The 120,361-nt window shown below is 42.2% G+C and overlaps 1 protein-coding gene across 1 annotated transcript; it reads right to left on the bottom strand.

Moving 5' to 3' along the window:
- Window positions 1-6,590: 6,590 nt before the first annotated feature.
- LOC139284097 (transmembrane protein 132C) lies at window positions 6,591-102,346 on the bottom strand. Its single transcript, XM_070904261.1, is given in 9 exon segments — window positions 6,591-7,760; window positions 9,667-9,858; window positions 12,394-12,667; window positions 17,302-17,510; window positions 23,268-23,411; window positions 38,055-38,241; window positions 59,903-60,049; window positions 94,408-95,296; window positions 102,301-102,346. Coding segments are annotated over 9 exon segments (3,258 nt in total).
- Between the last annotated feature and the right edge of the window lie 18,015 nt (window positions 102,347-120,361).

The raw sequence follows: 120,361 nt of genomic DNA, 5'->3' as shown, positions 1-120,361 counted from the left end.
GGGTGATTTTACTTTGTGTGTACTTGGTTGGAGAAATGGATGTTCCTTATTTTGTTGCATATTTTATGTATACTTGCTTTGTCATCTCAGTACTCCATTATGTTTATTTTGGAATTATATTCTGTTTTCATAATGCTTCAGAACTGGAATATTGTTTTATGGTTATATTTGTGGCCATTAAAGTTCAATTAAATTGAGCATAGTGTTGTCATTTTCAGACAGTCCAAATAAGGCACAACTTGCGAAGCTACTTCAGACGCAACACATCACCTTACCCGCTGCTGGTTAACACTGTGGTTGTAGAAAGCTTTTTATTATTTATTATTATATTTATTATTTCTTCTTGCACGCCAGCACTGCTTTGTTACAGTTTGTGAAGTCAGAAGTTATAAATATAAATGAAAAATGAGTAGCCTACTTTTATTCTAAATGCATGTACCCATAAGTTCACTCCTGTGTGAACAAATATTTTAAGCATAAGACAACATTAATAACTTGTTCCAGTCCTGTGTTTTAAATTCAGGCAGAGGGGTGACCCTGCTGTTACCATGTGAATCACGGATTGTGCCTTTAAGGCCCACCAGGATGCTTTCATGATTAGGGTTATGGTTTGTTGGTCCTAAGGGAAACTCAAAGTAGAGTGCTTAAATTATTTATATTACAAAAAAAACACACCCGGTGGCAGACTGTTTGTTAAAAAGGTTGCAAACAGAGGTGTAAAGCCTCATTTTGCATTCCCAATGGGGAAGGCAGCATATTTCTTCTTAGTTTCATCAGACACAGATTGAAATCAACACGTCATCACAGATCATTTTTTAACGTTAAGCCCTCCCAGCCACGAGGCTCAGAGAGGGCCATTTCCTGTTTAATTTGGTCAGAGAGCCCACATAGCCGTGACTGAGCAGACAGCTTGATGTTTGAAACCAACACAATGCCTCCAGGTCATAGTTGTAGTGTGGCGGCTTGTTTCTTATGTTGAGAGGAATTTCTGACACATCGAAGTGGTTATGGAGGCAGAATTGCAAGGCAATACATGGAGATATATAGTTTTGGTACTGGCCTCCCAATATTTCAAGTTAATTTATTGGCCAGGATTTAAGCAAACAACAGTGCCCTTGGAGAGAGCCCCTCCTGCATCCATTCATATCTGCTACTGTTCTATGAGCCAAGGTAATGCAGTGCCTCTGAAGTTTATAGAGTGCTCAATTTTATAGACAAAAATAAACAAAATAGTGACATGGATTAGGGTTAGGTATGGCAATGTCCGTCTAACCCAGTCTGAAATCTCTCAACTACAGGATGGATTGCCATGAAATTTTGGACAGACATTCATGGTCCCCAGAGGATAAATCCTGATGACTTTGGAGATCCCCTGACGTTCCACTAGTGCCTCCATGAGGTCGACAGTCGTGTTTTGAGTGACATGTCTCAACAACTATTGAATGGATTACCACGAAGTTTTGTACACATATTCATGTCTCCCTCAGGATGAATGGTAATAATGTTGGTGATCCCTTAACTTTGAATCTAGCAGCATCATCAGGTCAAAATTTCCACTGGTGCAATACTTCATGTCGAAATATCTGCAAAACAAATGACATCCCCATCAGCTGCAGCTGTACTGTAGTTCGTGTTTTGTGCCAATAAGCAAATGTTAGCATGCTAACATGCTAAACTAAGGTGGAAAGTAAGACATTATACCTGCTTAGCATGAGCATACTGGCATCGTCATGCTAACATGCTGACATTAGCGTGTAGCTCAAAGCACGGCTTACCTTAGTACAGTCTCGCGGAGCCGCTAGCATGGCTGTCGACTCAGCGTTCTTGTCATGTTTATTATTATTATATATTATATATTATGCTTATTGCTTGATTAAGACCATTTTACTATTTTGTCTCCTCACTGTCCACTCTAAATGACTTTTTGGGGGCACGTGGCAGCCTAACGTAATCTACAGAATGTTAAGCTGCTTTTAATTGTATTACTGGGTCTTACCTGCGTAATGAGCGACCGGCAGATGCTCCAGAAGATGTTCCTCCTGTAATTGGAGGATTAGGAGGTATCATCACACGTTAATTAAGATAAGCTAATGCAGACACAATGTTTAAGAAAACGGCCATCAGACAAATCGCACATCTCTAGGTACTAATCATCCGCATTTACATAGACCTAATTATCTTATCTGAGCTGTCTCTGTCGGTCGGCATCCTGGAGCCTTTTCAGTGCGACATTCCAAATGGGACAGTGTTGGACAAGAGACAAGTAGTTAAACTCTAGGGTTGATCTGTTTCTAACATGCTATCCCCAGTGAAGTCATGCTGAGGATATGAGCTGTGGAAAAGAAAACGTGCAATACGTAGACCCTCTCAGAATCTCCTGTTCCAGAAAGTGTGCTGGGTTTGCCATTGGTTTCTGTGGGACTGAGCACGGCGGGTTAAGGGTGTTCATTTAGACAGATGAACTGTGAAATAAGCAACCATAAAATGCTTTAACAGCGTACATCCATCTGGATTGACGGCATCAACCTCGGTGATTATGTGTAGGCTTAGAGCATCTTATTTGTACAGAATGGGGCTTGACTCATAAAACAGTACAGGTATTAAGATAAATCTTTCTCAGCCACACTGAGGAATACCATTCTAGCCAGGTGTACCTTGGTAGCCCTCTGACCTTCTATTGTTTTCCAGGAGGCGGAAAAATGTCCCGGCCTGTCTCGCGGTGCTGGCTGATATGTCGCTCCCCTGTGCACGGCGCCCCGCCAGTCCTCCTGCGCCGATATATCTAAATGACATGGTTGGGTACTCACCTCATGCTGCTGAAAGGCTTCGCTAGATACTGTAGTTGTTTATTGCCTTTGGGTATTTGAGACATTGCTGATACTTTCAGTAGTGCATGTCTTTATACTGTTGTGTGTGGGTTTGTATTTATACCACATTGTAATAATCAAAACCTGATTGCCCGCTGGTGTTGTGGGGACGCACATCCTCTCTGGGGACTAACAGGCTGGTCTCCACAAACAGTTGATTTAAGGTGACGTGGATTCAGGGATAAGACTGGTGGTATTCTATATGTTTCTTACTATCAACAAATCCCATGAAAAGACCAAAAACCGTCAATGAATTGATGTACCCAGAGTCTGATATGGCTGATTCCTCTGAGCCATATACTTCAAGTGTTGTTGAAAAACTATTAAAAACACATCAATGAGCCACACGGTTCCACTGGGCGACATTTTCCTTTATTACGATGAACATGGGCACTGTAGTTTATTTTGTGTCAAACCCACATACACTGTCCTGCTGTTGTAAATACTCACTGGAGCACCAAATGTGTATTAATCTGCAGCTAAAAATAGTCCCCAACAAATGCACTCCTGTTTGAGTAATGTTTGCTAAAAAAAAAACGACCCATTTTTTAATTTATATTTACATCTTCACGCTGCCGCTGACAGTGTAGGGAAGTCATAAAGTATTGAGAGATGGACCCATATATTGTAGGTTTTGTTTTTGTAGGATCTGTTGACAGTAGGAAAGCTATAGAATAATGCCAGCCCAATCCTGTGAGGTTGGAATTAGGTTGAGGTCAAGACTGAGGTAAGAGGCTGGGCTAGTGTTGTGTTGTCAATAATTACAAGGCTGGTGAGACAATTTACTCTGTGTGTGTGTGAACATTAATGTGTGTGTGTGTGTGTGTGTGCGCTCGGGTGTTTGTCTTGCCACTGTGGCGCACTGGTCAGGTGGGAGATTGTGTTTACAAGACACAGATTTGGCACGAGGGTTTTTGCTCATGAACAATGTTATCTTTGCTTCCCTGCGGCTCCATCTGTAAAAATTGCTCGGACCGGAATGTCAAGCTGACCTTGTCAGCTGCTCCTTCGTTCCTCTGAGACGGCGTGTTTGTGCGTGTTTAGTCGCTGTAAAACTACTGTGGACTGATTTAAAAATGAATTCAAAGGAAGCAACATAAATCAAGCAGCGAATAATCATTTGGAAATTGCAAATACAGGCCCGGCATATTAGGACCACAGGGAGCACACTCAACCATTAGTGAGAGTTTGTTGGTCTCACATCATCAATTTAATTAAAAATCCATTTAAGATGGAGGCCTGGGGAAGGGTTTTTCTTTTCCTTTCAGGGAAAGTAAAGACTTCAAGGCCAACAAAAATGAATCTTGAGTTACAATGCTTCAAGAATGGAAGTGAATACAATCTTTGTGTCTCCTGTGCCACATCCCAGCAGGTATGGACATGTCTAAAACCGGAGCCCAAGGGGGTGGAGACGGAGGGTCTTTAATGGGCTGCGCTGTTCCCTTCCTACCTGAAGAGGTTGAAGCCACCGACGATGGTCACACACAGAGAGAGAGTCACAGCGGTGTTTTAATTACACAGGGCCCTCCATCAATCATGCCCCTTGTGGCTGACAGTTAAATCCCTCCCAGACCTACACTGGCTCTCCTCGCCCTTCACAGTCCACAAGGCTGAGCACAGCAGCCATGGTCCCAGCACACAGCACAGGCTGCACATGGATCCCCCGCAGCCACCGGTAGAACCACACAAGCAGGAAAATCACACAGGAGACAGCAGATCGCACCGCAGAAATAACTAACATTTAAAGGAGGGAGGAGGAAGAGTTTTTCTTCTTCTTCGAATAGCTGATTTAACAGGTAAACTGATGTATTGTGGATTTAGTCTTTAAAAGTGGAAAGGCTAAGATGAGGTCTTGATTTTCTTCACTTCTTCACAGAGCCAGGCTAGCTTTTTTCCACTTGTTTCCAGTCTTTACGCTAAGCTAACTTCATATTTACCGTGCAGACACGAGAGTGGTGTCAATCGCCTAATCTAACTCTTGGCAAGAAAGCAAATAAGCACATTTCTCACCACGCTGTCCCACTCCTTTAATTAACTTCATACCTAACACGGCTTGTTATCTTTCTATTTGAACTCCACTTGTTGATTTTGCTGTCGTTTTAATTCAACGTCCTGGCTCAGCGTGCAGTGGATCAATAGCAGCAGCACAGAAGTAGAAGAGAGAATCAGTCAACAAGCTGCTTGAACTAATTAAATAAAAGTAGAAAAGCTACTAAACTTTCATACAGGTGTCTGGAGGGGCTCCATTCAGCGCTGACTGTTGACATCACTGAGCTAATCTAAATGGCATCCCTAATTACACTCAAGGTAGTGCTACCATTTGCTGAAGCTTCTCACCTCCCCTCTTCCAAGCTAATATTGTGAGCGTTGCTGATTAACAATCTGATCCACACTGCAGCAACAGTTAACATAATGTGAACATTTCCCTGCTTGATGGAAAATAATGACACAAAAAAAAGGCAATCAGCCAACACCACTGTGATGATAATAACGTTCACTGGGCAAAATGCAATTTTTCAGCCGACTGCCTTTGTTTAGGAAGTTTTCAGAGATGATTATTATTTGCGCAATTATCTGAATAAGAAAAGATCCATTTCCAAAAAGGAAACATTTCCCACCTTGCCTGTAATTATACCTCTTTGTATCCACGCGCTGCCCGAGAGACAGAGGGTGCATTTCATCCCAGTTTGTCCATCGGTATGCTTTTCCTGGAGGCTATGGGACAGGGGTTAATGAGACCTTAATTGGCATTTTCTTCAAAGCTCACGAAACTTTAAACAAGGGGGTGGCAGTGGGAAATGTCACATTACCATGTTGTCTGGACGTTTCGTTTAAAACCCCCTTCATACACTGGCTGTCATGTTAGGGTGCTGTGTTCTAATAGATGAGATGAGAGTGTTAATGGCCACCGGCTCTTGCATTAAAGGGGAGCAGATTGTGTTGGGGCTTGTGGGTAAATTGCATCTCATAAAATACTCTTGCTATACAGATGAATGTGTAATTGACTCCTGCTGTGGTCAATAAAAAACTAATGCACACTCTTGACATTGTGTATTTCTTAAATGTTATGAAAATACAATATACAGAGCAACAATACAATGCTTTGGAGACTGTTCGTATATACATAACAGGTCTTCTGCCGTGTAAAGGAGGATGAGAATGAGCCGGAAAAGTTGTGCCTTTTTTTTTTTTTTTTTTTTACCTCAACAACATGCAGAAATTTCTCTTGGCTCGCTTTGGCCTTTCCAGAACTCTTCCACAGAATAAGGATCTGGCGTAGGAAATTAATATCCAAAATGTTACAAAACTTCCAAAACCATTTAATGTGCACACACATTCGAACATCTATCTACTCATGTTACTGTCCGTTTGAAAGTCTACGTGTCGTCTGGATATCACAGGTCATGGTGGCTGCAGATCAGTCCTTAATTGATTCTATCTAAACCCTGTAGTAATAAAATGATGATTAAAAAGGTAATCATCTGATAAACAAATGACAAAGAGAACCACCTGACGTCCTTGTTCATTGACATATTCTTCATAAATGGTTCAGTCACTTGTGGAATCACAACAATCCTCTTAAATTCAACAACCCTTTGGCAGTTTTGGGTGGTTCTGAAGTAAATTTCCTCCTTTTTCACTTACTAGGGGTCCGGTTTCTGTTTAGACCCACTTCCCTCTGAAAGGCATAAGGGTGAGTTTGTTTCAAGTGCACACAGTGCATTATGCCACCTCTTTTAAAGCACTGTCATTTAATCTTTCCATGTAATTGCGCAACTCCTTGGAGTCTCCCAGCTCCATGTCTTGGCACACCCACTTAATGTCTTGGCTGTGGCTTCCAGTCAGTGTGTTAACAGTGGGGTAGCTATTGTCCGAGGGGATGGTGGTGAACGTGGTGAACTTGACTCGCTTCCTCTTGGTAGTGGGTGAGTCTCCTTTGCTGTCCTTGGCTATGCAACCTGTGTCTGCCGCCCGGTGCACTTGGCCCTGCACGTTCTTCTGGGCCGAGCCTCCGTTCAGCAAGTGGCTACCTTCCTCGAGGCCGCTGCTCGAGTCCATCATGGAGGTCTGCTCCTCCTGCTGGGGCGACAGGCTGATTTGGCTCTCCAGCAGCTCTGCCTCGTTCCCCAGCCACACCCAATCGTGGGCGTGGTTCATGCTCTCCTGGCCCTCAATAGAGAGCTCCTTGTGGCGGTATTTCAGGGTGTAGGAGATGCAGTTGATGAGAAAGACCAGGATGGCAAGACAGAAGACCCCCAGCAGGGCGTACATGCCGATCTCCAGGTCTGTGAGCCCACGAGCAGTCTGAATGAGGTCATCGTCCATATTGCGGCCACGGGGCAGGTCCACTTGTGCAGGGAAGTCAGCAAAGTCAATTGGCATGTTCTGGCTACCGTCATCTGAAAGCTTATCCCCATTGGGTCTGCGCATGATTGCGCTTCTAGTGGTGGTGGCTCTCCTCAACACCCCATCCTCCATGTCAGAGATGGAGCTGCCGTAGTAGTGGGTGTCAAGGCCGGTCCTGTCCTGGGAGGGGGAGAGCCTGCCTCTGTTCTCCATATCGTCTCCATCGGGACTGTAGTCACTGCTCCCTCCCCTTGAGCTGTCACTGTGACCAAACTTCACCCTGACGTTGCAGTTCCCCGCAGCCAGGATGCTGCGGCGCTTGAACTTCTGGCAGATCTCGCAAACGGTCATTTCCACCCTGACCAGCAGGCCTTGGCCCTCCGCCTCCGTCACAATGACAGGCCATTTCCAAGAGGGGTTCTGCGTCACTGTCACTACTTCCTCATCTAGGGAGGTGGCTGTCAGCACGAAAAAGTCAGCATTGTACAGGTCTAGAGGAGCAACAGAGCCGTCGCTGAACTGCAGCCAGGCACTGATCAAGGCCTCCTGTGGAAACACACACACACACACACACACACACACACACACAATATGCAAAGAGAGAGAGAGGAACAGAAAGAAAATAAATAGTCAGCGACACGTACTGTAGACAACATGTTGTGCTTTGGTATTACAAAGAAATGGAAAAATACTGCATCTAGCCTTATTTCATAGAAACAGACTGGAACAGATAAAATTGTTTTTTAATGTATCAGCTCTGAAATTGTTATGAAATTGCACGGCCTGCTTGCTGAGTAGCTAGATCATTAACTAGAGGATGTTCAGCTATTCTGTAATATCCCATTGCTTGTTGCCATTGGCTTTTACTCTCAGGAGTGTAGTGAAGTGGTACAAAAAGAAAAAAGAGACACACAATGATTATTTGCATTGAAAGTTCCTTTTGTGAATGCACCATACAGACTTACAATATATATACACGGAGCTTTCTAATTGTGGAAGACATTGTAAGTGGAATACAATGTCACTAAGTCGCGTGGTTCTGCTAACTCAGCGGCTATTCTCTCCAAGCTAAGGGGGATACAGATTAAAAGATAGGCGGAAAAGATCAAACACTAACATTAAACATTGTTCATGCGAATGGGGATTTGCCATCCATAGGCAACTTAAGGCTTTCTCCTACAGCAATTTCGCAATTTGCCTTTTAATGTCGCGGAAGGACAAATCCCCTAAGGCGCACAAGTAGATCCCCACAGTGGTCTGTCAGTGCTCCCTAATTACTGGCACCAGAGGACTTAAAGTGCAGTGCTGCCCGCTTAACTTCACACTTTACATGTGGAGATAGGGCAGATAAATGGCCTTCCCATCCTTTTTTACTTGGAGGAATGTAAAGGAGCAGTTCAGAGAACTCGTGAGAGGGCCTGATGGGCAGATCAAAGAGGCCACAATGAGAGTGGCCAGGGCAAATGAGAAAGGGACGCAAAAATATGACAGAACGGTCGAGTTTGGGCTGCAAGTCATATTTTGGTACAGAGGCTGCGGTGTTGCCTTTGCATGCTCTGAGATTAAGCTCCCGTTTTTATTAGCTGCCCAAGGAAACACATTCTGTCACACTCTGGCTTTCAAGCCTTGGAGTTAAGAGGGTTAGGGATGGTGTGGAACAAACAAATAGACACGTGTACATGAGCATATGCACACTCACGGCTTCCTTTGATTGTAAAATTGCTCATTCAAGGACCCCGATAGTGTGAAATGGAATCTGGAAGTAAGTCTTTTGTTTTGGAAAGCACAGTAATCAAGGCTGCAGAATGCACATTTCTGGCTTCAGTAGATATATAAAATGTCTATCAGTCAAATGGCTATCAAATTATTGAAGAATAATTGAATATGATAAGAGATAATAATTACTATTGTAAAACAAATTAACATCATTCTCTGTCCTAATCAGACCTAGCTAAACAGTGTTTGAAAAATAATTACTGGTCTTTGTTTTTAATCAATTAGATCCGATTTACCATCATTTTTGTAAAGGATGCTCTGTATTCAGTCGTGAGATTGAAGAGAGACATGAGCTATAAAGCAAAGCTCTATTCTTATTTCAAACTTTTCTTCAGGTCTCTTATACATAGGGCTGCAACTAATGATTATCTTCATTATCGATTGACCTGCTGATTATCTCCTCAATTAAGCAATTAATCGTTTTATCTATAAAAAGTCAGAAAATAGTGAAACATGCTGATAATAATTGAAGCGATGTAAAGGTAACGATAAAAAATGTTTGTTTTACTTGACCAATGTCGAAAAACCCCACAGATATTCAGTTTAGGATCAGATGTGAAGCTGGAATATTGAAAAATGACTAAATCGATGATCAAAATAGTTGCAGTTGTATAATCGATGAATCAATTCATTAACTAAAGGTTGCAGCTCTGCTTATATATCACAGTATCCTGACCTGTTTGGGGCTCTGCAGAACCTCCTGCGTGGTCGTGGTAGCCAGGATGGCTCTGTTGCTCCCTGGACTGAGTTGCAGGCTCATGGAGAGGCCCGTCACCAGCTGCACCCCCAACTCTGTGATGGTCACTTTGTCATCCACCACTGTGATAGTCTTCTCTGCCAGGATTGAGTCTGACAAAGGAGATAACACCTGGGAGGCGCAAAAGCAAGACAGATTACAGATTACAACTGTGACATTAAGAAGGAATTTTTCATAGGAAAAGATGAAGAATTAGATTTTCTTCCACAATATTCCCCTCGAATACGTGATTGTCAAGCAATAACCTGTGACATTCTGGTATGATCAATTACAGCTGCGCTACTCCACAATAGCGACTCAAACCTATTGTATAGCCTGTTCACGAGAGCTTTTTCATTTCCTGCTCTAAACACCCAGACTTGGGGAGGTCTTCCCTGGAGAAATCAGCAGCGACAGCAACTGTAGCTGAACAGAGGAAAAAAAAGAGCGCTATAACACCTATAGAAACTTCCTCAACAGAAAATCCAAGCAGAGATACATCACCACTGGTCACAACGCTTGATTGACAAGTGATTCATGGCAAGTGGAAACGCAAAAACATCACATCAATGAGCACTTAGCAGTGAAGATGTCACCGACATGAAAAAAAGCGGATTACCACGAGTTATAGGTGATTTAAGAAAATGTCTCTCCAAGTGTTTCATCTAACATAAAAGGCTCACAAGCCTCAGTGCAATATGCAAAACGATACACAGAACCTACTTTTTATTTTATCTCTTTTCTCAGGCTGAGCAGATCAAACAACAACTCGACTTGGCTGCCATCCAACCCCCATACCTCCTGTAGGTAAGAACCCATTCCCTTTGATTAACACTGGTTATCCAGAGGAAAGGCACACTTTAACCCCCAAAAACAGAAGCAGGAAGTCAGAGTGTTTTTAGGATGAATGCCACATGTCGTACGTGTGGCTTTCTCTGCATGCACATCTCTGCAAACGTCTCCTCATGCATCGGTCCGTGTGGCACTGGCAGTCACAGCTGTCAGACCTTCGCACTCGTCATGTTTTCCGGGCTTTGTGCTTGTTTTTTGTGTGAGCGTGCGAGAGAGAGGGTATGTTTCGCGAAGGTGAAGGCACGTCTGCACGCGGGCAGACAGATGAGACCTCGACGCCAGGAAGCAGGTCCCCACTCACGCGGATGTCATTAGGAGGCTGATATTCATCCAGTTAGCCTGAAGAGCCAGACAAACCGAGGGGGCCGAGGGGGTGGACGCACTCACTGTTGAGTACAGGCTGTGACACACCAGCAAGCACCTGTCTGCACTCCACCAAAGGAGGTACTGGTAAAACCGTAGCAGCGACAGTGGCATCTGTCACTGTCGCTGGAATAAACAATGTTCATGTTCCGACGGTACGTTATTCTTAACATGTGTTTGTGTGAACAGAATAATGTACCATGTACTTCATGGTGCTTTCATACATTTTGATTTGATAATACTTCAAATCATTAGAATATTCCCAGTTTGGTGATACTTTAACAGTAATAAAAAACCATAACCATATTTAGTTTTGAGACGTTAGAATAATTACCGCATTATATGCTGTAATCGCTAAAAGTAGGCAGTAGTCGGCTGCCAATGATGACCCTCGCCAACATCATCATTGGCAGCCTCCGACGCCCTCTGCACTGCATTTTACGTTGCGTGTCATCAGGTTTTGGGAGAAATCTGTACGATAACTTTGACGTCACAAGATTGGGAGCAGGCGCTGACCCTCCAACACAAACGTGACTTCGAGAGCTTTGAGAGATTCTCGCAGTGGCAGACGCTAGAATGACTGCATGCATATTCACTGTTATCAAGAGCTGTTTCTGGATCCTCCCGTTTCTTTTCATAAAGCATTGATGGGGGGGAGGGAGTAGGACAAGCGTCTAGATGCTCTTTGAGACAGGAAACAGTGTTCATGGGAAATATGGTTTTAATTTGGGAAAACACTGGCACAAGAGGAACATTAAACATTAAAATACTAGCACTCCCTAGCAGACGAAGGCTACCAACTATGATCTTTTTATTTAGGCCCGCTGATTTAAAAAGCCACCACTGAGTTAAAGAATAGTTCAGGTTTCTTGAATGATATGAAATGACAGCATTTTACTCACCAAAGTAATTGCTAAGACCTGGGAACATGGCCACATTGCTACAATGAAGTCCGACTGGGCAAGAACAGCCAGTAAGACAAGCAGATGTGTTGTAAACAAGTCAAACAGTTCAGAGCGAGTTTGTCAACTAAAACTGAAAAAATAAAACTGAAAGTTAGAGCTATGAAATGTCAACAAAAATGTGTGTGTAAAAAAAACAACGTAAAGTACAATAGGTAAAAGTTGAACCAGGAAGTCTGCCTGTAAAATGCAATAGATGTTTGCATGGAGATTTAAGGTAACAATTTTACAGCTTGCTTTTGTTTTCTCCTCCAAATAATTTTGGCTAACCTGAAGATTTGTTTACAGCCTCTCTGACTGGCTGACTGCAGTACTTCATGTTGCACCAAGATCTCAGGAATTAACTTGTGAAACTGTGAATACAATTTTATTATGAGTAGTAGGAATGATGAAATAAAATCCTAGCTGTAATTGATTACTTTTTAACAGTATTGTGATATTTCTAGATGCCACACGTGAAATCCTTTATGCAGGCTAACACATGGTCTACCTGGATAGTCGTCATCCCCATGTCGAGTCCCAGCAGTATCCTCCTGTCCAGTAGCCGTGCAATCTGGGGGTCTTCTACCTTCAGGAAGTCCCACACCAGCTCTGTGATGTCCACCTGCCAATCAGTGCCCAGCATGAAGTTGGTCTGGCCTCGAGGATCAGCTGATTCAGCTACAAAATGGGTCAGGACCCTGACCATGGCGTGCTGGTACTGCAGAGTGCAGCTTCGTCCTCGTCTGTCTTCATCATCCTCGTCCTCGCTGTCCCGCGTGGACCTGGCAATACAAAAAAAATCGCGTCCCCCTCAGATTGAATTGACTTTTCATCTAGCGCCATCGTCAGGTCAAAATTTGAATTTATCATGCTGCTAACATGCTAACATGTTAAACTGAGATGGTGAAAATGGTACACATTGTACCTGCTATACATTTGCATGTTAGCATTGTCATTTTGAGCATGTTAGCATGCTGACGTGAGCACTTAGAACCACTAGCATGGCTCTAGTCTTGTTCATTGTGGGAAATAACGTAAATAAAGTAATGCGACTTTGATTAAAACATTATATAAAGTTCATATGTGTCAAAGCTATATTACATGAAATAACGTAATTATATGTACTTGGTGGTTATTGCCATATTTATGTATAAAAAAAGGCAGAACCTAAAATAATTGTGGCATATCTGCATACTGCACTAGCTAATTCCTATGTGAGAATAGAAAACATCAGCACTGCACTCTGCACTGATGTGTGGGCTGTGGTATTTTTTTTAGCAGCATTTTAATTAAACTGGCCTCTACACATCAGTGTAACTCATACTGGGATGTTTACCCGACAAAGCTCAAGTAATGATGCAGCGTTGTCGATTAGACCACTAAGAGAGGATCAATCCAGCGTATGGCTATCGTTTTTCTTTCTCAGCGTCTCTCCTTCGCCATTTTGGAGCACCCGGTCTGGATTGTGAATGTGCATGCACCTCCTTACTGCTTTACTTAATAGCCTCCCTGATTGCTGTGTTGCTAGCAAATCTAATTTTATTACTTTAGGCAACAGATCAGCCAACAGAGGCTCAGCTCTTTCTCACCAGGAAAATTGCTTTGAGTATGACAAACTGGGTTTAAATGGTTACAATACAGCCGCAATATCATTAGATTTTGCCAATAACTGTTTTTATTTTGCTTCAACAAACAACTTTATAAAAACAACAGATAAAGCACCCTGAGATGTTGAGAAAGCAATGTTTGAACGGTCGATCTGGGAGAATAAATGCTGTAACAGCTCTTCAGTCTTACACTGGGGCACAGTTGGGACACTCGCAAACCGAAAAGTGCTTCGTCAACAAAACTACTAATCATATACTGCACTGTAGACTTGCACCCGCCTTTCCATCTAATCGTGGCCATTTGTTCCTCTGTCTCTCTTCCTCTCTCACACACATACACGCCAGCAAAGGTTGTGATCATGATAAAGGGTAGAAGAAAATAAATTAATCTCTTAAACTGTTTTTCCAGTGATTATCCGCTCTGCTTGTCTCTTTCTGTCGGAATCCCCTGAGAAATCTGACCCCACGCGAAGCCGTGGGAATAAAGATGTCAGCTGCACGCTTCAGGGAAAAGCCCAGAGTACAGTGAGATTTGGAGTTAAGGGCTTAAAGCCTTCGCTGGTAGGACTGATTTCACATGCAACTGAATGACAGCCATTATTCTACTGGGGATATTGTAGATTCTCTAATAGAAAACCTATGGCGTCAGGATTCAACAAGGTTCAAGAGCAACAAGTGATCGAGCCAAACCTCCCCAATTCAAACCGTAAATGTGTTTTGAACACACTTGTGATAAGTGCCTTTGAATTCCGAAAAAACAAATCAAGTTGACTACTTCACTTTCTCTCTAAAGCCTCATATCAACGTATTTCCTCACGACATTAAATATTACTGATTGAATAAGCAACCCAAGTCAGAATAAGTCGCACTCAAAAACGCAGATATTCTGCTTCAGGAGTGCGCGGGTGTGGTTTGATCAAATTTGATTGAGAGTGACAAAACAACCGGCCGGATCAGGTGATGTGTGACATCACCTTTATATGACTAAGTCCCGTCCACTTTGCACCAGTGAGAAAAGCACACAGAGAAAAGAAAAACAGAAATCTCAAAAGTGAAACGAGGCACCAGATATCCATGTGGTCCAGATTGGAATTGAAAGAAACTCCACTTTATAAATAAGGACATGGTTCTTGTAGTTTTGGCAGCCGACTACAGGAAGGGGAAATAGTGTCGTCAATCCGAGTATTATCACTGTACCACACTTGGGTGGATGTCTGTTTGTAGATCTGCCGGCCTTTGCATAGCACTGCTAACACGTCTCTTGGTTGTATTTTTTCATTTCATTTTTAACACTATTTTAGAAACGCTAGATTAAAATAGCAGATTAGTTGTGCCTAAGCAGGCCCTACATGACACATTTAATGCATATTCATGAATGCTAACTCCCCCGCTTTTATGTCATTTTACACACAGAAGAAGTAGAGCACTACATCACATTCCCAGGCGAGGATGGAGTTATTTGAGTCCGTCGGGTCAGTAATACTTTTAGTTTTATCATATGCGGGGAGCTTCCTCCCCGGGTTACCTTAGTCCACCATGGCTAATTAAAGGCCGACCTTCAAATTCACATATAAACAAAAGAACTACCAGCTGCATGTAAATGTAAACATTCATCTTTCTTTTAAATTCCTGTTCTCTATTGTCTCCACGCCCTCTCCACTCATTTACATTTTATATGCAGAGGAGAAAACCATCTGCCGATGATTTCAGTCACCATCTTCCAATTATTCCAATGGCAGTAATTGAAAGTTTCTCACCACTGACTGCTTTTGTTAAATCCTTTTTGAATCACATTGAGAGTGTTTTTAGTGTAAACAGAATTTGTTATTTGACATTCACGGCCAATGAATTGACAAATGGCACTGATGTTACAGGAATATGTACTGACATGTTTACTGAATCGGCATTTAGACGGTATTCTTATAAGGACATTTACACATCCAGGTGTTAGTCAGGTGTAATGGATACAGGAGTAAACACGCTGATGAAGTCCGACCATTTTAGCTCCGGTATAAATCTGATATGCAACCATCTCCAAATCTAATCTAAGGTTAATCTAATAAACAAATCACTCTTCACAAAGCAATCTTTCTTTCCGCTTCATTCACTCTCAAGCCCAGTTCTGACTTCAGAGGAGATGCTGCATATTAATGTGTGTGTCATGCTTTTTCTTTTTTTTTTTTCTGTTGCTGTGCCCCGTGGATTGTGTGCTGTTTTGGCATTTTGCTGCATTTCATTTTCTGCTACAATAACATGACGAAGGTCATTTGGACGGAAATAGGCAGCGCTGCTTCTATATATACAGAAGCAGCTCTATCTGACAACGGTTGATTGTTTTTTATTGTTTGAATCTTGTAGGGATTTCAAGCACAGCTGTTTGTTTTACAGTAAAAAGAGAACACACAGTTTATGACAACTCTGTGTAAAAAGAACATTAAAAATGGAGTAATAAAAGGTAACTACAAGATATTTTTTAAAATACTATAAAATGGGGGGGGGGGGGGTGTCTCAGTATACATATCTTAAAAAAATGTGTTAAAGGAGTGGTGCATGCCTGAGTGCTACGCCTACATTTAGGTTTGCTGTCTGCGGAGGCTTATCTTGTCCCAGTTTTGTCAGGGCTTATGGAGGGAAGAGGTGAGCCATACAAGCAGTGTCAGTCAAAAACTGTGTGAGGAGTGCTTTTGCAACTATCCCACTTACAAGCCTGATGTCTCTTTATTTCTCATCCCCCCCCAACCCCCCCAACGTGGCCACGACTTGCCAGCCTTGCTGATAGAGGAAGGTCCCGCCACTTGCTATTGTTGCTCCGTGGCTCAGTTCCTTGTGGGCTTATGGACAGTGGACCGATGCCCATTCTCACCAACGGGCATGGAGCTACTTTGCAAGGTCACGCCTGTTATCCCCTGATAAACAAAGAAGGGTGGAAGGCAGGGAGAAACAAAGCTCTGCGCAGCCCATCAGCGGTGGTGCTGGCGTCAACAATGGCAACACAACTCGGCTGTCCCCGCTGATAAAGGCATACCAGCGCACAGCTAGGAAAGCAACATCCTCGACAAGCCATGGCATTAGTCGAATGCTGTACCTCTGTCACTCAAAATAAGAGGGGAGCAGGGATAATTAGAGTAGCCACACTGGTGCGTGGGATGACTCCAAGTCCAAGTCCAACCTCGACGCTTTTCCAGAAGTAATTACTGCAGGTAGGCTGATAGCTGCTGCATCAATTGATGGATTTCAACAGTTGCAGAGTAGCATTGCACTGCGGCGTTGGCAGAGGTGCTGCTAGTGATGAGGCCCCAGGGGAGGGGTCTGACCTCCAGACAGCTCTAATAATGTTCTGCCCTACTGACGACAAAGAGGCGCAATGGCAGGCCACCTTAAGCCAGTCGTAATGACAAGCTGTATTGCACAGGTCAGCCATTTTGTTATCAGCCAAGAACTGTCAGGAAGAGACAGGCGGGGAGGTGTTCGGTCACGGCAGCCTTAGAGAAGATAATGATCAGACGTTCATTATCTTCTCTAAAGCTGCCATGATGGAAATTGAATGCATGAGAATGTTCTAGAGTCAACCTATAGTCCATCCGATTAGCCAAACAAATACTTTCCAATGTATTTCTTTATTGTAAATAAACACAGGAAACATCAGTTTTTTCTTATTTCTATTTGTCCGGTTTGATCTCGTCCTGACAAATCCAGATAAATGGTGAATTAGCTACAAGATACTTCATCACTGATCCTTAGTTAAACATTTGTTAAATAACAGAACAGACACGTTGCCCTGTAACCGACAGACGCATGCAGTACTGTACCTCTGACTGCTGGCCATGACGGGTACCCTCCACCCTTTGATCTGGCTCAGCTCCGTGTCTGACACCTCGATCTGGAGGGGGAGTCGAGGGATCCACACGTTGAGCTCCAGCTGAGCGCTCAGGTATCCGTGGGTGAAGTTCACCATCATCTTCACCTTGCCCTTCATCTCTTTGCCATTTACGAAAACGTAGTCACACCTGTCTGACACCTGCGTGGGGGGAGAGGGAAGGATTAAGAGGGACAGCATTTTAAGTTTAGCTCTGACTGGTTGGACTAGATGACTACACAGTGAATTACACAGTGCAATATAGTGTACAGCGCACACTGTAGGCCGGGCCCTCCAAGTTGATTATAAGGCTTTACACTCCTGAGCTCTCCACTGATACAGTATTCCTGTAACTACTTTGAACAAGATGAAAGGTCCTCTATCTGCTTCACACGGGGGAAAAGAGGGAGGAGGGCAGCAAGGACATCTTTGAACCTGGGGGAAAACAGGTCATGGTCTGCTCTTCTATTATAGTTCTGCCTACAGCTAAAAGAAGAACCAACAGACGGAAACTAGTAAGAGGAGAGCAGTTGTCTCTTGATAAAATGACCAAATTCAAAGCCGACTGTTTCATAAACTGCCTTACAAAAGGAACGAGCAGGCCAATTTTGTGCTATGGAAAGACTCAACTCCTTGTTGCTTCGGATCACTCCCTTTGAAGCTTCTGTCTTTACTCGTTCCAGCATCTGATTAATGTCCAGAATCCTCTCTGTCTCTTTAAAAGCCCAATGATGGCCATGCAAGCACTACAACAACACATAACATATGCAAATGCACAAAAAGCCAAAAAGGATCTCAAGAGGGATATCCAGCAGACACACTCATGGACACAATTCATCAGTATGTCTTTGGGCACTTTGTCAGTTGCTATTGATCCCATCATATAGCAGACTATTGTGGCTGGAACCAGATGGAATTAGATGGTCTGGGGAAATATCTTTTTTTCTACTTCCCAGTTATTTCTCCACAGCGAGATAAAACCATAAACAGCCATTCATCATGAAGCCACGGCAGGATATCCTCTGTGACCAGGAAGCAAGCTCTGTGTGTGACAGATTCTATAGCTTTTTGTGGGAGCTCCCTCCACTTCACATCACCTCTAGAGGGAAGCCAGTAGAAGTAGAATTTCTTTGGAAACTAAATTTGGCTGGTTTGTATGAATATAAGCAGATATTTAAGATTTGCTTTGTATTGATTTTACACTTTGTACTGTAGACTCTGTCCTAGAACCAGTGTGTGGTTGGACACAACCATGTTGTTGGCTTAATCAAAACTGTCATCCTTTTGGAGCAAACTGTCACTGGAGAAACACAATGTAAACAAATGAATCTAAACATAATGTAAACAAATGATCTAAACTCTATTTTTGAGCAAACCTGCCTTTGTAAGTATGCATGCTGCTACCTTGAGGGAATGTGAATACTTAGGAAAAATAATTTCCAGAAGGTATGCATTAATTCTCTCAATCACTCAATATAAGCGAAGTATAGAGGATCTTTCCGCAGTTCTGCAATTGACGTATTTGTTGAAACTACACCTCGAGTCTCTGGGTGGCCCGCTTTTCTTTCCTTTCCCTTTGTTTTCCCAGCGGTCGACTGACTTCTGAGTGCCAGCGTTGCTGAGAGACGACTTTTTCTTCCCTTTTTTCAACAAGCCCACACAGCGCTGGTTATATAGCATTTCAAACATTTGGGAGGATCTTGCTATTCAGTTTTGTATTCCACTGGAAACTAGCAAACTTCAAAAGCGTATATATAATATTTGTGGCGATTTTTAAATGGTACAAAAAGGTCTCCCACCCAACAGAGAAAAGCTGAAAAGCGTGCTGCAGGGCATCCTTCAAGGCTACAGCCAGCCATCAGGGAGACGATGTCCTGCATTCTCAAGTGGACACCTGCAGGATCAATGGCTGTTTGCTCTATGTTATTACAGCCAATAAAGAGAACAGAGAGCACACACAGTGGTGCCTTGCTCGCGCACTAATGCTACATGACACCGCAATGTAACAGTGAGTGACGGAGTTGCTTAATGAAGCTTTTGAACATTTCTTTACAAGGGCGGTGTCGCTCCCCTGGCTACAGTCAGTCATGGAGCAGATTGGGCTCCATCAAGGCTCCCAGTGTGAGAGTGTGTTTGAACTGATAAAGATGTCAGAGGAGTCCCCGCTCCTTGTCAGCCCTCATTGTTACGCTCTTTCTCTCTCACTGCACTCAGTCGGGCTGATGCTGAAGTGCCTTTGACAGCCCCTTCGTCTCCGACTTTTCTCACATGTTGGGGCTCTGCAACCTGTCCGCGCGAGCATCAGGCTGACTGGGCTCCATGCGAGTGGCTCATTGACCGTATCTAGCATTGATATGAATAGTCAATAAAATGGATGTTGCCGACAAATATGTTTATCCTATCAGTCTTTCTTTTCCCACATTCAAAAGTCAGTTTATCCTTATTTGTTGTAGAAAAAGAATGTGTAAATAAGTGTGGGATTTATTAACATACAGCTCTGCTACAGTATGTCCCATGACAGGAAAATTAACTGCTTGCTGGCATTTCTTTGATCTATTCCCAAACAATCTAAGCAGAAACAATTACGGAAAACATGGCAGCTGACATCCAGCCATCCCAACACATTACACTGACATACTTCACCTTCCTGTTATGCCGTACTATTGGCCCACGTAGCTTCGAATCAATATTTTAACACACAAAAAAAGACACCCACGATTAATCAGCGTCCCCTTTAACCCCTCACACACCCTCCCAGCAGGATGTGTGTTGTGGCAGACTCAGGGTGGGACTGTCTCTGTGAATTACACACTCTCCGTCATTCTGATTCACAGTGTATCATAAACGTCCAGGAGGATCCACTGCCACATTAATCAGACACATTAGGCAGCTAACGGGAGAATACTTACAGAGGACATTAAGGCTGTCTCTGGATCTAGCCCAGGAAATTAACAACTCACCAGACAGATACAATCCACGGCAGATATGAGCGATGGGAGTAGGGAGCATGAAGGTGGGGTGAGCCTGTCTCTGGCTTGTACACAGAGTTGGCTTGACAGAAGCAATTAAGCCGCTCAGACTCCTCTGCATAAGCTACACCACTCACTTAAATGCAAGGGGAAGGTCTGTAAATATTCTAATAGCCCTGCTCCAAGGAAGCTGTGGGTATAAGAGCCCGCTCATAGCACGACCTTGAGTAAGTACAGTTCATGGCTAACATGGTGGAGACGGAAGATTTTCTCTGGAAACTCATTATTACATAACATAAGATTACTGTGGAACGTGTTTGAGCTGTTGATTTTGCTCCAATATTCTTCTTTTTTTTTTTCATGTGAGCAAAGAGGAGTCAAAGGTAAGCATGAAGTACCCAGAGAGGTTTGGGCCTTTCTATTTGCAACAAAACTATGTAACTACATAACAAACTATGAACACAACACTGACTTATGGTCATCCTTTAAGTTGTAATGGTGACAGTTGCCTATTTACACATCCAACAGATCCAGAGCGACATTATCATTCATGTCATTTTTCTGGCCACCTTACGTTCACTCTCCTTTTAGCTCAATTTTTGGTCTCTATCAACTCATGAGGGAAATATCTGGACCTGTATATGTTTTCCATGTGTCCATTTTGACCATTTTGTCCATTTGAAACATTGGTCTGTTTCCACCATTAAAAAGGCTGCAAAACTCGAGCTGAGAAGCACCTGATTTAAGTGCACCCCTTTTCATTTGGAAATACCTGGTTCTTTGGCTGCTAAACGTTTTGTTTAGCTAGTTAGGTAGTTGCTAACTTTGTCTGTTTACCATTTGGTGGTGGGCAAGTGGGTTTTTCCTGCTGCAAAACTGCAGCCTGCTGCGGCCAAAAACAACGCTGATAAAAGGGGTGAGCTGGAAAACGCTTAAATGCTCCGTAGAGCCGAGGGGAAATGCAGAGTGGGTGATAATTCTCTGTGGGTTCATCACTACAAACAACCCCTTTCACATACAAGTAGTCATGTGATCCATTGTTAATATAAAAAATATTGATTATAGCTGCTTTCAGTCTTTAAAAATGTTGTCACTGTATGCAGCTGCAACATGGGTTGTTTGGTCCTGCTGTAACCCACCCACATCCATTCAGTGAACTAGGCTATATGCATTGGCCTTACACTGAACTGTCAAAACTATAAATCCAGAAAGAGCAACGTGCGCTTGAGGAATAATGAAGGCAGAGTCCTATTTCAGCCTCCACGTCAGACAAAATTTATTTAAGCAAGAAAGATCTCCAAAGAGGTTTAAAGAAAAAGCATGTGACCTGAGGTATTTCTTTCAAATTGACGGTAATTCTAAGGCCACAAGAGTAAAGGAATCATTTAATGTGCACTGTGATTCCTTATTCAGGTTTAATATCGCTCCGTGTTTGCTTATTGCCATTCCCCAGATCAAAATTAAATAAATTAGTCATGTTTACATACATGATCACAGGCTATGACTACAACAGAACAAACCCTGAGTGAGCAGCAGTGAGCACGCATCTTTGCAATTCAATTTCCCTCTGGAACTCACTTAACCGTCCCTAACTCGCGCATCAGACATGACAAAGTGGATCGATGTGGCAAAATATCCCCCCCCTACTTTAGTTTTTGATTTTGTTTCATTATCGCTCTTCAGTGTCCGTTACTTGGGTTTGATTTGCTGCGTCCTACAATCTCGACAAGTTCAAACAAGAAACACGTTTGGCAGGAGCCCTTGGCACAGCAGGGTGCGGCGTCTAGATACTGAGCAACATCTCAGCCACTTTCGATAGATTGTTAAAGAGTCATTGAGATTCTACTGGAGAGCGACTTCTTTTTGTTGGAGAGCAAAGCCACTGATACCAGGGCTCAACTTTACAACACTGTAAGGGACATTTTATTCTGTTGTGCCTTGTGCCCCAGGTTTGAAAGAAGCTCTAAAAATAAAGGAAAACTTGAGCAACCTGTCAGCAGTCACTGCATATCAAACACGCACTTTCATGTTGTTTGCTGGTGTTTGTTTATCCTTTCTGGAGGATTTATATAGATGTGCTAAACATAGAAAATCTTCTCATCTATCTCTCACATAAGCTTTAACTGCAGTGTCTGTGAAGCCTCACTATACCTGCACACTGTCAGTCATTAAACGCGTATATTTGTTGGAAATCATTTCAGTTTGATTTGATATTAACTAGGTACTGCAGTTGAGTTGCTCTAATAATCAGGACAGACTGCCAACAGTCTATGACGGTAAATGGACTGCGCATATTTAAATATTTTTTTTTTTTAGTTTTTTAATGAATTAAATATTAATCAATTAAATATATATTTAATTTAATATGTATGTACAATATGGCTTCTACTATGGATCACTTACTTTCAACTGCATTGAGATCCATTGAAAGAATCATCTTAAATACCGAACAATTGAGGAAAAGTAGAAAATGACCTTGATGTTACACAGTATTGTGCTGCTAATTTAAAAAACCTCTTGAATCTGTGCAAGTCGTGGAAAAACAAACATCAGCAGGAATCTATTTGAGGTCAGCCGATGGCAAGCTATGTTTTTATAAGAGAAGAGACACAAGCCACAGAGTTTCAATCCAACACGAATTTTGTGAATAATGTGAATGTTATGAGTTCGGCGCATCGAGATGAGCAGTTGGGCGCCATCAAATCATTGCAGAAGAGGAGGACATGAGAACGAGATGTTGTAATTAAAGGAGCGCCAGTCAAACCTCAACACACAGCTTGCTGACGTTTTCATCTGATGATTCAAATGACGCCACCAGCGCAAGATGGCAGCGGCTTCATTTTTGTACAGTGGGAGGAAGAGGAGACACGTCGTCCATCTTTATATACCGTCTATGATGGAAGCACACGCACAGAGGCTTGTTTCTCTTTCAACAATTCATCTTACTGACCTTGACCACATCTTCATCTGTAGAGCGACACTTGACTGCTTCGGAGACATCAGTAACAGAGGCGTCTATTCCAATGGTCACCACCTTTACTGGGACAGCCACTGTCTTCCCTGTCAGCACGGCTGTGTTCAAAATCTCAGAGTCCTAGAGACAGAAACGAGGATGAGAGAGAGAGAGAGAGATCATCACAGCAATGGTCGAAGGCCTCGCAGGTCTCCAATCCAATCAGTAATTACAAGCGCAGAAACAATAGGAAGAGTGCGAGTAACAAGTAGTATTGAAAATGATCTGAGGAGGCTTGCACAATCACAGCTCAATTAGTAATTATTGGGTAAACAGCTTTGAAAGCAGAACCACTGCCAGGTGGCCAGCTAATGACTGATGAGCACATTGTCCAGGACAATGTTACAGCGGCTAAGTGCATGTTTTTGTCATTCAGACTCGATTGTGCCAGGTCCGGTGTACATCTACAATGTACCTTGAATTTCTCTTGGTGCGTTCGGTCTCCCTGAAGGAATTTCTTCAGCTATTTAAGGTGCAACATGCAGCAGTTTGTTTCCATTGATTTTTGGGCAGCTACTGCTGAGTCTGCAGGCTGGGTGGCTCGATATGAAATTTACTATAACTATTCGGAGGTTGTTCTAATTATTGTGAATGTCATTATTAGGATGAATACAAAACATTCCCCTCACTGCCGCACTCTTCAGCCAGCTAACTGATGAAAGCAATTAGCGTAACATTGCGGTTGGCTAGTCACCAAAATTACAGATCGGCAGCTAAAATTTAGATTTTACTAGATTATTGGCAGGAGACAAATGAAATGCTGAAAGAATTATATTTCATGTGGGAAACTTATTCATGCTGTATTACATGAGCATCGTTCTATGACTCATTTGCTTCTCTGCTCAACACATCATCAATAATGTAACATGGAGTCACTGAGTGTTTCTGTTGCCAGGGTTGACCCAGCTTTATTCATACAGTCCTGGATCCACAGCAATTTGAAGGCTCTCTTTGCAATGTTTGTGGTGATTGTGATTACCCTCATCTTGTGCCTGTGCCTAGTAAGAGTGCTGCCTGGAGATGTCGCAAACTCCACCTTGTATGGAAGACATAGTGAATGCCATTTCTACCTTCAGTCTGGCCTCTTTTCTCATTGGCTTCAATGAGACATTGGCATGTTGAAACTCTAAAACCTCATGCACTAAAGCATTCATCTCCCAGGCCACAGGGAGTTTGAAAATCTATGAAGAGCCTGGCAATTATCATAGATTCAGGGTCATAAATGTATGATAATTGTTGATGATAATACATTTCATCGATAAGGAGCTTTTCTGACAGGGATGCAAAGTGCAGTAAACAACAAAACAGCAAGGAAAAATATGGAAATAAAATGCTGGAACAATACATCAAGAGCTACCAAGAAAATGAAACAGAACAATACTGTCAAAATGGAATTTAGAAAAAAGGGTTTAAAGTTTTCAGGCCCACCAGCCAACTGCACAACAGATAGGAACGTTTGTAATGCCTCTATGTTGCTGAGAATAACCTTCATAATAACTAAATAATGCACATACTGTGCTCTGCATGCATCTTCAAGGAATGCCAGGAGAGAATGCAGCGTCCAACAGCGCTCTTTCAGCTTTCTTTTTGCTACTACCTTGTGTGGTTGTATGTGTCAATGACTAAAAAGGCTGGATATTTTTCAATTACAGCTAGGGGAATGTCATTTTACCTTTAGCAAAGGCTAGCCGTGGCTATCTCATTAACGTTAGCTAGCTTTCATTTTCTAGAGTCCACACATTATTGCAATTTGGTTCTTTTTCTTTAGTAACTGCAAACTTTACACGGATGTTTTGGGGTTTTTTTGCACAGAAATTATAATAATAATTTTCATATGGAAGAAAAGGCCTCAAAAAAGAAGGTCTTAACTCAATTTTGACCAAATATGCAGTTGCCTTTTATATATATAAATATATAGCACATTCAATGTATTGTATAATGATGGTGAGACTTAACCTGCCAGGACCAGGACTCGGTCAGAAACAGCACCCATGCTGCAATTAGCCCCAGGACTGTATTAGAGGTACTCTTAGTGAGTGACCACAGTGGTCTAGACAGCCCTGGTTCAATGGCACAGCTTTATCACCCTGAACATAAATCTTAACCTTTCATTACACATACACACATACTCACACTCACACACACACACACACACACACACACCGCTAGAAGATAATTGGGGCCAATTAAGATAAGTTTGAGGTAAGTTTTGCTCTCTAAAGTCACCCATGCACATTGGACTGTCTTTTCCTCCTATTCAGCCCAAAGCACTTGCACCTCAATTACACAGATTACTATGGAACCCTGGGCAGCACATTAAATAGGTGCCATTGAGGTCAAAGTGTACTTCTCAATACTTGTACTATACAACGAACATAGCCTTCTTGCTATTGGGGAACTGAAATGGCTAATTGTACAGCCTGACAAAAGTCTTCCATTGTAAGCCGTTTTCATTCTGCTATTGGGATGAGCTTACACAAAGGCCCTGCTCTGATTTCCTTGATTTCAATGGGCAGTAACCCCAAGACACCATTTATATATATATATTTATATATATATCTTTTTTTACAGTGTATTGAAGCTTTGCCAACACTAAAGACATTTCAGGGCTTTTCTATTGAGGTAGCTTATTTTTCTTTGAAGAGAGAAATCTAACATTTGTTTTGAGTAGTAGGCTATTGCTAAACCTGACAAGCTTAGACAGGACCAATCTACAGTGTCTGACTTCCTGTCACAACATTCATGCGTATCCCACTGTCACCAGGGAAGTACACAAGATTTGTACACTGCCCTGTTAACTGTTAACTCGGTTTCTACAGACTTCCCCTTGTGTTTGTGAGTTTGAAAAAAGAGAAAAGGAGGATTAAGTTTGCTTGAAAGGCGCCTGGTCGTTCGTAAGCATCAATTACTGAGACCATTCAGCTTTGGAGTGAAATGATTATTAGTTGAGCCAAGAGATACCAATGCATCACAAAAAAACACTTAATCTTCAAATGGCTTTTCATTACAATTTTATAGACTGTGACAGTGTTATATAGCCATATAAACCCCCCTCTCCCCATGCCGCTGACTTTGATTCAATTCCCCTTAAAATCAAGGGTTGCTGTAAATTAATTCTGTGTCTGCTGGGATTCCTCCATTTCCAGAGGGTCATCTATAATACATGATGGGGTAAATGGTTGGGACCTGGTGAAAGCGGCGGCTAATGTTAGATTACAGCAGCTGGAGATGACCCAGCAGGTTGAGAGCAGCAGAGAGCAGGGCCTGGCAGTAATAAGCCACAGCGGGATCCCACGGTGATGCATCAGTGGTCCACACTCTCAGACATAGACAGCGCAATTAAGCACAAAATAGAGACCAGTGGTGCACATCAGCAGTGCTACTCTGTCATCGTACAGTAGTCTGAAGGAAGACGCTGGAAAGATTGCCTGATGAGAGTTTTTATTACGGTCAGAGTTTCATGAATGAGGGAAATTTCACTAAAATTTATTTCAAACTCAGTTCCTGCTTTGTTTTTATGGTCCTTCATTTTAGAATATTAAAAGGTGCTACGTATAGCAATTTGTGTTTATTACTGTAAGTGTGCTGCTTGCAGGATTTACAGATGTTACTAAATGCCCTGTTCACATTTGCAGTTGCCCACTAAGGCTGGTTGGTCCTCCAGCCGAGCTCCAGCTGTGCATTTATCTGAAAATAACGCACATCCAGCCAAGAAGAACTGTGTAATCTCTGTGGCCTCCATGGGAGGGAACGGGGGTAAAAATAAGCATTGATCAGAATCTAGTTATATTATATATATATATTATTTCTGTCCTTCGCCTCTCCGTGCCTCCCCATTGACTCCACTCATGTGTCTCCCCTTTTTCTCTCCTGTCAAGTAATAATAACATCTATATAGCGCTTATCATAGAAATGCTTAAGCATAGAACATTAGAGACAGTAATACAATTGTACAAATGCACAATTTTTCAAGAGGTTTCTATGCATGCAGCATGCTTTGTAGTTCATTTGATTCTCAACTGTTGATGCTGGTGTTTGTGCTTTACTTACAAGCCAATCTGCCCCCTCAAGTCTCACAGATAGGAGTCTTTTTGCTCAATAATCTGTGGGAGAACTGCCTGTCTGCTTTATCAAGGATCTCTCTGTTAGCATTCAGCACGCTGCTGTGGCTGGTAATGTGCTCTGGGCCGTAATTTCTGCCTGTGTCTCGGTTGGATCTGAAAATAAGTGAGATTTATGGTGTCAGCCTGAGTGACACGGGCAGCATGAGAAGTAGCGAAGCCGCCCGTCCTGGTGTTGCGATTAGCCTCTGCCTCTACCCTGCACTAATACATCCACATTCTGACCCCACCGCTGCCCTGGCTACAGTAACAAATGAACAGGTCAAGCACAGTGTTGAGTTAGGGATTTTAGGGCCTGCATTATTCATGGTGCAGTGGAGAGAAGAGAAGGTGGTAAACATAGTGTACACCTATTCATGCCAGCGCCTTATTGTTGTGGCTGTCCTAAAACCAACACATTGTCCAGATAAACCCAAAAGCACAAGTCAGGGTAGTAAAAAACCCTATGAGCCAAAACACCTAGTCCGGTGCATTCATGATTGATGACTTGTCATTGGGCATGAGTCTCTTTATGATCTTTCATGTCACTTCAAGAGCAAAAGCATTAAAAGGGACCATGAAGTATGCCAATAGTCAACTAACCTATGGGGAATGAAATATTCATAGTTCTGATAAACATTTTCATCCCTAGGCGATAAAGTTTGCGTACATGCAAGGAAACTGAAATGGGAGTAGAGGGATAGTGAATTATATGCTGTAGACATTAAACGCCACTCAGACAGTGTCCTGAAGCTATTAAGCAGACTAAAAGAGACATGTCCTTTCATCAGCTCCTCTCTCCACATTGTGCAATGCTCAATGTGGCACTTCCTCCATTCTATTCCAGTGGGCGTTTAATTGGCTAGAAGCGAGAAACATGGAGGAGAGTGGGAATAAAGGCCTTGGTAGCACCATGCAGAGCGATACATCACTGCATGACAGCGCATTGAAGTGGTGGGATGGTTGTGAAGCCAACACACTGCCTTTTAATGAGGGTCTCTCTCTTGCTCCCTTCTCTTCTCTTCCCACTCTTGCTCCTCCAGGAATGAGCCAATTTCTTCCCTTTCCCCTTTTCCTCGTTTCTTCCCGTCTGACTGGATGAAGGTGGCTGCAGTACGGTACGTACGCTCATAAAGACTCATATCCGGTGGGTGGCAGTGCCCTGTCTGAGGTACATGCCGGTCAGAGATCTGCTCTGCTCATTACTGTAGCCTGTGGCTGGTAGGGAGAAGATTAACTCGATGGCTGCTTTGATAGTGGATCCACTCCAGAAAGTGTCAGTTTAAAAGGAAAGGTAATGGGAATTCATAGTGAGGAGCATATGGATAGGATGAGCTGGTGCCTCAGAATTAGTAGGCATGTCGAGGGCCACTTAGTAGGTACCTAGGTGCCAATATCTTAATTAGCTGAATTGTTAGGCTGTTTGCCATTATGGGTGCATATGTGGCCCGTGGCACATTTGTGGATGTAACTTCTAAAACTATAATGTATAAAGATATATAATATATAAAGAAGTATAGTTTTTTTTTTCTTGTAATTTGTATGCATTCCGAGTGAAACCTTTGGCAAAACATCTACTTCCTTTTATTAGTTACAAATATGCTCTACCCAGGACAGTTTCATGGTAACCAGGTATGGGTCATAGCATTAGTTCAGTAAAAGTACTGAAGTTGCACATTCATTTGCTGATTGGCATTAGCTGCTTCTCACATGCCTCACAGGCACCGGCTCATTCATCAGCTTGGCTTCCAGCTGATTAGTAACATCCAAACATACTTATGCAAGTGTACAATGTTGCCATTATAACCCAACACTATTATGCCAATGCGTTTACTGCCGCAGGTCCCTCCAATCTCCTCTTAATGTCCACTGCTTTTTGTAATGTTTATTTAACATGTTTGTGTAGGTGTATTAAATGAATAGCTCAACATTTTGGGAAATATGCTTGTTTGCTTTCTTGTTGAAAGTTAGACTCTGACATATGGTAAATATGATGCTACAATCAGCAGCTGCTTATCTTAGTTTAACACTGAAGACTAGGAAGACATTGAAACAGCAAACATAATCCACCTACCAGCACTACAAGCTACAAGCTACCTAATTAACATGTCATATCTTGTTTGTTTAAAAACCGAAGTGTAAAAATGACAAATTGGGATTTTACAAGGGATTATTTTCTGTACCATTTCTTAGCCAGAAGCATTTTCAGGCTGTTTGCCGGACAACCTCCAGAAAGTCACTGCGCCCGACCAAGAAATAGTCCGGCAAGTAACCCTCCGTAAAACCACAACTTGATAGCCAAGCTAGCTGTTTCCCCCTGCTTCCAGACTTAAATTAAGTTAAGCTAACTGTCTCCTGGATGTAGGTTGTTATTTACAAGACAGACTAGAAAATGGTATCAAAGAAAGAATAAGCATATTTCCCAAAATGTTGAGCTCTTCCTTGAAAGGGGGATTAAGTCTCCAACAGAATCCCTGTTGCTGCTCAGATTCTTTGAGGTCCCTCAAAGAGCAAAGCCTTTTCGGCCAAAATCTAAATGTATAACCATTTGCTTTAAATGTTCATTGCCTAGATTACTGCAAGTGTCTCTGGCTGAAATAAAAGAATAAAGCATTTTACTTCTGAATGTCTGACCTGAATTTGACTTTTGATGACCAAGCCAGTGTGACTGCGAAAGCAGCATCGTGAGAGAAAGAGAACATCAAAAGACAAAACGGTTGGCACTTCTCACAGTATATCTGATAGAAAAAGTGCTGCATGTACTTGGACAGGAACTCCAGAGCTTAGTGGACTCAGTGGTGGAATGATTTATGTTGTATTGTTGCCCTCACAAACTTCAAAAGAAGGGCAACCAATGACGTATCAAGAACTCCCTCTTCTTCATCTGAGCTGCTTGGTCAGTTATCTAAGAGGATTCACACGACAGTTAATGGACGGTATTGACGTTTTAGTCACATTGAATTGCTCTCAACTGTACATTATTTATGAGCTTGCATGATTTACGAGTAAACTTTGACTGTGGGGAACTGTCACAATGACACACTGCTGACAGGACCAATTCCACCCAATACATATTAATTACATTATGAACTGTCCCTGATTCCTGAGTCTACATGGGTTGTTGCCAGTATAATTCATCTTCTACAAAACAAAGAGTCTATCTAAGGGTCTTTCTTAAATCTTATCAAACATCAACGTTTCCACAGGTCCATTCATCTTCAGGGCATCTCTTATAAAAATGTTGGTCCGTAATATGAGTACATTAACGGAGAGTTTATTAGTGTCTGCGCTTTCAAAATAAAGTTTGGAATTATTGAGGGCTGGTGCTGGAGGGAGGGAGCCGCCCTCTGGAGCCCGGTGGCCATGAATTGCACTTCATGCTGTGAAAAGAAGCTTGTGAATAAAACATGGCTGGACAAGGAAGTATAATATTTTAAGTTTATAGGACGAATCCCCCTGCAATTTTCATGAATACCATACATGTAATGCATCTAGATCAATGGGTCAGGAGGGAGGAACGGGTGTCCCTGGTGAATTTCAACAACAGTCAGACTCAGCTCTGGAAGAATCAAGGTCAGGCACCAGGGACACAACTAGCTCTCTTCTCACCTAGAGATGAGGGAGAGAGCTGTGGGGGCTCAGGGAAGGGAGCCGGTGGGGGCTTTGACTGATGCTGGCTCTGGTACCTTGATGTCTCACTGGTGCCCCTGTTGTTTGCCCATTGAGCTGGGGCCCAGAGGCCAGAAGGCAAGGAAACAACCCTGCCTGCGCCAGTCTGCTCAATTTCAGCCCGATATCTATCACACTCAGCCGATCGATGAAGAGTTCTTCACCAACAGCCAACCATGCCTGTGGGAGATGACCTCCTGATCTCTGTCTGATTTCTTCACCCGGCTCTGATCGAGATCCATACTGCCAGCTTAGCTGGGCTTAGCTTGGCTTAGCTGCCCTCTGGACACAGACCTCTCTCAGCTGGCACAAAGGTCAGCTCCACTGTAGAGTCCATTACCGCAAAAAAAAAATACACACATTCCTCTCAAACCTCAGTGGGCCAGGATTAAAGTCAGAATGAATACAACTGGACCAGAATTTGAAGTGGGATGTTAACAATTATGGGGAGATGTGAGGTATGGACATGTACAGACCCTGTCACTCTGAGATCGATCTGTCAGTCTGGATCCTGAACCTCCACTTCATCCCTGCCTTTTTTGCCTTGCTGTACAAACTATTTTCACCATAACTGACAGGGTTAGGAGAAAGCAGAGGGCTACAGTGATGGGGATGAAGGTTCACAGCATTCAATTAGAGAAACTAGAATATAAGTGGTTCCAGAGGGTACAGGTCTTAACTATTTTCTGTAGGCAAATCAAAATAAACTCCTACACAAATGCAGCATTTTATGTATGAATCATGCAATGCATTGCGGGTCATCTTCTGAGAATTGCAACGACCCAGTAAACACTAATTTGACCTCACTGCCGGAGGAGCTTTTCAAAAGCATTGTGGGAGGGTTAGCTCTCTTAATGGTGACTGATCACAAACCTATCTCACTCACTTTAGGCCTTTCAATTACAAAAGAATTTCAGAGTCTACCAGAGTGAATTTGGAAGAATTTGCCATTAAACCTCAGTGTATCTGTTCTTTTTACTCTGCAGCAGTGTTGTTGAAAAGGTACAGTAGTTTACAGTAGCTCATTTCCTCACTGTATATGCAGCCACAGTGACAATGAGTCAGATCTTCCGAATACCTTATGGCAAAAGAGTTAAGGAACATGGAAAAATGCCATACAATGCCAAGGATTCAGATAGTGTTCTGGATTAGGTGACTATTTGTCACAATTTGTTGTCCCAGTTAGCATTACATGTAGTGTGCCACACGTGCATACTGCCTCAATTAAAGCTTCTACTTCATCACCAGCCTCTGAGCTGTAGTAGATGCTAATGGATTGCTCGCTTGGGGTCCATCCATCAGCCCCTTATTGTAAACTGTATAACTCAAGTGGGGAAGAAAACCTATGTTTATCCTGTTCCACTAAAACAGAAGGGGCATGTAACAGAGTGGCTGAGGTTATAAGATGACTGAAACCAAGTGCTTTCCAGCAAGATGTACAGTACATGCTCTTTTGATAAACAGCTTGCATGATATTACCTGAGCCCATGCAGCATTTCTGCAGGATTAGCTGACATACATGTGCTTATGTCTGTATGCCTAACTACGTGTTTGATGAATGGTTGTCCAGATTTCACTTGCCTGGCAGAGAAGATGTGCATTGCAACAGAGGGAATGGAATCGAAAGGAGTAAAATGAAACATTCATTGGAGGATGTTGATAGATGACTTTATCATGTGAGAGCAGAAGTGGCCAGAGAAGGCCGGGGTGATGATGTATTGTTTAACGATACATTGGAGCGGCACGTGAATACAAACGGCTGCTTTCATTTCTCCTCATCTCTCTGCCCGTGAATGCTCATGTGAGTGAGCACAGTTTGGTGTCTGGGCTGGAACAGGAAGACTGATGAGTCCAGATATGATGTACGCCCTGTCCTCCCGCTCCCTCTCCATCACCAGGCATCCACAGCATGGGTAATGATGATGAGGGCAGCCTGGACAGGAGCGTATTACTTCACGAAGGTAAAAGATAATGGACCAGCCTCCTACTGTGCAGGGGAATCTGCTCAGGCATCCAATTACTGCCTTTAACATGACCCAAAAAAACACACAGCTCTTTCACACTTTAAGGGAAATGGAGGTTGCCAACACAAGGAGGCGGAGGGTGACAAGGGAGGCAATTAATCTACATTGTTAATATATTAATGTATGTTTGTATGGAGCAAGCAGGAAAAAATACAGAGAGAGAAAAGAGGTGGAGAAAATAAGAGGAAAAGATCTAAAAAAAAAAGCAGGTGAAGAGAAGACAGGCCAGGACAAGCAAGCGGTATTACAGTCGACAGAAAGAGTTCTGAGGCATTTCCTCGCTCTAAACTGACTAAAACTTTTGAGCACTCTTTTCATTTTCTGCTTTTGAAATAATTGCTGCATTTGCAGAACTCCTGCTTCACGGTATGAAATTGGTGACAAAGTGGTGAGCGGTGCTCTGAGCCCTCCCAACGCAGGTAGGTCTGTGACAACACACAGGAGGAGCCCTCTTCAAAGGGAACAGAAAAAAAAGAGAGCTCGTCTTTCAAAACGATGTCGCTGCTTTCCCAAAGGTGTCACCCCGTGGCAGAGCCCATCACTTGGCTGGGAAAATGCAATAAAAAGACCTTTTTATAATAATCAATTCCAGCAAGGGCGCAGTAATTTAGAACACGCCATAAATGGGCTTAGAACCGGTCTGAGGAGCCATTGAAGTAATAGGCCATAAATGTGATCAAACCCAAAATAAGCTTCCCATTACTAATAGTCATTAGCTTTATTACATTACAACCTTTAGAGACATGGTCAGTTATGGATCCTCATTCAGTTTATGAGATTATTTCCGGTCAAAGCACAATTACGGCAGCTCCTCCATTGCGACAAAATACAGTCAAGCTTATTAGACTAATTAGTGCTAATTACAGATGAAAGGACCTTCTAGAGCAAAGCCACAGCGCTGTTGTGTCAACAGATGCCTTCAGCATGCTCTGTGAAGTCTCCCCTCTCAACTTGATTAAAAGAGATTGGAGAATTTCCCCGTGTGTTTCCACTATCTCTAAAAACAGCGCTTTTTCCTGTAAGTGTTTCTCCCCCTCTCCTCGGTTCTTCTTCCCTTCTTTCTTTCATCTGTAACCTTGATTTACTGTCTACATCACTGATCATAACAATGATTGCAAAAAATACAATAACCATAACAATGACACTAAATAGACTACATTAAAAAGGGCTTTTAGTTAATCTCTACCTGCAGTTACAAGACTGTAGCGAACTACAAAGGCAGCAAGACAATTACATTTCTTTCAAAGCTCCATTCAGCAATGTTCTTCAGTATTAACGCTCATTGTCTGTGATGTGATATTGATAATACTGTTGAACCCACTGAGGATCAACGCAACCGTCTGCAGCCCCAGCTTTAGGCCATGTTCAGCTCATTACTCCCAGATTTGTTTCTCAGGAGTTAGGGGTTGAAACAAGAGGCAAAACTTGAATATCGGACTTGTCTTCGACCAGTGGTCACAAAAGGACTCTGCGGGGGAGTCAATGTTGCTCTGTTTCTGCTGGGTGAGTAAGTAAGCTTGCCGAAGGGGATAAATTGACATACAGATCAGATGCTGAATACTGCCTAACCAGTTTTAGAAATGTCCACAGAATTTAAACAAACTGAGATTTTGAAGGAGCAAGGCTGCCTTGTAACTTCAAAACCAGCAAAACTTGTATTCAAGGCCAAATGTGTTACGGTCAGTCAACTTGTACTCTTTTTTTTTTCCCCCCTGCTGTACATCTGGAGAAAACTAGAGGATGATTACAGCCAACAGCCTGTGGTCGAAATAGTAAAAACGTGATGTTGGATCTGTACTGTTGTGGGCAGACATCTTCGAGTTATTAGGTCTGACCAGTACTCATGCATAGTTCCTTTTATGATATTCCCGTATATCATGATTAGAGTGGCCCCTTTGTTTCATGAACACTTGGATAAAGTTGCAACTTTTCCCTGGTCTCCCACAGCTCATCGTTACTGGGCATGTGATTATCATATATTCTGTCCACACACATTTCACATATATCATGTCTCAGCTTCATCTCCATCGTCACTACTCTATTAAGGTGACTGTTTTCTATCGGAATCACTCAGTTTGTTTTCCCTTTGGTGGAGGCAATGTGGTGATGTGTCCGTGTGTGTATGTGTGTGTGTGTGTGTGTAAGGGGGGTTGACAGCACTGCTCTTACATTACCTTTCTTCCTCTTTTCTACTAGCGAGGAGTGTAGCAGAGGGAAGGGAGAGGAACTTATCTGTGGGCCTTTCATGCCACAGTGATCCCAAGTAATCTAATTCTTCCTCTTTCTCGCTTGTGTGCTTCTCTCATATTGGTGCATGCAGATTGCAAAAGCCTTATGTGTGTGTGTGTGTGTGTGTGTGTGTGTGTGTGTGTGTGTGTGTACATAAGAGTGAGGGAGAGAGGGGAGAGAAAAGGGGACAGGGGGAGACGGACAGAGTTAATGAGTTCTGAATGTGTCTGCATGTATGAGTATTTGTGTTGTGTGTTAAGTGCCATGGGGTGGCTGGAGATGCTGTGCACCTTGGGACGTTGCCTGTGTGGGAGGAGCACTTGGAAGGAAATGAAGTAGAAACATGTGCGGCCTTATGGTAAAGCAAAATAGAATGAAATAAAATTGTCCCAATCAACCCCTTTTCAACAAAAGTCAGATGATGAAAATGTCTGAAATGTTAGTATCAAAGGTTTACAATGATAAGTGAACCTGATCCTTTTCAATACACTGTATCCACACACTCTCTGGCATGATAGCAGCTTTCACTGACTCACAGACAGGCCCTCTGAACAGAATAGCAAATCAAGGTAAGGAAAAGGGAAAATCTGTACACGCAGGGCACACACACACACACACACACATATCATCTGTTTTAGTACACATGAAGCACTATTGAGCGTCATCTCCTGAGAGGCTCCTGCCTAAATTATCCTGTCCCTAATTGATTTAGCCAAGTTTAGCAAATAATTGCAATATCAGGCTAATTGAGATGGATTTTTGCCACTGTGAAAAAAGGTTACATGATTTATAGTGAGCCATAAAACCTTCTTCTATGTAAAATGAGCAGAGTGAAAAAGCAGATCGTTTTAGAATTGCATCAAATGAATAGCTTATTAAAAATGTCTTTTTCATTGAGCAGGCAACAGCAAATTCTTTGGTCAATTCCTTTTTTTTTTTTTTTTTTATGAATAGAGCCTTTGCGAGATAATCATGCAAATCATCTTTGCAATTTTTGTCAGTGGAAGATGTGGGAGCAAACTATATATTCCTAGAGCAAGCCAAGCAGGCTGTTGATACATCAGTGACATGAAAAGGATGTGAGGGAAGGAACTCGAACAATACTGCTTCAATTATCCCGCGAATGGAATGAGGATGCGCCGCCTTCCTCTGACTCCAGGAACAGCCGCCCACACGCATCTATCATCTACAAAGCTACGGGCAATACTTAGAGAATAACACTGACACAACAGTCAGGTATGTGTCATGCAGATCACAAGCACTGGAATAGAAATGAATGCAATTTTTGTTTTAGTAACGAGCGCTGACGTGACAGCACGTCTTTCTCTTTAGTCGACGCAATTGATGTCGCTCATTTCTTCACCTGTGAGTGTTCTTGATCTAAGTCAAAGACGGTGCTCTCAGGTCACTAAAACAAAGCTGCAGAGGTGCGTGAAAGGCTCTCTGTGTGAAGTTCTATAGGGGGAGCTTTGCTTAATCTACACAACAGAGTACCTGCGCCTCGCTGAGGGAGACACACAGCTCCGGGCTAACCCTCAGGCCAGAGGGTTGCCTAGACCGCAACCGAAGCCTGCTGCGAGCTATACATGCTCTCTTCCTGCCCCGCTCCTAAACACACTCTGCGGGCACAGACCTACACAAACATCTCTGCCTCCTCTATCTAAGCAGCAGTGGTGGAAGAAGTATTCAGATCCTTTACTTAAGTGAAAGTGGTAAAGCGATGTAAAAGTGAGCTGAGTAATATCAGCAAATAGACTTAAAGTACCAAAAGTAAAAGTATTCATTATGCAGAATGGCCCCTTTCAGAGTGTTATTGTGTACGTTTATATTATATGATATAATATGATTATGATTCTTATAACTGATGCATTAGCACATATTGGTGCTGTAGTTAGTCGAGTTGTTGTTGTTGTGGTTGTTGAGTATTGTTTTATGTATTCTGGATATGTTCTGTGTTTATACAGCATTTTCTTTTCTTTTCTTTTCTTTTCTTTTCTTTGTTTTGTTATAACTGTGCAGCACTACATGCCTCAGGTTGAATAGTATTATAATACACTGGATTTTATAAACTCATCAGATTTTTTTGTATGTAAAATCTTTATCTGAAAGTAGTAACTATAGCTGTCAGATTAATGTAATTAGTGCAGTAAAAAGTACAAGACTTTTCCTCTGAAGTGTAGCAGAGTGGAATTAAAAAGTAGCAGGAAATTTAAAAAAAACACGCTGAAATAAAGTACAAGCACCTGGCATTACAAATGTTGTTGTGGCCATGTTAGTATATCACTAATATAAATGCACTACTATCAGTAATATTTCAACTTTTACATCTACACCACAAGATGTAGAAGCAAAAAAAATCCTGCTTGTTTTTTAAATGCTAAGTAAAATATATTTTTTTGTTACTAAAGACTAAAAGTCTAAAAATATGAACAAAACATGTGACCATATCATGAATACATTCATCTTTCTCCTTCAGGCTGCCAACACTCGTGATTAAAAGTGCAGCAATTCTCAGACATTTCCAATGCAAAGTATTTTGTTCATGTGCTGAAAGAAAATATATGCAAATGTTGATTCAAAGATTCAGAGTGTAAAATTGAAAGAATATGGTTTTCTGCATTACCACTATTGCGCATTCAGAGTGATGAGCGTGCAGTCATGTATTTGGGGTGTGGCACTGAGCTGGAAGTGGCATCACTCACCATGGCCAGGGGCACGATGCCCGCCAGGTCCTCCTGCGCCAGCCGGATCTCCGTCTCAGCCTCTTGTGTGGCAGCACGACTGCCCGGGTACTCCACCTGCCAGGCCATCCAGCGGCTGCCCAGCGGCTCTGGAAAGCTTTCCATTTTCAGATCCACCTGGAGCACCCTCTGAACTCCCATCTCAGACCTGCCAGAGCACAGAAAAAAAGAGGGTTTCAGTAAATGGTAAAGCAGACGGCTGGGCGAGAGTTTGAAAAGGAATGAGTGTGTGTGTGTGCGGATGTGTGTGCTTGCGTGTGTTGGTGAGCTCATTCAACCTACTGCCTGCTCTAATGATGACAAACGGTAAAGGCTGATGAATGTGTCTGTGGCTGAAATCTATGACATTTTACCAACTGAAATTCTTCAAAATGTCAAGTCCCTTTGTGTTTGACTCTCTGGTCAACCCTCTGCTTCATGGAATAATATTGCCCCCTTTTTCTTTATTCCTCTCACACTTTTCCACAGGTGTTGTGCACTTTAAATAGAACCTATAATCTTGTGGATGCTCCTCGGAGCAGTTCAAAGGAATGCTCCACCAGGCGTCCCCCCCCCCCGCTATGGTGTTGATGGTCGGGTATGTCACCGGTGCCCTTGTTTGCCGTAGCAGAGTGTAAATATACGGCATGCTTTGGCACGATCTACGATAGGCCTGAATTAAGTCAGACAAATGGAGAGCGTTGATAATAAAATTTCCCATGGCGCCATAAGTCTCTGGCGCTCCGAGTTTAAATATAGCCTGGAGGCAGGAAAGGTCAGCTTTACACGGGAGCCGGAGGAGATGGGAAATGGCACAAGATCTGTTAGCCACGTCTTGCGTGTCAAATGGCGGGACTTGGGGCCAATAAATTTCATGCATGGTCTCTGTGGCACACTGGCACAAAACAGCATCTTGTAATTTGAGCACGGTGAGGGGGAGAGAGACAGAGAAGAGGAGGGATGAATAAATCTGCGTGGTACTGGCGCATGTGCATGTAACATGCACAAAATGCAGTGAAGACTTTTAAAGCCAAGTTCAATATGACGCAAACAAAACGTTGCCATATAGGGAGATAATACATACTGTATGTGGTACATCTTGGAAAGACAACAGAGTGAATGTATAACATGCTAAATTATGAATAGGGGACTAAAAACAGTGAAATTATAAATAATAGAAAGTGATTTATCCGCCGCTGTCATATTCACATAGGTCTGACACTGTTTCCACATCATTCTCATATTATTCAGTTTTATTCTGAGAGAATGAAAGATTTTTTTTTGCGCAGCAGAGCACAACAACCCAATTTTCTCATCCAACAGAGGTGCGTATGAATAATTAACACGACAACCAAATAACTTGTGTCACATTTCGGCGCACCAATCAGAGTTCCGAGCCATTGAAGGCGTAGTACGACATCACGGACTTACATAACTGTCCCACAATGGTGTGGAAAATATAGACAGATGCTAATCTCCACTTGCAGGCCGGTAAAGCCACAAGGTTTATCAGGCAAACAAAGTTAATACATGATGCCCCGAACGTCCAGAAATAAACCTTTGAGCGCACCACAGTCATGCAGGACCTGTGTCAGACATCAGCCCGAATGGCCTACTTTCTACAGCACAGGCAGAATTTTGTTGCAGAAAGGTTGCTCTGGAAAACATCCCACACTTTAGGCAGGCAACGAGACAGACAGGCAAAAGAATGAAAGTGACTGCGCAGCTGAAAGGTTTGTTATACTGTACATACACTACCAAGTACAGGAACAAAACTCCCACCTTCACAAAGTTAAAGGGCCTCCAGAAAAGTTGACTGTTATTAGCTTTTTTTTCCCCCTTCAGTGATGTCAATTATTTCCCTCCTCGCATGATCCAGTTGGCAGAGTTTAATAGCAGCCGCTACTGCTGTGAATTTTATGAGGTTTTTATATTTCTTCCTACAATAAAAAACAAAATATTGAGGTTATAAGAATGTACAGTGCAGGGTGAAAATAGTCCTTCTGCTTCATTTTAACATGCTGCTAATTTGGCATTTTTGTGACGAAAATATCCAACTTCAAAAGGAGAAGACCCGCAAAGATGACGGCAATATAATAACGAGAGCGAGTGAAGGGAAGAGAAGAAATGGGATCTCGGGGCGGTGCAAAAAAAACGTGAAGAGAAATGCAAACTATCGTTTCCCTTTGGCCATTCTTCGACTTCGATTGATTACATTCTTGCAAGGAAACTATGGCAGTGTATGGAGAATGTGTGTGCAGGTCTGTTTTTGTGATTTAAGTAAAAGATTGTGAAAGTGCTCCATGCACGAAGCTGTGACTATAATAAATACAAAATATATAATAAATGTTCATGGTGAAAAGGGTTTGTTTATAGCATTTTTTATGATGACTCTTGAAAACCAAAGCCGCTGCTGGTTGTGTATCCAGCTAGCCAATACATTGTAAAGCAGATGGCAAAAAAAGAGGGAACAACAAACAATAAAACATAGAAAGCCTGGCAAAAGTCTGTTTTTGATTGTCCGCTGTACTTATTGACACCCCTAATGACACACATCTTAATTCTTTATTTGGATCCCAATTAGCTTCCACAAAGCGGTCGCTAGTCTTCCTGGGCTCCACACAGAAACAATAACTTAAAATCAAACAGTGTCAATAAAACAAGAAGAGGGAAAACAAGCCAAATATAATGATGGGGAAAGTAAGTGAAACAATCAAACTACATATGAAACAATAAACAGAGCCTGTTAAAATGAACCCTGACAGAAACATCGATGTCAGGGTGAACGTGACTCAGACGTTGAGTCACAGACATCAACCATATATATACGCTGGCATGCCATCCTGAGCCGACCTCCCCTCTCCCAGTCGGCTAATCACATGGCTCGCTGGGGGAAACTGTTCATTTCTCTGTCACTTCCAGCATGGGGCCTAATTCAATTAGCAACAAAGAGCCTGTGGATGTGTGCCACACAGCTGGCCCTAGCCTGATAATTATCTGTAAACTAGCTGTGGTTTGACTAAATCTGAGGCCAGACGGACGACCGGAGGGCAGCCAAAGGCAATAGAGAGGGGCTCAGTAGATAACAGGCCCTAAAGTTGGAAGCAGCTGGCCCTCCGGCTTTGGAGGCCGGACTGGAGAGGAAATCAGACTTGACAAGGTGCTGCCCGAGACGGCTGACAACTGACTCACTGAGAATAGCAGGGAGATGGCTGAGAGGATGCTGTTTAGGCACATTCGGGATGCCCATTAATCACAATGACACCAGCAGAACTGTAGGACACGGAGTGACACACAGTGAAACATAAGTGAGTAGCTTAGCACCGATGCTATAGCACTTTCATACATCAAAATGACAATGTAGAGCCAATCGTTGACATGAATAACAAAGGCGACCGGTGGCAGAAGCCTCTCACACAACTGGCATGGTTTGCGTTACAGCTTTCTGAAATTTCCAAGACATTGAAATGACATGTGAATGTTGCGTCGATGGACGTTTTGTGTGTGAGTAGTTGCAGGCTTTGTTAGTTTGTTGGCTACGCTCAAAATGATCAACCAATAGTTGAATTTAGCATAACATTCTCAACATGTCCCTTCAAAATGAGTTCTTAACAAATCCAAACTTCTATTGTTGAACTTGTGTCTTCACTAATTACACAGTCGAAAAAACCCTTTGCAGAGGTGATTCAGCTCCATCTTATCTTGATGGAGCATGTTAGAGAGCTATTGAATTTCGGCTGAAAGAAAGTTAAAGAAAGATAGACTTAAATGTCAAAATGAATAAACAGACACGGGACAAAGTTATTGGAGGAATTTCCTTTTTAGCAGATTTCTCTAGAGAAAGAGCTGTAATTGAAAGAGCTTCTATTGTCCCATTATCAAACTCACTGTGTCATTGTGACACTCTTTGTTTAATCTCCCCCTGATGCGACAGGATCCGCGTGTCCACTGCATCACGCAGAAGGATTAGAGAATAAGAGAGAGAGATAGACGGAGAGCCTTTGTGGGATAAATAAAGTGACATTTTCAGGTCCAATTTCTTCATTTCTCAACGTGTAGATCAAGTATTCCTAGACATCCCTCGGTATTATTGTAACATTAGAACAACATATTGATGTGGGACTATGTCTGGCAAAACATTTGAAGCTCTGGCCGGACTTTTTCTGAGTATGTTTTATGCATAAGACAAGTAAGTAAGATGTAGAATACATACCACGAAGGGCCATAACAAACCTCAGCAGAGCAGCACGTAACGCTGCTGATTCACTGTAACAAGAGATGTTGAATGGAAACAGAATGGCAGATGAAGATGCATAATGCAGGCCGGGGGAACCAGAGATTCGGTCCACGGCAGTGTGAGGCAGCTGTGTGTGTGTGTGTGTGTGTGTGTGTGAGTGGGGTCTCATGCAAACTCTAAACTACTTGTGGAGGGAAAAAAAATAATCAAATTTGTGGCTTCAGTGGTGCCTGAAAACAGCACCCTGAAACTCTGCTGTTCTCATGCTCCGTCACCTGGAACAGCAATAAACCAGTCAGCACAATGAAGGCAGGACACACACACAGCCCCACACACACACACACACACACACACACAGCTATGCATACATGTATGTGCATACACAGTATATACTGAACACTAGAGCATCCATGCATGCCATGAATCTGTGCCGGCACACACACTCGACAAACATCGTGGACCTAATCACTCACGCAAGATGATGTTTTCAGAATCTAATACAAACATCAATATGCAACAAACTGCCTTGACTATTAAATATAATGGCGGCTACACGTGTCTCCACAAAACCTTCTACTAAAAGCAACAGCTACGGTTTGTCAAACGCACGATGCAGCTCATCAGTTTGTAAATTCAAATTCTTACATGCAATTGTGTCAACAAGCGACGAGAAATCACAAATACACCTTAACCAAATGCAGCAATGAGTAAGCCCCTCTTAACACAGCTTTAAAGAGCTTGATTTTAGGACATTTCTTTTCATTGTTAATTAATCTACTGATTATTTTCTTCAATAGAAAAAAGCACGACAGTGCTTTCCAAGGAGATATCCTTATAGATCTTGTAGAGCCAACAGTTCAAAACCCAAAGACATTCACTTTAAAGTGATACAAAACAGAAAAAAAAACATTTCAGAAGCTGGAACCAGAAAACAGTTGGAATTTTTTAGCATAAAAATGACTTAAATGATTGATTATTGGAATTTCTGTCAATCTAATAATTGACTAATAATTTCGGCTCTGTTCAAGGGACCCTCGGCGTAAATGAAACACTGGGTTTCTGTATTCACATGCAGCATTGTTATTAATGTATCAGTTACGGGTGTGATTAATAACATCTTACCAAAGTGTGGCGCTGCATGCGAAAGCATTTTCAAAAACTTTCCAACTGGCTCCTGCTGCTACTATTTGCACAACAAATGCTGACAAAGCTATTGTAGCCAGGATTTAGAAATACAGTAAAAAAGAATTAATCAAAATATATTTTCTGCTAATATTTCAAAGCCTTCCCCCTCAATGCCAGGAATATAAAGCTGATGGAGCAATGTGAAATCCCTTTATTCTAATTCATGCTTTTTGCCTAAAAAACTGTCAAATTTGAGAATTTGGATTGTAATCGAAGAATCTTCCTCTAGCTACTGCCCGGACTGGTACTGACCCAACCCAGTGATGTTTTGTCTATTAAACTGGTCACATTAAACATAGAATTAAGGTAAATGGGGAGGACAGATGGGGGGAATGATGAACAGACACATACACAGATATGATATGTCATATGAGTCTTAGTTCTCAGCCTGAGGGGGATGAAATATCCTGGGCCACTTCCAACGAGCATCCACCTCGGAGGCCAGAGCCTCGTTTTAGGCCTGATTTCTGAGAAAGGACTCCGACGGTCACAGCACGAGGCACAATCTCTCTGCTGAGAGAGTCCGGACCAGAAACCAGAGTCCCCGAGTCACATGCCCTCTGATTAGCCGCTCTGCAATCAAAGCAGTCACTCAGAGCCTGAGTAATACTATAGTCATTCCAATGTCAAGGCAGACAACAGTGAAAACTATATGGCATTGATCTGAAAAGCAAAGAGAAGAAACACTGCATGTGGACTGGAGTTTCCATGGGTACGAATATTTATATTTAGGCAAATTTCACAGAGGAGTTTGAGTGTGGGGGTAGAGAGCTGTGTGTAAAAAATGTTTAACTTCTGCAAATTAGGCAGAGGAAACTTGAGTACAAAGCCAGGTATGGTAAGTCCATTAGTATATTTATACTCCAAACAAGAGGAAGAAAGTACACGAAGGGAGATGGGGGAACGAGAAGGAGAATAGCCAAAGGGTGGGAAGTGCGGAGTTGGGAGGGAGAGGAGGAGGAAAAGCACCCTCGGTAGCCCATACCCAGCGGACCTTTTCAATTCAGCCTTGTCCAGAATCGAAAGAAAGATAGTGACAGGAAGATAAAAAAAAAAAGGTGTAAACTCCCCCTGAAACACTGTCAGATAAAGGGGAGACAGGAATGAGAATAATAGTGATAAATGTCAGCGAGGGGTAGCTGCCTCTGTGGCTTTGGAGGTTCATGGTTATGCAGTATCGTATGTAGTGGCCACAAGGGAGCTCGAGCCGGATGGAAAAGAGACAAATCGCCACAAGAATACAGACAATTTAAGATAACCTATGAGGAGAAGAGACTGGATTCATGTGACGATTTAAAGATGTTCGCAACCACTGTGGCAGACGAGAGCGTGGAACGTTTATTGTGCTCTGTTGCAGCTCCATGCTGATCATCACAGGGTAAAAAGTGAAAAAGTACGCAAACTGACACCCTCACAGCAAGTCAGTTTTTCCAAGAATCACGCATCACATTCACAGCATTAGAAGGTTTCTAACCCATTTCAAGAGCGCCTTCGGATAAAAAAGTGTCAATATAATATTTCACTCCAGGTTAGACACAAAGTAAGAAAAGAAAAAAAAACAGAAAGAAAATTTGAAGCACCTGTTTTTTTTCCCCCCTTTTACCATCACCAAACAGCAGCAATATGTTCCCGCAGTCTGCGAGAGCTCTCTCCATCCTCTCTGGGATGTGAGCTATAAAGATCCTTCTGTACAAAGTGCCTGCTGACATGAGCCCACAGCCACCAGTGCCCAGCATTAACTTGTCAATATGACATTCAAAACGACGGCAATTTTACATTTGATTAAACTTTAATACCAAACTGCCTCTGAATGTATGGGTTTGTGTTGGGCATGTGGGTGTTTATGCATGCAAATGTGTGTGTGTGTGTGTGTGTGTGTGTGCATATGGATCCTTGTGTGTGTGTGTATTTCACACATGTCAAAATGTTTGCTACATGAAGGCTGCAGTGAAAGACAGCTGATACAATCAAGCGAGCCGGAGCATCCCTCAAGCTGCTATCATTTCCTCCAAGATACTAAACCAATACCTTTGATTTATGGTGCGTCAACTGACATTCCTTTACACACCTCTAAACTGGCAGAACGAAAATAGAGGATGTTAAAAGAAGCTCTCTGTTTTAAAGGTTGTGCTGGGGGTGTGACGAAAAAAACAGAGATTCTGGTAACAGTCTTTTTAAAAGAGGAAGCGTAAATCCTCTAACGCATCTCTGTTTTGGCACAAAAACATCTTCTTGAGTACATTCCAAACTGACGTGCCATTAAATAACCTCCTGAGCATGTCCGGTACACTTTGCACAGCAGCCACTGATGTTGAACAGGAATACAAAGCAGGAGAAAGCCTTGTCGTAAGGTAAAGTGAGGTAAGTACTTTGACATTCATTTCTAGAAATCTTATCCTGAAAGTTAACCTTGAGGTTAATACACTGCTCCTCACTAATGAAACAGTTAAACGAGAACTCCACCAATTTAGCATTGCACTCCTGTAACATTGTCAGAATCATGATGGGTGGGCAGTTTTATAAAAAAAGCATTGAAATCAATCCAACAGAACCAAAGATATCGTCTTTTTTTATTCTTCTTCATTGTCGGAGCCTGGCGCCTATATAACCCACAATGCAACTCGACCGCTTCGAACTGTTCAGTCTAAGTTTCAGACATAATGGATAATGGTAATTGCTGTATTTATATCGCACTTCAAAAGCGCTGTACAATTTGCCTCTCAGCCACCCATTCACACACACTCACACGCCGATGGCAGTGAGCTACCATACAAGGTGCTGGCCTGACCGTCGGGTTCAGTGTCTTGCCCAAGACCACGTCGACATGTGGACACGAGGAGCTGGGGATCGAACCAACCCTGTGATCAGCAGGTGACCTGCTCTACCCCCTGAGTCAATGTCTTTAAAGAGACTTTAATGTGTAAAATCGGTGGAGTTCTTCCAAATCTATATTTTGTGATCATACCCAGTGGCGGAAAATAACAAGTGCATTTACTTAAGTATTGTACAATGTTGAGTTTTATTCCTATTTTTTGCTTCTTTATACTGATACTCAACTACATACTTAGTTACTCGTAACTTTGCACATTAAGATTTTATCGTAAAAATGTACGATCAGTTTATAAAATGTGATGCTTTGTTTTTACAAATTACGGTACCCGCAGTTGATGAAGTAGTTACATTTAGCTTCCTTGGCCAGTGAACAGTAAAATGCTATTCATACACATTAATGAATCGTACATCTGAATCAATAATATCAATGTAATAACCCTTAATGATATATCACTCACATGGGCCATGTTTTTTTCCACTTTTAGTATAATTAGCTGTAATACTTTTATACTTTTAATTCATTTCTAATGCAGGAGTTGAATTTTGACTATATTTGAATACTTCCGCCGCCACTGATCATCAACAAACCACATGAACCCCGTAAAATCCAATGTGTTTGTTTTGGAGAGGTTCATTATCTACTACTATCACAAAATGATTCAGTAAGACATCTCATTCTCTCTCCACTCGTTATATCTAATCTCTCTGCTGTCAGCTATCCAACAAAGACATAAAGTTGTTTAAAAAATGATAAAAAAAATAATGCTATAATACAGTGAGACACCTATACTCTCAAAAAGATCTTCTACACCGTGCTGCTTTCTTCTTCCCAATGGGCAAGAAATAAGTTCTGGAAATGTAATTGCCATTTGTCTTGTTCTCCAGGAGCCCATAAAAAAGATTGGGCTGTTATTTCAAATAACCTACAGTGCCTGAATTAAAACCCACTTTTAATAAGCATCAGATTCCCTTTAATTTAATCATTTATTCTTTACCCCTTTCTAACGTGCACACAGAGAAAAGGGCTGAGTACTATTAATTATACGATTATAATGAACCATGGGCGCAAACCGAGGGCTTCTGGCTTGTGTGCATCAAACCCAATAAGGGGATCAAATTTCCGATTAGCTTAACAGTGTTCTGCAGCATTCATCAGCTAAAATATTCAACTCCCACACGCACTCACTCACTGCTCTCTCTCTCTCTCTCTCTCTCTCTCTCTCTCTCCTCAGCTGGTCTCGCTCCCTCCCTAAGTCATGCAAACTATCTCACACATCATTAAATGTACATGGGAATTCAGTCTTTCTAAATAACTAACTGCCATATGTGGTGGTGAATTGGACACTGAAGGGTTTGGGTATATCACTCAAATCATTTCCTGCCACTTCAACACATATGTTGAGTTGGTAGGTTGGTCAGCTTCTACACAGAGACTGAAAGACACATACATTTTTATCAGTGCAAGAAAGTAGAGAGTCTGTATCCCCAGACAGTGAGGCTGTTTTTAATTTGTCTGGGGGGGGGGGGGGGGCGGATATTCCATTATTCCATTTGTTTCTTAACTTGCTCCAGATTGCTTTTAAGGAAACGGGGCACATTCTGTTAGCCCGGGCTCAAACGGTGGCGCATCAATTCCCAGACAACAAAATCTCATCTTGGAGTTAATGAAATGCACCATGCCAACGATTGTCTAATCAAAACTAAATGCTTTTCCGCAGCGCAGCATCATTAGAGTCCATCAGCTGAAGTAGGCGCCATGCTGTAATGGATCTCTAATGACGGTAGTTATCATCACCGGTGACCTCGGACCTGTGTGGATCAGACATCACTTCCCAGTTAGTTGCACTCTATATCTGTCTCATTCAAAGCAAAGCTTCCTAAATAGCAAATTGCAATATAATAAATTGCTGCTTGTCCCGACAGTTACACTCAATTTTCCCCACATCAAAGCACTCATCTCAAGGCTGGATAACAGACATTACCCACTGGGAACGGCCAGCAAAGCTGCTGATAACTCATCCACACACACACACACCAGGGGGCAGCAGACACTGAGCCCTGGGGCACTGATGCAAATGTTTGTGCAGATAAACTGATTCCCCTGCACCAGCCTACAGGCTCCCCCTGGTTGATCAGCGGGTGACATCATGTGACCGTCTGGGCCTGCCCTTGCACCTGCAGGTGCTGTGACACTGGCGGCGCCTGTCCGACCTCGGAAAAGTCCTTAAAGACCCGCAAAACCTGGATCCTTTCAGCCTGGGCACCGTTGGCATGGCAACAGAACCACACAAGAGTCATTGATCAGAGGGGTCCAGAATATCAGATCAATGGTACTCTATTGCAACCTAGGCTTTAGAACCCCCCCCCCCCCCCCCCCCCCCCGCCCCTGCCAGCTTTTAGGATGTGCAAGGTTAAGCTCCAACTCTGAGAGACACAAAAAAGGGCAAAAGAGTCAGGGACAGGATCAGCTCAATATCACAGCATGTGTTTTGCAAACAGGCCAGTGGTAAATAGGGTCAGCAGAGCCAGATGTGAAATTTGCTGTAACAGCGGAGTGAGATCTGTGCCAGCTTCTTATGAAAAACGAGCGCACAGATCTAAATGGGGGAGTATTGAACCTCGCGCAACTACAGCAGGGACCCTTCAAAAATCGGATAAAAACGACGGTAGTAGGCAAACAACACACACGGTCACATGCCAACTAATGCGTGTACACCAAATACGCACACGTACGCTTTCGCAAGCATATGTTGGCCTGAGCACACCTAAATACACAAGTCGCACTCCTGCTGCTTCACAGAAACATATGTGTAAACAGGACTGCTTTGTTTGTGATAATTACAGTGTTTGGGGAGGAAGTGATGCGGAGGCTGTGTGGGCATGATTGCCTCGTACCTCAGTCTTAATGCAGTGTCCCACAGATCAGAGGGCTGAGATTCAGCTCCTGCACAACTCCTACCTTCATAGGAGTCCTTAAGAGATACATTATAATTGAGGGACTCACAATAAATGTACGTGACACCCACACACACAGACTATACTTTCGTACTAAAAAAATCAGTTTTCCTTTAGCGTACATTGCCTTTCATGCGCCCCTGGTGTTACGACCGGCTTCCAAATGTTGCCGAGAGTTTCAAATCAATTCCCTTTCCAAGAATTCTTCACCACAAACGTATCACTGATGGTGCAAATGACGGATTCTATATTCTGGCTATTAAACAATAAAAGTTCAGTGCATTAGCGGCCTGTCGAACGGCTGCCCAGTAATCACAAATTTGGATCCACTTTGATCGATGTAACGATTTGACAGCTCATTTAAAACACACTGATCCTTTGATTACTCATTGGATTAATCTTGAACTAAAAATGGTGTTGTGAATTTATGGACACAAACATAAATTGAGAGGAATGAACAACAGTCCATATTGCAGTCTGTAGATTGGGAGAAAATTGATTTAACTTTGCGTGCTCCAGATTTTGGAGTTACTTGACTGCTCACAAACATTCTGCATCCGAAATAAAGTAAAAAAAAACAGATATTTGGAAGCTTTCCTCATCTGTGAATGCCTCTGAAATCCCGGTGATACATGAGCATTAGTACTGCATCTGGACACATTGACGGTCGGTCACAAGCCAATTAACAGTAAGATTAGTTAACATTTTGGATTCATAAAACCCCTGAGCAGCCATCACGGGCTCCAGCAACTGAGCAGCCATAGACCCTAATGGCCATTTTTAAAACACATGAGTAGCATTTTACAGTCTCAAAGCGCTACATCAGCATCTCCTCCCAGTACACACTCAACTCCCAGTCAGGAGTGCATTTAGGTATTAAGCAGAATTTAGCCTACTTGTATGCACCACTTAATGAGCTCAGTGCTAAATTGCTACCAGAGCAATTACACACACACACATCAGCCCTATATTCCCTGACATACCTCATCTACTACACACACACACACGCACACACACACACACACACACACACACACATCAACAGTACAAATCCAGACCAGGCCATTCCATAAATCAAACTGCATATTTGTTGAAATCTGATCATGTTTAATATTTAAAAAATCTTACCAGTGCTCATAATACACATATCAGTAGGCTTGCAGCCGCAGAATTTCTCATTGATCAGCAGTTAGGGAGTGTGATGGGAACGGCCGTCTTGGCAGAGGAGAAATTATAAAGCATTTTGTAACGGGAAAAACTGCCTCCACACACCCAGAGGTCCGTGTGCAGAAATGAGACATTGATCCATAATTGGAAGCACTCAGTCATGAAATCTAAAGACTAATTAAAGAAAGAGAGCTTTAATGGCAGCCATTTACATATTCAGGGCAGTAATTCAATGCCGCTCGCCGACTTACAGCCTGTGAGAGATGGAGGGTTGATCCGGATGCTGTGAAGGGTTGGCTTAGATAGACTAACGACAAGTGTCTGAGACGTCTGACTGCATTAACGCCAGCCGCTCGCACGACATGACTAAGATGCTATTGTGGCTTTGCCGTCACAGCAGCTGCGAAAAAAAAACAAACCCATGCACATATCCATCAAGGTCTTTTAACGTCAGTTAATCAGGAACATGGCAGGGAAGGTAGCTGTGGCTGTCTTTCCAGTGTGACCTCCACAAGCAGATGACAGCTTCTGCTGCCTCACCGTCACCTTGCCTCACTCCAACGCACCTGGATCTGTTTGTGAGTGTGTAAATGTGCGCGTATACACCGCATGTGTCTGTGCCAAGGGTTTGCGTGTGAAGGTTCAAGGTGGAAGAGGTGACATGTACAAAGTGTGGCATCTCATCTGGAGGCATGAACATGTCCGCTGGTCCCACTGTGCTGAGGCGCTCAGGGTCCAGCTTCTGATACCCCTGTGGCCCACTGAGGTGTACACACCGCCTGATTACATGTCAGGGCTGGTAAGTCCTGCTAAACAGGCGCCGGGCTGCAGGAGAGGGGTGCCTACGGTGGCACCGTATACTCTTCCCTGCATGTTATCTGCCGGACAGAGTTCTGCTTTCAATCTGTTAGGCTGGGAATGATAACAGAGGACAGCAAAAGATTGCTTGTCAGTGTTAGCACGCACAAGTGCTGTAGTGTCGAGGAGAAGATGTGACTCGTACCTTTTCTGTTTGTCTTCTGGTTGATTGAATCTGTTTCTGACTGAAAGCAGAGCTGCCCAGTTGTGTTACATGTGCTGGGTTCTTCAACATCCCTTTCTTCGTGCCTGCGCAAGCCCCTCCTTGTAGTTTTTTCTCCAAATACTGCTCCTTTCTATACCTCCTTTCTCAACAGCCCAGGGCCTGTTTTAATAGGCTAATTTAAATATCTCTCCTGTGCAGGTTAGAGAAATGAGACAGCGTCTGTGCCATACCAGGCATTCCTTTAAGTGGAATAGGCTTCGGTATAAAAGCCAATCATCTTGAAGGCCATGTTAAACTCAGGTTAATTAGAGCCAACTGCAGGCCAAGGTTTCTTTTGCCAATTCAGTTACTTCAGTTAGATAAATCTGTGAGGAAGGGGCTTTGGAGAGAAATTTGAATTGTAATATTAAAGACAAGCGGAGCTTATTCTCACTGTTGTTCATCAGAAGAGAGCGCTGAATGAGGGAAACCTCATTGTGATTCAATCCAAACTGAGCACTTGTTCAATAGGCACTACAAATATGTAATTAGAAGAGAAACAACCAGCATGTTTGTCAGATTGCCTGTAGACAATTGCATGTTTACATCTCAACCCACTTTGCCTCCCTGGCTGAGTGCAACCTGCAGCAAACACAGCAACAATTTGGGTCTAACCACAGGTCTAAACTGTGTCTGTCTGCTCAGAAAACATAAGGAACTTTCTGCGGAGGTTACGGTCATACATTTATTTATGGGGGGAGAGCATGGGAAACAAATCCATGCTGTGCTTATTTGTGGCCTTTGATTCACACTGGAGCATTTCAAAACAAAACCGAAAGCTCCTTATCCTTCGCAGAGGGAGGGAGGATGTAAACGCAGAGAGGAGTTGGTCCGTCCCCTCCAGCTGTGTAGTTATTATGTAGTTATTATGTGGTTATAGCTGTTCTACTCTTTACTAACCAGTTTAAAAAAAATCAACTTATCTAATCATTTGTTAGATTCACTTTCAAAAGAAAATCACAAATACATATAGAGTTGATAAAACAGACGATGTCACTATCTCTGTCTTGTGCCAAATTACCGCGTAAATATTTTGTACATAGAGATGATGTATCAATAAAATATTGACTGTTTACCTCCTGGTATGGGAAGAAGTACAGGAAACAAGGGGAAACAAATTTGAGTTTAGGGAAGGACCTAGACAAAACTTCACATTGAAAAGGGGATGAACAGATGACTACTTTATTTCACTGTCCACGCTGTGATAAGGAAGATTTTCTCCAAAATGTGAGTGTCAGTTTTGATTGTCAGCTGGATCCCAGAACTACATCAACCGTTCCCCAGTGTTTTATCATCATTTTTAGAAACACACACATTACTTTTTTTTTAAAGCTATAGCTATTAAAGAATGCCCTTCTTCCTGGCTTAGCCTAATGTTTTGCACCCCAGTAACAATGAAATGAAAATGGCACATCATGTAGATTCATGTATGTCCGTGTTACATACATTTTTCAAGGTAAAAATGATCCAAAGATGACTGCAACTAATCAGATGAATATGACAATATATATAACACACCAAAGAGAAAGCAACAAATACCTATACCTATTGTAGGTATGACTATGTAAAACTGCAATATGAGAAAATTAAAAAGAAATTATATGAATGTTTTGGCCTACAAAATAGTACTTGTGCTTTAGTATTAAGTATTTTTTTTAAAAAGCCGTTTTACTGTAAGTAACTACAAAAAAAAAAGAAAAGCCCTGGTAATGCAACATTCCAAACACTGGTGGCCACAATCTAATCCTCCAGGGGATTAACCTCTAAGAGCAGGATATTCACTCATAAACCTTCATAAATCTGAAACACATGAACTCTCTGGGACACATGCGAACCTCAATCTGTCTCTCCTCTGCACATACACTATCCACCACATGGTGCCGGGCCACAAATTCTGATGGACAGCATCCGCCGTGGCGTGAACTGAGTGAGTCTGAGCTGCCACGCAATCAAACTGCTCCCTGTATCACTGACAGGCTATTTAGGTCACCATGTAAAGCCAATATGATGTATGAATGTTTTACACTCTTTTTGACAATGGTCACCTTAACAACTTCATGGTCACTTGGCGTAGATATATACAGGGCAGAAAAAGATCTTCCTCATTGAGTGCTATTACTGTCTGGACTGAACTGGGAAAAAGTGCAATGAGGCACACTGGGACATTATTTCCCCCATATTGTTTCCTTGGCAATGGAACAGAGGAGCAGCCTGAACAGTCAGATGTAATCTGGGCTGACTGCTGTAATCAGCTGGATGTCCTGGGGAGACAGAATATGCCACATCTCTGCTCCGGTGCTGATAAAGGAAACCGAGCCACATCTATTCTATTAAATACAATTTGAATGTTCCTTTCTCATCACCCTTACAATATGGCACCCAATAACACCCCCAGTGTTCGCGTCGTCAAAGAGCTCCAGTGAAAAAGCTGTGATACCTCTGGGCTGTCACACACAAGCATTGATCGCATGTCATTTCTATTATTAAGAGATGAATAAGAAAATGGAGCAGTGTAGACGGCTGTGTATTGGTAAATACTGCCAATGAGGCTCCAATGACAGTGTTTACGGTAAATGGAGGCCAGTGGGAATGGGGCTGATTCATTATTAAGGGTGTGAGCATTAAGACCGTCAAGTTAACGTTCCTGTTTGCCCCTAATGTAATTGGGCCATTTCATTTCAGCCGTGATTTATGCAGCATTATACGGCATTAAAGCCTACGGCAGGGGGGCTCATTCTCAGGGCTGCTGCACCTTAAAAAAAAAACTGGATTCATGCAAAAATCAAGAGGGTTTAGCACCTAATTTCAAATCAAGTTTGAAATGAGAGAACCTTTTTCACATCTTTTTCACAAGTGCACAGGTACAAATGTCTCAGAGAGCCTAAGATATCAGAGACAGAACAATACATCCACGTATGAATGTGGTTAAAATTGTTCAGGGGCCTTGAGGACTGAAAAAGCTATCTTGGGTCCTTTGTTTCATTGCAGTTTTGTCGTAAATGTCACAAACTATAAATAATTATGTTCTTAAAGGTTCTCTAGACTTTGAAATTAGACTTGAAATTGAGATAAATTGTGAGGTCGCTGCCAAATCTCACCCGTTATTACACAGCTGTATGATTTCTTTCCCTCCGGGATCCTAACCATTCACACTGGTGAGATTTACAAGCCTGCTTTAGAGGAAGGCTCGTGTATCTTTATAGTGAAATTAATGTACGTTGAATTTAATTACATTAATCTGAACTCCATGCAGATGTGACTCCGACAATGTAAAACAGGCCACGATGAGGCTGTCTGAAGTTTGGATAATTAAAAAAGATATTGAAATATATATGTCCTGCCCCCCCCCCCCCTCCCCCCTCCCACTTGGACCGGCTCTCTTGTGAAGTGGCTCTAATGAGTGGACTGCCTGCTGTCCCTCTGCTGGGTGTGGTGTGGGGGATTAATGAAGTGGTGGCTCACAAGGGAGATCCATCTGCACCCAGACAGTCTTAATGAACTACCAAGGCCCAGACCTGGCACTTTCACTGAGGGCCTCCACTTATGGCTTATGACATGCTGAGGAAGCAGGACTACTTTTGTTTTGAATGGGCTCGCCTTTAATGGTGACAAAGTGAACTTTTCAATCTACCAGAGTGCACTTCAGCCAACATCATGTGTACTCCACGTAGCAATTTTGTCCCTTTCTATAGGGGCTCATTTTGAATTCTTTGATGCACTGTAGCACCGTCTGTGAAAATCTCAACCTGTCAAAGAAAGGCCGCCATGTTCCCTTCAAAATATGATGGAAGATTAAAGAAAATAATCTGCATATACTGTATATGTATGTAACACCATGGCACTTCTTGATGAAAAACTGTCACCTCGGTATTGCTTTTATTAGGCTGGATGCCACCAGAAATGTGCTGGTTTGTATTACCATAGGAACATTCCAATGTCTGCAAGGCTGAGAAACAGATTCAAAATATGACAAACATCCGAAAACAATGCTGTGTGATGAATACTGAAAAAAATGTCTATTATGTTTGGATGGCTATTTGCAAAAATTCACACTGTTTGACGAAACTGACAAAAAGGTCTACTGTGTTTAGCTGGAAAGCAGATCATAAGTCAATGTGAAGGTTTAGCGTAAGCAAGCAGAAAGAGCTGGCAAATGCAACATGGCAATGTCTATTTTATTCATTATTTATTAATAAATGGGTGTTCAGAGCGAGTTGGGTGTGGTTGGAGCATCAGCTGTGAATGAGAAGAAAGGAATGGCTCAGCTGGCCATGGCGAGCAGCTTCAAGTGACTGACTGAACCTGCACATAGAGTACACCTGACCCGTCAGTAACACTGTGCTCTCATGCTTGCAGTGGGGCTGGGCTCCATTATTCAATGACACTTCAGTCCAGTCCCCAAACCCAAGGTCCAGTGGCTGTGCCAACGATCCATTTGTACCATGACTGACTGTCTGAGCTCCGATTCCAAACTTCAGTCCAAGTGTGCGTATGTGTGACTGTCAAGATGAAAATCCAACCTCGCTGCAATCCTGAGAGCAGTTACCGATGACATACGTGTTTGGAGGTGTCATTAGCTCACTTACTAACAGCTGCTCACCCTGGGCGGCAGAGCCACTCTTACCCTTCCATCCACAGATAGCTTGCTTTAGATGTGCAAACCAATCATGCACATACAGCATCAGCTGACATTCCAATTTAAAAATACACAACATGTAGTTAGTTATATATGTCGTTTTTTAAACTGAATGGAAAACTTGGAATGACATGCAGTCAAAATATAGTTTTTCTGTCGCTCACAATCTGTATTTCACTTCTGCTTTCCATGCTTCTGTGCAAGCAATGTGTCTCTGGCTGGGTATGACTGGTGACGGTGCGATCTGCTTAATCATTTAAACTTTACCATACACAGCCACATGCACAAAGCGTTTTTAAAGGTTTGTTCTTTTAGGAAGAGGGGCTCTTCCTGGATAAATGGATAATCACGTTCATCCTGTTGTTAAAAAAAAACAAAAATTTAAATGAAAACAGGATCCACATTTGTTTGACCCACAGAATTCGCACACCTCATCATCCTCCTCTCCTCAAGGAAGCAACAGAAAAGAAGAAAGCAGCCTGAATGACAGCTCAACAGATGAGATAGCTATGTCTAATCCGCTTCTAAAAGAGCTTCATTGAAATGACTGGGAGCGGGGAGGACAAGACGAAAGAAAAATTGGAGCATTGTGTATTGTATAGCCATCACGGGGCGTCTTTGGTCTTCTCTGTGAAGTGACTTTGACAGCTTTGGGGATTAAGGAGCAGTCCATCGTACATGGCCCAAAACAGCAGGGATTAGACTAAATATGCTCACTCTTGTCTCTGGCTCCTTCACTTAGTAAATCAATAAAACATGATTTTACAACAATAACGGAGCACGTGTGTGTGTGTGTGGGGGGGGAGTGGTGAGGTCGTGAGACAGAGCAGAGAGGAAAATACCTGCATAAAGGGGAGAGACGGCCAGGGGGAGGAGGCAGCTGCTCGCTGCAGCAGTTCGCAGAAAGCTCCTTTTTATGTTGTTCAAGATGCTGCAGCTCCGCTTACTGCCATGCACAGGCGTAATATATCACATCCAACAGAACGTTATTGTAAAGGGCCAAGAATTCAACTTGGACAATGTTGACCAGCCCACTGACATATTCAGGTTTGCAAGTAGTGTTTTGGGAAAACAAAATGTTGTTTCACAAAAAAAACACCTTAACACATGTTCACGCATTTCCATTTCCAGAGAAACTGCTGACACCAGCCGCCAAAGAGAACCAAAATGGCTTTTGGTATTCAAGCTTCTTGCTCCAATTACATAACCAACTCTAAAATTGGACATATTAAATCTTAAGTACTGTACGGCAACAACAAATCCAATAAAAAACGATTTTTTTTCAGTTTATAGTTGTCACTCACTAATGTGTTATTAAAGTCTTATTCAGTAATGATCACAAACTACAGTAGCTACAGTCATTCTCTTATTATTTTCGAGTAAATAAAAAGAAGATGGATGAGGCAAACACAAGCAAAATGATTATATACAGCATATTTCGCATCCCTGTATATTTGCAGGCACCCGAAACCTGTCTATTTATGAGCCTGAGCTGTCAAAAGTTATTATACGAGTGAATGAAAGGTCTGAAATTAAGTTTTAGTGCGGAGGCGACTTTGAGTTCCTGGGGCAGCTCATGTTTGAAAACCAACTGCTGGTAAAGTCAAATAAAGTTGTGCTGTATGTTCTGAGAAATGAAAATGTTAAACCCACGTAATAACACGCCAGTGAGATCCAAGTGTAACCATCAGCAACCGGCGTGTCACGACCGGGCTGCTGGTCTGAATGTAACTCTGCAGTATCACACAACAAATGACTGTATGGGAGATCTATTAAAAGAAAATCTTAATTAGCTGCTTCAAAGGCAGGCACAGTTATCTTTATTTTACGTACTGTAGCATTGTAGTTACACTATAATCAATCCTCATAGTGATCCGCTAATAGGAGCATGTCTAAACAAATCACTGGACCGACAGATTCAAATTACATATGTTTCATAGACTGCTCTGCACTTAAATAACCCCTCCACTACTTTGATTATAAAGTTGCAGTTGCGATGTCAAGTGCCCTGTTTTTCTTAAGGGAGTGGTTAAGAATTTGCTAAGTGGAACGAAAGCTAAAGAGCAAATAAGTGGAGCTTTGCCCAACCCCAAATCTGCCTCTAATCCATAAAATTACACCTGTCACTAGAAAGTGAGATCTATTAAAACTACTTCCTGATCCGAGAAGGGAAAAAAAACTATTAAAACACACAAAGGCCTTCAATCAGCACTTAATTAACACAGCAACCTTTTCCCCAGCGCTGGCAATCACTTCCCTATCTGCCAGATTAGTTAAAGGACGTGAATACAGATAGGAAAAATGACCAAAACAACTTTGAGGCTGTGGCAGCGGAGAAAATAAGTATGCAAATAAAAAAGAGAGAGGGAGAGAGGGGAGCGGATGGAGAGAGAGAGGGAAGAGGGGACATGGCAATAGTCCATTAACTTTTCCCTCCCCTCAGTGGTCTCACCAGACATATCCCACAGCCTTTATGTCAAGTCAAGTGTATCAATTCAGTAGAGGGAACATCACTTAGATAACCACTCACACTCTATGTTTCAGAGCCTGTGTGGCTCTTGCAAAATGTGAACGATCAGCGGCAGCACTTTCAAAAATGATGCTAAAGGTCTGTAAAAAAAAAGGTTTTAGGAGATCACAACTCAATCTAAGTGATGGTGCTAAATCAAAGTGTTGAGTGTCACAAAAGCGAGAAAATGAGAATTTGTAGCAGCTGTAAAATGTGTTCAAGTAATTCTTAATTATGTTATAAAATCAAATCTTTAAAAAGTTATATCTCAAAAAAGCATACATTTTGTACTGATATCGATGAATTATCAGCCAGTTCTGCAGAATTTTAGCATCTTTCAGCCCATTGTTCCGATTTTTCGGCCCACAACTTTAATGTTTTGATTCACTCTCACCACTCTCAGCAAACTTGTTTGCAGCAGCAGCAGCTGTTTTCGACCAAAAAGCTCTGCTAAACCCACTGTACGCTACCTGCCCCGCACCAAATGGCATACAGACACAGTTACAGTAGCTAGCTGGTGAATATAGTGGAGCATTTAGCAGCTAAAGAGCCTCGTATTTCCATCGCAGAGCTAAAAGGAGAGTGAATGTTGGGCTTACATTCACCATGTGGGATTCCACTACAGTAGCATTGCATGATTCACAGTTCAGAGAAGTCATTATTTATCTTCTACTGGCCCTTTCTGCAGCCCCTCGGTTCCCCCGTTCAAGCCGTTTTAGACAAACTGAACAACCTCCAAAAACTTGAGCAGTCCGGAGCAGAGCGCTCCAATAACTTGAGCGTGTCCCTGTACTTGGTGGGCGTGCTGTGCCTGGAGCAGGTGACCTGCTGGGGGCGTGGCTGAGTGCAGTGACATCACAACCTTGCGTTTGTCCTAATGGCTCGTTTAAAGACACAGTATCTGAATACGGGCTTTGTGCATTTCTCCATGGACTGAGCGTTTTGATACTTTCACAGCACCTAGATCTCCTTTATAATCAAAGAAGAGAAAGAAATCTCACTTTCTACAAGATGGGACCTTTAATAAATCAGTTTGCTTGCACTGGGTTAAGGGAGGGAAGGTCATGTAGATGTGTTTTTTAGTCTGTAAACATAAAAGCAGCGAACCCAGTGTTGAAATGTATATGATCTGCTGGGGGTGCTTTCATATATTCTCATCACTTTCCTCAGGAAAGGTAACCAATGGGCCAATCTTCCAAAAACATGGCGCATTCCTTTGAAATAATGAAGTAATTCATCTGCTGACCTTTGCTGATCGTAGCTGGACTCCTTCCTGTGGCAGCGGAGAGTCACCACTCGGTGGCCTTCACTCCTCACATCCTGGCTAACTATCCACTGAGTGGGGTTGCTGGGACGAGCCCCAAGAAACGTCACTCCCTCTTTCAACTTCACTCTGTGGAGAAAGAAAAGACATGTTCATGTTTAATGTATAAGGCCGAAGATCCTCATTCCAGCGAGTCACTGAATGTATCCAGCTGATCCATGCATGGCAGCTGCGTCCGGACAGACAATGATTTCTTTTCTTTTTTCTTTTTTTGTCATTCTGTCTAGCAATACATTATCCAGATGGTTCACTGCACTGTCTTGTCTTCAAAAGATGTCCCATCTGTTATCTTGGTTTTGATCACACTGTTTTTCTCCCCCAAGAGGACAATTGGCTGTTTTTAACATATGTGTTATCTTCTGTGTTCCACCGGTCAATCAAAAAAAAACCCCTGCTATTTCAGTGTGCAGTTTGTACATTTAAAAAGTCTGATAGGTGTTGGTGTGCATGTTTGCTAAAATCTCACTAGTTTTGAGTCCAAATAGAGCCTATCAAAATTAACTAATCAAAAGGAGAACTCTCTCAGACACTGGGATCTGCCATCCATGGTGAATGTGCTGTTAGCCATAAAATGAGGGTAGTGTATAAGTGGCATGTGACCATCCCATTACGCCACAAAGAACATTATGAAAAGATTTCTTTGACTGCGACAAAATTACAGCGTCAATGTCCTTGGCTCAGTAGACTACAAAGGAGGAAAATGTCCATAGAAAGAAAAAAAACTGTGAATGTGAATCTGTTAAAGGTAACCCATATTGTGAAGTATATCCACTAAACAGAGAGGGATCAGAGGGGGAAAGTGTTGACATAAAATAGATTGAGACTAATGTTCCATAACATAACAGGGAACATGTATGATTTGGTCTGAGGGTGACAGCAAAGTTCTAGGATTGAAGAGAAGATTCAATTATAAAAGACCCAATCACTTTCCCTATCCAATCCATACCAGGTTGGCAGATGAGACCAAAGATAGGACTTTGCTTTCATCTCAAATTTGTTGCTGCACTTTAACATGCACTATGCGATTGCCTGTCTGTATGCCAATGAATATATCTGCCCACTCCAGTCAAGCCTCTTTCTTTGATGTCTTATCATGTTGTGAAGGGGGTTATATGCGAAGTGAAAAATGGGTAATATGACAGCTGGTATGCTTCCCCTCTCTATAGGAATGAAGATAAACACTACACCTAAGGGTCACGCCGAATGTGTGCATGCGTACGCCGTATGTGTTTATGTGTGTGTGTGTGTGTGTAATCCTGTTTTTGTGTTGAAGTCTTTCAAAGATGATTTGACGTCCTTTTGCCAGCTGCTTCCCTCTTTCCTGTGTGTATGAATGAAGGCCTACAGATATTTATAGATTCTGCCACAATTATATATCATATCAATATTTATAAACAAACACAGGAATGTAAGTAAGAAACTGTACTCTTAATAATTAAAGTAGTGAATTTAAGCTATTCTGACTTGTGTGTATTTGTGTGTGTGTGTGTGTGTGTGTGCGTGCGCACATACTTCATCCAGTCAAATAAGTCTGGACAGGCCACTGATGTGTGTCAGTCTAGGCAGTCATAGAGTCATGAATTCTTGCCATGACTTGACTGAAAGATATGACTACTGTACATATTGGACCCCGACCAATCATAGCTTGCCGTCTTTCACAACTTGCGTGACATGAGGTGAACTGTAAGGTTACTGTTCCATCTGACAACGCTTAACAAATATTGGGTTTATGAATGAAAGCAAACCTCGAACCATTGATCATCACTCAGCAGTGAAGTTGGTTCCGTCATTTTCCTCCTGCGAGCAAGCATACTGTTGCACTCGCAGGTGTGATTCATTTGGTTTAATGCTCCTGGCCAGAGGGTGACACAGGTTATAGGTGACAATGAATTACTGAAATGAAAACATCTCTTACACTCTCAGGTTTATAGTTGTGTAGTGAAGAGCGCACTGTGCTCGTATTGGTGGACATAATGGAACACAGTGAAAAGTTGTAAAATTGGGTAGGAGAGGGTAAAACAAATCTGACATGCTAGTGTTTTTGTTGGGATGTCGCGAGGCTTTCCAAATTCTGTCACGTTGTCTGGCAAGACAAGGAAGAATGAGCAAATCCAACATACATTTTGGCCCCCACGTCTGTCAGGTTGGGACATTATCAAGCTGATACTGTGTAGTCTGAGTTCAGCATTAAACTATAGAGCAAGCAAAGGAAGATGAAACTAGAGACCATCTTGCAATGGGATCACACCAACCTCGACAGCACCACACATTACTGTACATATTTGTAACTTAAACATATTGAAAAAGCTGGAAATCACCTCAACTTGTCTACTTACTAGTTGAGACAGGTGGAGATGAAAGTGGCTACACCAAAAAGTAAATTACAGCACTTCATCTTAGCCTACTGCAAATCCTGAAATACACAAAACATCACAAAAAAAGCTTACAGCGCCAATCCAAGGGTGGATTTTTCTTCCCGCTAAATGGAAGATCCAGTGTTTAAGTCAGAGTGAAAGGAAGTGCTGAGGAGGAACTTACTGGCAGTGAGCATACAACTGTAACGCAGAGAGTTCATGCACAGTCCTCATCGGGTCTCAACGGGAGCAGCGGGGTCTTGTATCTGGTTTCTTTACACTTCAGTGATCAGGATGTCTATCCGACGTTTCCAGTGAGGCTTCAGAGTGTTTTTAACACAGTCAAGTCGTAGAGGGGAACCAGTCATTACTCCACAGACCATATCCGAGCTCACAGAGCAAGTGTTGGAGTATGGTTGAAGTGTCGTTTATTGACTTAATAGTCAATTTGGCCTTGTAACCAGCCAGTGTGGGAGTCTCCTGCAGGTTAAATAACAGTCATCCAATACTTGTGACTATTAGATTCAGGCTGAAACCCCGGCCAGGGAATATATGCCTTTCAATAAGGCAGCTCATACAAATATAGCCAACTAAGCAATCCTCATATTTATTAAAACGAATGTTTACCAGAGTACATTTATTAAACTCCATGCATGATTTCACAAGACATAAAAGTCTACAGCCATGCTAATGTCTCTGTGAGGCCGTACATAGGCACAGTGGTGCGTTGAGCTAAACACTAATGTGCAAATGTTCACAATGACAATGCTCACATGGTGGATGTTTAGCAGGTATGATTGCAACGACAACTGAGTCATTAGTTTGGCGGGTATTTCATCACAAACCAAATATTGGACAAATAGAAACTTTGACATGATGAGAGCACCAGGTGAAAAGTCAGAAGATCATCGAAGTTGTTAGAATTCCTCCTGAGGGGGACATGAATGTCTGTGTCAAATTTCATGGCAATCCATCCAACAGTTGTTGAGACGTCTCACACAAAACCTCATGGTGGCGCTAGAGTCATACAATCAGTCATTGTGATTCATTGTCTGGGGACCATGAACGTCTGAACGTCAAAATTTGGTGGCAATCGACTGAGATTTTTCACTGGATACGGGAAAACTTTGACCTGCCGGTGGCGCTAGAGGAAAAGTCAGGGTGTCACCAAAGTCTATTGTATTCATCCAAAGCACGTATGTCTGTACAAACTTTCATGGGATTTCTATTCAATCATTGGACAGACGGACTGACCATCCGACAAAATGACATTGCCATCCCTGGAGCAACGCCACTAGCATGGCTAATAAAAAAAGTCTTACACGCTGTACACATTGTGTGCTTTATGCTTCAGGTCTTGTCATCTTGAGTACACACTTGATACAACTCAAGTGTATCAATCGGTTGTGTGGCATTCCAGGACACAAATAAAGAGCGTAGTCAAGGGCACGCCAGACAACAATTGGGTAGAACTCTCAAACTCTGTCAAAGTTTGACAAGCTGACACTCCCCCCCCCCCGCAAATAAAGGAGGAGGGAACACTTTATGTCAATGCACCTGGGCTCTCTTCAGTCTCTGAATAGGTCTCCTGTGAAGCCGCAGAGCTACAATCAAGAATGAATGTTCTGAATACCAAGTATTACACAACTGGAGGGGAAGTAAAGAGACAACGGCCCACAGAGGGAAGAAGGAGCACATTGTAAAAAGGAAACAGCGTTTAGCTGACAGTGTAAAGTCACACTAGACGCAACTCCGCAAAACTGTCAGCAATCATAAGAGAACCTGAAGAGTCTTCATCGGCGCTGGAGTAAGTCTGAGCCAAACTGAGCTGAACAAAGAGAAGTGTATGCAGGTAGTACAGAGGCAATCAGAGAGCAGCGTGGTCCACTCCAGTTTCCTACGCCATTTCATGTCCGCATGAGCCTTTCTTGACGTGAAGAAGATCGTGCTGCAACTACTGTATATTCTATCCTCTCATTCTTTTTCTCTCTCAGCTCGGTCTCTCTACTGTCTCTCTCTACCGCCCATCCTCCCTCAGACCTGATTGTATGCTTGGACTCCTCAGGGGCTCCTTTAATAAATAGTGATGAGATAAGTAGGGGAGCTAGTTCTCAGCGGGGCAGTGAAAAAAATAAACATTTCCGGGGGAAATCCAATAAGGTCGAGGCTTGGGCGACCCGGGCTGCACTCCAGTTACCTCTGTGGCCTCTTCCATCTAGCTCGGTTGGGCTGAGCTATTCTGACCATCTCTCTACACTGACTCTTTTGAGGACCATATGCATCCACATTCAGCAGCTCCCTGAGGAAGTGTTTCCTGTTTTATTGTGCCATCCCGCCTACATAAACAGTGTGCAGGGAATGCAACAGCTCGGCGGGGAACGCAGAAAAAGAGAGAAGCTGCAGTGTGGGGGAATGGCAGAGAGGCAGCGGGAGGACAGTACTTTGTGATGGTTTGTGGTTGACGGCTAATGGAACAGTGTAAAGCACTGCGCTCATCTACGAGTCTGCAGCTTCATAGACCATAACTGCCGCAAGAGCAGACACTGGAATGAACACGCACACAGTGGCAAACAAAAAATAAATCAGGCCAAACGCCTACACTCCAATTCCGAAGCAACAAATCAAAACAGACTTATTTTATTTCTGCAGTGTACAATAAGTCATGGAAACTTTTGCAAAGTCTTAAAAAATTCAAAAAAAAAAAGGATTTTTAATGCTTTTTACTGATGTGTTTGCGTGTATGTATGTCTGAGAGAATATGCAGGGGGCCATGTTTTGATACATTGTGGTATTATTGATGGGTTTACCCCAGCAGCCCTCCCTCTTAGCTATTAGACAGCATTACGCAGGAGTCTGGGCCTGCTTGCTTATTAATATATGCGACTGAGCCACGCTAGCGGCATGGCTCTAAGGATGGCAGTGTCGGTCTGTTTATCAGTTACTATTGGAAGGATTGCCATGAAATTTGGTGCATATTTCCCTCATGCCAGGAGGATGGATCCTAATGACTATTCACCATCAGAAGGTCAACGTTTCCACCTGTCACGTGTAATATCTCACCAAAGGTTGCGCTGCAGGAAAAGAAAACCCGGAAAAACCCCAAATGACCTGGCGCAGAACTGTGACGGACAAGCAAGCTAAGGTGAACCTCAGCAAATGTAAGCACGCTAACATGCTAAGCCAAGATGGTGAACATAGTAAATGTTATACCTGGTTAGCGTCCACGTTATTTGCGAGCATGTTAGCTTTTAGCTCAAAGCCCTGTTGTGTCTAAGTACAGCCTCACAGTAGCGTTGCCATAGGCTCTTGGCTTTGTTTCCTTTTATTTCCTTTTCACAAAGAAAAGGACAAGAAAGAAACTGTGAGACAGAAAAGGAGAAAGGCAGGTTAGGGAGGAGGCGAACTGACTGCAGGCACAGAGCGTGACCGTGCACTCTGCAGTTACTTAAATCAATGTGTGGTGCTGCTCATCTCGACCACTCGACACAGAAGTAAGACAGATGCTTCAATGCTATAGGTTACGAGATACCAAGATGAGCACCATTTGTAGACAAATGAGAATTTGAATTATCATAAAATGTTAATAGGAACAACAACAGAGTATTCAAATGCGACGCACTGACACAACGCTTTTGAGTCCCTTTATGAAAACCGTAATATAGGCATGAGGCGGGGAAAGGGCCTTCACTGTCTGCTGGCTGTCAGCATGGTCAGGTAAACATAATATCCTCACTCTATCTGCCTCACATCAGCCTTTTCTCTTCGTATGAATTATTCATTTGCTTTTTTAATGTCAACATGAATGATAAGAAAGCGGTTGGGATTCCACATTCACTTAAATATTAGAATTTAATGAAATATATAGACAGCCATATTTGACCTGTTATAACAGGGCAGTGTTACTAAGTGCCACAGCCTGTCAGACGTGACTATAAAGTAAGAGTGTAAAACAATGCAATATGTTAGACAATTATGTGCATTTTGCTTGTGTGTCGATGGGGGAGCCACTAAGCGCTGGCAACATGCTCTACCTACAGTAACAGTCATTTTGCCCACATGCCAGGAGACACATTTCATCTGCTTTTCATTTCTGAATCACACAGCAGAGATTACAGAAGTATCCATTGTTATGGTGAGTATCCATAAAAGGGAGGGGGAAAAACATTTTGTATGGAGATCTGTTTGCCAATTACTCTATCTTTAGTGTAGACACGGTGTGAGCAACGAGAGGGGAGCATCGAAAATCCCATTTGAAGAATTCATATGATTGCTATCATGGAGAGCGGTTTTGTGGTGTTCTCGCAGAATGTGTCCACCTAATTGGATTTTCACAACATTCAAGAGCACAGCGAGAGGGGGAAAAAGAGACAGAGAGAAATAGAAACACTCAATAATACTCGGATGTGAGATATTTTAAGACTTATAAAATATTTGCACAGCTCTCCCGTTTCATCAGATAAAAGGGTTTTCAATCAAACCAGACTCAAATTTAATTCAACAAATTCAAGAATGTCTCTCTTTATTAATGCAATATGATTGACTGCAGTTAGTTTGAGGGTTTGTGAAGTAGCTCTTCCAGCCTGTGAATTGCAGTATCATCCCTTGTTGGAGGACATTAAAGAGTATTTGAGAGGAGCTGATTTAGAGTGAGCAGGTAGTGGGGCTCAACAAAGGCTGCTGGAACGTGTGCATTTCCACTCTTTGCTGCACGGGGGCAGGAAGGCAGCCGCAGGCTAATCTGCAGATGAACGTGTGTGTAGGTAAACACGGCGCCTTTCATTTTGAGCACAATAGCAAACCCTCTCAAAACTCGCACGACACAAGGGAAAGCACAGGAAAATGTGCCAGTACAGACGCACACAAATTCAAATGTACACATGCACATGAATGTACTCATGCATGAATGGCTCGCACATGTATGTAAACACTCTCTCTAACAAACACCGAAACACAACATTCATAAGAGCAGGCCTCTGTTAAGCTGTGACGAATAGATAATGTCACAATGTTGCCTTTGGCGAGAGAGATTAACCCGCACACTTGTTTTCCTTTCCCCCCCCCCTGTTTTTGCTCCTTTTCATTTCATTTCGTTTTGAGCAAATGGGGGGAATAAATAGTTGCGTTCCCAGAGGAAATGGTTAGTAAATGGGAAACTATATTCCTAAGGCCCTGGCTCTGCTGCTCACACATGGGTTTCTCATCTCTGGTTTCATGTGGCGTGTTGGTCAAAGGGTGCATTACGTAAAGGTGAAGATCCTAAATCAATAGGTTGCCTCAGTTGAAGAGAAACAAATTGTTTGAAATTGATCTGCATGGATAAATACCCCTATACACAGTAGGCTCGGGGGAGAGGGGGGGCTCCTATTCTGAGGAGGGCCCACAAAGATACTAGAATGAATAGCCTATTTACAGGGTCCAGAATTTTCCCCTGCACACAGCCGATATCATAGGAGTACCTTCTCCACGTCAGTGCTAAATGTAAGGTGGTAGCTCTCAAAAGGTATTTTTAAAAAGTACGTCTCTAGTTTCTAAGCTTGTCTCATCCAAAAATGTCACTAAGTCATCTAAATGCTTCCAGAGCCACAATAGGTTACTGTACTGCAGTGACCTATGAGATAAAAAGGAATTTGAAAGTATAAAGTAAGACAGTATAAAACAATACGTGTGCACGTCTATGTGCACTGTATGTAAAGTTAGGCAGTATTGTTCAGCCTCATGTACTGCTGCCATGAGGATTTTGAGGTATAATTATTCCATGTTGACGCAATGAAAGGTTCTGCTCTTTTTATATTATATATTATTTCAAATTGCCAAAGAGTTTACGTTGCAAGTGTTGAGGAAAAACTTGAACAAAATGAGCAGGAATTTCACATAACTTATGAAAAACATCTGTTTTATCTTCCCAATCACACTATGGGTCTAAAGTGCTGTTTCAGTCACCAAGTTTTGCCTGAAGTTACAGTGGTTTGCTCTTTACTTTCCTCGAGTTTAAAAATGCTACCCGACTAAATCCAAAAAAACACCTGTAATAAACCAATGCAACAGGAATACAGCAGTTCTATCAACAGGGTGGATGACGGCCGTAGAGCCAGTGATGCTTGCTGACGAGCAGAGGCCTCTATGCGCTGACACACTGATGTGATGACTGCCATCATGGCACAGAGCTCTGTCAGGTTGGGGAGGACAGGGTGGGTACAGAGGGAACTGGATCCTTCAGGGATAACACTCAGTATTCATCGTGGCGTTGGCTTCTTAACCTTCCCCCAGAGCCCAGGGTTATTTACACCAGCCAGTAGCGTCTTTCACTCATCTCGCCCCGCCCCCCCCCATGTCTCCCCTTCCCAAGGGGGTACGGGAGTTGGTAAAAGATAAGCTTTGTGTCGTGGCAGAGGCAACTGACACTGCTTCAACAACATGAGGATTTAGCCGGCAAACAGAGAACTAATGCCCTGCACGTGCGGGGGATCTCTGATACACACCCGCACCCATCTGCTCATGCATACCTAAACATGAATGGAAAGGCACGCGTTCACACACACACACACACACACACACACACACATGCATACGCTCATGCTTGTGCAGACACATTCACAGAGTGAAATAAGCATAACAGAGGCAACCAGGAGTTCACACAGAGACAAGTGGGTACACTCACAAACACACGCACACACACGCACACACACAATGAGGTAATGAACAGCCTGCCGCAGTAAACGGCTCCCGGCATGGCTTACTCTAATGCTCACAAAATTGCTTTTAATTGGTGGAAGAGAATAAATCAATGCAAACCATGTTTAGAATACTGGCAAAGGGGAGACGGAGAGGAAGGAGGGCAACAGCGAGGAACAAAGGCTGGCGTGTGCAGATCATCGGACGTTTCCCCTCTCTCTATAGCTTTATAGACTGGTGGTACAAGTGAATTGAAACTTTTCATAGAGCTAGGAGACTCTAGATCTGAGCAGACTGCAGGGCCATATCTCCTCACAAGTAAGTCGGTAAGCCTGATAAGTAGTGGAGAATCCTCAGAGAGGCAAGTGGCCCCCGGGCGCCCCCCCCCCCCCTCTCACCCACAGCTGCTTTGATGAAAATTAGCCGTCAGTCTAAGGCGCTCATCTGATCGACACAACTTCATCCGCAGCTCACTGACCTTTACAGAGAGAGCCGGGGGAAGGATGGCCGCCCACCTCGCGCAGAGATCAACATACTGAGAGACAAAACAATAGCAATCTCAATGAGAGGACACAGGAAAAAGTTTGACTTCTCACGGAAAGACAAGGCTGCAGCCTCGAAGGGCTGAGGTGTACAAAATGTGTATGTGGTGCATGTGAGTCTGTGTTCCAGTAACAGAAAGCAGTGGTTAAGAACATCAAATGGCTTGAGGGAGATAAAAGCCCAAGCCACAGGAAAGCGGGACAGTGCTTTTGGAGAGAATGAATCAACCTGAAGCCAGGAAATAGATTATAATCTCCCGTATGTCGCCATCTCGTTACCAAATGCTCACAAAATGAAAATTGCACCTTTTCTCTTCAGTTACTCCGAAGGAGTTGATATGCCTTAAAATATTCAATTTGCAGGCTCACCAGGTAAAATCCATTAAAGCCAGCCAGTAATGTCAATTGAATTAGGGCTGCTTCGTATAAAGCATGGATTCCCTGTTCCTTCAGCTGAGTGGCTCTGCTGGCACCTTGTTTGTAATCACAAGGCAAATGGGATTAGAAGGAGACACCGGCCGCTAATGCAACGATACAACTTTTCAAATCATGCAAAACCACAGAGAGCCACTAACGGTCTAATATGGCACAGAGAGACAGCACTGCAGTCTATTAAAGACTCTATTCGTATCTGCAAAATTGGCACCTAAATTGCTGCCATCCAACTGGTGCTTGGTTTACATAGTGAATTAGGACATTCTCTTCACATAGAAATGAACTGTGTGAACACAGGACGTTAGGCACTGGATATGATGCTACACAGGTTTTGTTATACGGTTTGTTGGCATCTGTGTGGTTTATAGAGATTGGACTCTATCTATCTATCTATCTATCTACCTATCTATCTCTTTGCAACTTCATTTACAAGAAAAAGGAAAGAAAGACAAGTGAGTAAAGATAACTGAGCGCAAAAGTTCATTTTTGACCTTGGAGTAGTGAACAAAATAATCTTAAAACCGTCAAAGCTATGTTCACCAGCTGGTTGCTAACTTTGTCTGCCTGTCTACAGCTGGAAGTTACATTGATGAGAGCCATGAGACTAAACTAAAACTGTAGTTGTGCGATGTAACACCAAAACAATTAGCTAAAAGACGTCAAAATGCTCAGTAGAGCTGAGAGAAACTGCTGTAACAATTCTGAGTGGGTTCATCAGTAAGAGCAACCACTTTCACATTAGATGTAGTCATTTGATCCAGTGTTTATACCAACATATTGATCAGTGCAGCTTTAGCTCACTTATGGAATCAGATTTGTGTCCATATAATCAAGCAAAACTTCAAACATTGAAGACATTCAGCAATTTAAGAGAGAGTTAAAACTCACTGAAGCACAGAAAATTTCATCTCATAACTTGCAAATCTGTGTTTTTTTGTAAACTACTGGTCTATTTTGATAACATGTCCTTTCATTCACAGTTCCCTCTGCTTCTTTCTCACTGATCAGATGGGACCAGCTGGTTTGTGGTCAGAACTCATGGTATGAAAATAGAATCGATTAAAGATCACAAACTCAAAATAGTAATTACATTGTTTTTACTGATACATGTCTCATGCAGTCTTATGGCCGGTTGAAAAATATTTTGGCCGGTACATTTTTTCAGTTTACCAGCCATTGGCAGATAGACCGAAACATTCATTTTGGACCCTGAGTGTAGTTGTACCTAAGATGGTGTCTCGGAGAGAAACACTGACTGACCTTGAAATGACTAAAATAATGCACCTTGATTCTGTCACTGAGGATGAAGTCTCTGACTGCATTAAACAGCACCATGGCTACATCAGGAACACCAATATCATCGTAAAAACTAATATTATCTAACATGATCAAATGTCATTAGTGCCAGCCGCTTATATAAAGTTGGGCCAACATGACACCAGGAACACTGAACTTTTCAAATTTGACTTCCAAATTGTGTCTTTAGTTGGGAACTTTGGATGTTTTTCTGCATCCCAAACAACAAGATGACCTTTCCTAATAGGAAGTGAATACTCCACCACTGCTGCCTGGAAACCTACAGTATGTAATTTAATCACACTGCTCCTCATGGAGGACAATTCTTATTTAATGCCAGAATTACAGACGGGTGTGCTGACCCCTATTTAATGACCTACAGGTCTTCTGCAGGGTTAATTATCACGGCAGCTGGCGGTGCCCTTGGTCTGTGCACTTCACAATGCATTACTCTGCTGTGATTGACAGGTGATACAGCATATGACAGGCCAGGTGACGCTGTATTGAAGTGGGTAGCGGAAGTTCTGTCCTTGTCCTGTATATGTGGTCAGAGAGCTTAGGACAGCTGATAGACTCACCTGTCTGCGCCAGAGCTCTTAAGGCACAAGGCTCTTTTGCATCACACCAGGGACCACTGTCCTTCAGGTTTCTCTCTCTAACACACCGCTTTACACACAAACACCACACTGATACTGCAGCGCTATCGTAAAGAGAGGGGAAGAAAGCTCCTTATGGACTCACGTGTGTTTGCAGCTGTTTTTCACCTGCATGCGCGTAAACATCTGATTTTCACTTCAAAACCGGCACTGCGGACATGCATCAATACACGCTTAGCTTGAACTGACTGAAGCACGACAACACAGGTCTTAAAAAATACAGCTGAGACAAAGGTAATCAGCGCCACCAGCTTTCTGAATATCTTTAAACGAAACATCTGCCATGAAGCACTTAAAATCGTACATATTTTACATAAAAGCCTGGCAGAATGAATGAAAGAGGGCTTCTCTCTTGGTCCATACAGAGAGAATTCCACCATGAAAGAGGAAGAGACAGACTTAGACCAGTTTCTCTTCCAACAGCAGCAGCCTGAAACACATTGACTTTTCAGGAACGTACATCTGCTTCTCTTTTACTACCAGATTAGATGGTTGTTCCCAGGCATTTTGGGACGTGTAGGAAAACACAAACTGAAATGACAGCAGACGAGTCATCTTGACAGATAATAGGTAAATTACATCAAAGTATTGTTCTCATCAACTTTGTCTCCAGACGCAACAAGCAGCTGTTTTCAGTAAAAACCCCATTGTGTGCCACTTGCCAGGCAACGAATGACTGCTGAAGAGACAGATATTCCCTCTAAGAGGTTGGTGGAGACCAAAAGGAGAGTGAATATTGGGACTTACATTAATAAGCTGACCAAAAACATCAGTCCAAATAAATGTTAATGTTGCTCCATGTCTGCCAGATGGGTAAATGAGCAACTGCTTGCTAACAACTTCAACTTTAAAGGTGCTAGTATGTTGATATTGTGTTAGCTTGTTTCCGCTTCCCCCATGTGGCAAAAAAAAAATCAGCTATTGCGGGTCCAAGTAAATTAAATATCAACACAACTCACAATTAAAGCCCTGGTCAAGTTCATCTGTGTGTGCTTGAAGCTTGGCGACGCAGCGGCTACTTGCTCTTGCTGTTGGTCAAGGTGCGAACTCAAAGGTTAAAGTTCAACAAAGTTAAACAAAATATATGTGCAAATTTACTTTATTGAGGCGATTCCACTGAAACGAAAAAGGTTTTTGCCACAAAACTTTGCTGTTTGTAAAGGCTGGTGTGACAGGGCCTCAAGACTGATAACATGTAACTGTATACGGCATGAAATTATACTTCTTAAGACCCCAAGAGATCCAACTCAGCACTTTAAATACAAGGTCAACCGCTTTTGGCAAAGTACAACCGTCATGGGTTGACCATTTTTCCCTCTCATGACCAGACATTAAGCTCATTTGTATACAGACTACAATATACTTCATGAATAATTCAATGCCTTTACCGATGCGACAATATGTATGTATGACGTGACAGAGGAGCTGAGCAACAAAACAAGGTAACCTACACCACCCCCATCAACATACACCATGAGAAGATATCCAGCTCCAAAGAAACCGCTCAGACAGCTCCTGTCGCGCGTAGCCTACATCGTCCCTCGTCATCAGCCTCCTGCCATAGTGTACGTGGCAGGAGAAGTTGATGCACACGGCAGTCGGCAGTGTCTATTAGTAAGTGGATGTCGTGTTCTCTATGGCTAAAAGCATGCACATTCACTGATGCTCATTTCATGGCTAGTTATGTCATTGACAAGAGTGTGTTGATAAAGACTCTGATTAATGACCATCTGTCTCTGATGACTTTCTGTCACGATAGGGCTGAGGAGACAAGCGGGGAAGGAGAGGAAAGGGAAGAGGTGAGGAAAACTTTTTGTGTTGAGTTTCCATTTTCTTCTGTCTGTTTTTTTCCCCTTTATTTATCCATGCTCTCTTAATTGTTCATCCTCGCCACTTCCTCTCTTGTCTCTGTTGTCTGTAAGCAACCTTGAGCCAATCCATTGCAGGCATACACACAAGAACACGCACAAAGACACACACGTACACACACAGTGTTGCCATTCACCGCTAAGTGCACATTATTTGCAGTGCGCTTCATTTCACCTTAGCTGAGGCTGTTTGCTCGGCATGCACTGTGAGCTAATGAGGCTATGACAATTAATACCACTTGTTTACAAAGTGCTGATGTTGTTGCTGCTGAAATGTCTCAGTGAACTCTACAAAGAAAGAGAGGTATTGCTGAGGCTTTCGTGTGCTTCTTGGTACAGTGGCAAATATCTGCAAATAACACACACCACCACAGTTGATGAAGGCCACAGAAGAGGCTTTTCTCTTGGGAACAGATCTGATTCTTCCAGTGTGTTTGCACTGAGCAAACATGTGTCTGTTTGACACAAGTCTAATAAATGCAGCAGATCCACATTACAAACTTTATAGCTGCAAGACAGCAACCTGCCCTTCTTGTATGATATCTAAAGGTGGCAAGGTGTCCTGCATAATGCTCATGTGTCATTACACAAAGAGTGTGACATGAATACACGATCAACCACCTTAGAGACTTGATTTGTTTGAATTTTATTCTTGAATTTTATCCCCCCCCCTCCCCCACACCCACCCACAATGTTTACACAGGATATCTAGCGCTGATATCTGTCTGCAGCACAGCTCAAGGTTTTCCCCAGCTTAAAACACGAACAACAGACGTGCAGACAATGTCAGGGCCTCAAACATTAGAGAGCTGCTTGTAACCGTGTTGGTCTGCACGCTTTGCAGTGGGAGAGGAGTGCTGCAGTTTGTGCAAAAAGATATTGTGGCATTTTACCAAGGCTCAGGAGGATAGATATAGCTGACACTCGCGTCCTCTGCTCAGCAGCAAGGAGATGGGGAACGTCACACAGTAAATTGCCGACAGAACAGGAGAGCTGAATCCTGTGAAATTTGCATTTTAACAGCTACAGTACACAAAAGTGTCAAGAGCCACTGCCATACAAGATGATACACTGAAAAGCAGGAAGAGGTTAGGGAGAGAATATGTGAAGGGAGTCTGACTCTGGTGAAAACCGGTGGGCGGCGGAAATCACATCAGGAAACATATCACAGAAGTTTTTACTGTGCACGTTGGCAATTTTACACCTACTACGCCAAACTGTCCCCTCTTAACTTCCTCTAAGTGTTATAAACCACTACAACCACAGAAAAAAAAACACTGCATGGGTCCAAATGGTTAAATATATGGGGCCAAAAGTACATTATAGCTGTTAGGCTTCAAGCGGGCAAAGTTTTCTTTGCAAATGTTGCAATTCTGATCTTTTTCCTGAATCCTGAATCATTCTTGCTTGTGCACTAAGCTGAAAGTGCTTCTTTCAATGCCACTTCACTAAAATCCCAAAGGATTAAATATTGTGTGTTGTACAGTTTTAATCAGGATTTAATTCAGACTGCCAGTTTAAATTGTTTCGTTTTGGCGATTTATCCCTGAGTAGCATATTCAAGGTATCAAAGGAGAGACAAATAATTAACCTGCAAGTCCAAGTATTTTCAGCAGGCACTCGTTGTGTTTATTTCCTAGTTTCAGATTTTGAGACACGCCATCTCTCATCCCACCTGTCGAACGTGAAAAATGGTTTGATTTTCTGACTGGATGAAGAAGCAGCTGGATCTGTTCATCGAAAATAAACAGGCTTGATTGCAGGCCAAAGAGGCTGATGAACAGAAAGCGTATATATTATATTTTTAGGAGATAAAAATACCGCTTAGGTGAAGTAGGTAAAGGCCACTGTAATCTCACCTGGCCAACATACAAAAACATCACATTTATAATTACTAGATTGTCTACAGAGCACCAAAGACAAATTCTGTCACGATAGGCAGATATACAAAAACACAGACAAAACCACATCTGGCTCAATTTTAGCACACACACAAATACTGCCTATACTAACTAATACAGATATACATACATATTCCTACCGTCATCAAAATAACTACAGTAACAACTCCGATGCTGCTGCCGGACTGGAAACAGCAGCATGCCCGCGAATACACATCTATCATGGCAGTAGGGGAAACAATAATTTGCCAGCAGAGACATAGACAAAGACAACAACAACAATTGAATATGTTCCTGAATCAGAGAGGATTCACTCTGAAGTATATTGGTTTTTGAGAGAGGCACAAATAGAAAATGACACCAACCAATTGAAAATGTTCTAATACTCTACAGTGAAGTAATTAAAATGAAGGGGAAAATGATATTTCATCAATAATTTTAGCCAAGGATTCCACTATAAACTTTTGTATCAGCACATGCCTACTTGGCACCTAATGTAAGCTCACTGCCAAGTAACCCTTCTGTTAAATTCTCTGGCAATAGCGCTTTAGTGCTTTAGTGCTGTAGTTTCCCATCCATCTAGTCCACAAACTAACACTAGCATTTAACATTCAGCTCATTTTGTTCTGATCTAGGTTTTTAATGACTTAATTTTATACACACGCAGGTGCCGTAAAAACAAATCTTCGAGGGATACGTTTCCTAATTGTTGTTATTCAATCCAAGGACCATTTTGCCTGGAGAGTTTTGATGCTTTGCCATGGTAAAGGACACCTCGTAGAGAGGTGATCAAAAAAAATCCATAATCTCTTTTCTTTGCCCTCAAGGTGACATCTGTTTTAAAAGAACTCTAATCTGAGCTGATATAAAAGGACTTTCAAAAGCCATTTCACTGGCTTTTGTTGCGTGTGTGTGTGTGTGTACGTTCGTGTGTGTGTGTGTGTGTGTGTGTGCGTAAGAACTTCCCCTGGTGTCCTCTGTCCCACAGAGAAAAAGCAGCCAATGATTATGTGAAAAGGTTCCTCTGAAGCCTCCACAGTGGAAGAAAAACTGCTGAACCTTCACCTGTTTTATGAATACCATTATGTCTTTCATAGTGACAATGAGACAAAATGCTCTCATTTGCTTACGTAAGCCTCAATGCTAATCATGATGATACGCCATTCGTTGCTTTCTCTGGCACTGTCAGTCACTTTAGCCTCTTTCATCCCTTCTGGTGTTGCATAATAAAATGCATGTACTTCATGAATATTTGGACATTTTTAATTAGCTAAGAAGATGTACTTTGAATGCTTGTTGAAGTGAACTGATTGTCAACTTGGTCTGGTTAGAGCACTTGAAGTCTGAGCACGGCCTGAGGTATCATCCTGACCCAAACAGACAGGCTGCTCTCTGCCTCAGTCTGTGGATGAGAATGACTGCTGCTAAACGCTGAACGCTCCCAATAGCATGCAGTGGCCACGTCCCTGTCCCCGTCCCCGTCCCTGTCTCCAGCCAGCTGGTGCCCCCCTTCTCCCTTGCCTTCTCCCTTGGCCCACCTCCCACCAATGTGGGGCAGCTATCTCCCAGTATCAGCTGGAAATGTGATGGATGACAGGTGGAGGGAGAGAGAACAGGGCTCCTCAGAGCCCGTCAGGCTCGCTCCTACTACCCATTAGTCTTCCATTTAGCCCAGCGCTGGGCCAGCCACCCTGATCACACACACACACACTTGAATTTTCTGTTCAATGATGAATCCCTAACCTTCCTGCTGCAGGATGGGCCCACAGGCTCCTTTCACAGGAGAGAAAGAGGCCACCGTGGTTCACCTCTCTCAGTCTTTAACCACTCAGACCAACCACTTTGCACTTCTCCTATCCCACTGTCAGATAGTGCCTAATGCTACAGGAGGAGCTGTCATATTCTCAATGTCTGTCTATGGCAGATATGTACTGCAGAGGACAGGACTGCTCTGAGCAGGAAAGGCCCATACCGTAGAGTGCATCGTAAAAAGCCAAACCGCAGTGAAATAAAAGGGCGATTTTTATTTTACTTTATTTTTTTTTAACTTGACAGTGAGAAACCTGGGGTCAGCTGTTTTAGTTAGTTGTTTTCTCTCGCTTTGGGCTCGTCAGAGAGTCCTCGCTGTACACATCTCTTCACAGATCTGCTGCAGCCTCTTGGGTAAACGGTAGGTTCATTGATTAGGCCGGGGAGATCAAGGAGGGAGTGGCAGGCAGAAAAGATCACAGAGGAATATAGGAGAATTGATTGGTGGTGCCGATCGGCCCCTTCTGCAGCCCTAACAAGGCCCAGACCTCTGACATCTGCCCTGGAAAAACTCATGTTGAACACAGAAACATTGACATCGAAGGCACCAAATGAACAAGTAAAGGTTGTGACCTTTGGAAACGCCAGAGAGTGGAATAAAATAACCAGATTTGGATGTGCATGTAAAATGCCAGAGTTCGACATCTGAGTGGTCAAACCCCAGGTGTTGGGGTGAGAGTGAGACAAGCTGGAAATATTGAGCAGGAAGTACCTCCAGTGGACTGAAAAACAAGAAGAATAATGTTGTTTGATTTGTAGTCGGAGAGATAAAAAATCTCCATCAAATCGGTCATTGAAACAAGAAGCCCAAGCGCCAAACTGTAAGAGCAAGCCAAGAATTACATTATCCCACCGCAACTTCCTGGTATAAAATCTAATCTTGAAGTCATTTCACGTTCTATCTCCATATTCTTTTTTACGAGAACAGGGTCTCCTCCAGGGTTTCTTCCACAGAATATTACAGGAAGAAATGTAAATAAGAGACCTTGCAATGCATTTTGATAATGCATCGCTCTGCTCCATTTCCATCGAGGGACTGAATGTGGAAATAGTTTATCAATACAGTATACTCATCTTCAAAACAAAGTACTTTAAATGTCACTTTCATTTTCTCACTCAATGCGTTCAGTGCTTTTCCATATAGAAACTCACAAGGACATGTATGTATGTTGCCACTGGAGACGTATGTCGCCCAGCATGATGCTATCTATAGGCCCTTTCAGACAAGCACTTCACTCCATTGTGCACTGGCAATCTAACATGTTAGGTCATGTTTTTTTAATTTTTGTTTTGTTTGTGAGTTAATGTTGTTTTTATTGCAATGCACCGGAAGGTTGAAAATTCAGCTTTACCTACAAAATCAACAACATGTGAGCAAAATAAGAATTAAATGAGACCCAAAGTCTAGCTTTATGGGCCTTTCCAGGAACCGTAGTGGCTTGGGCGCAGTCCATCTAATAAATTATATATAAACTAAAATTTACCAGGAAGATTACGTGGGACTTAATTCTGGGGTTGCCTAAGCCTGAGCAAGACCCCCCCCCCCCCTCCCCCCCAGCTATAGATGGTCAGCAATCAAGCTGTGAAAATAAACAGTTTGTCATTTTAATCACTGAGGCAGCCTGTGTGAGTGCTCTCCGTCCTTGATTATTTCTCAAGTCATCGCCGTTCTCCAGCAGCGCTGCCACTGTTTTGAGGCAACAAAAAAAAAAAAAGGTTTGTAGATTTCCTTTATCATGCAAGTGTTAGGGTTAGGGGCTCTATCAAGCAGCAGCACTGTCAGGTTTAAAAGAGTCAGCTTTCATTAATGTTTGAAAGCCAAAAAGACATTTCGTTTATTTCACGAAAGGTGATTTGACAGAAGTAAACACAATAGAACATTTAGACACTGAGACAGGTAAAACGTTGTAGGAGGGCTTGTGTGTTTAGTTGCATCAATACAACAGTACTGGGGAGGATGGACTGTCTTGGAGTGGTATGTAATGAGTAATACTCCAAATAACCCATACTGTTTTAGCATACAGAGCACTGTGATAAAAACCTGAAAATAGATAAAAGCAATAAAAGCTGCGTGTTGTATGAATCCTGGAAGAATAATGTTGGTTTATTTATGAATGTATTAATTTCAAAGTGTGTTTAAGCCCACAACTTTTTTAATTTAATGCCATTCTCCTACACACCTTTCATTAGATTATATACTAATTCCATGAATCCGTATTATTCTTTCTTCCTTTGTAGCGTCATAGTTAGCAGCTACTTGACGTTTCTGTAAATGTCACTGTGTACCCCCCCCCGCAAACAAATCAAATGAACACGTGTTAATTCATTTGAAAGATAAAAAATGAAAGTCTTGATTCAGTTTGTTTCTCAGTTCTAATATTTAGAACACATAACATTTGGAACAAATAAATATTAATAGGAAGTATGCTTGAAAATATAGGAAGATGTGTACTGTACCGTTGTCTTAACCAGGAAGCAGACTCCACACATCAAGTGCAGCCTGACAACAACTATTCCACGAGCCTCGATATGCCCACAGAACAAGGTCATAAAGAGGAGCGGGTATGGCTCTTCTTAGCTATCTTGTCTTCTTCTCTAAACACCAATATCCAGTCAGAACCAGCTACCAACAAGCATATCTCAGGAAATTGAGACACCCCAAGGTCTTGTAATCTTTACGACAGCCTGCACCCTCACTCACATCAGCAGTTACAATGCACCTTTTGAGTTGTTCAACAGATGATTTAACAGTGATTCAGCAATTCCACATGTACATTTCAGTCATTTTCTACCATAGTACCTAAATAGATTGAGGAAGGGACATTAGGCAGGTTGGGGGGGGGGGACACATCCATGGGTGGGAAGGAATTAGCAGCGGATGTCACAAATGCGGGTGGCGTCGCTATTAACTGTGCATATACATAGCCTCAGAAAGGTACGCACAATGACTCATCCTCTTTTTTTGCACCTACACAAATTGCGGTGCATTGCAATCACACAATCACTCATGCCCTTAAGAGAGCAGGTGACTCACTCAAACTAATACACGCACAAAGATGTAGACGTATAATAATGTGTCATAACGTGTCATAATGACATTCTTTCTTTTCTTTCCTCCATGTGTAATTATTATTCTGCTAACATAAAAAAGTTGAGACCTCAGATGAATGCTGGCATGTCTCAGAATGGTATGCCTGTTTCCTGTGTGTTGCCTTTCTTGTGCTCTGTTAGTGTTGTGCTTAATGTAGGATTATCCCTCTCTGATCTGCTTTTGAGGTCAAGGAGCAGTTTTCATTTTCATTGTTAGGCTGTCCACACACGATCAGTGGTCGCTGCTGGGTCAGCGGCGAGAGTTCAGGTCAGTGGCAACATGTCATCAGACATTTCATACACACTGTTAAAATCAAGAACTATGCGTTTTTATACACCAGGGCTGCTGATATCAATCCGAGGAAAAGCAGATGCAGACGAACGCTTCCCCTGTAGCTCCATTCTCAGCTCTTTGAGCACAGTAGTGAAGCATTAAGTCGTAAAAGCAGTGTACACAAGGTAAGGCTGAACCTCTGGTGCCACTTTATACTTCGAGTTGTGGAGAATTGAGTTTGGCACTGGAAAGCAGCCTCTTGCCTAAGCTCTGAGTGCTAGTGCAACATCAGAAGACAGCGTTAAAACACTTCTTTTTTAACACAGGTTGTGATGGATGGTCAGTCGCAGGGGAAAGAATAGCTCTGCGAAAGACCTACTTCAACTTGTGGCAGAGAGATGAGTTGGTAGCTATGGAAACATGGAAAAAAACATCCAACATGTTTGGAAGTATTTGGCATTAGTTTATAATTAAAAGGTTTGAATTGCGTCTTAACACAAAGGGTACCCGCACTTTAATTGACAGAACATGGGTGGAGTGTTTCAAGGCCACTGCATGGGGATGTACAGCACATCTATACGTGTAGAAACTGATGTGCCGCATTTGGCCCTGGGACTTTGGTATCATGGATTCATGATACGCTTGTTACTTCCACTGCACAGCAACTGGGCGGGACAGGAAAAGGGAAAAATCTGCCTACTGTTTGGAGGTTTAATGGTGCTCTGCTTGAAACCATTGATTTGATGTGGGGCTGAGGGGGCGGGGCTGCACTGGGGGATTGCATCTCTGTCTGTCTGTGGAGAGCAGAGCTGTTGCTAGGTACACGTTTTACTGTCAGACGGCGAGATATACACTAGTTGACACACAAGGTGGGGATGAAGCGAGTAAATCCTCCCATTTGAAGTGGTTTCCAACTGGGTTTTGGACGGAGGTCATCAGAATCAGGACAGAGATTATGTCTAAAATGTGGGATTGTCAAGGCGACCTGCAGGCCAAAGAAATCCAACCTGAGGATCATACAATTGTCAATGAATTTGTCTTTTTAAGTTGATGTAAACAGAAGCAACAGCGTGTTCTCCATCTGACTCAGCTCAAACTGGAGACACTGAACCAGCCATCTGCGATATGTTTCTCCATACAAAATGTAAAATGTAGTTCATATTGTTGATGAACAGATCATAAACATTTTTTTGTTTTGATTAGTAGAAACTGCAACAGACACTGTTTACAAGCAGCTGTTCTTTAACAATTCAACTCTCTGCCATTTTGTTTGCTGTGTTGTTAATATTACTGAAAATAGCTGTCCTTAAAGGAATAGGTAGACATTTTTGGAAAATACGCATGTTCACTTTCTTGATGAGAGTTAGAAGAGAAGATTACTACCATACTCATGTTTGTATGGTAAATACAGCTAAACGGTTTAGCTTAGCTTAGCGTAAAGACTGGAAACAGCGGGAAACAGCTAGCCTGGCTCGTTCCAATGGTAACTAAATCTGCCTACCAGCCCCTCTAAAAGCCTCCACCTCTAATTTGTGCAAAAATAGAAGCAAGATTCCATGAAGTCACTGTGCCCAGCCAAGAAATAGTCCGACACCTAACCTCCAGGGAAACCGCGATGTGTCGTATTTAAGCTTTGGTTTTTATATGGATTTAATGAACGGGACATAACATGCTCCTTTGTGAGTTTAGAGATGCTGGTAGGCAGATTTTGTCATCTTTTGGACAGAGCCAGGCTAGCTGTTTCGTATCGATCTCGTCATCTAACTCTTGGAAAGGAAGCAAATGCGCATATTTCCAAAAATGGCAAACCATTCCTTTAAGGACAGACTGTCATGGGGTGTATTTGAAGATTATGCATCTAAAGAGGAAGGAGAAGAAAAAAACATGTCTTCCAAATTTTAATCTACTAAGCATCTGATAAATTTGATTACACTTATGTGTGGTGGAAAGATAATCCTCTTATGTCTATTCTTATCTGGATGTCAGAAGAACGCAGTAGAGAGGGATCCCTCGAGAATCACCGTGTTTCCAACTGCAGACTACTTTTTTATTTACTTCCCATAACAGCAAGAAAGCAACTAACTGAGATAATTAGCCACTGTCAGCGAACAAGTGGCTACGAGTGTCACGGAAGACATAATACAAGCAGTTACGATGCCAATTACAGAGTTTTAAGGACACATTAAAGTCCATAAAAATGAATAAGGAAACCATTCAATTTAGTCTCATTGTGTTCCCTCCGAGAAACAGCATTAAATCATATCTCTGTACTTCCCGACTGCTAATAAGCTGAGCATCCTTCAAGGTCTAATGGATGATACAATCAAACTGAGCCAAAGAGTCGAGGTTTAAGTGTAGTCACACTGTGTGACACACTGTATTTCTAGGGGCATCATGACGGTGACCGATGGTCGTTTTAGTACATTTTCAAAAAGTCTAATTAGCCTCTCCTCTCTACATCTGCTGCGGATAGTGTTATATAACATATATGACCATGGATGAGTGTATTCAACTAAATCCAAACTATAATGTATTCATTCTAATAAGAACGCTGATCTGTAATAATAAATGGCCATTCATTTGAAAACTGTATTTCTACACGTAAATCAGGACTTTGGGAAGGGCAACTATTATTACAAGCCTGGAAGAATACATAACATACTGACCCTACATTAAACATGAAACTACAGGGGCCCACCTTGGAGACAGTAATTAATTATGAGAAAAAAAAACGCTTTGATCATGTTTATGCTTAATAGGGAATAAAAGTGAGGGGGCAAACGAAAGTGTAAGTAAAAGACTGGGGATTGAAGAAGCTGACCCTTTAATTAGCGCTGAATAACAGCTAACAGATGAATGAAATTATTGTAATTTAATTCAGTATTCTACAAAGAAATAATTACCACTGCATGTATAATGTAGAGAGCGGCAAAGGTATTGTGATTTCCGAGGCTCTGTTCTTGTCAACATAGTCATCAGTGGCGCTGAGCTTGGCCTCTATTAGCCTTCCAGCAGCGTATTTGAATGTGACGTTCAATCAATGCATTTACTGCTCGTCAACATTCAATTAGCCTGCTTATCTTACCCGTAACAGCGGGTCAGGGCGGTTACAAATGTAATCAGTGGATCAAACAGAAAGATAAATAATCTTTAAGTAAATTCTGAGCGAATCTTTGGACAAACATTGAGGCAATCGCTTTAATCCAGGATAGAATTATTCAGTCCATGAGTTATATTTGTGTCTTAACTGTGAGCGGGCAATGGGACATTTTGAGCACAGAAAAAGTTTTTTTGCTTTTTGGTAGTCGAACTGACTGAAAGAGGTTATTACTGTGCATTTATGTGGATAACGGCAAACGCGCATGTAGTTTTCCTGTGGTCCAAATGTCCTTTTATGTGCTCAGGATTGAAACACGAACACAATTCCGTGTATCTGATGTATATTTTTGTAACACAAGAACGGACACTGAAACCCTGCTCACTCAGGAAATAATATCTACATCTACAGTCATGTCTAATGATTTCAGCTCTTCAACATTTTCCTCTACGTTTTCTTCTGTTTACTCATTTAGTTTGGTGAGCTTTACATTAGGAGAAATGTAACCACATCCCAACTATACAGAACAGCTTCAGCAAATGTCAGATTTTGAGGTTGACGAGAAACTGTGTTTGTGTGTTCGCTTTTTGTTTGCAGTGCAGGCAGGAACATGTGATACGGATATGAGACAGTATTTCCTGCAAATAACGTCCCCTAAAAAAAAACCTTATGCATTTACTGTTGTTGTGTGCATTGAAGTGGTGGGACAAAAAGACATTTGCATCGTCAAGTGTACTGTGAAAGCTATTGAATCGTGTGACGTTCAAAAATACTAGACACAAATATAATGGCATACACTCTGGATGTAGACGTCAAGGAAAAAACGGAAAAACAAAGGAAAAACATCTTCCTATGTAACGAGTAAGCCAACAGTATATCTGTGTCGCTGTCTAATTACATGTGAATGCTATTCCTGGGTGAATTATAATGTATTTTTACTAAGAGAGTGACTAGAAGGCACCAAGGCAGATGATAGAACCCCCCCCCCCCCATGGAGCTGTGTGGGAACGATGGGGGCCAGATATGCTATGCACCACTCCGCTCTGCTCTATTACAGCACTGCCGCTTCTCTGCGTACCCAGCTTCTTGGCAGCAGTGTTTGTTAACAGGACCTCAGTCGGCCGCTGGCAAGGCCACACACTCTACCGGCTAATAAAAACGTAACAAAACATAATGGGACAGATTTAAATCGGCAAGCTCAGCATTAAGAGACGTTGATGTTCGACACCTTGTAGCTCCCGTCGTGCTGCCTTAATGAAAACGTGAGGAGACTCCTTACCACATGAACACATTCATAGCGCTGTGCGTTGGGGAAGGACTGTGTGCATCGAAGAGAGCTCCAGAAAGTCTCTGCTGCTCTGACACTATTAGCCACTTTAACAGGAAAGACACTTTGGAAATACACGCGCAATCTGCTGCAGGTCGCCAAATCACACTGCAACCTCTCCCAGACTAAATATAAACAAACTACAAAGACATTATTCATAATGACTCGGAGACATCTGACGAGATTTATCTAATGCACGTTTGAAGCCGCTGTCTCTCCGATACGTTTAGTCTTAATCATCTATATCTGGTCCCTGGAGTGCTTCTTTCTACCACTTTCAAATGGAGAAGCTGTTTTAGGAAAATGGCTTATGGCTTCGACGCCTGCCAATAAATGACAAGGCATTTTCTTAGTCTTTCATCACACGTTCTCCCCTGCAGAGGCACCCCAGTGGCTGCTGATTCAGAGCCTGTTTATAGCCAGTGATAACGGCTTTCAAATGAGATTGCACTATAATGAATCGGATATGAGTATGTGACCACTGAGTCGATCTGTGTGTTGTGGTCTTATGTGAAGAGGCGGTGGGGGTAATGTTGTTGTTCATTTCTCAACCCGAGCAGTTATTCATTTATTTCCATGAACAATACGTTTTAGTGGGACTTTCGTCTCAAGCCATTAGTGGTTAACGGCCACAAGCTCGGATCTGAAACGACGCGCTCACAGCTGACTTGAGTGTGCGTTTGCAGGATGTAGATGTAGAAGATTAAATGATTCTGTTAATGTCCAAATGAACACACGGGGGTTAGTATAATTAAAAATCAAGGTGCGACATGTTCACCACATATTCCTTAACACTGAATTGTCGTGTGAATAACTGTTGTCCCATGTAAGCCACCGTAGTTGCCGAGAGGGAGGAGAGTCTGAGGAATTCTTTCCTGGAGCTGAAACAATTAGTTGATTAATCAGTTGTCAAATCTTCGGAAAATGAATCAGCAACAATTTCAATAACATATTATTCATTTACTGTACGTCATTATCAGTCAAAACGATCTCAGATAAGGCTTTTAACCCTTTTCTGGAGATTTATTATTTTCTATTCTCTTCTATCCCTCCCCTGGTGATATTTTAGGCCATTGCCTCTTGCATATATTAGTCACTGTTGTCCATCAGCGCACATAATGAGGCGTAATGGTAGATAATATGTTCACTGATGCACTGCCTTTTAAAGACGAGGCAAATTGATTCCATCACAGTCGCTCGTACAGTACTTTTAGTATTCACAGTGTGCGCATAGCTCGGTGCGCACAAACACATGCGCGCACACACACACACACACACACACACCCAGACACACACAGGCACGCATGCATACACAATGTGATTGCAAAAGGCTGACAGTTTTATTGAAGACTGTTTACAAACAAACGTGTCGTGGAATGTTCTCCATGGGAGGCAAACAATTAAACACACTGCATGCAGAAGACCGGCCATGGTTGGCAAACACATCAGCTGAAACACACAAACAGTCCCGTACGTGTACACGCGACACACCTGTGCATCACACACACACACACACACTCACACAGAATACATACAAGCATGTTAGCCCAGCTTCCACATCCTTCTACCACACACACAAAACGTAGATGAAAGCATAACCACAGCAATAACAGCTATTATCTCGGCACTGATGACAACACTGAATTTTGTGTCATTGCAACCAATTTTATTCCAATCTTTCCCATTTCAGCGCCTTTTAAGGGCAAGGCAAATGACACCCAAGGGGGCAAGATCAAACAAAGCACTTTTTTTTAAACTTATAAGACTTTCACTTACACACTAAATGTAAGGTCACTCTCTAGTTGAAGTACTTTATATCAGTTTAGGCAAAATTAATTTGATTTGATTGCACAAAAGTAAAACTGCAGACTGTTGAAGAGGTGATGCTCTTACAGTGAAGCACTGATCATGTCAGTGAGTGATCAGTCATCCCCATATTTTTATATTGATTCTGCTGTGTGCGCGCTTCAAAGGTTACCTGTGTTTTTCTTATGGGACTGTACAAAGATTATATGGGAGAGATATTTTACATTTTCTTTTGGCTGAAGGGAAGATAGTCTGACTTTTTAGGGAGAGCACATGCAGGTCTTTTAGCTTTTTCACGTCCCCCAAATAAAGGTTTTTATTTCAACCCTCCTTAAGAGATTTATGTCCGTTTTCAGAAACGCAGTACAAGTAGTTAAAAGAATTCACTTTTCACTAAACTACTACATACTAACTAATACACTCGTCCCTAAATGTTATTCTGCATCACAAACAGGAAGCAGAACTACGGTGGAGTGTCACATAAATCTAACCTGTAATATAATTCAAGTTCAGCGTCGCACATTGTGAACTCGTTCTAATCAGTGAAGTGAAATGAAACACGATGGCCGTGGTTTTTAACGTACCGGACTGACTGACAGACTGACCTTATACATCATACACAACATCATCTGATCTAAATCATGTTTATTACTATTATTTACAATCCGGGGGTGGGCTGGAAAATACTGCAGTGGTCCCCGCCATGCAGCACCCAAAGAGCTGCCATCTGTGCCCAGTTCATTCCTTCAGTGGCTGTAAAAATCATGTATTTATTAGTAGCTCTTCATTCAGAGTGGCTGGATTATTTACCATCATTTTGTAATGTTTGCTATAAATTTGGCAATTTTGTATTAAGTCCTGATGTGTGTAATTGTGCCTACATGACACGTATTGTATTTATTATTTAAAGTGGGATAAACTATCTATTTATGCTTTGCCTCTTTCAGGTGAAACAAGTTGTGCCAAGGTGGCCTTGCTTTTGTAGAAAGTTAAAGTATATCATATAGTCCCTAAGAGGCCTCTAACCTGGTGTGTGTGTGTGTGTGTGTGTGTGTGTGTGTGTGTGTGTGTGTGTGTGTGTGTGTGCTCCTTTGTTACTTCACTCCAGCAGGAAGTGAAGTTTTTGTCCGGTAACTAATCTACATATACAAAGACAGGAGATATACAGTATGCTAGGGAGAATGTCTGCTCTCATGCAATATTGCGTTACTTCAATCGACTAATCTATTGTTAAAATGATGGCTGCAGCCATTGAGGACAATGCACATGTAATGACCCTCACTGAACAGTGACTCATGCTGTGTGGCAGCACTGCACCAAGCCAAGAAAATAGAGCAATTTCCTTTTGTGCTCTGTTTTTTTTTTTTTTCTTTATACCACTAGAGACTGCAGGGGGAAACATTCTTTTAAATAATTTCCTTCATTGCATTTGATTTGCATATGAACCATCTAATACTGAAGGATAATAATGAATTATCAATGACATATAACAATCGAAATTGCTCGCACAGTGATACCAGAAAACATATTATGATAATGACTCCAGCTTATACATTACTTGCATATTAAATCTAATGGCCTTAAAGTCCTAAGTGCCTTTTCAATGTCTTTTCCCTCATTCGAACTCCCCTGCAACAGTGCAGAATCTGCTGGTGTGCAGAAATGTCTGTATTCTTTGAAGACATTACAAGGAGTAACTCCTGTTCATGATAAAACGGCTCTACAGTAGACTATGATGTGATACTGTTTTTCATCCAGCACAACAAAGCAGGGACATATCAAAGAAAGAAAACAGCAAAGGAATACAGGGAAGGAATAAAGCAAAGGAATACACTGCTATCAAAGAGTTAATCTCGCTTAATCCAGCTTTGTTCACAATCATTTATATTTTGATGATGTCCTTTGACATTGGCAAGACATTTTAAAACCATCATAAGATGTTATGTATTATAATTCAGGGTATATTTAGCAAATCCCCACTGGTAATGAAATGTCTGCAGGGTGTATAAATGTCATATGTTATTCACAAACTTTATTCTTTATTTTATAAAAGTATATACATGGCCCATCTCTACTTCACAACACTGCAGGAAACTGCAGCACCCACTGCTCAAGAATCCTCGTCTTGACCCTCTGGATTTTAAACATTTCAGACCCATTTCTAAATTACCATTTTTATCAGGCATTTCGTAGAAGGTTGTTCACTTAGAATTCATTTCTTTTATGAATAATTATGATATATTTTGACAAATGTCAATCAAGTTTCCGTTCACGTCATAGCAAATTTTACTTAATAGCTGATGCTGGCGATTGTTTAATTTGAATTCTTCTTGATTTGAGCTCTGCATCCGACACTGTTGATCACTCTATTCTATTGGGTTGCCTTGAAAAGTGGGCTGGCATCAGGGACACCGCTCTAGACTGGTTTAAATCTTATTCATCAAACAGAGCTTTCTCAGTAGTCACTGGTGATGCGTCCTCTTCTGTGGCACCTCTGACCTGTGGTGTTCCAGAAAACTCGGCGCAATATTTGACAATGACCTTTCCTTTGAAAAACAATTTTAAAAAAGTCTTTCAATCATGTTTTTATTAATTGAAGAGCATCTCTTAAATCAGGTATTTTCTCTCCCAGCCTGACCTCGAGAAGGTCAGTCACGCTTTTATATCATCTTTGTTAGACTATAGTAATTTACTGTATTCAGGATTAAGCCAAAAAACAATATCATGCCTTCAGCTGGTACAAAACGCAGCTGCTTGGCTTTTAGCAAATAGTAGAAGACAAGATCATACCACTCCTATCCTCCTTCACTGGCTACCAGTTAGTTTTAGAATTGATTTTAAGATTTTGCTAATTACCTTTAAAGCACTTTGTGGTTTAGATCCAAGTTACGTGGCTAAATTGATGCTTCTAAGTCCCAGCTCAAAACTAAAAGTGACTGGGCTTTTGCAGTCGTGGCCCGGCAGCTCTGGACCTCCCTGTCTGAAGATCTGAGGCTGCAGAATCTGTGACATCTTTCAAATCTCTTCTCAAAGCGTATCTTTTTTTTTTAAAAAAGCTTTTAGTAATGCGATAACACCATTTTACTTCCCACTTGTCTTATTTGTTTAATGTTATTTATGTTTATTGCTTTTTACTTTTGGGTATTTTATTTTAATTTTATTTTCATTGCAGTCCAGAAATGCTTTTGTACCTGTTTCAACCGTGCAAAGCACTTCTTCATGTGTCTTACTTTATCTAAAAAACTCCAACTCCAAAATCTCACCTGACTTGAATTTTTTAATCAGAACTAATTGAACCAGAGCAACCTACATATTTTTCATATTGGACACTTTTGAATTTGAAACATACACACAAAAAAGTTGAAATTGGACCACTTTCACAAAATTCCCAACTGTGAGGGAAATTCAAACCACATAAAATGAGCCGCATGGGTTTCAAAATAAAATATTTCAGTGCTATAAGTTCAGTGGTATTTACATTTCTACATTAAGTAGCAGTGGTTGTAATATTTAGTATTTAGTATGGCTATCATTTGCTTCCATACCCTGCAGCATTTGTCATTATCATTATTACATTATCACTTAAAAATGTTGTTTTGAAGTAATACATTTGTTTATTGTCAAACAGTAACTACATTATCAGTTGTTGCACACTTGCACTCTATAATGAAAACAGGTGGTAGTGATGTCTAGACATCATAGATATGATATTTTTGTATGCAAATAAAGTACCGTAGTATTCTGAGAATGCTCTCTCTACGGGGAGCTGCAGACAAAAACAAGAAAACAAAACTCAGGAGAATGCAATTAAACTGGTTGAAAAATAAATTATAGTGTTATTTTCTGAAACAGTTCCTTCTGTGTCTTGTTTCTCTAAATAGAAAAACATTTGTGTAGATTTTGAATGGAAAGCTCACGCTACTACAACCTGAACCTCACATGGCTTTACAATTTTTCATAAACACGTTCACAATCATTGATTTAACTTTCCAAGGACACATGGTTTTTCATCAAGGGGACAATCACGACTCAAGGTTACAGGATAAGGCGTGTTTTCAGAAATTCTGCACAGAGCAAAATGAGAGGTAGCTTGTATCAACAAATTAAAATAAGATCCTCTTAAGAACATTTGGTGAGCACTGTAAATATGCACATCCTTATTCCAAAGTAGCTTATACTGTCAGTGGCATATTTCTGAACATGGCTGCTTTCTAAACTGGATCCCTCCACCTTGACATTAGTGCCATGCAGATGATGGCGATGCATACAAATGTAAAAATAGACATTATGAACAATAAACACAATTGTCTTTTTACACTCAAGCAGTTTTCTCTTTCAATTCTAATCTAAATCAGGTCATTGTTCTCCTGCGGATGATGGCCTTTGAAATGGACTCATGTTTCAGGATGACTCAAGATGAGTGACTAAAAGTAGCAACTATTTAGCGCCCCCTCTAAATTTGAGCAAAACTAAGTCAAACTTTTCTGTTTCTGAGTGACACACTCTATTAACACAGAGGAGGTCAAATCAAATCAGAGTCCTTCAAATTTAAAACAGCATGTCAAGAGAGAAATACCCTGGTAAGGCATACCATGCTGGGCATCCACAAAGCAATAAATTGGTCGGATGATTGGCTATTAAAAATATGTGAAATTAGCTTTCATTGCATAACATCTATCACAGCATGAGTCTTTCAGCATAATGGATGACACGAAGGTGAAAACTGAATTGCAGAAGAGGAAAGAATCACTGAAGGGCTCGGTGGCTATTTTAATTTTCGTTTAAATTTACCCTTTTTCTTCCGTGTGTAGGAAGAAATTGAGGATTTCTGTACAAACATGTTGTTCACGGTCATGGTCACGCCGAGTGAGGTATAAAAGTAAGCAATGGAATATTTGACTTGGATTTTGTTAATAAATGTGCAAAACCGGGCATCTAACATTCAAACTAAAGTAGCAGAAGGTCTGTGTGGGAGATTTCACAGGATCATAAACTCATCCTGCATTCAGGGCTACACAGCCAACAATGGCTGACACAGAAGTGTGTAGTACACAGATGATAATGATGTTGTGAATATAGAGATCAAAGTCTTCTCGCTCTGGTGATTAAGCATCCTAACAAATGCATGCATGAGGACAGCCTTATCACCTAGGACCACACAGCGGCCTTTCCATATCTGCCGCTCTCAGATGGCCAACCTGCGCCTGCCATGAGCTGCGCTGCCAAATAAAAACACCACAGGCATTGCCTCTGTGGCCAGCCTGGCCTGTTCATTTGACTGATGAAAGCAATTTCAGTTTCTCAATTTAGAAAAAGAAAAAGTTTCCAATGCCTTATCACGTCAGGACAACTAGTCGGTAATTAAATGAAGCACAGGAAGGACACAAGTCTGGAGAATTCGCATTGGCTTGTTAAAACTTCACAGATATTGTGGAGCTGTTTAGCTCCAATGTTGACTCTGCGTATCTTTTTTGTTAGCCAGCTAAATGATCCTAATTAGTAAAAACAACTGGGAGATGAAAATAAGCTGAACATTCGCGTGTTTGCTTTTACCTTGCCCGAGCAGAAAACACTCCTCTTCCGCACATGCCTTGTTTTCCTTTGCACAGGTTGACAAAGTGGCTTGACCCCTCTTCTCGGCATCCCCGAAGGTTTATAAATGTTCTAAACCATTGTGATTAAGATCGGATTCAGTCATTACACTAATGGACATGCAATTTAATTAATGACATCCTCATTTGCATTGCATGCTAATTATCTAAACCATTTTGTCTCGTCTGTTCACTGTAATTAGTACCTATCAACAGCTTCACTGAATCAAGCTATTTCCGAGAGATAACTCTGCTCCTTCTCTATTTCACTGGAAGAAATGCTTGGTTACCTGACTGAAGCTTTGATGTTTAAGGTGGCTACATACAAACAACAAAACAACTTCAGTAATAACTATGACATAAAACTCAAATTTTCATCATCAACTAAACCCATAAAAACTGAACTGGTGTGTACTGTGTGTACTGTAAAGTATATCCAGTACAAGTCCAGTATTCTGCCTGATCTAGTCACACAGCCTGATAACTGTCATTTCACAGCCAGATTTGAGATGGTACAACACAGTCTCAACAGATATTAAAGGCGTAGTGAATGCTTATTTGCCTCCTTGCCAACAGTTAAATGAGAAGACTGATGCAGCCGATTAGCTTAGCTTAGCACAAAGACTGGAGGCAGGGGTTAACAGCTAAGCTAACTCTGTCCAAAAAAGAATCAAATGTCCCTACAAGCACCTCTGAAGCTCGCAGACGACTTAATCTGTACAAAAACTGAAGAGTAAAAATGAATTACGTGCCCCACCGTTGAAGAAGTAGGCTAACTTCCTGGAGTCTCCGTTGGTTTCCTAGCAACTGGTCCTGGTCAAGAACTAGTCCAGCACATGACCCCCCCCCAAAATGCTTAAAGTCCCATTCAGATGATTTGCTAATAACATATCCAATGAAAATAGAGATAAAAGATCATTATTAGTCCATGTTATTTTATGGACCGGTTCTTTGCTTGGTCCCTAGGACAGGTAGTCCTTTGTGAGTGCGTATGTGCAGAGTTGTTATCTTTTGTTTTGACTGAAAAACAGTTATTGAATTAATTCATCATTGTGTCAACAGTGTGCAGGAGCTGCTACTTTGACTCATCACTCATTACCAACTGTCTGAGTCCAATTGATAATAAAGATGACTTTTCTGAAACGATGCCTTCACAGATGCAGACTTGTGCTAAAGACGTGTGGAAGTAAAGTTAAGAAGCCATCTTTCCTCTCACTCTCTCTCTGATCACTCATCTATGATGCTGTCATTAGCCTGTGTTTACATCTATGTTGTCAGACGACTTCACGATCCATACTGATTTGATAACGCTCACAGTGCAGCAGCACAGGGATTACAGTTTACCTTGGTTAACAGGTAGCGTTCACGAGCTGCAATCAAATCATTACTTCATACTCATTCAGTTGTCTGACTTCAGAAAATGACATAAAATGTCAATGAGAACAGCTAAATTGTTATTGGTTGTTAATGAAACCAAGCACTGAAACCGAGCACGGTAACCAGTCTGTGATGCACCATTTGTGAATATAAAGGGGAGAAAGAAAAAGAGATTTAGCCACGTTTCAGTGTAGAAATATTTCTTAAAAAAAAAAACTTAGTGTGGATACTGCTACATCTTTAAAGAGGAATAAAATCTGAAGTAAAGGAGTCAATAGACAAAGTCTGTAGCTAGACACTTCACAGAAGAACAAAAAGAAATGCATTCTTACCTAAGAGCGAACATCTCCACGGGAGAGTAGGCTGACACGGTGATAAAAGCAGAGACGGTTTCCCTCTGTCTCATGGGTGTGGCTGGCACCATGACCATGAAGTTATTATCCAGCCTGTGTTCAGCGAGCGGCGGTGGAGTCGGGTTCTGGTAGAGCCTCACCCCACCGATCCTCCTCAGCGGGGTGGAGGTGTACGAACCAAACAGCCCTTCCTGGCTTGAGCGGATGAAGTTGTCCTTCCTGGCCTCCTCTGAGTGGCACTCCCCTCCTTCTGTGGACTGCAGCATGTAGTAGAGCTCCACTGGTGTGCCCTCGGACACCTCGAGGTTCCTCTGGCGCCCTGGCACGACACTGGGTGGGCTGAACCAGCTGGCTAACGGCTCCAGCTCAGCCACGCACAGCCCCAGCTCCCCCTTCAGCTGACAAGTGCCGCGCACCTCCTGGGTCTCGTGGAAAGCAAACATGTGCACGCAGGGCAGCTTGTCGATGGCGCTGTAATCGTCCCAGTCCCTGCCTGCGACATAAAACAGGACCTGGACTTTGGGCTTGGCCAAGTGAATCCTGGTATTCATGATAAAGGTCTGCACCTTCCAGTTGACAGTGAAAACGGAAGAGGCAGGAAACATCCCCGGGCTCTGTAGGAGCTCCAAAGGGACAGGCTGCTCCAGAGAGAGAGGCCCATAGCTAGCGTTCACTGACGGCAAACTTCTGGCCTGGTAGATGAAGAAAGGCTCAGTCCGCGACATCAGGCTAGAGTTCCTCATGAAGTCCTGGTTGGCTTCCTTCAGGAAGAACGCCAGGTCAGCGTTGAGCACCTGATAGTTGACAGGCAGGTATGTGGGGATGGAGGAGTATCTCTGCAATCCCTCCAAGACTCGACAGTCGGCTACTAAAAGACAGAAGAGAAGAGCTGAGTCAGGGCGAGCTCACCACAACTCTGCCAAAAAGCACTTTGAGTATTTAGACAGTCTTTAAGCAAAACTGAGAGCTACAGCAGTTGTGAGTGACGGCCATTTGAAGCAGTAAAAAAGCTGGCGTGGGTGAACTGTGTTGTGTTTTAAAAATATAAAACAGGACAAAGAGAAAGACCCAGACGTCTGGAATGGTCATGTTTTGATGAGTTTTCTCATTGTCTAGTGCTGAAACAGTTTTTTTCATTTTCACAACCAGTTCATTGATACATCATTGTAAATTCAATATTTTTGTGTAATGTTGTGTCATGTCATCAGTCCGAGCCTTTGGACCAGTTCTCACAACAGAGTTTCAATGTGCAAAACTCTAAATGCAAAAAGTTAAACTGACTCGCTAAATTCTTACCGCCAAACACAACTCTCAATAACATGATTTACTGCAGTGCTTTTTCCAAATGCTGACTTCTGCATACAATTTCTTTCCCATTGCTATATTGTTTGACAACATTATTTGATAAAAACCCATTTTAAAATGCAACAATGGGTAAAATCCAAGGGTAAACATACATGCTGAGATGCTCTGATAAACTTACTGTACTTACTGCACTGATGTGTTACCCAATTTGATAGAGATTTTGTGCGCTACGTGATATTGAGAATACCTTTTTTGTTATCTGCTATGAAACTGAGCCAAAGCAATTCTGAAATATTGTACTTTCGGGGGGGTAAATTCCATAAGAAATTTGCAGTTAATCAAATTACCAAAACTCACTGAATTGCAATAATAAGTCAGACTGTTTAGGCCCCTGGGGGTCTGGTGTCCCAGGGCAGTTGCCCGATTTGACCGGATGGTAATCCAACCTTGATCGAACCTCAACCTACTGACCGAAATGTGTCCACACCAATTCAGCAATTGTCAAGAATTAAAAGTTACCATTGAATGCCTGGTCAGATCTGTAATCTTGTTTACTATTCTACTAATTCTACTACTAAATGTATTTTATTTAGGAAACGTGGTCGATGTCTATGTCTGCATGTGTTCATGCAACATTTAACAATTGAGAACTTCTGCTTCTTTTGTGTTGTTTTGCAATCAACATGGCCTTGGTCTTGGTGCCGACACCCAGTTATCATTGGCCGTCTTATCAAAACATTTTAGACTAGTCTGAGCGGCCCTCCAGCTGCAGTTTTGCCCTCTGATGTTAAAGAACAAGTTCACAGTACAGACTCCTTCGTTATCACCTATGGCCCCACTGGTTGAGGAACAGAACAGCCCACATAAAAAGAAAAAAAGGTTTTAATCACAATGAGAGTGGGCTTTGACCTTCTTCTCAAGAGCAATCTGCTGTGTGATTACACTCAGCATACTCCCATCTTCATGCTAGCTGCCAGAGGATTTCTTTCCTCTGATCACCCATGTAAATCAATGTCCCGACAGTTTACAATTCAGATGGGGATTTGTGATTCATGGTGCCCCTGCTGACCTCAGTGCTGCTGACCTCAGTGCTGCTGACCTCAGTGCGGGATACGAGGGTGCAGGCAAGCGCCAACCTTCATCTCATGGTGCAGCATCCGTCCTATTTAAAGCATCAGTTAGCTGCCTCTGAGTAAACACGTGGATCCAGACCATGTCTTTACGACAGGGAACACAGACTTCTGGGCAGCAGAGCACCACAGAGCAATTTGTATTTTTCCTGAACAAGCAGGAGCTTTGTGCTGTTTGTTGGCAAGCAGCATTCTTCTATACGCTGCGTTACGCTGCTGACAAATGAAAAGCTTGATAGTCCAGCAAGAGAGAACAGTCAGGAACAAAGTCATCCTCTGGTCCCTGGGTAGCGATGTTACTCTCACTCTCATGTCTGAGCCCTCGTCTCAGGTAAAATGAGAGCAAAGTGCTCTCTCCACAGGACTGTGGGGCTTACTCTCCGCGTTGAAATGAGATTTATTGTCTTCACAGCTGAAATAAAAATGTGCTTTCCAGCACGAGGCTGGAAAATCTATGATTGCGTACACTGCAGACCATTGCTCACTCCTCATTAATAAATCTTAAAATAAACGCATGTAACGTAACTGATTTTCTACTGGAAACACCGTTGTTATATTCAACTAACTTACAGATTTTACATTGTCCAGCAACAAGAGGCTATTGTCAGTTTTTGTTAAAAATAAAACAAATACATTAAAGTGAAAAATACATTTTATCTACAAAGAACAAAAGATTCACTGTTCAGAAACCAAACATTACAAACGTTTTTGTAATTCTAAGGTTGGATGGTTTGCTAAATTTCTGCAAGGCTGCTTTGATGATAAAGAACCAAGCCAAAATGAATGAGGCTCTGACTATTTACAAGTGTGGCACAAAAGCAGGTAGAAGCGCTTCCGGATAAAAACCTTGTTCAAGGAAAACAGGGTTTTGTCAGGTATGAAGGGACTTTTTTGAATTCTATTTAAAGCAAAGCAATGAGGTACATCTTGTGCACAAACAAAATCTAAAAGTGCAGTCATCTCCTAATAAAATGAGTAGCTATTCTAGTGGAAAGGAGGAAATGGAACAGAAAATGGAAAATCCAAAACAAATTAGGGTCTCAGTATGTCTGCACCAAACCGATACCGTGGCAAGTGGTAGAACATACAGTCTGTATAATAATTACGTATGGACACTCCATTGATAAACAAGGCTTCAATTGATGTTGGTTTGTCGTTAACATTTCTTTAATCCATGCTTTGTTTTGAATTAAGACAGTCAAAACAGGGCGCTTTCATCGTGACTACATGCGGGCAGGCTTTGCACTGTATTTCAGTGTGTGAGTGCCCCCAAACAGTTGAGAGCCGGTTCACCTAGCATCAGCATAAGCATGCGAACCTTGTTTGGGACCAGTGCCTGAAAACTGACACTGAATTTATAAACTGGAAAATAATCCTATCTCAAGCCAAACAAAGCCTGAAAATCTCCAGACCCAGATCCAACATAATCAGAATCAGCAAGCCTCTGTTATGGATTGGAATTAATAAATCATACAAAGCTATTTCAAGATGAATCACTCCCTCCTTTTGTTCTAGGGAGGAGAAATTGAAAAACACGGTACAAACCTCCAGTAGTTCTTTGTTTTTCTGTGCAGCAGGGGTGTAGTTCAGATATGTGGACCCCCTGAGAGAATGTTGCTCTCCTCACTCCTTAAATAAAATTGTTCTTTTGGAAGCTGTGTGGACCCTCTCCAGCTGTGGCCCCTATGCCTGTCACCAACTTTTGACCCCCTAGCAATTTCTCTGCTTTGCAACAGAGACCAGACAAGAAGCAACTATATATTTGAGTGCACAGCTTTTCAGGTAAATCCAGTGGCGCATACAAGTGTCCCATATTACAGGACCCTATTCAAAACTCCACCGAATTTGCTCTGGTTAAAGTTCCTTAGCACAGTTTTCACTTCACACTGGATACAGTATATGGACTATATATTAGCAGTATTAGCACCGTAACAATAGTGTGCAGCAGAGTTATCTGTGTTAGAGGAATATTTGGACATTTTGGGAAATATGCTTAAGGAAAATATGCTGTTTGCCAAGAGTTAGATGAGAAGATTGATGCCACTCTCGTGTCTGTACAGTAAATAAGAAGCTACAGCCAGCAGCCAACTAGCTTAGCATAGTATAAAGACTGGAAAAAAGGGGGAAACAGCTAACCTGGCTATGTCCAAAGCTAAAAAAAAAATGTGCCTACCAGCACCTGAGCCCACTAATGAACACATTATGTCTCATTTGTTTAATGCATACAAAAACCAAAATGTAAAAATTACACATTTTTACATTTGAACAGAGCTGCTAGGCCTGATGCTCAGCTAAACGAAGCTAACCTCCTGGCTCTGGTTTCATAGTGTTACTGAGTTATGTGTTACGGTAATCAGTAACGAGTGGTGTGAGGTATAACAATTTGAAATTGACCCTAGTCATTACAGAACAGATAGAGGGAGTTGGAGGGAGGGTTGATATCAGATTTTGTCTCTCTGCGTTCAGTTGACAGGCCGGTACAGTAGGCTACATGATAGCTTGGCACAGGAACTGGAGGTGGGAATTTAAGCCCAGAGTGAGGACCAGACTTCTGGAGTGCTGCCAGCAGTCACTGATGCTAAGCTAGCTAGTAATATGTCATGTATGTCATGTAAATTGGTTACATTTTTCAAGTAGCCCAACACTGGTAGTCACACATCAAAAATATTTAGCACTAGTTTTCATCAGCTTCCACCACCATGTCAGATCTATAAACAACTCTCATGTCAACCTTTGTCAACTCCAAATAACTGTCACTGTATGAGCCGTGTGAGTAGTAGTTGCCAATTGTTCTGCAGTAGTTTCAATAAGGAACGTTAAAAGATACGAAATTTGCTAATCATATTTCTTCAAAGGGGGAGGAAAAGATGAGGGATACACACAACTTTTAGTTGGCAGAGAAATGCAAAGACAAAAGAAAAATAATGATAATTCAACTCAGAAAAATGTCTATTTCAGCATACGCTTAATGATCCACATCGTGTATAATTAAATTTCCCTATTGTGTGGCATTAAATTCTAAAAGGATAGAAAGCATTATGCTGAGCCAGATAAATTCAAATGTTTGAATCTCTTTCTTCATTTCCGATTCCTTTTTTTTTTTCCCCAATAAAAAGGGATTTTCCCTCTCCCTCTCTATATGGAAAGGCCATTGACGCTGTGTTTTCCTCATAGAACAGCTGTCAGGGCCTCTCGCTGATGAGGCCTCTGTGATTGCAGCATCCAGCAAATACAGAGGATGGTTGCTTCATTAAATGTTATTGGTGAACATGCATTATGAAAGCACTGTGTTTCTCCGCATAAGCAGAAGTCATTTTTAGACAGACTGGCTGTGTAGCTCTATGGATGGCAATGTTGATGTCAGTCCACCACTTTGGCTGAAATATCTCAACAACTATTGGATGGATTGTCATGAAATTCTGTACATACATTTGTGGTGTCCAGAGGATGAATCCTAGTGACTTTGTATGTCCCCAAATTTCCTCTAGTGCCTCCATGAGGTTGACATTTGTGGTTTTGAGGGAAAACTGGAAAACGAATTACATTCCCATTAGCCTCAGCTGTACTTTGTGTTTCGTGCAAAGTAGCAAATGTTAGCATGCCAACACACTAACCTAAAATGGTGAACGTGATATATCTGCTTAACATCGGCATGTTAGCATTGTCATTGTGAGCACGTTAGCATTGGCATTCAGCTCAAAGTGCCACTGTGCCTTCAACAACCTCAAAGAGCCACAAGCATGGCTGTAGACTGTCTTGTTCAGATAAGGATTTCACCTTTTCCTTGTGGATGTAGGAGAGCTACAGTAGCCTGAAACAAGATGTATTTTGATGATGAAGTCACCCTGGGAATTATCACACACAGACTTCAGTTCTAGCCATACCGCAGCCCGGTGGACGACGATCTTAAAGTCTCACAGAAGAAATGGATTTGCAATCTCTGTTTGCAGCACTGGTGTATTTTCTGTGTAATCTAGCTGAGGAAGTACACAAGCATACAGCATGTAATAGCCTTACAAACGTTTCAGTTCCAATTAGTTTGGTTGTCACTTAAAAATATCTGATGCCACTTTTGCACATACAGTGAATTTAAGCTTTCCAGTTTCCGAGGTTACCAGTCAGATGTTTTTCTGTCAGGCACGGCTGTGTAGAGGTGTGCAAGTGAGAAAGGGTGGTCCCAGGTGAGTGCTAACTAGCCAAGCAGCACCCCTCCTATACCCAGCCTCATACAGCCTCACTCATCCTACCACTGGGGCTCCATGCTAGGATATGTAGAGCTGGAATAGGACTGGCGAAGCGAAGAGCAGCCTTCAGACTTCGCAGAGGCTGAGTAAATGAACAGCCACAATAGAGGACACCAGGGAAGGAGAGGCCGCGGTCCTGCTGCCCACTTCTGGCTGTAATAATATGGGTGGACACAGAATAGCTGCCTGGGTGGCTGGCTGGTTGGGTGCCTGTCTTTCTGCTTCATCACACACGTCAAGACAGACAAGAAATAAGGAACAAGGACAGAAAGCTTGATAGGAAGTAGCAAAAGTAGATGGTGAGCAACAACGAACAAAGTATTAGAGAAAAGGTGGATGTTATTGTGATACCTGGATTCTCTTCAGATGTTCAGTTTTCAATAATCTCTCGCACAAGAATCACATACAAAAGGGTTTTCCGACATTGGTAGTCTAAATGTGGTTTTCTAAGAACAGAAAACAGCAAATCATATTCCAAAGCTGACAAAGAAACGCTCTTTGTCGAGGTTTACAATTATACTCCCTTTGACCCTCATCCTGACCCTGAATCACTCTCAGTTTTGTCATGAATGCCAAACAGGACCATCTTAAACATGAGGGATGAGAGAAAGCTCTCTAGTCCCATTGAATTACCCACATCATATTTCTCACCATGTTCAATTAATAAGGGCTATTGAATTTGTGACCACGCGTCAAGAATAATAATTACAATATTTCCTTCAAGGATCATTTGCGGATGATTTATGCTTTTGAGTCACAAAGAAATTCAAGAAAGAGGGACTGGAAAAAAGAATCAATACATGACACAGTATGGTATTACTTCATGCCAGCCTCCATAGAAAAGAAATCATTCAGGCAGATAAAGGTCTGCGGAGTCCGCCTAGCTGATAAGTGAGAGTCATGGGGGAGGGAGAAAGGGCCAAAATGCAAAGTTTAGAAATCTGCAAACGGTACACAGGTGACTCTTTATCTTTGAGATGAGATGAATTCAATGTACAATAATTGTTCTTGATTAAGGGTCAGTTTAACTTAGTGTGTGTGCGTCTGTGTGTGTGTGTGTGTGTGTGTGTGTGTGTGTGTGTGCTGGCAAGCTATTGAGGGACCTGCTGGGGATGTTTGTTGCCTCACCTCTAATGGATGGCCACATTTAAGACGCTAAGAGCTAATAAAGAGTAATGGGCCTGTGGCTTCACTGGGGAGGAGGAGCAAGAGCTATTTTGAGTTCACGAGAGAAAGCATCATCTCGGGGATTAAAGAGTATCGACCGATGAAGAGTAAACACAGCAATGTCGTGCCTGCTGGCCTATTTGGTCAAGCTGTGAATGGAAAAGATGAACCCAAATAGGCGCTGCTGTTAGTGGCTGGGAGGGTCAGTGGGGATGTCATTACGGGATGCTGAGAAGGGCCTCCAGGTGCTGCGAGGAGGCCCGATATGTCTGGAACAGTGTTATCACAGCAGGAGACTGCAGACTGAGTGGCAAGGACCCTGGGCATCCTGCGGCCAGAGAACAACATCGCCTTTGTGCCATCCAGTGCACATGGCTGGAGGGGAAAGGGGCTGAGAGCTTTTGGCTTGGGTTCGGAGGAGGAGACAAGCACATATCTGTGTGCCAATCAGTATTCCCTAGGCCCCTCCGGACTTCTCTAAAACATAAAGTGAGCTCCTTAATGAATCTCTTCCCCTCACACTGGCCTTTATTGCAAACCGATATCGTAAATCAGGCTGAATACAGAGGCATTCGCGGGGCAGAGTCAGTCGGCCTCTTTGTGAGTGCAGAGGGACATTTAATGGTGAGGGAGCTCTGTTAGGACAGACGAACAAGCGGACACAAATCCAACCAGGGCTTAATGGCCACCTACTGATGAGAGCTCAGTTAGATTAGAAATTATACACAGCAAATAGGATTACAGGGGAGGATTACATGGCTATTGATAACAATCAGTGTATCACTGACTAATAGAAATTCAGATCTGTTCCTGGAATTTACTTTTCCATGTTCTTCAAGTAAGTGTGATCACCAAGAAATCATGTTACTGTAGCAGTGCACCAAAGCAATGAACCAAAGACAATCTAATTAGGAGAATACTCAACACAAGCCAAGCAGAGTGATTATGGATGGTGACGCCTGTCTGTGATTTTGGAACTTGAAAATGAAGCACTGTCTCTCTCTGATGAGTGAGTTATAGGTGGCAGCCCCCGATAATGAAAGTAGGCGTGAATCAAGCCATAATATGTTTTTCTCCCCTTCTAGGGTCAGGACACATCAACACAAACTTTTACAAAGCCAGCGAATACAACTTCAGAGTTCAACTGTGGTTAACTCAAAGTGTCTCACAATTAACTGTTTTTACCTAGAATTTGTTCGAGCCAAAGTCGTGAGGCTTTGCTGAGCAACCAGGGGATGATAGCCATAAAATCCGTAAAAGTTAATTAAATCAGTCTATATAGTCAGTGCAGAGGGAAGATTTCCCCCCCAAATCCCTTTATTTATAGCAAGGTGTGAAAAACAGAGCTAGTAAATGAAAGAGTTCTGTAGCACAGTGTCTCTGCATGCTTAAGTGCCCTGCTTATCCAACCCTGCTCCCTCAACCATATCTACAGGTAAACCTCTCCCCAAGGTCACCCACATATAGGATGATAAATTCTGCCTGAAGCTCTCCTGACAAGGCTGAATCCCTGTAAATGCAGCCACACTGCGAGTCTTGGCAACGCAGTGTTTATGAATCTAGAGTAGGCCTCTTTCTTGTCTTTTCTGAGCTTTCTCTTCTATGTTCTACTGCACCACACCTCATCGCTAATGAATAGACCACAATTGTGCTGATAATTGACCTCGATTGGATAATACCTTGCAGTACTATCAGAGTATAAATGCTATATGGATGTCCTCATTTGAAATTGAATGGTACATTCGGATAAATTGCCAGGCAAAATTTGGAGGCGGTACGAACGTATCCAACGTCAATAGAAAGATGTGAATGGAGAGAAACAGGAAAGTAGATTAGGACGTTATCTGGCCCTAGAAAGAGATTATGAATTGGCAGAATATCTCTCCGCTGTCGGAGATAGAAAGCAGAGACAGATCCTAACTAAGTACAAGCTCAGTGACCACAAATCGGCAATTGAAAAAAGGAAGACACAAAAAATCACGGCAACCAAAAGAAAACAGAATATGTGGTCACTATTAAACAGGTGAGACAGAAACACACTTCCTCCTACAATGTAAAACATTTAATGAAATAAGGAACATTTACTTTAACAAGTTCAACTGTGTAATTTAAGATGTCAAAGACTTCTCAAAGACCTCTCAGAATTAAAAATACTCCTAGGAGGAGGAGAGAGGGTTTATCTCCCTGCCCAATATGTAGCAGCATGCCACAACCTGCCACACACACGTTGACTTATGTCACTTTTGGGGACATTAAATGAACTTACATTAATTTCGTGGAGACTTGTTTATTAACAATGGACACTGTGAAAATATCACCCCTGGCGACACTTTTGACCGATTATGAGGGAGTTCATTCAAAGTTAGTCTTTTGGTTAGTCAAGTGTCGACATAATTTTGCACGCGCCCAGCACGTGTAATCATCGCTGTAGATCTACGGCATGTGCTATTCTGGTTTATATTATTTCCATCATCAATGGAATGTGAAAAAAATGTCTAAACCTTGAAATTAGACAATTCATCCCAAGCTAAAGCTGAGAATGTACCACCATATATATACCACTAGCCAAAAGACCACAATGAAGTAATGTGTTTTTGTCAAAGCATGCTGGAGGCCTTGTAACAGATAATGTAAGTCCCTTGTATCTTGCTAAACATAACCTCAAATAAGATAAAATTGCTAATAAAGGCAAGGCAAGTGCTTACAGTCAGGTCAGACAGGTTTCAGTCTCTCACTTCATGTCAAGTAATGTTTCAATAATAAGTCTCTGACACTGTTTGTAACTGCAGTGAACAATATATTGTATAGCTAGTTAAAACTATCTTCCAGGAACTACAATACTGACTGACAAAGACAGTTAACCTACCACCTATATAGCATAGTCATTCTTTTTAATACGCTTGTGAATTATGTGTTTATCCTAATTTTTAGGGCTGTAGAGACTACGACAATAGCAATGGTTGATGTTGCACAGATGTCATCTGACTTTCTGTACTTGTTTTTTTCACCTTTGAAAACAGGTCAAGGTCCCTCCTTTTTTGCTTTAGTGCACATTCTGCACAGACTGAAACACTGAAAAAACACTAAAGATACAATATCTTCGTATAAATCTAGGGACTTTCTGGGGAAGTTTAAACTAAACACTTGCACACCCCAAGAGCTATCTTCTTACTCTTAGTAACATGATGGGTTTGTGGCTTCTCACTCTCCAGTGGGTGGTGTTCATCAATACATATAGCAAGGACAGTGCAATCACAGTAATATATATTTAGAATTTTTTAATCCTTGGAAATATACAAATATGATGTTCTCTTTCCCTCTAAAGAACTGTCCATTCACCCCACGCTGCCTCGATCCCTTCTGAAAAGAGCTTTTATTGCGGCTCCAGATGGACTGGCTTTAAATCTGCAGTTTAACCTAAAACCTGTCAGAGTGGGAACTAACTCCATGAACAAGTAGATCTATTTTGGGCCAGGGAAAGAAAGCTATTAAAGCAAGGGGAGAGGAATGTTTCTATTTCAGACTAGATCAGAGGGGAAAGCAGTGAGCTTTCACACCACTGACAAAAATCTTTTAGTTTTAAAGAAATATTTCCAACTAGCAATGCGGCAGGGCACATTTTGTTTTGAAAGCCTTTCTGTCCAGCTGCCAAGCCGAACTTTATTTTAGTGATCATCAGCAAACTGGTCTGTAGGAGCCCTAGAAGACTAGACGCTTCCTCTTGAGCCAGCTATACAGACGTGGGCTTACTAATGTGTTGGGAAAAATTTGTAACGAAACAGAAGCTAATTATAATTTCACTTCTACAAACATTTCTTGGACGCAGAGCTGCTCTGCAGGCTTAGAAAAAAAAAAATCTCACTGTTTGAGTTAATCCTCAGTAGGCCAAGCTAAAGCGCCACGGTTTTTCCTGGCTAACTAATGTTAGACTGAACCCCTGTGAAAAGCAGAGAATGGAGGGGGGCGGCCAACATTATTAAGCCTTATGCTCTCGCTGTGAAAACGGGAAGTAAAAGTGAGGTAGTCATGGCATATGTAATTAACCCAGTTTGCCATTACACTTAGCTTACCTGTGGAGTTCATCCTCATAGCCTGCAGCTAGTTGCTCATAGAAGTCAGTCGACTACTACATATTTCATAGCTCTACTCTCAATAGAGATACCCTTTTATGTCATTCAAGTTTGACATTTAGTATTCTGAACATTTTGCCCTTCCTGAAAAAACTAGTCGACGAAAGCTTGTTACAGTAATTAGTGCAGTACAGTAGGCTACTGCAACATTTCTTTACTCTTTCACCTCTATTTAGTTTTAAAAAAGAGAGATTACCTTGCTGTGACATGAATGCAATCAATACAGAAATGTTCAAATGGAAAAAACAACGAGATAAAATACTACCTCCAAAATATATACCTTTCATCCAATCATGCACACGTAGCTTCTAATTAACCCGATTTCTAACAGCTCATTGCAGTAGAAAGACAAATGACTTAATCTTCTAATATACATTCCGACTAAAATCTATTAATTGTAACGTAAAAACAATTGTCAAACTCACAGCCAGTGTGGTCCATAACACAGTAATAAGAGCCAGCTTGCACCGCCCCCAGTAAATATGCTGGCAAATTAGCTTGCTAGCGGTAGTGCTACCTAAATAAATATATCAGTAAATAATAATGTGGGTGAGTATGTTATCATCTATTCCTTATCAAATGTATCCTGCTCCAGTGGCGTTGCACAGCCTCTATAAGACAGCTGAGGTTACAGTACTTCCAGGTGTAAAATATTACTAACTGAATAACTTTGACACAGCTGCTTCCCTTCATAAATTAGGTGGTGCACTGAAAAATGTGCTATAAAAACATCATCATGTCAACAGGGTTGCCAAGAATCTGTATGCTTACCTTGCACAAGAGAAGACAGTGATATCCTATTAAAAGTATTACTAAAAGAGCTGTTCGTGTTTAAGAGGTACAAGATCCAACAACATGAGCATGACCTTCATGGACATTTTCGTATTACAAGCAATATCCTCGCTGTACTGTGCTGTATTGTTTTCCATTCTCCAGACCGAAGAACTCAGCATTTCTTAGGGCTCACGCTACCCTTGTTCATAAACAAACCAAGCATGAAATCACATGGACTGACAGGTAACTCGCTCATTGGATGATTCTGATCACTTGTCATCCTTTGTCAGCTGCGCTACACACACACTGTAAAACCTGCGAGAGAAAAACAAAACAAACCTCATGCAGATGACTGGCAGCACGTCATTCTACACTTTGCTACAGGGTTTGATTTATTTTCCCTGGTGGTCCAAATGAAGAAATAGTGGGATGGAGTTGGAGCCGTAGTCGAGAGTTTGAGTAGATAAAACGGGAATTTCTAACCAGGTTCAGGCATACCATTACCATTAACATGATTAAACCCTGCTTCCTGGTACTCTCTGTATCGCCGCTGCCCAGTTGTTACAGCATTGCTCTATATCTTACAACATGAAGAGATATACCAAAAGTAAATCACAAGTTCACTTCCCAGTTCCCTCTGTGAAATTGTGTGCAACTCCAGATCCCTTATCAAATAATTGATAGAATTCTTCTATATCCTGCGCTTTCAGGTTTTATGTACTTTGTATGTTTGCGTACATACGCGCACACTTTTTTTTTACTGAGTGTTTGTCTCGTAGGTGAGCTCATGTTTACTGTGCCATATCACAGGAACAGAGAGGGATTTTTCACTTCTCATCCGTCTTCATTCAAGGGAGGCTGCTGTCACAGAGATCAACCCGCCTCTCTCTGCTGGTCAGCTCACAATAGATTAAAAAGACGTATTTCTCATTCAGACAAAAGTTGCCTCGCCTTGTTTCTTTGGATGAACCACCCTGGCTTCCATCCCTGAAAAGACCAGATAAGTAACACACCTGACATGCTTAGTTGTTTTATAGGTCTGTTATCCTTATCATGCTGTACTTTTTCTCACTGCTTTCCCTGTCCTTCGGCATGGGTACTGTTGAAGCGGTCATGCTTACTTCGAGAACGCAGGGTAGCACTGTTTGTGTGATAAAATTCACATCCTCTGTCAAAACAATATACACTTGTGTTAGTTCCAGACAGGCTATAAAAAATACAACCCGGCAGAGAAATGCCAACAACGGACTGATTTTAGAAAGTATCGGTTGGCAGAAGGCTTGCGGTTTCTTCACTCTTCTGGACTAAATTAGCCATCCTACACATGGCGTGTGCAATTAAGGATGGAAGTGCAGATTACATCACTCTGAATTTCAGCGCTTGCCATAGTCCCAGAACGTCTAATTACGGGCCTTCACACAACTATCTTCAAGGTTCTTAGAGAATGCACAAAAACATTGTGAAAAAGGGCAGCAAGAGTCATCAAATGCAGCCCATTGCACTTATCTCCGGCCTATACAAGGGAATGGTTAGCATGTCCTCTGAGTGCATCATATCCAGGCCTCCATTATACTTCTGCCAATATTGCTTTCAACATGTGGTATTTAAAGGATACAAACTGCCCTATGATTTGTATGCTGAAAAAAATGCATGTATCATTATTAAAATCTATACTCTTTTCTATCTATACTATACTGCTGTAAAATGCTGCTGGGCGAAGGCAACCACCATATAAGTTTCCCTCTACTGCCTGCCAATAAGGTTAAAGAGTCAGTTCAAAGATTTTACTCATTGCCTTCAACACAGTCATTATCTGCCTCCAGCCTACGTTTCTGAACTTATAACCAATTACATCCCAGCAGCGTGCAGCTTTGGATACTAAGTGATTACTGTTTTATCACGTCAATCCTTCTTTAATTATTTTCTCATTTTGCCTTGTATTGTAGGGTATATGACATCTAAAAAGACTACCAGTCAAAAGCCACACTAGCGGCTTTGCGAGACTGTATTTTGGGGCTGTGAGCTAAATGCTATATGCTAATGTCCTCATAACGACAATGCCAACATGCTAATAGACACTAAATACAAAGTTCAGCTGGGGCTGATGGGATTTGGTTTAAGTAAAACTGGGGTTTTTTCTGGTGATGGCGCTTAATGAAAAGTGAGTGCAATTCATCCTGAGGGGAACATGAATTTCTCTACCAAATTCTATGGCAATCCATCCAGTAGTTGTTGAGACATTTCACTCGGAGGGATCGCATAAGTCATTTGGATTCATCCTCTGGAGGTCACCATGAATGTCTGTCCAATTCATCGGTGTTGAGATATTTTACTGATTAAGTGAAACGTTTGATCTGCCGTATGCACTAGATCAAAAGTGAATCACCAAAGTCATTGGGATTCATCCTCTGGGGACCATGAATGTTGATGGGATATTTCAGGCTGGGCCAGAGTGGTGGACCGACCAAGAAACCCACCGACTGACATTGTCCATGCTACTAGCATGCCTAATAAAAATTATTATGATATAACTATTCTAAATTCTAATTCTGAGCAAGTGTGAAAGACATCACTCAGTGTGGCATTAACATCCTTATACGATTTTATTCCCAATTTGAATTAAACTGTAATATTTTTAGGCTAACGCTTCATTATCATTGGGGTCATTCTGTCTCAGCCTGGTGTGGCTCCTTCCAATTTGTGTGAAATTGAGGGCCTCGGGGTTAAGAGGAGAATCTGCAGGAGCAGATAGTGGTTCAGAACGAGCTGTGGCATGATGTGCTATATGCCAGCGCTGCCCCCCCCCCCCCCCCCGCCCCCCCGGCCTGGGCAGCACCACGGGGCCAATGACTCACTATTGCCACGCTGTCTATGTTTTGACTGGACAAACCTAATCCTCCCTCGTCATCAGCTCACTGTCCCCTAGCATGAGAGAAACAAAGCAGCATGAACACTCCAGGCTGCCAAAAACAGAGGACTGGACGCTGCTGGCATGGGCAAGATGACAGCGTGAAAACGTGTCTTTGCTTCACATATCGTTGAAGATCAGGTTAAATCAATATTCGGACAAAGCTTTTTAGAACCAGAGAGTTAATGTGTGTGTAAGAGGACTTTTATGCTCTTTGTCTATTAATACAGTCACGTTGACCCAGTGAGTTTACTGAAATGACTTCATTAAAGTGTAATTCTGGTATTCGGAAACCTGGGCCCTATTTTTACACAATTTGGAGAGTAAGCTCCTTTTCGTTTAACCAGTAACAACTGAAATCTCGGGGTGAGTTGTTGCAGGAAGGCGACGGTGGAAACGTGAGTCAGTAAGTCATCTTACTCTTTAACAAAAAGGTCTATCTCTGTAGGGATGCTTTCCATAATGTTGCCAGACACGTAGAATAACAACCTGAGCCTGTCACTGGCAAACACAAACACTTACAGTGGACGTACCTTTGACGGACACAATTGCGTTGCTGCCATTGCAACCCAAAGATCCCGAGGCGATCTTCCGGACCAATTCCAAAACTATTTGTACCTATTAGTCATTTAGACCCCAAAATATGTAAAAAATAGAGCCCAGGTTTAAAAATGCCAGATTTATCCTTTAAATTAAAGCCACTCCTGCCAGACTAACTTGCACACCGATTGTACTCTGGGGTAGCCACTCCTTTAACACTGATTAGGAACTGGAGATTGTGTCAAGAATGATTGGGGACGCACACACATACACATTCCAATTACATCAAGTACCATCTAGCCAATGGTCAGAGTGTACTTCAGACCATTTACATTTAACTGAGTTGTAGTGAATGAACAAATGATTATTCTGCAGAGGTATTTCTGTTGAGTGTCGGCTTTAAAAAAACGTAGCTGCAAAGAAACATCTAATCCCATAATCAGTAACCACACATTTGACAGTGCAATTTTAACTCTCTTTCATCCTTACTGGTCCACTTTGAATGCATACTCTGTATATGACAAGTTCCAAACTGACAAAGACAAAGAAATATTGATATATGCAGCTTATGTATAATTAAATACCACATATGGTCATGGTATATTATATTTACATTGCAGCCCATCTCTGGATAGGTCAATATTGATTGTCTTTTTCTTTAAACACACAACAACATAAGAAAAGGACAAGGATTATTAAAGCTGCACAAATCAATAATTTTCATATATACAATGGATAATGACCACGTGTACGGTGAAAGAGGTCGCTCATAGTGACGAACAGAACTGACTGCAATTCCCCTCAGCTCTTTAAAGCGTTTTAGTATCTTTTAGCTTATTGTTTTGGTGTTCCAGCCCACAGCTTTACTGTTTTTACTGGACCATATGTACAGATATGTACTGAGCGGGACATTTTACAGCTGAAAAGCAAACTTGTCAGAGCTCTTTGGTGAACAAACTACGTAATTGAGACATTTCTATTTTTATTTTATTATTTAGTCATACATATACACCAATACACCAAAAGATCTGTAAAAAAAAAAACAAATACATTGGCAAGTATGTTGGCCCAGCCGATTTTTAAGTAAAGCATCTACATTAGCTGATTTGAAGTTGCTCAGACAGCGGCTGATATTGTACAATATTTATTACCGCTGTGATAGTGCATTGTTGCTCTGTGTATGTGCATTGCTGATACTTTGTTCCGGTAAAACAATATTATCACAGAAATATTAATAACTACTAACAAAGCAACTGTAAGCCACTACTGTTGATAGGGAAAACAACAGATAAGAATATGCATTTGTCTGATGATTCAAATGGGATACAAATGTCATTATTTTGAACAGAGGCAAAGTGAGCCACCACAGATCTGAAATGTTTAATCTGTGATGTCACGCTGTAAAGCCCAGAGCTGCCTCGCTGACAATAAATATGTTGATTTCATACAGGGGATTTCTTTTTATATCCAAAAGACTTTTATATTAGGCTAATGCTCTTTGATTCAAATTATAAAATGTGCTGTGTCAGAGGCACCTTTCCATCTACCATAATTCATTCTTCATGCGGCTGTACATCGGTTTGCTGTCACAGATGAGAGGGCACAACAAACTCCTCGGTCTTGTTCCAGCTAGAGCAGACAACGGTGATTATTCACAAACCGAATGGACTGCTGGAGGGATAAAACTAATATATTTTAAAATCAAAATGCAATGGTAGTTTTAAGGCGGCTGTTCAGCATTCCACTGCATGGGCACACCACTCTGAATCACAAAGAGGCGCACGACTCCCATTTTAACATAATCTCGACAATCAATCAGCCACACCACAAAGAAGTCAATGGGCCTTGACAATATGTACCTGTCAGATCATTGCCTCTAATGCATTAAGCCCTGATGCCTCTGATAGACGCTGACAGCTCCGCACACAACCAAGCGCTTCACTCTCTCAAATGCAAGTGGCAGCCTTTTGTCCGGCCACCTGCCTGTGATTACTCAAATCAAAAATGCATAAGCGATTGGAGTTATGGATTCATCTCGGCTGTCAGGAAGGAAGTGAGACCTGGCTAAAGAACAGCATATAAGAAGCTATGCTACAGCTGGCTGGAAAAACAAAGAAAATATACCTGTGATGTAAAATAATTCACATAGTCTATATGTGATTTTACTATGTTGATTTTTACATTTTCTGTTTAAGTTTAGCACAAATGTTGATGTTATTATTTTTTCTCCTATTCGCATCTGTGCTTGCAGAGAAGAGCCAAAGTTACAAGGAAGTAAAGTTCTTGAGTGTGTTCGTGTTGTTTAAGCCTTAATGCAGGATATATTACATAAATATCTAATATTGTGGCATGCTGTCTTAGCAGTTTTTGTTTCCAGAGAAAGCTCCCGGGCTAATGACATTTTATTAATGTATTGAAGTAATAAAAACATAATCCACTTCTTAGTCTGGTGGAGGGGGTGGGGGGGTGGGGGGTTCGTAACATCCCGTGATTCAATGGCTTTCTATTTTCTCCCTCCTCCTTCATGTGGAATAAAAATGTTCAGCTGTCATAAAAAGCAGCATAAAAAAATTTTACAGTGAAGAAAAAGGTTACATATAAAGACAGTAAGTGCATGGGGTTTTTTTAGGGGACGTTACCTGCAGGAAATAAAGCATCATATCTCAACACTGTTACAGTAAGATGTCTGAGCAGTGTGTATGGGAGAGCTTGTGAGTTTCTCTACAGCCTGAAACTCATAAATTGGCTGAAATTGTTCTGTAGAGTTGTGATGCGGCTGTGTCTGTATTAAAGCCCACTGAGCAAACTGAGTGAAAAGGAGAAAACAACAGGGCATATGTTCAAGAGCTGAAACCATCACTGATGAACTGCAAGGTTTGAGTGTCAGTTCTTGTGTTACAGAAACGTTACGTCATTTGGTATGACGCATGCACCTCAACTTGCGCTAATGTGACCACAGGAGGCGGTCGCTTCTAGAGGTAGCCATGTCAACCGGAGAACTGCTGCTGTGGCTTACTGAATTTGCAGGAAGCTGCCGAATATTATGGGAACAGAGTACAAATGTTCAACATATTGTGAAAAGAAAAAGAAGTAAAAGGAGTCCCTTAATTCTGCTAAAAATATCTCTCAGGCAGCAGTGGTGCTTCGGCTCAGGCAGAAATTCTTCATTCGTGGTGCCCAGAGGATGAATCCTGTGAAGTTGATGATCCCCTGACTTTTCCTCGAGCACCGCCATGAGGTTGACATGTTTGAAACTGCCAATTCAGCCTGACTTCATAACTAACAATGAATTAATGTCTTTACATTAAAGTATGAGTTTGAAACAGTGTGCCGTCTAACGCGCGCTGCGGGTCTGGAGCTCGCGGTCTGGCTGTGAACAGATTTATGAGGAGGAAGTCCTCTGTTCAGACACAACTGTCCACTGATGAGAGAGCGCACAAACTCTGCATCAGCATGTTGGTCAATTATTACAATGACGCCCCCTCCTCAGGCACACACACACACACACACACACACACATTCACAACCCCTCCCTTTCAAGCTTGTACACAGATCTCCTCGACTCACCTTCCTAATCATGAAATTTGATTAAATTGAATGTGGGATCACGGCAGTTATAAAAAGCCAATTAACACAGGGCAGATGGGCTTTGTGGAAATATTATAGGACATTAAACTGATGATATATGAATTTATGGGGGCAAAAACCCTCTTTTGACTCAGTGATTGGAAAGCTACAATGTATGCCTCCCACGTGCACTTTAAGCATAATGAGCATGAAAGAGCAGTACGAAGGATTTAGAGGAGTCCACCTACTCAGTGTGTTTCATAAAATGGTCATTAAACAAACAAAGGTGCTCAATCTGACATACGGCGTAAAAACATTTGTGATGGTTGGTAATTACACAGCAGAGAAGTTCAAACCCAGCTTACGCCGTGCTGCTGCTGTGAATCTCTTCCCCTTTCGGGGAAATCTGCATCTTTTTTATCAGTGTCCTCCGTCACAAATCTCAGAAGTGCACCACAGTGTACTCAAAGCGCAGCTGTAAGATAGCCTTGATAAAAAACACCACCAAGCCAGGGACTTCTGTTCTTTTCATGTTCTCTGATCCGTGAGTAAACACCATAACCAAGTTAATACCAACAAACCAGCGAGACGGCAATACGGGCCTTTATGTATGTCTTTAAGTATAATTGATGAGCCCTCAAAGGTATGAAGCAGATTTTTGGATTGGTAGTTCTCATTGAGATTTCCTGGATTTGATGTAAAACCTTCCAGTGCAGTAAATCAAAATGAAAATATCCAGTGAAATGTTGATGAAATCAGGCCTCTTGGTTGACTAGTTATTGTCTTTAATTCTACAAAAACGTTCCAGCTGATTAATATATTTCAATATGGCATTGTCCAACCTAACCCAAAGAGACACAGACATATGACAGGATTCAAACAAAAACATTTTGCACCCATGTTAAGTAGAGTCCCTCAGCTGGACATTAACATGTTTTTGCACAGTTGAGATTTTAAACTGAACTCGCGGTCACACAGATGACCTTATACAACTGTCTTTTAGTCCATCGATTTGAGTTACATTTTCCTTTTGCAGTAAGTTTTAAGTTCTGTGCACCCCTCCCTCTCTCTCTCTCTCATTTCTTGGTCCTTGCTTGCTCAAGGACATGAGTTGCGCGGCTTAAAGGGCTGCCAGGGGCAAAAGAAGAGGAGCTGGATGCGTGCCACGGCACTGGGGGGCGCAGGACCACAGCAGTGGATCTTTCTGAAGACAATTACAGATAAAAACTCTCCGCTGAGAAAGAGCCTGAGAATCTCTGCGGGGTAAATAAAATGTTGGGTGTTCCTAAAAAAAAAAAAAATAATAATCCTACTGGACAAGCCGAATCCCTTGGCGGGGCTTCAGAGGCATGAGGACAGACACATAGCGGAGACAAGAGACAGCATGGGTTGTGTGCTTAGCACTTAAAGATGTAGACTGAGGGTTATCCTTGCTTGATCCCCTTTTGGATCTTGTTCAGCTCAAGGATAAGACGAAGGGAGGGAAGATTGGATATTCCTCTCAGGAATCCCAGCGAAGTGTCTCACTGGAGCACACCTAGCGGCTTCAATTAATAGAGACGACAGCCTTTTTAAAATATAAGGAATAAGGCCACTTCTCTTAAAACAGAAAAAAAAAAAAGACCTTTAGTCTTTCTCTTCACTTTATCATGACGACACTTTATTTAGCAGATTTTTAGGCAATACGTTAGGTCTAGTAACTCTCTGCCCAGATCATTTCGACTTTTCCAAACAAAGGGTACAGTCCCACCAGAATAACAGCATATTTCACTCCCTAATTATGGCTTCATTATGCTGTGCAGGCATTTTTGTAGCATGGATTTGATCCTCTCATTTCCTGGAGTGTGTTATCAATTTTCATCACCATTCACTGTGAGAAGCTGTGTCCTGCAGCTCCATGACACGCGATGCTCAATTAGTATCACACTGTGTATGGTTACTGAGAAGGCCTTGGCATATGGCAAACATCATTAGCATATACTTCAAGCCAGTGAGTCAGCACTCATAACACAGGCGCTGTCAAATGAGAGTCATCCTCTGTGCTCTGAGAGGGGAGCATCATCAAGGTGTGCGTGCACAATAGATGTGTGAGATGCAGTTTGAGAGTGTTTAGCGTCGACTGTCTGGAAAAATGACTGACCTTTAATTCTGTAGGGAATCAGTGTCTGTGCTTCTTTTATTTTGACCATGACTGAAACATGATTGGCTGCCGGCTTTTACATGAATACAATCAGACGATGACTCTTGGTCTCAAGGCAAAAACAAGGCAAAAAAAGGCACAGTGACTGCAGTTGAGTATTTGCAGCTGCAAAGCTGAACAAATGTTTTCTTCTTTTTTTTTTTCTTTTTTTTTTAACTTGAAGACATGAAAAGTTCCATCTGTTTGATAAGAAAGAAATCTGCTCAAGCCAGGTTGAACATATTCACAACAGTGGACAGGATACATTTTCCAAAAAGCAAATTTAGGTTAAACCCTTTTCCCACCAGACAGAATGGATTCATTAGCCAGACCACTCGCTGCCCTCAGATCTGCGTTTTCTGGCTGCAGGGCAGCCAAAATAAATGCTGCTCTCCTCCTCGTGCCACTAAATGACTGATGTAATGTCATGTGCATAGGAAATGAAATTTACATTATCATTATTTCGGGCCAGAACTCAGATAGATAGACGGAGAGAAAGTCCTGCAAAAATGATTGTCACTGTTATTGTCGCGTTGTGATTTGAGCTATGAAGATCTCTCACCACTGCAGGTCTCTGTAACTTTTCCCATAAAATAATCATGGGCTGTGAGAGGAATTTTGATGTAATAACCTGACAAGCCAAAGAGTAATAAAGCCGCAGTGCTCCTGCTGCACAAGAGAATCCCTGTCATGTTGAAATATTCATGAGATAAATGTTATTTAAGGCCAGAGCTGCTCTGGCTGTGTTGTACAGGTGCAAAGCCACTTACCACTGGCTGCAGTGGGCTATAATTGTTGCCGTTGTGTGTAACTTAATTAGATACCATAACAGAAATAACACTGTATGGCACATTTACTCAGATATGAATTAGAACAGTGACTCAGAGGATGTCAATGCCCTGCGACCCCGTTTCTCAGGTAGGATTTGTGCCTTATATCTGGAAACGCAGTTTCTATTTAACTTCTTCACGTCTCGCCGCACATTTCTCTGAAAGATGTCCTCAGCTGAAACAGCGGACTAGAAGACGGAAATAGGCAATTAGGCTGAAAGTGTGCTTACCTCCAAAAAGTAACACCACCGACAGAAGCGCAGGGATATGCAACATGTTTCTTTGAGCACGTTAGGAAAACAAGAATCCCCCCTAAAAACCTGTGTGGAAGCCGAAATGGCTTAATTCAAAGAAGAAGAAAAAAATCCCAGTTGCAGCATCGTTAGTAAAAAATGAAAAAGCTTATTTTCGGGTAAAAATGCCACGCCGCATCCAGTCATTTGCAAATGCTAAAAAAAACAAACAAACAAACAAAAAAAAACAATTGTGAAAGCCTGTTCACTAGTGTCTTATCTACTTGTTGTTGTCTGGGAAATTCAACAACTGAAGAGAGGGAACTTGCGCGCAGCTTTGCATCACTCTTTGAAGCATTTTTTATTTATTTTTTTGGAGGAGAAAAACGCTCAGACGCCCGGCAAAACGCGTAAAACCAGGCCGAGACGTCTGCTGTGGTTCTCGACGAGCTCCGAAACTATTTTCTGCAAAAACCTTGTCCCTTGTCCTCAGCGCGTCTTGCTCCGCATCCTCCGCATCAGGCTCCCGAAGTTGGCCGCCGCTGTAGCGGGTAGAGCCCGACACTCGGGCGCGAATGGAAGCAGCTCCCTCCCGGCATCGCGTGTGGCACGTAAACAAAAGTAAAGAAGTTCAAACTGCGACACGGCGGGTCGGCGTACATCCACGCCCCGGGGGCGGCCGGAAACGCTCCGCCAAGTCCCGAGCGCAACTCCAGCGGCACGGGGCAGCCTCGGCAGAGCGCGCGCGCGCGGCTCTTCGGCTGCCGCTTCTGTTTACACTTCGGGCGCCGAGCGCTTCAAATATTCGGCGAGAGTCCCGTTTCCGAGCCTTCACCTTTCGGCGTTTATGTAGACGGGTTGTGGGCTACAGTTTTCAGTGGGGGGGCTTGCGCGTCGTCAGCCGTCCAATGCGCGTCGAGGGGAGCAGAAAGAGGAAGAGGAGCAGGAAGCCTCCCAGCGGTGACAGTGACTGGCACGGGCGCGCGCAGCTCACACCCCGCTCTTCACAGGTGGCGGCGATAATAGACGTAAACATTTCATGTTTAACACTTTTGAGCAACTGAAATCGCATTCGAACCTTCGTCTTCAGAGAGGACTGCCGGACCTCCTCCTCCTCCTCCTCCTCCTCCTCACTAAACGCCTTACAGTTTCCCGCCGACGCCGTTAGCTGTCTGTGGACAACAACAACAACAACAACAACAAAAAAAAAGGACTACTTTAAAAGTTGTTATCGTTAACGTGTCCGATTGATTGCATGATTGGCGCCACTTGGCAGGCACTAGTGACCCCGTGTGGCATGGGGACTGAACTGAACAGAGCTGCTCAGGTGTGGAGGTGGACGGACGGCAAGAGACGCTGTAACACTGTGGACACCACAAACACCAAATTAGACATCGGTGATTTCAAGTGTCCTTGATTTCAGACCATTTCTACCAGGGCTTCTTCACCCATTCATTCCCTTTATTTTCCATACCTATTCATATGCCCCCCCCCCCCCCCTCAGCATCCATTGTTTTTTCATTGAATATGTACAAAGTAGCCTTCTGATGTGTTCAGACTACCTGAGGATTACGAGCTCTTTTCATAAGGTCATGTTGTCCAACAAATGATGGTAGTATTATGGGCATTACCGCCATCAGCAAACTATGGCTCTGTGGTCGTATTAGCTCTGTTGCAACGGCATACATGCCTTTATATAACGCCTATGATCATGCTTGCAGTTTCTTAGTTCGTCATTCGTTGGGACCCCCAAACGTAATTGTTGCCGCTGACGAAGTCGTCAAAATTGTAACCATTTCCGCTCAGAAAATGAAATTTAATACGGTTTGTTACTGTAATCTGGTAATTGATTAATCTGTGAGCCACACATCTGATTTCTTTTTCCTTTTTTTTTTTCTGTGCAGAACAGATGGTGTTGTGAAGGAAAGATAAAGAGAGATTCATGAATACAAAATACCGAAATATCAGAAAACTGTCAAGCTAAACTAAAATTCACGAGCAGTTGCGGCCTAAAAGTGACATCACAACCTATACTTTGACTCTGTTTGGGGTTATGTCTAAAAAGGCCTAACAGAAAGAGAAAGTAAAACCCCCCCAGAACACACCACAGATAGAGTGTATGGATACTACTCCAGTTTGTTGTTGTGGAGGAAAGGTAAGAGTGTGTTTGAAATCTCTTTGACAACTAAAACATGGTCACAGCCACTGCATTTGCCCTCATTTTAAGGCATCCTTTTCTGATTCACTTCAAGTTCATTTTTTTCTCCTTATGGTACCAAGCTTTTGCTTCCTCCTAAATGTGCAATTTGATCGTGGAAACCAATGCACTCTTGTACAGCTGCAAAAAGCATTAGAGGTGTGGGGACGGGGAGGGGAGGGGGGGGGGGGGCAGAAATGTTGATGTAGCGCAGTCACTTCCCAAGCTGTAATGGTGGGCTGGAACATCACTCACCCAAAGGCTGGTTGCCGTCCAAAAAGGAGCCCGTCTAGAGTCCGACACTCTGACAAATCCCTCGAAGCCCACACTGGGGTCCATTCAACTGCTGGAAATCAGAGAGGGCACCAGCAGCGCCTGAGTGGCTTAGGTTACATCGTCTGGAGCTGCAAGTCATTAAAAAAAGAAGCTGAACTCCTCTCAGCTCTACACATGGTAAGTCCATTTCCCAGGCTAAATTACAGAGACATTGGCTGCTGTAAAAACTCACACACCATCCATCTCCCTCCTAAAGATGATAAGACACATTTGATTTGGAAATCTGGGAGGTATAAAAACAGGTCGAGCAATCGTAGGCAATATTTAAAGGGAAGTGACGTTTAGATGTGCAGACCTCTCCGAGGACAGGTCTTAAGACTTTGATGTCTGCAGAAAGGTCTCAAGTCTTTGATGTCTTGAAAAAGATCTGGAAGCTTTTGTACCTTGAAAATA

This window comes from Enoplosus armatus, chromosome 4 (assembly GCF_043641665.1).
Source record: "Enoplosus armatus isolate fEnoArm2 chromosome 4, fEnoArm2.hap1, whole genome shotgun sequence".
Taxonomy (NCBI): Eukaryota; Metazoa; Chordata; class Actinopteri; order Centrarchiformes; family Enoplosidae; genus Enoplosus; species Enoplosus armatus.
Note: the sequence above shows the minus strand (reverse complement) of the source record. Positions and strands in the feature narration are given on the sequence as shown.